The sequence below is a fragment of the Saccopteryx bilineata genome, chromosome X (assembly GCF_036850765.1).
Source record: "Saccopteryx bilineata isolate mSacBil1 chromosome X, mSacBil1_pri_phased_curated, whole genome shotgun sequence".
Lineage (NCBI taxonomy): Eukaryota > Metazoa > Chordata > Mammalia > Chiroptera > Emballonuridae > Saccopteryx > Saccopteryx bilineata.
In genome coordinates, this window is record NC_089502.1 from 112,450,865 (window position 1) to 112,595,043 (window position 144,179).

General features: G+C 38.1%; 1 protein-coding gene and 1 long non-coding RNA gene across 2 annotated transcripts; one reads left to right on the top strand and one right to left on the bottom strand.

The window, feature by feature from the left end:
- Window positions 1-49,705: 49,705 nt before the first annotated feature.
- OTC (ornithine transcarbamylase) lies at window positions 49,706-115,777 on the bottom strand. The gene is made up of 10 exons (XM_066249222.1): window positions 115,597-115,777; window positions 104,007-104,145; window positions 102,113-102,194; window positions 96,404-96,491; window positions 70,886-71,039; window positions 68,525-68,647; window positions 61,448-61,501; window positions 61,218-61,367; window positions 57,767-57,904; window positions 49,706-51,002 (listed from the first exon to the last, which is right to left on the bottom strand). Exons 1-10 carry the CDS (start codon window positions 115,671-115,673, stop codon window positions 50,943-50,945), a joined length of 1,065 nt encoding a protein of 354 aa, XP_066105319.1. The 5' UTR covers window positions 115,674-115,777; the 3' UTR covers window positions 49,706-50,942.
- LOC136316884 (uncharacterized) lies at window positions 66,122-98,643 on the top strand. The gene is made up of 2 exons (XR_010727816.1): window positions 66,122-66,193; window positions 98,173-98,643. It is a non-coding gene; the product is annotated as an uncharacterized lncRNA (long non-coding RNA).
- Window positions 115,778-144,179: the final 28,402 nt, after the last annotated feature.

Sequence of the window (144,179 nt, forward strand, 5' to 3'; positions counted from 1 at the left end):
ACTGAGCTGCCTCTGAAGCCTTGTTTGGATTCCTGGCATTGACACGTACTAGCTATATAGCCTTAAAAAGTTTACTTAAACTTGCTAATCTTCAGTTTCCTTACCTGTTAATTCAAAATAATAATAGTACTTAGCTCTCAGGGTGGTTATGAGGGTTAAATTTAAATGAAATTACTTATGTGCCCATTTAACATGGTGTCTAGCATGTAGTAGGTACTCATAAATGTTACTTGTTAGCCAGGGTTCCCCAGCAGTAGCCTGAGGTTCTAGCAATTTGGAATGACCAAGAGAAGCCATAAAGTGCTTCCTTTAAGTGAAAAGGTAAAAATTCTCCACTTAATAAGAAAAGGAAAAAAAATTGTATGCTGAAGTTGCTAAGATCTATGGTAAAAATGAATGTTTTATCCATGAAATTGACTAATTTATAAAGTAAACTTTACCATAGCTATGTATGTGTTGGGAGGGGAATAGTATTATAGGGTTTGGTATATCTGCAGTTTCCAGCCTCCACTGGAGATCTTGGAACATATGTTTCAGTGATAAGGGAAAATTACCATATTACCCAATTCAAAAATGGAGGTTCTAGTTTTAGTATTGGGACAAAACAAGTTCACAGAATATTGTAATTAATTTCAAAATATAATAATTTGTATAACTGAAGTTTCAGATGGGGTCTTGGCAAAGGCTTCAACCAGCTCTTTACAATAGAATACAGAAGAGAAAGCATTTGAAATGATATTGAATATTGGTCTGGATTTAACAAGCAAAGATGAGGGAAGTAGTATGAACAAAAGTATGGAGGTAGGGTATCTTGGGACAGGGTTAGGGAACAAGTAATTCAGTCTTCCAGTAGATTATAGTAGGAGTAGAGGGGGAAAACCAAGCATAGATGAGTTGGGGATAGATCACAAAGAACCTTGAATGTGGGGATGATAAATTTAGACTTTAATGAGAAGTAACTAGGGAGCTACTGAGGGTTTTTGAGCAAGTAAGGAAGGGTAGGGGAAAGAAATTAGAAACTTATTACAAAAGACAATGTGGGTGATTGTGAGGATTGGCAGTAGAGCAGTGGTAGTAATAATGGGATATAGGAGGCAGATGCAAATGTTGCAAAGGCAGACAGTTTATGAATTTGGCAACTGATCAGGTATAAGGAGGAGCAAAGAAGAAGCTTCTGACTTTTAGGAAAGGAGATAATTAATGGGAAAACATAATTAATTTATCTTTGGACCTTTTGAGTTTGATATGCTATTGGTTTACATAGGGAGCTATGTCCATCGGGGAGTTGTGAATATAGGGATCAAGATTGAGGAAATCATTGAATTAAGAGATGTGGGATTGGCAGATAAAATCATGGATATTGATTAATTCATCAAGGTTCAACAGAGAAATCAATATAATGATCAATAATAGTGTCTTGGAAATCTTTCAGAGCGAGAGGAAGAAAATCAGTGCAGGAGATAGAGAAGGAGCATCCAGAAGTAGAAAAAAGAGACTTCTGGGTCATAAAAGTCAAGAGAGAGGCTCAAGGAGAGCAACATGAAAAAACAGGAGAGAGATGAAAGAGAACAGAGAGAAGAAGACAGCAATAAGAATGACAATCAACAGGTCATCAGTGAAAATGGTGAATGGTTTCTGTGGAGCAGCAAAAATGGAATTTACTTTTCAAGGGGATAAGCTATGAGCAGGTTATGATAATTTCCTTCAAGAGATTTGATTGCAGTGACTTTGGCAGCTTGTAGGAGTTAGGATATAATTATTTTTGATACAGGTAGATCTTAATATGTAAACAAGGAGAAGGGACAGGAAAACAGAAGTAATTAGAAATATAAATTGATGGATCCAGATCTAAAGTGTCACCAAAAGAAATTGAGGTCAAGAGACTATGTGCTGTCTTCTAGGCACCAGTCAGGTAAATAAACTCAATACAACTGCCTGTGGTTGATGTAGTTATCACTGCCTCCCACCCCCACAAGTCCGTTTAAGCTTAGAATCTTTCACATTATTATTCAAATATTGTCTCTAGCAAAGTGACTAATTTCAGATGACACTTGCCATTTGAGAGAGTAATTTGCAAAAGATGACTGTATCAGGGTAAGGAATAGCAGATGCCTGCCTAGCAGTGAAAGCTCACAAATCCATCCACCACACTCATCATTATGAATGCAATCACTTTAAAACAGAAAGCAATTAAAACATCAAATTTTTGTTTTCTGTGTTAACTAAAATTTATACCAGCACACAGATAAAATATTCTTGAATTGAACTTCATGTGCCCAATCACTCTTGATATCTCTAAAGGTAATGATTAGGGGTCACATTTATTAGTCAAAGGCTCTAAATAGAGCCAGAAATGGAAGAATGTTAAAACTAGTCACTACACTATTTTTATCTTCAATATGTATGTTGTTGCTGTTGGTATCTTTATTGCCTTACTCAGACACCAGAAGAAGGGATTTGGGGTTCTAAAGTGGGCCTGGGGCTGAAGAAATAAACCTACCTTTGTGAAATTATTAGTATTTCTCTAACATAGCATCCCGGATTACAAACATGAAATTAAGCTTCTTAGATACTGCAAAAACCTACCTTGTGCAGACAAGTGACAATGGCAGCTATGTTTCCCTTTTAAGGACTTGGTGGTAGTGACCTCTGAAAGCTGCATAGAGCCATGCTGCACTGGTTAGCCACGTCATGCTGTTAGGTTTATATGTACGATTGTTAACAAACTGAAGTTTTAGTCATATGGTATGTGCATAAGGTAGCTTCTTTTCACCAGACTGTAGCCCACAAAGAAGAAACAAAACAAACAACAAAAACAAACACTAAGGACCAAACAATAAAACAGAAAAAAAAAAAAGTCACAGATACAAATCCAGAAAAAAATTGCTAAAATAAAAGGAGCCTTACATATACAGAAGGGAATAACATAATGTATCCCAGGAAAATTTGATACTGAAGGAGCATGCCAGTATCAAACATAGCTCCAAACATACCCTTCTATATTCAACTGGTGATGTTGCCGCTGAAACTCTGAAAATTATAGTACATTTTTTCATTTTTCAGCAGGTTCCATGTGAGATCCCTTCCAAGTTTCTAGCGTCTATTATCTCTTCGCTTTATTTTCTCAGTCTAAAAGAGAAAGAGTCCTAAGAATGTTATAACCATCTAAAATATCGTTCAGGTATAGAACTAATAGATAAATAATTTTAGATATAAAAATATTAGGAACTACAATCTTTAGAAATCTTCTTATTGAAACTAAAATGAGAAAATGTTCTTAAACAAAAGATAAAAGAAGGTTCTACAGCAAACTAGTCATAGGCATTAATTTCACTTAAATACCTGCCTAATACTAAAGTAAGATGGTAGGTTTACAAATGTTGTAAAATATGGCAATAAAGCAATAAAATAAGTACAAAAGCCCTCAGTAAGTAGGAGAGATAAATCTTCTAACAGATTTTATTTTTATTTTAGAAATGCAATTTGCACACATACATACACAAATATTCAGGAAACCTGCTAAACTCTCCTTAACTCTAATAAATTATAAATTCTGTCAGGTTTTTTATACAGATAAACACATCATTGGCCATAATGAAAGCTTTTCTTCATTTTCAATACTCATACATTAATTTTTTTGTTTTATTCTATTGGCACTGTTGAATAAAAGTGGTGATAGAAGGCTCCCTTGTCTTTTTTTTTCTAATCTTAAAAGTGATCTTTTCATTTTGTCATTATTAAGTGCAGTAATTTCTATCAATAGTCATAGATGACATTCATCAGATTAGAAAAGATCTCTTTCATTTCTAGTTTGCAGATTGTTATGATTATGAGTATATACTGACTTTGTTATCAGACACATTTTCTGTATTTATATGGTTTTTCACCTTTAAATTTTCAATGTAGTGAATTACATTGATCGGTTTTCTAATATTAAATTATTATTTTATTTCTGGAGTGAACTAAACATGCTCATCTATTTAGATATTGCTAAATTCGGTTTGTTAATATCAATATTTGGGTTTCTACATCTGTGTTCATCAAGGAGAATAGTCTGTGATTTTCCTTTCCTATCCTTGATTGGTTTTGGAATAAAAGTTGTGCTAGCCTCATCAAATGTACTGAGGTACATCTCTGCTTTCTCTTCTTACCTTATGACATAACAGATAATAAATTTTTATATATGCTTGAAAAAACATGCTTTCTCCAGTTTGTGTATGCAGTGTTTTATGTATATCCATTGGGCCTAGTTTATTTATTTTTTTAATTTTAATTTATTAATTTTAATGCAGTGACATTGATAAATCAGGGTACATATGTTCAGAGAAAACATCTCCAGATTATTTTGACATTTGATTATGTTGCATAACCATCACCCAAAGTCAAATTGTCTTCCGTCACCTTCTATATTGTTTTCTTTGTGCCCCTCCCCTCTCCCACCCTCTCTCTCTCCTTCCTCCCCCCCCCTGTTACCATCACATTCTTGTCCATGTCTCTGAGTCTCATTTTTATGTCCCATCTATGTATTGAATCATATAGTTCTTAGATTTTTCTGATTTACTTATTTCACTCAGTATAATGTTATCAAGGTCCATCCATGTTATTGTAAATGATCCAATGTTATCATTTCTTATGGCTGAGTAGTATCCCATAGTATATATGACCAAAGCTTTTTAATCCACTCGTCCACTGACGGATACTTGGGATGTTTCCTGATCTTCGCTATTGTGAATAATGCTGCCATAAACATGGGGGTGCATTTCTCCTTTTCAAACAGTGCTATGGTGTTCTTGGGGTATATTCCTAAAAGTGGTATAGCTGGGTCGAAAGGCAGTTTGATTTTTAATGTTTTGAGGAATCTCCATACTGTTTTCCACAGTGGCTGCACCAGTCTGCATTCCGACCAGCAGTGCAGGAGGGTTCCCTTTTCTCCACATCCTCGCCAGCACTTATTCTGTGTTGTTTTGTTGATGAACGCTATTCTAACTGATGTGAGGTGATATCTCATTGTGGTTTTAATTTGCATTTCTCTAATGATTAGTGATGTTGAGTATTTTTTCATATGCCTATTGGCCCTCTGTATGTCCTCTCTGGAGAAGTGTCTATTCATTTCTTTTGCCCATTTTTTGATTGAATTGTTTGTCTTCCTGGTGTTTAGTTTCACAAGTTCTTTATAAATTTTGGTTATTAACCTCTTATCAGATGTATTGTCGAATATGTTCTCCCATTGTGTAGTTTGTCTTTTTATTCTGTTCTTATTGTCTTTAGCTATGCAAAAGCTCTTCAGTTTGATATAGTCCAAGTTGTTTATCCTGTCTTTTATTTCACTTGGCCGTGGAGATAAATCAGCAAATGTATTGCTGCGAGAGATGTCGGAGAGCTTACTGCCTAAGTTTTCTTCTAAGATGTTTATGGTTTCACGGCTTACTTTCCAAACAAGATTTATTATTATTATTAAATTTAATGCAGTGACATTGATAAATCAGGGTACATATGTTGAGAGAAAACATCTCCAGATTATTTTGACATTTGATTGTGCTGTATACCCCTCCCCCAAAGTCAAATTGTCTTCTGTCACCTTCTATCTGGTTTTCTTTGTGCCCCTCCCCTCCCCCACCCCCTCTCTCCTTCCTCGCCCCATCCCCCTTCCCCCCACCCCCGTTGCCATCACATTCTTTTTCATGTCTCTGATTCTCATTTTTATGTCCCATCTATGTATGGATTCATATAGTTCTTAGTTTTTTTTCTGATATACTTATTTCACTCCGTATAATGTTATCAAGGTCCATCCATGTTATTGTAAATGATCCGATGTCATCATTTGCTGAGTAGTATTCCATAGTATATATGTACCAAAGCTTTTTAATCCACTCTTTCTCTGATGGACACTTGGGCTGTTTCCAGATCTTCGCTATTGTGAACAATGCTGGCACAAACATGGGAGTGCATTTCTCCTTTTGGAGCCGTTCTATGGTGTTCTTGGGGTATATTCCTAAAAGTGGTATAGCTGGGTCAAAAGGCAGTTCGATTTTCAGTTTTTTGAGGAATCTCTATACTGTTTTCCACAGTGGCTGCACCAGTCTGCATTCCGACCAGCAGTGCAGGAGGGTTCCCTTTTCTCCACATACTTGCCAGCACTTATTCTGTGTTGTTTTGTTGATGAGCGCCATTCTGGCTGCTGTGAGGTGATATCTCATTGTGGTGGGCCTAGTTTATTGATTGTCATATTTAAACCTTTCCTCTCTTTACTGATTTTGGTAGTTAATTTATTTACTAATCAGTAGAGAAATGTATTAAAATTTCCGATGTAGTAGATTTATTTCACCTTTTTTCATTTTCTTGTATATATTAAGTGCATAGAAATTTAGAAGTTTTATATGATCTTAATGATATAAAATATGGAAGAAGAAAAAATAAAAACACTTTTAACCTTCTCCTGATCAACTCAAGCACCCTATCATTAGCTCTGATAACCACTCTCCATATTTACATGGTTGTCCAGTATTTTAGTTCTATCTTATTTTTCATTTTAAAGATTAGTCATTGCTATTTATATATGCACATGGTTTATTGTTTTATATAATCAACTCTCAATGTATTTTACCCATTATCTTTCCTAATTGCATTTCAGAGTTTACCTTTGATTATTTTCCCCTGCTTGAATGACAATCCTTTAGAATTTACTTTAATCAAAATTAATTGACAAAGATCTTTTAAATTTTGTCTAAAATTTTTCAATTTTATTTTTTTTATTCTTGAAGTATAGTTTCTATGGTTACAAAATTTCTAAGCTGACAGTTATAATCTCAGAATATTAAAGCTATTATTCCATTGCCTTCTGGGTTCAATTGTGATTATTGATATAATAGACATTCCTTTATAAGTGATAATTAGCTTTTTATCTCTGGCTGATTTTGATAGATGTATTTCTATAAATCCACAGGTTCATTGGGATATATGAAGGTGTAGATTTATTTTTATTTATTCTGTTTGGGATTCATTACATATCAAAGCATTTATTTTTAAGATGTGTTGATTAGTCATTGGAATACTCAATTACTACTTTCAGTTGTATTCCTATCTGTATTTCTTAATGTGCTATGCTTAACTCAAATAACTAAATGAATATGTTTTAAAATAATTACAAAATCTTTCTGAGCTCTTAGTTCTCACATAGTATATAATTTATCTTGTAATTTCTAAAATTACATCTTCTCTAAGGAGTAGTTTGTTAAACTCTTTAGGATGTATGAAATTTAAGTAACTCAGAATACCTAGCTTCATCTTGTGTATTCTCCAAAACAACAGGAAACAAACAAAAACATTAACTTCTGGTTATCTTTCCAAATTAGAATGAGTACAAGCACAATCTATTGATTGTCTGGGATGAATACACACTGGTATCATCAATTAACAAGTCTAATTAGAGGAGCCATCAATTAAAGTAAAGCAGGCCTTGGGCTGAGAGTAAACATGACAGGAAACCATCATGATCTGCTAATTATCTAATCACTAATGGACATTCGTGAGTTGAAGGACATTACAACTCTCATAGAAACATTGAAAAATTTAAACAAAAGGGCATATACTTATTTTAAAACAAGTTAAACAAAACAGAAAAATATGTTTTAAAAAGGCCATAAAAATCTCTACAAATCCCTCATTCTAGAGATAAATGCTATTAATATTTTAGAAAGCATCCTTATAGCTATATAAGTCCTTTTAAAAGAATCACATTTTTATACCGTTTTGAGTATCTATAACATACATTATCACTTCAGATGCTTCTCAATATTCTCTATAATTTTTTCATATCCCTTCCTTTTGTAGATATAACACTATTGATTAGCAAGTGTTCATTTGTAGACACACTCCTGAGGGGTTGAGGAGTAGGAAAAATCTCTAAAACCCTGAAATGTGATGAAGTTATGAAGAAAATTGAGAAGCATCTGAAAAATTCAAGAGTTGCCCATAATTTTAGGGAAATTCCCCAACTTTGATAAGGAAGACTATATGAAGGCATGACATTAGCAAGTTAATTTTGCCATGTTGATTCCATGCTGGTGTTAAATATCTGGTAACTTCTTTGGTTTTATTTTGTGTGGATCTTTTTTATAATTTTTTAATGACTTTATTCATTTTAGAGAGAAGGGGGGAGGAGCAAGAAGCATCAACTCCCATATGGGCTTTGACCAAGCAAGCCCAGGATTTCAAACCAGCGACCTCAGTGTTTCAGGTCAACACTTCATCCACTACACCAGCACAGGTCAGACATGTTTTTTATAATTGTTGTTACGGTGTTTCCTTTAACTGCGTAAGCAGGACTGCCACCTATCTTCACTTGGTTAGCTTTGAGAATGTCAGAGCTTTCATCAAATGATAAGGATTTGCCAACTTGAAGGTCCCTTCAAATGTCTTTTTCACTTATTCCTTCAAATGCCTTTATCCCTGAGCAAAGGAGCTCTTCATTTGGACTAATATAGTTCAAGCGTATATTATATTATTACTTCAGGTATTGAAGATTGCAGAGTAAAAAGTAGAATGACTTATTTTTTGTGGACAGAGGATAACAAGAATAAGCAGGGCCTTTGGCCACAGAACATGGAGCAAAGGGGAGTATGCTGTTGTTCTTGGTTGGGGCAGTGGACAAGGACATCTTTCTTCCTCAAGGAGATATTAAGTTTCATAATCACTCAAAATACCAAGTATCTTGTAATAGAAATAATTATAGGATAACTGTTAGAATCAGTGGTTCTCAACGTGGCTATACATTACAATTATCTGGGGAGCTTCAAGACAATATCAGTGACTAGACATCACCTCCAGAAACACTGATTTAATTGTTCCAAGATGTTTCTCAGGCATGAGTATTTTTAAGTTTTTTAGTGATTCTAATGTGCACAATGGTTGAAATGAATAGAATGGAGAGGAAGTCTCATTATTATAGTTTAGACCAAGGGTCTCAAACTCGCGGCCCACGGGCCACATGCGGCCCGCCGAACAATTTTGTGCGGCCCGCAGACTAATCCACGAAGTTCAAAATATTTTGGATAAAATTAAGTAAGCCTAGGGGCCTACTTGTATTTTTCATTTCTCTAGCATCCTAGCTAGATATTAGCTTAGTTAACAGCAGTTGTGATGGGAACTACAGTTTCTGGTCGTTTTGTGACACTGAGTAAACTGCATGTACGATTGTGCTTGTTGTACTGATTTTTTTTTGTTTTCAACTGCAGTGAGAAAAGTGTTGCATAACAGTTGCCTTTTGTAGACCTAGTGCGGCCCGCCGAATGGCTGTGATCTTGCTCTGTGGCCCACATGCTGAGTTGAGTTTGAGACCCCTGCTTTAAACTGTCTTTCATAAACACTAATGCACTATGGCAAGTAAATTAATTTCTTTCTCACTATGAATATTCATAAAGGAATAATATTATCACACAAGCACATTTCTTTCTTTACGTTAAAAAGCAGAGATGAACTAAAAAATTAAGTATCAAATGCTGAAAATCTACAACAAAACTATGGCATCAATACAGTTGGACAAAAGTAGACTTACTATTATAATACAAATAAATAATGCAATAATTAATAAAAGTAATTCAAGAATAAACTGTGTTTTCCATACTCACAACTATAAACCTACTTTTGCCAATCCCTGTATTATGCCTGCCCTTGAGCCTTGCCAAAGTATAGTCCATGGGTAGAACAGCAGCATCAGCATCACCTGGGAACTAGACATGCATACTTATAGGCCACACTTGACCTCTTGTATCAGAATCATGTTACCAATATATCAAGGGAATTTGGATGCACTTTAGTTTGAGAAGCCCTGACCTAAGCCATGAACATAACCAGAATTATTCAAGAAATTGTTAAGGTGACAACCATCCTGGTTTACCTTAGACTGTGGGATTACTCCAGACTTTGTACTTTCAGTGCAAAAACCAAGAAAGTTCAAGCAAATCAAATGAGTTGGTCACTCTAAAATTACCCAAAGTTCAAGTTTAGATTTGAGAAGCAGAAAATAATGGATGTGAGGAAATTACCCTCCAAGTCAACCTCCATTACTATTAACTCTTTTGTCATAATCTATGTTTCAACTCACTAATTTTAGGTATTAAGAAAATAAATGATTAAAAAAATAAATGATTCCAAAACACATCATCTGTATATCGCATTGTGTGTTCACCACCCAAAGTTAAATCTCCTTCTGTCTCCATATATTTGATCCCTTTGTCCTTTACCCTTTACTATGTACCCTCTACCCCCTCTTCCCTCTGGTAAATACCATACTATGAGTTTTCTATGTCTTGAGGTTTTGTTTGTTTGTTTGTTTGTCTGGTTCATTTGTTGCTTTCAGTATTATAGACTTGTATACTTGAAACTTATATAATTTTATTAACTAATGTCACCCCAATAAATTTAATTTTAAAAAGAAAATAAATAAAATGAGGAGCAGCTCTCTTTTCTCTGAGATATTGAGATCTTTCAGCTCGTTAGGTCCTCCTATATATCAAAATATAGAGTCCAGGGGAAAGACCTAAGAGATCAAATCTATTTCCTTTATCAGTTAACATGCCACAGAGTTAATACACTTGATAGTCTCAATCAGGGTATTTTGTTCTGTTCCTTTCCTGATTTCTCTTTCAGGATTATAGAACTGCACCTCCTGCCTGTGATTATTTTATAGTTGCAAAACCACTAAGGAAGTCCACCAGGGATAGAGCTGTTTCCTCTCATTAGCTGAGAAAACAAGGCTCTGTTTATCCTTGTGTTAGTGTCAGGCAGAGCCTGGTTTAATTCCAACACAGGTCTGGGTGTTGATTTCACACAAAGGGATTAGATTTGACATTTGTGAAAGTTCTAAGGCAGCCTCATAGGAGCCATCTAACTCAACATTGTGTGACTAGGGAAAACTGGGTGTACAAAATAACACAATAATTTTCTTTTAACACATGTGATTAGCAAACGGTTATGAAATCAAATCAAGTAAATATAATAAAATGTCAGTTATGCACTCTCATTTATCATATGTATTGCTATTTTTTATTGATTTTAATTTATTGTATTTACATAGATTCTAATCATGTTTGATTAATGTCTTTTTTTTTTTGTAAGAGCTAACTCCCCATGAGTGTAAGATGGGTAGTGGGTAGTCACTAATTGAAGCAGTTGCTGCTAGGGCTCTGCCATAATTCCTTCAAACCCTTTACTATTTTCAACAACTAATACTTATATTGCTTTGTTTTCTGACTGCCCTCAGGCAACGAGCCTGGTATGCCTGGAAACATAGAACTTTGGAAGTGCCTGGGAATCTATATTCCCTAAGAGGAGTCCTTAACCAGTGAATGACAATGAAGAGAATTAATATTTAAGCTCCTTTGCCCCCAATGGGGATGATTCTTAGATGTGTTTCATACTGTCTTTATAACTCCCCTATGATATTGATTCAAAGCAGTATATGTTGGAACTTTGCTTGCTATCATACCCTGTCTTGACCTTCTTTCCTTCCTTGTTTCATTTCTCTTTTGCCTAATGCCTTTTCTGGAAATACCTCCCAATAAAATAATTTACTTTCACGTGACTCTTTATTTAAAGGTCTGCATTTTGGGCTGCCTACCTTACAACATGTTACATAATTTGAAGAGCACCTAATCTTTCCTGTCTCGAAAGGCAGTGGTTTGTACAAATGAACATGCAAATGAACTTTATGCATATGCAAAGATGTTCTACCTTGCTCATAAGAGCAATGCAAATTAAAACTACGCTGAGATATTTCTCACTTGTCAGAAGGGCAAAAAAATCAAGAGTTGATTACACAGTCCATTAATGAGGCTTCAGGGGAAAATGTCCTGATTACAGAGCTGTTAGAACTGCAATTTCTTTGGACAATTTATTACATCTATAAAAAGTAACATAAACCCTTTGAACAAGCAATGCCAATCTTAAAAATCTAGCAAAAAAGAAAAGATGACATATATAAAAGAAACTTCATTTCACCACTGTTTGTACTAGTAAACGATTGGAAATAATGTAAGTGTCCCTTAGTAGGAAACTGGTTGAATAAACTGTGCTATATCAAAAGAGTGAAGAACAGTTTGGTGTTAAAAAGAAGGAGAAAAGTCTCTATATAATTCTGTAGAGAATCTCCAGGATATATTGTTAAAAGCAAAAACAAACAAATACCCCAAAATAACAACAAAAAAGCACCCAGAAAACAAAATGACTTAAAATGTATACCCTTTTATATTCTTTGAAGACTATATCCTAAAGACCAAATGACCCAAAAGAAATATTAGACTGTACTGAATAGTCTTATTTTTTTAAATGTTTATTGTACTTATTTTAGAGAGAGAGAGAGAAAGGGAGATAGGAAGAGAGAAAACAGGAACATTGGCATTCTCCTGTCTGTGCCCTGACCAGGGATCAAACTGGCAATCTCTGTGCTTCAGGACAATGATCTAACTAACTGAGCTATCCAGCCAGGGCTCAACAGTCTTATTTTTAATAATAGTGTTATATTAGAGATTATCATATGTGAAGCAGGATAAATCAAATTTTAATTATATTTAATTAGAAATGAATATTTCACTGTAAGAAAAAAGGGATACAAATAAAATAAAATAAATACTGTAAGCTTCCATGTCTTGAAAATATCAGTATAGACTTATAATTTTATAATTTATTTTCATTTTCTAAAAATGTACATATTTCCTAATTCTGTTCACTGAAAAAGTATTATGGCATTGAAAATCTGATAGAATGAAGACCCCTAACATCCCAATTATGGTCTCTAAATAGCATTTGCCACAAAAATAAATCATAACTCCTTAGAGTAATTCTTAGTTCCAAGTCTGGAGCAGGAAATATATAAAATGAATGTGAGACAACATGTTCTAAAAAGAAAGGAAGGTATCAAATTCTATTTGGGTTGTGACAAAAAGATACCTGCTAATCAAAGGTAGGACAATTTAAGCATCAAACAAATAATAAAGCACACAAAATATACTCATGAGTTTACAATATTTGAAAAAAAAAGTGAGTTTTTATGCAAGTTACTGAAAACCAATTCAGTATTATAAAAAATAATAAAGAGAAAGAATCAAATATGTATTCTTCTTGTACAAACAATATTTTAGGTTAACTACATAGTTGATGCACAGCATTTCTAGAAGCAATCATCAAAAGTTTTCAAAATTATTACATGATGTCAATGGGGACCATTATAATGGAAAGATTATCCTGACCAGGTAGTGGCGAAGTGGATAGAGCATTGGACTGGGACATAGAGAACCTTGGTTCAAAATTCTGAGGTCACTGGCTTGAGCACGAGCTCATCCAGCTTGATCAAGGGCTCACCAGCTTGAGCATGGGGTCACTGACTTGTGCATGGGATCATAGACATGACCCCATGGTTGCTGGCTTGAGCCCAAAGGTCACTGGCTTGTAGTCCAAGGTCACTAACTTGAGCCCAAGATCACTGGATTGAGCAAGAGGTCACTCGCTCTACTGTAGCCTCCTGGTCAAAGCACATACGAGAAAGCAATCAATGAACAACGAAGGTACCACAATGAAGAATTGATGCTTCTCATCTCTCTCCCTTCGTGTCTGTCTGTCCCTCTCTCTGACTCTCTCTCTGTCTCTGAAAATAAAAAAATAATGAAAAGGTCAGGCTAACAACACCTGAACCCACTGTCATTATCAAGTCAGAGAAGAAAAGAATATTACCTTATTTTTATATAAACCAAATAAAATAGTTGAGGAAATTTTAATGAAAGGAATGTTTAACAAGATATGGCATGGCTACCCTTAATGGTTTTTTTTTTCATTGCTTTTGTTCACATGCTTCTCCAGAGTGTCACATTCACAGTAACAAGAGTGTTAGTATAGAGTAAAGGTAATGTGTGTGACAGGGACCCAACATCCACCATCATATGTGTAAACGCAATCCTAGGAAACATGTTGCTGGGAACCACAGATGGTTTGGCGCCATTTCTAATGTATGCACTCCCTGGTTTGTTTGGTCACTACCTAAGAGATTTTATTTTAGTACTTATATTCTGTGTCTCTAGAAAAGGCAAACATTCCACTGTTAAATTTTGAATTCTGGGGTTTTTTTATGCCTAAAAAAAACCTCTGTTCTCTCCTGATACAGCCTCTGAGGCTTGCTTGAACTGAGAGTTGTGGCCGGAAAATGAAAATATATGTTTATTATCAGATAGTTTGCATGGAATGTATGCAGTAATTTCAGGTACTCTACCACCTTAAAAATTTTTATCAAAGCCTTGACTTCTTGGGAAGAGAAAAAGTGTCTTTAGTTAACTGATTGTGGAAACTGGGTGATAGGGGCAGTTAAATCACTTCCACAACTTTTAATTGTCTATTGTTTTTCTTGATTCTAATGAAGAAGTCAAGTTAAAAAATTCCAGCATGTTCTGATTCCAGAAGCTCCTGTGCCAACTGATTTTTAAGCAGATACTAATACTTCTTTAGTATTGTTTCCTATTCTTAGGAATTTTTATTTGTAAGGGGTATGTGCATTCCTTCTCTGATTCTTGCCATCCTCACATATGATACTGCTGTAATACTATGCTCCAAGGTTACACTTTAAGAAACAATAAAAATTTTTTTAACAAAAATATCAACATGGAGTGATGAAGTACCCTAGGACTCACGTGAGCAGGCGACCATTAACCCTAGGCCTGAAAGAGTAAAGAAAGGGAGCAGTTAGTGGTAACCTAAAAAAAGATTGGTAGCTATAAGAAAGATCCCCCAGTGGGAGCTGCGACCTGTGGTAGAGAAATGTAACCACTGTCAACTTGTGGCAACCCCGCAGGGAAGCAATCAGGAATCAAACCCTGACTTCATTGTCTTCCCATCCTATTGTTACCAGATTTACTACTCAGGCCAGCTGGTAGTGTGTGGGTTCTTCACTTTGTGCAGGAAAGTTTTCACAGCATGAGTCCAGGTGATTTGGGAGTACATTTATTACAGCTGGGGACAGTGCCACAAAGGAAGGGCTGAGGATAGAAGAAGCAGCAGGAGAGAGCCTAGGTGGACTGCTTTGGCTCTGTAGAAATATTACAGAAAAGAAGTGGGCCCACTGGGCTGCATGAACTCACTGAGAAGTTAAAGTCACAGTGACCGAAGAGAGCAAAGGTGGGCTTGCTTTAAGCTCACTGAAAAGTCAGAGAAAAGGGAGACCTTAGAGACAGGTTCAGGAGGTTAGCCCAGATGAGCTGCCACTGCCTGATGCTCCCATTGTTGCAAGTCTCATGGGGAATCTTAGAGTTTAGGAGAGAGAGTGCAGAGATACACGCTTAAAGGAGAAAGGCGTGGGCATAGAGCACTGGTTTTCAGCTGCTGGTCAGTGGACTGGTGGCAGTTCCTTGCTTGAAAACCTCTGCTCTTGAGAGTGTGCATCCCTGGAGCTTTGTCTTGAGGTTTTTTTATCTTTCTTTGGTAGGCAGGGATCCCAGGGGAAGTCTTAGGGGAGGGTCCTAACAGAATACTCATTAGCTTTCCAGGTGTGTTCTTCAATATGTTGATTCATAAAAATATGCATAAAGAGGTGTCAGAGTTATTTGCTGGTTAGTTTTGTTTCTTTAATGTGAGGTTTATTTATTTATTTATTTTTAATTGAATTTATTGGGGTGACATTGGTTAAATTTTAAAAGAATGCTGTCAAGTGCCTGACCTGTGGTGGCACAGTGGATAAAGTATCAACCTGGAACTCTGAGGTCACTGGGTCAAAACCCCGGGCTTCCTTGGTTAAGGCACATATGGAAGTTGATGCTTCCTGCTCCTCCCTTCTCTCCGTTTCTCTCTCTCTCTCCTCTCTCTAAAAATGAATAAATAAAATTTTTAAAAAAAGATTGCTGTCAAAAAAGGACCAGGACCAAGGCCAGTCTGCTCCGGGATGTTCTGGAATGTGTAAACCATTTGCTTCTAAGTATCCTTGGTTAGGGAAGATAAAAACCTTGTGATTTTTTAGAAGGCTGTAAATTTCTCAAATTGTTTGGCCTTGTTTAATTATTTTCCCTCAGTTTCCATTATTGCACTTGTCAAGGAGTTTCCCTAGCTTCTTACTATCCTGCCTCACTATGATCGATAGGTGTCTACTGTTGAATAACAAGGAGCCAGAGGACAAAGAAAGCTGTTCATGCAGTCTATAAAAACTCGACTCCTGGGGACAGACAGCAAGATGAAGAAGAGTGAAGTGTAGAACTAGAGGGATAAACAGACAATATCTGACACACAAAAATCCTTTTAGCACTAGTCTGATTCCTTAATAGACTTGAACGAAAGACCAGACTTCATAAGGATGCTCCCAGCATTCAGGATTTCTCAATTTCTTCCTCATGTTGAAAAACAATAAAAAGTGGCCTGGTGTTGCAATCAATCTTAACAGAGTCCTCAGGATGAAGGCTGCAGTGACCCTACTCGCTCATTCCATTTGCCAGCTGGCACACTGAAATACCTACACGGAGATTCAAGACTTGGTTAGACTTCCCAGCTCCAGGGACTTTTGAAAAAGGTGAAATCTGTAACAAATCCAATCTGCCTGGCCTCTTGTCATTCCTTTAAATTGATTTAAAACATTAATCCTCTTCAACAAAATCTTGCCAAAACTCCAAATTTTCCTTCCTCTCTAAGTAATAGTTGCTGATGATTTTTGTCATTTAAAAACTATGGTGACTATAATGTACAGTCAGTCCTTATCATTCACAGATATCATATCTGGAAATCTTCCTGGTTGCTAAAATTTATTTATAACACCAAAATCAATACTGGCAGTGCTTTTGCTGTCATTTCACAAACATGAACAGAATTGTTAAAAATCTGACTTGGGAGTGACGTCATGAAGATGGCGCCATGAGCAGCGCGTCCGACAGATCTCCCCAAAATCTCAACAAATTTGTCAACTAGAAACAGAAAAATTTATCTTCGGAGCATCCTAGAGTTCCACACACACACTGAAAGCAAAAGGACTGTTGCTGAGGAGGGAACCCACGCGTGCAGCTGCCCGCGCCGCGTCCCGGGGAGTGCCGGCAACCACCAGTGTGCTCTGAGAAGCCGCACGCCCCCCCCCCACTTGCCGCATCCTGGGGAGTGCCCACAACCGCCGGCGTGCTGTGAGAGGCCACGCGCCCCCCCCAACCACGTTCTGAGAAGCCGCGCGCTCGCCCCGAGCCGCCGAGTCCCGGGGAGTGCCGGCAACCACCGGCGTGCTCTGAGAGGCCGTGCCCCCCCCAGCCGCGTCCCGGGGAGTGCCGGCAACCACCGGCGTGCTCTGAGAAGCCGCGCGCACTCCCCGAGCGGCCACATCCGTGCCGGCAACCACCGGAGTGCTCTGGGAAGCCGCGCCCCCCCCAGCCGCGTCCCGGGGAGTGCCGGCAACCACCGGCGTGCTCTGAGAAGCCACGCGAGCCGAGCCCCCGCGTCCCGGGGAGTGCCACCGGCATGCTCTGAGAAGCCGCGCGCGCCCCGAGCCGCGTCCTGGGGAGTGCCGGCAACCACCGGCATGCTCTGAGAAGCCGCGGGCCCCGTGCCATAGTCTGGGAGGGGCCACAAACCTGTCTTTCCTAGTCAGGAGATTCTCTCCGTGGACGGGGCACCTCACCCAGCCATTCGAGCTAACAATCAAGCGTTGGGCGAGGGGCGCGTAGGCAGCCTGAAATACTCTCTGGAGCACAGCTGCGGATCCAATCACTGAAATTAGCTTAACCCACGAAATCTACGCACCCACGGGGCTCTAATTGATAAGATCTCTCCCAGTTCAGTGATCCAAGACAAGAGGCATAATATTTTTCAGTGCCTTTCGCTAAAGGGGCGGGGGCAATATCTGATTGACAGAGCCTCCATATTCAGGGATATACCTAACAAGAGGGACTTGGCAGATATTAAGATCTATATAGCAAGCAGCGAATAGTGCATCTTCTTTCCAGCCAAAACAGGCTACAAAGTGTGGAAAGCCTGGGTTGAGTGGTCCAACTGAATGGTAGGCGCTGAACAGTCACCTTGACAACAATTGACTCCCAGCCCCACCTGATTACGCTGGAGGCTCTGACTGCCAGAGCCTTACCCAGAGCCTTGGGCTGAGTGAGGATAGAGTGGGGATTTCCCAGCTCTTTGAGCCTCTTACTCCCCAGACAGAAGCAGTGGCAGCCTCATAGCTGGATCACCAGGCTGCTATTTCAGAAAGGGGAGACTAGGGGAGAAACTCCAGGAAAGGAAACTCTCTCTCATTGTTGGACTCTACAAACGCCAACAAGCCTTGACTACCAGCGAGACTAAAGCCAATTATATGACATTGCCATAGAATCCCATCAACTGCAAATTCCTACCTAAGCGTGACACAGGGGCAGAACCTGGGGTACAGAGTCACCGACCAGGAAGAGGGAGAGAAAAGAAAAAGGAAGAAGTTAACCTCTCAATATCAAGAAAAATCCACAGACTTTATAACTTGTTCCACTAATTCTTTGTTGTTGTTGTTTCTCTCTTCTTTCTTATTGCCTTTATTTGTATTTCCTCCATCTCGGTCCTTTTATTCTCTGCCCATCTTATGCTACCCTTTTCTTGAACTACACTACCCATGAGTGTTACATTTTATTTATTTTCTTCATCCTTACTCTCTCTTAGGGTTACACTCCAAAACCCTTAACTCTCACTCTCTCCCCTTTTGATTTCTTTTTGTTCTTTTTTGTTTTTTTCCCCTTTCCTTTTTTTCTTCCTTCGTTTCTCTCTTTTTCTTATTTTTTCCTTTCTATTCGTTCCTTCTTTTCTCCTTTTACTTTTTCTCTCATTTAATCCTCAATCACGAACAAATTATTTAATTTGGGACTCAAGTTTTTTTTTGTTTTTGTTGTTTGTTCTTTTTTTTTTCTTTTATTTTCTGCTTTTGTTTTTGGTTTTCCATTGTTTGTTTGTTTTTGTGGCATTTTGGGTACTTTTTACATTGCTTTTTAACTCACTAGCATTCCTCCCAACCCAAAGTCTCCATTGTATTTAGTCTTCACTCCACTTAATACAACAGATTTTTACTTATTATTTTTATTTTTTTCTTCTTTAAATATTATTTTTTCTCTCCTTTTTTCAGTTTCCCTCTTATCCCTCTCACTATATCTCTTAGTCGACCATCACTTACAAGCAAATCATTTTATGCTTGTCTAAGATATCCTCCTTTTTTTTTTTTTTTTTTTTTTTTGCATTTAGTAGGTCCCTACTCCCTTTTTTGCCCCTTGAACTCTTCACCCCAAATCAGGCCCTCTGTTATAGGCAGTTTTTGTTCCATTTAGCATAATATAATTCACAGGTCATCACAATATTTACCTAAAGAAGTGAGAGGAGGGGAGGAGAAGAAAGGAAAAAGGGGAAAATAATAAATCATTACTTTTTTTGAGTGTGGAGTGTTTTTCTTTTCTTTTTCCCCCCTTTTTATTCTTTATTAATTCTAATTAACAATATCAACAAGACCACCTTCAGATGCCAATAAGAAAAAGGAAATCGAATATTATGGATACAAAAGATAGAGAGGTAACACAAATAGATGTGGAAAGATCTATGGAGAAAAGATTTAACATACTGGAAGCCTTGGAGCCAAATGACAGAGAATTTAAAATAGAAATCTTAAAAATACTCAGAGATATACAAGAAAACACAGAAAGGCAATTTAGGGAAATCAGAAAACAACTCAACGATCACAAAGAATATATTACCAAGGAAATTGAAACTATAAAAACAAATCAAACAGAAATGAAAAACTCAATTCACGAACTGAAAAACGAGATAACAAGCTTAGCTAATAGAACAGCCCAGATAGAAGATAGGATTAGTGAAATAGAAGACAAGCAACTTGAGGCACAACAGAGAGAAGAAAGAGACTCAAAAATAATAAAAAACGAGAAAGCCCTACAGGAATTGTCTGACTCCATCAGAAAGAATAACATAAGAATAATAGGTATATCAGAGGGAGAAGAGAAAGAAAATGGAATGGAGAATATACTCAAACAAATAATAGATGAGAACTTCCCAAGCCTGTGGAAAGAACTAAAGCCTCAAATTCAAGAAGCAAACAGAACACCGAGTTTTCTTAACCCCAACAAACCCACTCCAAGGCACATCATAATGAAGATGACACAAACCAATGACAAAGAAAAAATTCTCAAGGCAGCCAGGGAAAAGAAGAATACAACATATAAAGGAAGACCTATTAGATTATCATCAGACTTCTCAGCAGAAACTCTACAAGCTAGAAGAGAGTGGACCCCAATATTCAAAGCCCTGAAAGAGAGAAACTTTCAGCCAAGAATACTATACCCATCAAAGCTATCCTTCAAGTACGAAGGAGATATAAAAATATTCACAAATACAGAAAAGATGAGAGAATTTATCATCAGAAAGCCCCCACTCCAGGAAATACTAAAGGGGGTTTTCCAACCAGATTCAAAGAACAAAAGAAAACAAAACCACAAGTAACAGCTCCACCAAGAAAACAATAAAACCAAACTTAAACTGTGACAACAAAAGAAAAAAAGGGGGAGAAAGGATGAAGATTAACAGTAGCAAAGGACGATGAAGCGCAGAAATACTCATAAGAAAGGGTACTACAATGAATATGGTAGGTATCCTTTTCATTACTTAATGGTAACCACCCTTGAAAAAACCACCACAAAAACACTTGACTTAAAAAAGGTAGCAACAGAAGAAAGAAGTATGGAATACAAACAAACAAAAACAAATGATAGAAAAACAAAAGAGAAGAATCAAACAAGATACAAAACTAACAGAAAGCAATTTATAAAATGGCACCAGGGAACCCACAAGTGTCAATAATTACACTAAATGTAAATGGATTAAACTTACCAATAAAAAGACACAGAGTAGCAGAATGGATTAAAAAAGAAAATCCAACTGTATGCTGCCTACAAGAAACTCATCTAAGCAACAAGGATAAAAACAAATTCAAAGTGAAAGGCTGGAAAACAATACTCCAAGCAAACAACACCCAAAAAAAAGCAGGTGTAGCAATACTCATATCTGATAATGCTGACTATAAGACAAAAAAAGTACTCAGAGACAAAAATGGTCATTTCATAATGATTAAGGGGACACTGAATCAAGAAGACATAACAATCCTTAATATATATGCACCAAACCAAGGAGCACCAAAATATATAAGACAGCTACTTATTGACCTTAAAACAAAAACTGACAAAAATACAATCATGCCTGACCAGGTGGTGGCGCAGTGGATAGAGCGTCGGACTGGGATGCGGAAGGACCCAGGTTCGAGACCCCGAGGTCGCCAGCTTGAGCGTGGGCTCATCTGGCTTGAGCAAAGAGCTCACCAGCTTGGACCCAGGGTCGCTGGCTCCAGCAGGGGGTTACTCGGTCTGCTGAAGGCCCACGGTCAAGGCACATGTGAGAAAGCAATCAATGAACAACTAAGAAGTCGCAACGCGCACAACGAGAAACTGATGATTGATGCTTCTCATCTCTCTCCGTTCCTGTCTGTCTGTCCCTGTCTATCTCTGCCTCTGTAAAAAAAAAAAAAAAAAAATACAATCATACTTGGAGACCTCAATACACCGCTGACGGCTCTAGATCGGTCATCCAAACAGAGAATCAATAAAGATATAGTGGCCTTAAACGAAATACTACAACACCTGGATATGATAGACATCTACAGGACACTTCATCCCAAAGCAACAGAGTATACATTTTTCTCTAGTGTACATGGAACATTCTCAAGAATTGACCATATGTTGGGCCACAAAGACAATATCAGCAAATTTAGAAAAATTGAAATTGTACCAAGCATATTTTCTGATCATAAAGCCTTGAAACTAGAATTCAACTGTAAAAAGAGGAGGAAAAACCCACAAAATTATGGAAACTAAACAACATACTTCTAAAAAATGAATGGGTCAAAGAAGAAATAAGTGCAGAGATCAAAAGATATATACAGACAAATGAAAATGAAAATACGACATATCAGAATCTCTGGGATGCAGCAAAAGCAGTAATAAGAGGAAAGTTCATATCACTTCAGGCCTATATGAACAAACAAGAGAGAGCCGAAGTAAACCACTTAACTTCACACCTTAAGGAGCTAGAAAAAGAAGAACAAAGACAACCCAAAACCAGCCGAAGAAAGGAGATAATAAAAATCAGAGCAGAAATAAACGAAATAGAGAACAGAAAGACTATAGAAAAAATCAATAAAACAAGGAGCTGGTTCTTTGAAAAGATCAACAAAATTGACAAACCCTTGGCAAGACTCACCAAGGAAAAAAGACACAGGACTCAAATAAATAAAATCCAAAATGAAAGAGGAGAAATCACCACAGACATCATAGATATACAAAGAATTATTGTGGAATACTATGAAAAACTATATGCCACCAAATACAACAATCTAGAAGAAATGGATAAATTCCTAGGACAATACCACCTTCCTAAACTGAGTCATGAAGAAGCAGAAAACCTAAACAGACCAATCAGCAGGGAGGAAATAGAAAAAACTATTAAAAACCTCCCCAAAAATAAAAGTCCAGGCCCAGACGGTTATACTAGTGAATTCTATCAAACATTCAAAGAAGACTTGGTTCCTATTCTACTCAAAGTCTTCCAAAAAATTGAAGAAGAAGCAATACTTCCAAACACATTTTATGAGGCCAACATAACCCTCATACCAAAACCAGGCAAGGATGGCACAAAGAAAGAAAACTACAGACCAATATCTCTAATGAATACAGATGCTAAAATACTAAACAAAATACTGGCAAATCGAATACAACAATATATTAAAAAAATAATACATCATGATCAAGTGGGATTCATCCCAGAATCTCAAGGATGGTTCAACATACGTAAAACGGTTAATGTAATACACCATATCAACAAAACAAAGAACAAAAACCACATGATCTTATCAATAGACGCAGAAAAGGCTTTCGATAAAATACAACACAATTTTATGTTTAAGACTCTCAACAAAATGGGTATAGAAGGAAAATATCTCAACATGATAAAGGTCATATATGATAAACTATCAGCCAACATCATATTAAATGGCGTAAAACTGAGGACTTTCCACCTTAAATCAGGAACAAGACAGGGTTGTCCACTCTCTCCACTCTTATTTAACGTGGTGCTAGAAGTTCTGGCCAGAGCAATCAGACAAGACAAAGAAATAAAAGGCATCCATATCGGAAAAGAAGAAGTAAAGCTATCACTTTTTGCTGATGATATGATCCTATACATCGAAAACCCAAAGGACTCCACAAAAAAATTACTGGAAACAATAAACCAATACAGTAAGGTCGCAGGATACAAAATCAACATACAAAAATCCATAGCCTTTCTATATGCCAACAATGAAATATTAGAAAACGAACTCAAAAAAATAATCCCCTTCACGATTGCAACAAAAAAAATAAAATACCTAGGAATAAACATAACAAAGAATGTAAAGGACCTATATAATGAAAACTACAAGACATTGCTAAGAGAAATAGAAAAAGACACAATGAGATGGAAAAATATTCCTTGTTCTTGGATAGGAAGAATAAATATAATTAAAATGGCCATATTACCCAAAGTAATATATAAATTTAATGCAATTCCCATCAAAATTCCTATGACATTTTTTAAAGAAATGGAACAAAAAATCATAAGATTTATATGGAACTATAAAAAACCCCGAATAGCTAAAGCAATCCTAAGGAAAAAGAATGAAGCTGTGGGCATTACAATACCTGACTTTAAACTATATTATAGGGCCACAATAATCAAAACTGTATGGTACTGGCGGAAAAATAGACACTCAGACCAATGGAACAGAATAGAAAGCCCAGAAATAAAACCACATATATATGGTCAAATAATCTTTGATAAGGGGGCCAACAACACAAAATGGAGAAAAGAAAGCCTCTTCAACAAATGGTGTTGGGAAAACTGGAAAGCCACATGCAAAAGAATGAAACTCGACTACAGCCTGTCCCCGTGTACTAAAATTAATTCAAAATGGATCAAAGACCTAAATATAAGATCTGAAACAAAGTACATAGAAGAAGACATAGATACTAAACTCATGGACCTGGGTTTTAAAGAACATTTTATGAACTTGACTCCAATGGCAAGAGAAGTGAAGGCAAAGATAAATGAATGGGACTACATCAGAATAAAAAGTTTTTGCTCAGCAAGAGAAACCGATACCAAAATAAACAGACAGCCAACTAAATGGGAACTGATATTTTCAAACAATAGCTCAGATAAGGGCCTAATATCCAAAATTTACAAAGAACTCATAAAACTCAACAACAAACAAACAAACAATCCCATAAAAAAATGGGAAGAGGACATGAACAGACACTTCTCCCAGGAAGAAATACAAATGGCCAACAGATATATGAAAAGATGCTCAGCTTCATTAGTTATTAGAGAAATGCAAATCAAAACTACAATGAGATACCACCTCACCCCTGTTAGATTAGCTATTATCAACAAGACGGGTAATAGCAAGTGTTGGAGAGGCTGCGGAGAAAAAGGAACCCTCATACACTGTTGGTGGGAATGTAAAGTAGTACAACCATTATGGAGGAAAGTATGGTGGTTCCTCAAAAAACTGCAAATAGAACTACCTTATGACCCAGCAATCCCTCTACTAATTTATACCCCAAAACCTCAGAATCATTGATACGTAAAGACACATGTAGCCCTATGTTCATTGCAGCACTGTTCACAGTGGCCAAGACATGGAAACAACCAAAAAGCCCTTCAATAGAAGACTGGATAAAGAAGATGTGGCACATATACACTATGGAATACTACTCAGCCATAAGAAATGATGACATCAGATCATTTACAGCAAAATGGTGGGATCTTGATAACATCATACGGAGTGAAATAAGTAAATCAGAAAAAAAACAAGAACTACATGATTCCATACATTGATGGAATATAAAAACGAGACTAAGAGACATGGACAAGAGAGTGGTGGTTACCAGGGGTGGGGGGGAGGGAGGACGCAGGAGGGAGGGAGGGAGAGAGTTAGGGGGAGGGGGAGGGGCACAGAGAAAACTAGACAGAGGGTGACGGAGGACAGTCTGACTCTGGGTGAGGGGTATGCAACATAATTTAATGACAAGATAACCTAGACATGTTTTCTTTGAATATATGTACCCTGAAATATTAATGTCATCCCATTAACATTAATAAAAATTTATTAAAAAAAAAAAAAAGGAAAAAAAAAATCTGACTTGCTCCCTGGATGTGCATGTTTCCAGCTGAGTTTAAACATGATGATGTTCTGGCTTCTTGTTTCAGTTCTCATCCTATAATCAAGTGTCCTTTTTGAGGTTTATTTAGTGCCATGCTTTCCTTATTTTTGTGCTTTTTGTTGGTGATTTTACTGTATAAAGTGGCCCCAAACATGTAGTGCTGGACTGCTGGCTAAGCACAGGAAGGCTGTGATGTACTTTATGGAGAAAATATCTGCTCTGGATAAACTTTATTCTAGTCTGAGTGGTAATACTTTTGGCCATTGGTTCAATGTTCATGAACCAACAATATATATGGAATCATGTATTTTTAAACAGAAACACAGATAAAGTTATATATTGATTATTTGATGAAAATGTTGTGACTAAAAGCTTGCAGGAAGCTAACCCCATAATTTCCCTATAAACACTGGTTCATTTCAGAATATAACTACTATAAATAACAATAATAGTATACATTAAATCAAATATCCAAGAAAGTGAAAGATGGGATGCCTAGACAACAGGTGAAAACTGGGTCTAATAGCATTATAACTCATGTGTTGCAGCCAGCTCCCACTAGCTTACAGAGCTGATCATGTGCACATCTTCCCAACTCCCCATTCATTGATGCCATATTGGCATCTTGAAATTGCCCATGTAGCACTATTCAGTCCATGGAAAATGACAAATGCTACAAATTAGAGCCAGCTATTGCATTTACCAGCATACCACTGACTATAATTCTTCCTTTCTGTAATTTTCCCCTCAAATTCCTTTTGTTAAAATACAAAGATCACAGAAAAGCTGCCACCAATTATATCTGCTACCTGTGCCAGTGAATCGAAAAAATGGGTGACTGGGAATATGTGACACAATTCTGTACTTACTGATCCCCATGTACCTGCCATTGGGGGATAATAGCTCCTTCATTCTACCTTTAATTTCTCTCAAAGAAAAATCTAACTGGAACCTGATGACAAAGGAATCTAGGAAATATAGTTTACAAAATATCAGTCTTTGTGGTACAAAGAAGAACTTAGAAGGTAGAGATGACACTGAATATCAGTAAACCCTATATGACACAAAGGAAAAATAATTGATATTAGTAAATATCAATGAACAATTCAAAAATATTTCCAATGTGGCAGGTACTGTGCTAGAGATTACAAGGTGTTATTTTTAAAATGTGGGTAAAAATACTATAGGTTATAATATTTATTATGTTATGTCCAATGTTATTTTTAGTACAATTAAACAAAGCAGAATAGAATTATAGAGTATCACTTGTAGTATGAGTAAATACTGTTTGTAAAACTTTATCTAAGATAGATAAATATTTATCTACTTGTTTTTCAAAATAAAATGCATTTCTTACTATTGATTACAGTCACATAACGTTTAAAGACATTTTCAGAGCAAGGACCCCATTAAACCTTTCCTTTAAAGTGACAGATATAAATATGTTAAACTTTGAAGGCCATGTGGTCTGTGCTACAGCTACTCAATTCTGCCTTTGTAGGGTGAAAGCAGTATAGATAATAAGTAAATAAATGGACGTGACTTCTCCCAATAAAACTCTATATACAAAAATCACAGGCTGTAGTGTATCAACTCCTAATTTAGAGCAGTGCTTCTCAAACTATCTGTGGTAAAGCATCAGTGTTTTATTTTTGTTTATTCCTGCCAACCTGCCCAACCCGGCCAGGAGGCTGGGCCTTTTCTCCCATGGGAGCCCTACCATGGATAGTTGGGCTCCATATGACGCCTGTGCCACCACCTGCCAGGGGTGGTCCAGGAAAAAATATGCAGCTTGTATCATATGCAACTCATCTAAGGTAATTTAACACCCAATCTGGCCTATGACTGGCTCACAAGATGAGTACAATAATTATACACTTAAACAATATAATAATGTTAATTTTTTATTTTATTTATTCATTTTAGAAAGAGATAAAGAGTGAGAAAGAAGGGGGGACAGGCAGGAAGTATCAACTCCCATATATGCTTTGACCAGGTAAGCCTGGGGTTTCAAACCAGCGACCTCAGTGTTCCAAGTTGAAGCTTTACCCACTGCACTACTACAAGCCAGACTTAAATTTATATAAAATATTATAAATACATACTTTCTGTGTACTTATCTTGTTGAATACTGGTAACAAAGAGCTCACATATGAGGAACCAGCTTCAGTCCACAAACCACATTTTGAGACTTGTTTGGAGGTTCTAGCAGGGGAGCGCAGCTACTCGTATACCCTTGACCGAAGAATGGTCCTCTCTTCTAGTGGGGAAGGTCATCCTCTTCGACCAAGCGCGCAGCTTCGGGAGGGACGCACATGGAGCGGTGAGGGAGGAAGGGGACACCCACCTAGCCAGCCAAATCAGCCAAATCAACCCTGGAGATCAATGGGGTGACAGATGTCGCAGCCAGATCGCCCTCACATCCCACAAACCACATTTTGAGAAGTACTGCTTTAGAGAATACAAGGAAATAAAGACACTGTCAGTGTTTCCAAGAGGTTTATGAGCTAATGGAGACAGACCTGTCAGCAAATAATAATATAAGGTAGAATACAATGTGTACTTCAATACAAAAACTAGTTCATAGTGCATGAACTTATTTTCCCAAACCTGACCTACTTATCTGAAATGTACATAGTGTGTATAAGTGTGTGTATGTGTATTGTGTATTTGTGTGTGTGTATATAGAGAGAACAACATTCCAAAGAAATTATTTAATGCATACCAACCATTATTGAAAATTTTTATTTGTTAATAATATATGTGCATCAGAATTTTTTCCTTTTTGTTTTGAATGGTGCTCTGTGAAGTTTAAAAGGAAAAACTTCTCTAATAGGCATCATTATGAGCAATTATTGGTGAAGGAAGACTAGAAAAACCTCCAATTCAGTTACTGTTGATGCTGTGGCTGACCAACTAGAGACAGAAGCTATTGTTATTTTCATGTCAAATGACTTGCTTCTCTCTCCAATGAGAACTATTACTCTTCATATGCTAGTAGTGAAAATCACTTAGGAAATATTTTAAGATTTATAAATATGTAATATGGTAGATGAGAACCAAACCATAGTGTTATAGAGTCAAAATTCTCGACCCTTGAGAGTTTTTAGCCATTACTTTCCCCATGCCCTTTATTTATTTATTTTTAATTTTTCTTTCTTTTTAAAATTTTATTTATTGACTTTAGTGAGAGAGGAAGGAAGAGAGAGAGCAAGAGAGACAGAAACATTCATCTGTTCCTATATGTGCCCTGACCAGGAATCAAACCAGCAACCTCTGTGCTTCAGGAGGATGCTCTAACCAAGTGAGCTATCCAGCCAGGGCTCCCATGCCCTTTAAAATGAACTGTTTTCTTGCTCTTTCCTTTTCTTGCCCTCAAAGAAGGGACTTCTGATGACAGAAGCTTGAGCATTTCTGTGCTAGAGAATCACAAGAAAATGGTGAAGCAGATTGTGTGGCAAGAGTTTCATGGAATCATTAGTTGCTAGATGTGGCTAAGACATCCATGTAAGCATGGATGTCGAGGTGTTAGCTGGAAGGAGAGAGATGGGGAAGTACCTGTGGTGTGTGATGGGTGTGTATGGGAGAAGAATAAAAAAGGAAATTTTAAGGCTTATTGCTGAGGACTGTATATTTCCCTTCATAGAGTTGCTGTAATAAAAGTAAAAAAACTTAAGCTACTTAAAATTTACTTTTAGTTACATGAAATATGCTCTTCTGAAAACACTACCATTTAAGGAATGGTTTTATAACACTAATTTTGACTTTAAACTAGTAATATTAACTATATTTGAAGCTGGGTCTTCAGAGTCTATAAGAGCTATTAGGTTTTCTTTTAGTGACTGCAAAATAAACATGGATAATGTTGAAAGATTGCTGTGAATCAGAGTTGACACTTTGGGTCATTATAACCTGATTCAATTGAAATTGGGCCATTTTTCTACTTCATAAGTACCTATTAAATATGAAACAGATAAGTAACAGTATTTTAATTTTACAAATGGGTGAATTTCGTTTCAAGAGATTGTTCTAAGATCACTTGGTAAATTGGGTCTCTTTATTAATTCAATTGCAGAAATAGCATGAACTTTCAGTATATTTTTTTGTCCCTAAGAGAATATCCAGATGATTTTGGCAACTAGATCAGCTACAGATATAAGTATATATAAGGGTAGTACCTTATTAATCTACTGATGTTCCAGGAGTCTCTTCATCCAAGCATCCTGCTGTGAACACTAGGATGCTTCTCAGAGACATCACTCTCAAGGAAGAATTATTTGGGAATTTTTTTTTTTGTATTTTTCTGAAGCTGGAAACAGGGAGAGACAGTCAGACCGACTCCCGCATGCGCCCGACTGGGATCCACCCGGCACGTCCACCAAGGGCGACGCTCTGCCCACCAGGGGGTGATGCTCTGCCCCTCCAGGGCGTCGCTCTACCGCGACCAGAGCCACTCTAGCGCCTGGGGCAGAGGCCAAGGAGCCATCCCCAGCGCCCGGGCCATCTTTGCTCCATTGGAGCCTTGGCTGCGGGAGGGGAAGAGAGACACAGAGAGGAAGGGGGGGGTGTGGAGAAGCAAATGGGCGCTTCTCCTATGTGCCCTGGCCGGGAATTGAACGTGGGTCCCCCGCACGCCAGGCCGACGCTCTACCGCTGATCCAACCGGCCAAGGCCTATTTGGGAATTTTTGTGTTTTGGAAAATCCTGCCTTCACTCCTACCTCTTTCCTGAATCTCACCTCCAGCCTCTTCTTTCCCTTCACATTACCCTAGAACCGTGATGGCGAACCTTTTTATAAAAACCACCCACTTTTGCAGTGCTGGTCAACCTGGTCCCTCCCGGCATTCCAGCTTTCATGGTGGGCGGTAGTGGAGCAACCAAACCTCTCAGAGATTGGCCCACTATGACACTATGAAAGCTGGAATGCCCACTAGTGGATAGGAGGGACCAGATTGACCAGCACTGCAAAAGTGGGTGGTTTTTATAAAAAGGTTCTCCATCACAGCCCTAGAAGAATCATGCCCTCAGCTCCTTTAAGTTGTACTGACAACTGGAGAGATTTCAGACATTGAAATTTCAAAAACTAAGAATTCTTGTTCTTGTTTTAAAGAGCAAAGACCCAGGAAATATTACTAAGACATGTGTGCGATAGAAAGAGAATAAAGTATAATTTTTTTTTTTGGAGAAGCAAATAGGCACTTCTCCTATGTGCCCTGGCCAGGAATCGAACCTGGGTCCCCCGCATGCCAGGCCGACGCTCTACCGCTGAGCCAACCGGCCAGGGCCTAAAGTATAAATTTTGATTGAATTTATTTGTTCTTTGTTATGCTGTGAAATAGAAAGTTTAAGATTATTCATAATAACATGCCCATGAATAAATGGATCAGGGAGGAGTACTCTAAATCGGTACTGTCACTAATAAGAGAGAAGGATATCATCAGCCCCTTAAATACTCTCCCTTCAGTAACTGATCTATTAGGTAGATTTTGTCCCTCTCCCTGACAGCAGAAAACAATGTCATGGAGAAAGCTCAATAGTAGTAGGGGAGCACACATTTTATTAAAAAGCCTAACTGTCTAAAACCTGAAATGTATGAATTTAATTTAATCCAGAAATGGTTTGCAAATGTTTTGGGTTTTTTTTTGTCATTGCATTTTTTAGGATGAAGAATGCCATTGTGTTTGTGGTACACTTCAAGTCCTTTGAATGACTGATAGCATTGCAATTTGGATGATTTAGGAAGGATTTTTATTCTCTTAAATGTGTTATTTTAATAAATAAATTTAAGGCAGTATACTCCTCTAGCTTAATTGGTTTTGTGACATTCCACTGAGTCCTGGTAGTTTATATAAGGCTAACTCTTTTATAAGGATGACCTACCTGGATAGAAGGAAGAAAAATCACTGTTGGGCCTAAACTTATTCTTCGTGTTGACTCATCTTCCCAAATACATCAACATAATCTTATTCACCTTGATCAAGGATATGGCAAGAATGAGAACATTGATCTGAGTTAAGAACTGTTCCAAATTATTTTCCTGGTTCTTCCAAGGAAGAAATGCAAATTCAGTATCTGGCAAATGGGTTACAATCTTTGTTAGATCACAGACATTTTGAGTATCCGATGAAGCTATGTTGATTCATGTCCTCTAAAATGGGATTAGATATGCAAGAGATTTGTTGAGAGGAGAGCTTGTGAGGAAGAATATGTGGGGAGGCTAAGATAGCCATAAGACTAAGAAGGATATTTGATCTGACCTACTGAAGAGGAGAGAGGGGAAAAAATGGAAGGTTAGGTGGAAGTACCTTAGACTTCAGAACAATTTTTAGGGAGTTCTACAAGGCTATCAGGGTGTCCTAGAACCAAAGCTGCCTGTTGGGAGTCCTACCACTCCCAGGAACATGCCTGCCTTAATATCCCTGCTATGCTCACTCACTGCCTTAGGAGGTGCTAGAGCTCTCAGTCAAGTACATTGTTAATAGTCAGAAGTCTACGAGGAGCACTCTCAGGGTCACCAGTCTACTACTTGCACTGAATCAATCCAATTGACACAAATTCAACTACAGATCCTGCATGGTTCCCAGGGACTTCTCTTTCTGATGGGAAAACTCAAAAAGGGTGGTTAGTGAGATGGTTAGCAACCCTTGTTGCTGCAATTGGTCTTAGACCTACAATTGGTAATCATCCTCTTTCTCCTCTACTATCCATTCTAACTTTCACTTTCGTTCAACTATCACCTTTGTAGGTCTGGCTTTACCTGGTGATGTAACCAAAACTTTCATTTCTGAGAAGTCTGAGCCCTTAGAAATCATACTCTTCTGAGGCTGCATTTGCTACAGTTGCCCATTCACAATCATAATTGGGTAAGAGAGTAGCAAGAATGTGTATGAGCTGAGTAGCATACACATTCCTCCATGCTGCCATTAGGTAAAAGCAACATTACTCCATCCTGATGATCAGCATCAACAATTATTCTTGCCATAATTGACTCCTATAATACTTCCTGATTCCTGAGCACAAGGCATCCAAAGTATCCTGGTGATGGCCATTGCTTGTAATTCAATGGGACCCTTTCTGCATCCTCTGGCAAAAATGTGCTCTCTTTGAAAACCATGACCACCAACCTTGTCATGCCCAGAGTTGCCCGGACTAGAAACATAGGGTCCTCCTGTGGTAAATGGAACCACTCTTGTTTTCACCCCTTGGTCTCTGAATCCATGTATTCTTCCTACTGGGGACTTAGAAAAAAGATAGGGACTCTGACTTAATATATACACTGTGTCCTGAAGGACACCCTCTTTTTTCATAGTGTTGCCTAAAAACTGGAAATTTAGTTGCTTCTTTCAATATCATGTCAGTGTTCTAAGAGGCTGGCTGGATGGTTCTGGATAGTGTAGTATGTGATACCACCGTGGATGCTCTAGCAATGGGTCCACTTCTACTCCTCCTTTGCTGTAAAATGGGTTCTCTGGTCATGTGATGTTATATGAGATATTGTGCTTCTGGGTCAGAAATTTCATAATCCCCTTGATAGTGGTACTGGATGAGGCTTTCTCTACAGACAGGAAAAGTAAACTTATGCTGACCCTTCCAAGATAGATAGGGCTCAGTGTTATTGACTTGACATTATGTGACCAAAGGATAGTGCCATATTTGGAAGCTCATTATAGATTTCTGTTGCCAACAAGTTGGACATTCAGAGACAGGAGTGGCTAGATCAGCTTTGGTAAGTGGTAGTCAATGTTATTAGCCACCAGTGCTATAGGCCAGATGTATATTATTCACCTAGCCACTTCATGAATATGCCCACCATGCCAATTCTAGGGTAGCTGATGACAAAGACCTATTGAGTAATTTTGTCTACTTGGTTATTTGTTGCCTCTTCTGTAGTAAATGCTTTCTGCTGGACATTTGTGTGGGATACAAAGATCTTTACATTTTCTACCCATTTCCATTCTCATGCCTTTACCCCTGTGATCTTGTAGCCTTCTCTTCTAGGCCATTGACCACTGCCCATAAATCTAAATAGTTTCACCTTCAACCACTGTTCTTTCCAGGAAAAGTGTGTGACAAGATCCACCACTTCTCTTCAGCCATTGGGAATATTTTCCCTCTCATTGTCATTCAGGGCCAGTCCTGAATGTAGTGTAGTGTAGCTATCATCCATTTTCAGCTTTATCCACATACTGAGATAAGCCATCTCTAAACCAAACAAGAGCTTTATTCTTCTTTAGCTATCTGTATGAGGACACTCCTCCATGTAACTATGGGGTTCAAGGTTCAAGCCTTGGTGGGGCACTGGTAAAACTCTTATGGGTGACATGGGGATCTAGGCTACTGCTTATGTAGTTTACTTGTGTCTGCTGATCTTGCTCGGTCCCATCTTGGATATACCATTGCCATGTTTTAATGGACTGATGTTAGGCCTCTCTGAGTTTACAATTTGACAATTCAGAAAGAATCTAACTCATAACGGATAGCTCCAGCTGCATGGCTACTTGGTACCTGTGGTCAAACATTCTTTCTCTACCAGGGCCCAGTAATATACCAGGAACATATTTTTGTAAGGAATACCATTTTCTCTTGTAGATAAGATTTCTTTACTCCAGACTCCCAGGGCCTACATTATATATCTTCCACTAGAGCTTGCCATAATCTTCATACTGTAGCTTTACCTACCATTAACACTTTCAGTACCCTAAAGTCTGATGAATTATATGGTACAAATGGTAAAGTTGCTTGTACCATAACCTGGACCTGCTGCAAAACCTTATCCTTTTCTGGCTTCTAATTAAACCTGTCAGTCTTCCATGCCAGAAGGATACTTTTAGGAATGCAATGTGCTTTGGGTCTCTCTAGAACCCAAAGAAGTCTACCAAATACTGTGCTTCATTCTCTGTAGTTAGGGCTATAAGATTCAGCATTGGTTTTTGTTGTTTGTTTTGTTTTACTTTGGAGTAGAATAATGCAGCATGTCCCTGACCCCTGCACTCCTCCACTAGTATCACCATCAATGAAATCTTTATCAATTAAGCCATCATTTTTTGCCAGGAAATAGAATATCTGTGCCCCATGGATCAACCATGATAGTGTCATCTCCACCTACAGGACAGTGATTGACCAAGTTCCAACTTCATATCTTACTGTTTATATTGTCAGACCACTGCTGGTACCACTTATATAGTATGGGTACTATGAGAATTAGGTGCCACAATGAAACTAGCCATGCAAGAGATTTATTAGGAACAGTGCCTATGAGGTAATATGGGAAGAGAACCAGAAAAGGCAGAAGACCATGAAACAGATCTGACTCTGGGTGGAGGAGCGAGAGAAGGGAAAAAGATGGTAAGAAGGTCAGGAAGAAACACCTCAGGTTACAACACAGTTCTGAAGGAGATCTACAAGGTTGTCAGGGAGTCCTTGAGCCAGAGGTGCCATCAGAGAAGTCCTGTGTCATTGGCTTGGAACAGACTGTAGGAAGTGTGGCCTTGGTATCAACATAATGAAAGATTTCAGAGTGCTGCAACTGGATCATCAGTCACTTATTGTCCATGCTGTAGAAGATCTGAGAGATCTGTTCTTATGGCTGCTACAAAAACTTTGTTTCCCTTTACAGAAAACAAAAACAAAAACACTAATACACACATGTAAAAATGTGTATAATTTCGTGTTCATTGACTCTCTCAAGTCCTTTCCTTGGACCACAGGGGTCTTTAAGAACACTCGTTTTCAGAATTGATTGATCAAATAATTTAACAAGAACTGAATGCCATGGGCTTTTATTTGAAAAATAACTAACACATCTTATGAATACTATAAATTTCTTAAGAAGGTATTATAGTCTCTTCATTAAAAAAGAAGGGGCTATATACTCTTAATATAATCTAAAGTGCAATATACATTCTAGATAATCTGAATATGTTGGATGGGTATCCACTAAGGATTCCAGCCAAAATAGTCTTATTTGGGGGATAGTTTTAACAGTAGGACTGGGACGCTGCAATGGCTTTTCAATCTTGAAGCCGTCTTGCTCAGCAGTTTAGTAGAGAAGAAATTTGATGAATCTACCAATTATAGAAGGTGCAGGCCTTCTTTCTAATAAAGAAGATGCCTGATTTACTTAATCAATTAAAATATTTTCAAAATGTAATTCCTGTTAGTAAGCAGTACCACTGAAGTAGTGCAGTAGAATACATTTCCAAATTCAGACAAAGGATGACCTTGGCAACTCATTTAATTACTGTGCTTTGAATTTCCCTACCTTTTTATAATGTGTAAAAATCTAAATGCAATAGTTAATTTATTTATCTTCTATTTTAATTGAGATAAAATTTAAATACTTCAAAGTACACAAATATGAAGAGGACAGCTCAATTAATTTTTTCATACACTTATGTAACCATAAATCAGGTGAAGATATAGATCATTTTCAGGACCTCCAGAAAGCTTCCTCATGCTCCATCCCAGTCAGTACACATTCACACAAAAGTAACCACTATTCTGACTTCTATAACTATAGGTAATTTTTACCCATCCTTGAACTTTAAGAGCTCCTTGTGTCTGCCTTCTACTACTCTATATTATGTCTGTGAAATACAGCATTGTTTTTGTGGATAACTGTACGTGCTTCATGTATTTTTTGTGGCAGAGACAGAGAGAGTCAGAGAGAGGGACAGATAGGGACAGACAGACAGGAAGGGAGAGAGATGAGAAGCATTAATTCTTTGTTGAAGTTCCTTGGTTGTTCATTGATTGATTTCTCATATGTGCCTTGACCAGAGAGCTACAACAGACCGAGGGACCCCTTACTCGAGCCAGAGACTTTGGGCTCAAGCTGGTGAGCCTTGCTCAAACTAGATGAGCCCGCACTCAAGCTAGCGACCTTGGGGTCTCAAACCTGGGTCCTCTGCCTCCCAGTCTGATACTCTATCCACTGCACCACCACCTGGTCAGGTGCTTCATGTATTTTTATTGCTATGTAGTATTCTATTGAATGAATATACTGTCATTTACTGACCCATTCTCTTGTTTATAGACATTAGCATTTAGACCAGTTTGGTGCAATTATGAAAAAAGCTGCTATGCATTCTTTAAGTTATCTTTTGGTGGATATAAGCACTAATTTCTCTTAAGTACATATCCAGGAGTAAAATTGCTGTGTTTTGGGACACTTGTATGTTCAATTCAGCTTTGCTAGATATTGCCAAATAGTTCTGTAATGTGGTTGTAACAGTTTACATTCCTATCAACAAGGTGTTAGAGTTTTATTTGTTCCCTATCTTACTTTATCCTCACAGACTAGGTATTGTAATTCCATTAAATTTAAGCCATTCTGGTGGGAATTTTTCACTTTTAAGTAAGATTAACTGAGTTATTAACAGTCAGGACGGAAAAGGCATGTTAGTACTCTCAGAACCTCTTAGAGAGTTTGGGATAGTTTTACCCTGCTAGATGCACAGGGTTGTGAAGTGGATGTATTTTATTAACTATTTATTATAGCATTCTTGGTTTTTTGTAAGTGCCTATAGAATAAAAAAAAAAAATAAAGAGTTTTATAATTACAAAGGCCCTTACAAAAGCCACTGGAAATGATTCCTGGAAACTGCAAGTTGGATCTGTGGTCCAAATTGAAGTGGTAAAAGAAGGGAAATGGCCTGGCCTGTGGTGGCGCAGTGGATAAAGCGTCGACCTGGAAATGCTGAGGTTGCTGGTTTGAAACCCTGGGCTTGCCTGGTCAGGGCACATATGGGAGTTGATGCTTCCAGCTCCTCCCCCCTGTCTCTCTCTTCTCTCTCTCTCTGTCTCTCTCTCTCCTCTCTAAAATGAATAAATAAAATAAAAATTAAAAAAAAAAAAGATTTGTTTAAAGAAGGGAAATGACCATTCAGGGTCCAGAGAAGAAGTCAACTTTAGAGGAAGAAATGGATTATGTATTTTATACTGATGTTAACTGTCCACTCTTCAATATGTGTAACTTCTTCTCTATGGAATTTAAGGATTAATAATGTAATTATCAAAGAACTTAGACTCATCTATGATCTAACACATCTCTGATTTATCACATCTATAAGATTCTGCTGTTATTGACTTTTACTGATGAAAAAGAAAGGACAGGGAAACAATTAATAATTATAACTAAGGCCCTGGCCGGTTGGCTCAGTGGTAGAGCATCGGCCTGGTATGCAGGAGTCCTGGGTTCGATTCCTGGCCAGGGCACACAGGAGAAGTGCCCATCTGCTTCTCCACCCCTCCCCCTCTCCTTCCTCTCTGTCTCTCTCTTCACCTCCCGCAGCCAAGGCTCCATTGGAGCAAAGTTGGTCCGGGTGCTGAGGATGGCTCCATGGCCTCTGCCTCAGGTGCTAGAATGGCCCTGGTTGCAACAGAGCAACACCCCAGATGGGCAGAGCATCGCCCCCTGGTGGGCATGCTGTGTGGATCCCGGTCGGGCACATGTGAGAATCTGTCTGACTACCTCCTCGTTTCCAACTTCAGAAAAATACAAAATAATAATAATAATAATAATAAGTATAACTAAGTAGTTTGCTTTCTCTGCTCCATTTTCAGACTCATGGGCAGGAATATGTTTGTTTGATCTACTCATCTGTAAATTAAGTTTTGAAGGCAAGGAATACAGGTCAAGCATCATCTTTGATCCTTTTCCTTAACTATTCTCACCCTACAAAACTACTTTGATTTGTCTGTGGGGCTCTATTTTGTAAGGTATCAAGAAAATTAAAAATGAAAATAAAAGATTATTAATTGCTTTCCTTGTTTTAGGTAAGGAGCTGGGGTCCTTGCATCTATTATCATATATATGCTTCACATCAAGTATCTTGTTTAAGTTCTACTCATCCCTGTGTAGCTAAGAGATTATGTTTTATTAACACTACTTTAAATATAGAATTATTAAGGTCAAAAGGTGATGTGATCTGCTTTTATATGTTTCATGATAATTTCAAGTTCAAAGTGTTTATTCTTTCTCTTTGACTTTTAGAGTCAACCTCCAAGTCTTGTCAGCTTTCTCTCAGATCAAGTCTTCTGTTTCTACAACTGCTACTCTACTTTAGGGAACAAAATATCTATAAGACTGGTTTCCCAAATAAATCTTTACAGTATCACCAGATCAATATTGATGAAAAACTGTTTTCATTACATCCTGTTCTCATGCTTAACTGTTCAATGGTTCCTCAGAGCCTGCAGGATAAATTCAGCACTTAGTAGCTTATTGATGAAGGTGCTCCTCATTTATGAACCAACATATTTTTCTGAATACTTGAACACACAAATCCTCCATTTTAAACAATATGGACTACTTACTGATCATCACACAGGAATTCCCATCTCACTCATTTCCATTTCACCCACTTGCTCACAATACTGCCAACCTGAATGCCCTTCTCCTCTTTCATTGCCTATCCAGATGTTGCCTGTCCTTCAGTGATGGAGTCATTCATCCACTAACCGGAAGCATTTCTATATCAGTCCTGCAGGAGGTATTTTCTCCCTTCTGTGAAGTACTGTGACATTCCATAGTTATATTAATCAGACTGAAAATTATTTACAGAGTAACAAAAGACTGAAAAGTGACATGGTAAATTTGAAAATAAACTTTATATTTTTGAACTGAAAGAGCTCAAAATGTGAAATGACAATAAAAATGGAAATTTTAATTAGGAAATTAAAGTTATATTAGTAACATTTTAAAGCATGTACTATGTAGCAGGTCATGTACAATTTTTTCTGGACTTGCACATTTATTTCTATAAGTGTGCAGTATTATTATCCTCTATTTACAGATGAGGAATCTGAGGCTTAGAGATGTATGGATCTTAGCCAAGGTCATCCAGCTAACAAGGGGAAAAGTGAAATTTATTTATTTTATTTTTTAGCAAGGTACGGAAAGAGAGAGAGGGGGACAGACAAGGACAGACAGACAGGAAGGGAGAGAGATAAGAAGCATCAGGTCTTCATTGCAGCACTTTTAGTTGTTCATTAATTGCTTTCTCATATATGCCTTGACTGGGGGGCTCCAGCCGAGCCAGGGATCCCTTGTTCAAGCCAGCAACCATGGGCTCATGTCTATGATCCCACGCTGAACCTGGTGACCCCACGCTCAAACTGGCGACCCCACACTCAAGCTGGCAACCTTGGGGTTTTGAACCTGGGTGCTCAGCATTCCCGGCCAATGGTTTATCCACTGTGCCACTGCCTGGTCAGGCAAGAAGTGAGATTTAAATAGCCCATATCTTTATCCTTTAAGCTCTAGTTTACTCTAGATATGATCTCAGGTTCTACTTGTCTAGGAGAAAGACAGAGAGACTAGGGGATGTAACATATTGACAGTCTAATAGGAAAATGAATATAAAGAATCAGAGGAGAACAAAAATTAACAATAGAGATATAAAAAGATGGAGTGAAGCATGAATTAGTAAAATGGGGCTTAGGATTCTGGAGCTAGATCTGTTAACATCTGTCTTCCAGAGTTCTTTATAAACAGATCTGTTTGTTGTAGATGCTTAAATGGCTCAAATTCAGTCACATATTTGTTTCTCAGCTTTAAGGCTGTGGAAGTGCCATTGTATTGGTTTGTGAACAGTTGAGTAGACTTTAAATTGCACCAGCGAAATATCTAAAAGATTGATAGATAAACCAGATAACAGTGTATTCATATACACTGATGCTTATTTTACAGTACACGTCCCTCATAGCTGTCTTCTCAGAATACTTCAAATGGATATGTCCTATCAGTAGCTGCCCATTGCATTCACAATGAAAACCAAACTTCTTGCCTTGAACTCAAAGGCCTATATTAGCTAAACCCTGTTAAACTTTCCAGATTTGTTTTGTGCTCCTTTTTCTTGCTCACTAATTACACTGTAGCTATACTTATCTTTCTCTAGTTCCTTGAAGAAGCCATGCCCATTTTTACCTCAGGGTCAAGCTGTACACTATTTTCTCTAACTAAATATTCTTTTTTCTCCATTCTTCACTTAATTATATGGTGATCAGAAATTAAATACCTTAATTTATTTTACTGACCTTAGTTAATGAAATGCAATTTTTACAATTATATTTAATGAACAGCCTTGAGGGGAGCTAATCTTATTAGAATAAGTATTTTGAGAATTAATTCAAAGTGTCATGATGGTTGTACAAGTCTCAGGAAGATAGCAAAGAGAAGTTAGAGAACATTTATATTCCAGTGACATAAAAAGACACTGTTGGAAAAATAGCCAGTAAAGGTATAAGTTTTTAAAGATAAATACATGTGCTCCGTCCCTTGTTAATATGACAAGAGCTTCAGTGAGGTGTTTTATGACAAGGTTTGTAAATACAAAATGTGTAGTATAATTTTTGCTCATAAAACTTGTTGTTATTATTAATTGTAATGGGGTGACAGTGATAAATCAGGGTACATATGTTCAGAGAAAACATTTCTATGTTGTTGCTGTTATTTACAGAGACAGAGAGAGACAGAGAGAGGGACAGATAGGGAAGACAGACAGGAAGGGAGAGAGATGAGAAGCAGCAGTTCTTCGTTGCTGCACTTTAGTTGTTCATTGATTGCTTTCTCATATGTACCTTGGCCGGAAGGCGGGGAGGGGGGGGGGCTACAGCAGACCGAGTGAACCTTTGCTCAAGCCTGAGACCTTGAGCCCAAGCTGGTGAGCCTTGCTCAAACCAGATGAACCCATGCTCAAGCTGTCGACCTCAGGTTTTCAAACCTGGGTCCTCCGCGTCCCAGTCCGATGCTCTATCCACTGCACCACCACCTGGTCAGGTTAAAGCATGTTTATTATAGAACTTATAGTTGCTCACTTAAGTGGTGAAACATTTTTGTAATAAGAAACAGAATGGGCTCACTTAAGCAGAAAATGTACTCACCAGCCCTACAGCCCAACCTCTAGCTGTTAAAGAACTGGCATCACCTCAGATAAATCTGAGATCCAAGTCCAGTGAAAAGCTTGGGTCCCCCAATTATTCTCAACAGTCAGGACTCAGTTTTAAGGTCACCTCTGAAAGGCTTTCTTGGAGTACTGTATTTAAAACAGCTCTGCTCAAATTTTGGAAAACTACTTGGTAAAACTACAGAGGCTCAGGCCCTGCCTACTTCAATATGCCAGGGCCTCTGTACTATTTCTTAGCTCTCCAAGTGATTCTGATACTACTCATTGAAGTTGGTAAACAATTGATGTAAATGTGTAACTTTTCTTTTGTTCCTTTATTTATTTATTTATTTATTATTATTATTTTTTTCTTTCTGAAGCTGGAAGCAGGGAGAGACAGTCAGACAGACTCCCGCATGCGCCCGACCGGGATCCACCCGGCACGCCCAACAGGGGCGACGCTCTGCCCACCAGGGGGCGATGCTCTGCCCATCCTGGGCATCGCCATGTTGCGACCAGAGCCACTCTAGCGCCTGAGGCAGAGGCCACAGAGCCATCCCCAGCGCCCGGGCCATCTTTGCTCCAGTGGAGCCTTGGCTGCGGGAGGGGAAGAGAGAGACAGAGAGGAAAGTGCGGTGGAGGGGTGGAGAAGCAAATGGGTGCTTCTCCTGTGTGCCCTGGCCGGGAATCGAACCCGGGTCCTCCGCACGCTAGGCCGACGCTCTACCGCTGAGCCAACCGGCCAGGGCCTGTTCCTTTATTTTTATTAGAATGTTCTGTTTCCCTTACAGCTCTCATGTGGTTGTCTGTCTACCTATAGGCACCATGAGGGCAGAGATCATGTCTTCACTGTCAATTACTCTATCTCCCAGTGTCCAACACAGTGTCTGGTATAAAACTGGGATTCAAAACAATAGATGGTATGCATAGGATAAATAAAAAGTGATTTCGGTATGGATTTTTCCATAGTGCAGCCAAGACTTGCTTCATAGAAGTGAATCATAAACTTTTTTTTTTAATTTTCCACCAGAATCTTTTGGGGGAATGTTACTAAATATTACAGACAGAATTAAGAGTCAGCGATTCTGGTTTAATCAGGAATGATTATTCCAGGGTTCTCCCCCATTGGCCTCCCTTGGATCCCTGGAGGTAGTGTGGGACCTTGCTTCACAAGAGTGATCCCTGGTTCAGTTGGTTCAGAAGGGTTGGCACAAAAGGATTGGTGAGTGAAACTGTTGACAATTTAGCACAAAGTAAGTCAGTATAACCAAGTCATATTATTCTTTACTATCACATACAGGCAGTTTATAACAGCCAGATTCACTTATGGATAGCCTTTATAACGTGGTAAAAATGACTAATATTAAATTTCAACCCTTCAGTATACATCTCTTTAATATTCTGCATGATAACATGTGAAGTAAGCATTAAACCTTTCTGTTGCATAATTATAAAATACTGTGCAATTATTTAAGTTGTTGAACTACCCACTTTCTGTATAGTATACCAGTTAAAAAAAAACTCACTTATTATAGTGATTAGTAGTTGGGTATTTGGTAAATATCTTGAAAGTGAATGAGGCAAGCCTGTCACTTCAAGGAAAGTAACTGACAACTTTCAAAATAAAATTAGAATTGTGTAGAATTTGTATCTGCTTAACAACACTTGGAGATATTTCTAATGAGATATGTGGTTGAATTAGTCCATTTGAGCTGCTGTAACAAAGTACTGGGTAGTTTGTAAACAACAGACATTTACTTCTCACAGTCTTGGAGTTTGGGAAGTCCAAGCTTAAAGTACTAATATGGTCGTGTTCTGGTGAGAACCCTCTTCCTGAACATAGCTGGGACCTTCTCACTGTATCCTCAAATGATAGAAGTGGCTAGGGAGCTTTGTGAGATCTCTTCTATAAGGTATTAATGCCATTTAAAGGCTCCATCCTCATAACCAAAGGTCCACCATCGGATAGCATAATCTTTGGGGATTAGTATTTTAATATATGAATTTTGGGAGTACACAAACATTCAGATCATAGCTGTGGTGATATTAACAAATGTGATTTTTAAAAATTTTATGTAATATAAATAATTTGGCATATCCACATAATTCAGTAGACTTGTATTTTTCAAATAACCAATATAGAATCACACATGAGTAAAAGATCTATTCAAAGTAAAATGTAGACATTATGTTTAATTTTGTAGAAAATTTCAGAGATGAGGTTTCAGATTTCACATTGCAACTAATCTTTAAGGAGCTATCGCTTGTGGAGTTACAGTATAACATCAAAGTATATCCATGGTTATTTGAAAAGGCTATTAAAATAGGTGTAAAGCTAGATATTTTTCCTATACTTCAAACCAACATAGTGCTCCAGCTGAAATGCAGAAGTAGATATGACAAGTCAGCTGTCTTCTATTAAGGCAGACATCAAAGACATGCAAAAATATAAAACAATATCAACCATTCTATTCATTAACTTTATTTGTTTTGGAGAATATAGTTACTTTTCATAAAATTTGTGTTAACCTTTAATAGGATTACTGTTGTTATTTTAGAATTAATCAATAGGCAAATATTTCTAAACTCTCTCAATTTTAATTTCTAATATAATAAATACTGGTAGAGACATCCCACAGAAACAAAAGCTCTTTGAGATATTCATAATTTATGAATGTGTAAAGAGGTTCTGACACCAAAATATTTGAGAACTGCTGCCTTAAGAACAGTTTGAAAACTTCCTTTGAGCAGTTCTAGCCTCAAACAAAGATGGAAAAACCCAGATGGGTTTATTTTCTAATCCCGTTTCCCTTTTATCTGCTAGACCTGAAGTTTGTCAATTGCCAAATGCCTTTGATTTATTTCATATAAATATACATTCCTGCCATGCTTTGCTAAGCAAAGAGTTTAGTTACCTTGATTAAATTTTCAGACTTGTCAACTTCCATGATGTGGTTGGGCAAAGGGCCAGGTTGCTCACCTGGGTAGCATATTCACCAACTAGTTCACAGAAAAAGATGGCCCCACTGACGTATCAGCTGCTGGGGTCCTGCCAACTACAGAAGATAAGCTGTGAGATGGGTATTATGATTTCTATTTTGCAAATAAGCAGACAGGTTTAGATAGCTGTTATATAGCAGAGGAGGAATGAAACCCAGGCCTCAGTGACTCCAAAGACAGATTAATAGTTGGAGGATCTGGGTTGTGTAAAGTGCTTTATGATGGTACCTTATGGATATGGGGATGAAAACACTTCAAGCAAGTCTTTTTAGAATTGTCTCAGGCCAATAATTCTCAATGTGTAGTCTCTGGACCAACAACATGAGTATTTACGGGAGCTTATTAAAAGCACAGATCTTCAGGCCCCAATCCAGAACTAATGAGTAAGAAGCTTTGTGGGAAGCCAGAAAGTCGACACACAGGGAAAAACAACTACACAGCTGCCAGGGTTGCCCATTTGAAAAGTACTAATGTATCACAGCAATCAGAAATATTATGTCAGTTAACTCAGATCTCCTCTACTCTGAGGAAAGCAAATTGGTCTCTTATTCCATGCAGCTAATAAATTCTTTGTTATGAATTTGTGACAGGAAAATAATATTTGTTATGTGTAATGTTCTACTTCCTTCTAAGAAAAGCTGATGCTGGTAACCAGAAAAGTTGTTGCTTGCTAAGCACAAGTTTTTCGCCATTTGGCCTTTTACTTCTCTACTTTGCCCTTGATGCCTAAAGGATAAGCAGTATAGTATAGACGTCTTAAAAATATTTTTATGGATCATCTCAGATCATATGCTCTAGAAACAGAGCCTGAAATGAGCATTCTTGTGCAAATAATTTATTGAGGAAGCACTCTCAGGAGAAGGAGAGCAAGGGAAGCAGGTTAGTAGCAGAGGAAGCTAAGGATGTGGTCTCAAACAGATACTAGCTTTAGCCAGGTTCCATGGGGAGCTCTGATACATTAATTTCACCAAAAAATTGGTCCTGCCTGGAAAGAAGGAAGCCAAGTTTTGGTATACCTCTCTATCAGTCATTCACTGACTGTGGACTTTCACTGGTGAGATGAAGTTAAGGGTCTAACCTCTTGGGCAAAGTGGTTCCTAGTGATTGAGGGGAGTGTGGTGGTTACAAGGGGAGGGGGAGAGTGAGAGGGAAAGGGGGAGGGGGAAGGGCACAAAGAAAACTAGATAGAAGGTGACAGAGGACAATCTGACTTTGGGTGATGGGTATGCAACATAATTGAATGACAGGATAATCTGGACTTGTTATCTTTGAATATATGTATCCTGATTTATTGATGTCGACCCATTAAAAATAAAATTATTTTTTAAAAAAAGAGAAAGAGGTGGCTATGAGCCATTAGCAGCTAACTCCGACAACCGCTGGAGAATGGGTGAACCCTGGTAAAATGGATCTGGATAGGGTACCAACAGCATCTACTACATGGATTATTTTTTATCTCTGTTCATATATTTGGATGTTTGTACCTATCCCTGCCTCAGGTGTGAACTCTTATTTATCCCTTGCTCTCACAGAACCTTAATCCTAGACCAGCCAGCTTCCTATTTCTCACTCAGCCTATGAGATCAATCAAACCACGTGGTTACATTTGTAAGATCTTAGATATTTTACAGAGGAGTGTTAAACAGATGCATTATCTCTCCCTATAGAACCGTGATGGTGAACCTTTTTATAAAAACCGTCCACTTTTGCAGTGCTGGTCAACCTGGTCCCTCCCACCCACTAGTGGGCGTTCCAGCTTTCATGGTGGGCCAATCGTGGCACCCTTTGGTTACACCTATGGAAGCTGGAACACCACAAGTGGGCAGGAGGGACCAGGTTGACCAGCACTGCAAAAGTGGGCAGTTTTTATAAAAAGGTTCGCCATCACAGGCCATAGAATATATTTCTAACCTAGGAATATTTTGTTGTTATTTCCTATTTTCTTCTTTTGTAAAATGAAAGGGTAGTCTGGACTGTTTCTAAATCTCATTATGGTTTAAAAATTCATTTGCCTAATTATTTTGCTCCAGAAGGCAGTTATGCTTGTATTTCTTCTGGGAGTGAGTTCTATAAAAACATTGATTAGAAACTGAGTCTAGTGTCATTAATAAAAGTCAGACACGATTAAAACTGAAAAGATTTAGTCCATCTCAGGGAATTCACTTCCATATGTTCTGACCAAGATTCTTTTATCATTAATTGATACTAAATTTTCTGGACAGTTATTAAAGATGAATTTCTTTTAAATACTAAAGAATTGCAGAGTTGATCTCAAATTCCTGATTCAGTGAACTGTGTCATGTATTTTCCACATAAAGATGGACAGACACTGGCCCTGGCCGGTTGGCTCAGTGGTAGAGCGTCGGCCTGGTGTGCAGAGGTCCTGGGTTCGATTCCTGGCCAGGGCACACAAGAGAAGCGCCCATCTGCTTCTCCACCCCTCCCCTTCTCCTTCCTCTCTGTCTCTCTCTTCCCCTTCTGCAGCCGAGGCTCCATTGGAGCAAAGATGGCCCGGGCTCTGGGGATGGCTCTGTGGCCTCTGCCCCAGGCCCTAGAGCGGCTCTGGTCGCAAAAGAGCGACGCCCCAGAGGGGCAGAGCATTGCCCCCTGGTGGGCAGAGTGTCGCCCCCTGGTGGGCGTGCCGGGTGGATCCCAGTCGGGCGCATGTGGGAGTCTGTCTGACTGTCTCTCCCCGTTTCTAGCTTCAGAAAAATACAAAAAAAAAAAAAAAAAGATGGACAGACACTCTCATTTCCATTATGGAGTCTTAATCAAACTGTAGCAGAAACTAAGGCAAGACACCAAAATCATCACTGAAGTATCCCTGTGTATATCATTTTAATCAAGTACAAGGTGATATTTTTTTAAATCCTGATATAAATAGTTAATGGTAGGGCCTGCTCTACCAGGTACTGGCCCTTTTTGTGACTTAAAACAGCACCCTTTCAGAGTTATGAAATTCTGAAAATTGTTCTCTCTGGGAGCACAACATACACAAAAATATCATTCCTTCCTCCTAGCTGTAAGACCTGTAGAGGGAAGATGTGGCACATATACACTATGGAATACTACTCAGCCATAAGAAATGATGACATCGGATCATTTACAGCAAAATGGTGGGATCTTGATAACATTATACGAAGTAAAATAAGTAAATCAGAAAAAACCAGGAACTGCATTATTCCATACATAGGTGGGACATAAAAGTGAGACTAAGAGACATTGATAAGAGTGTGGTGGTTACGAGGGGAGGGGCACAAAGAAAACTAGATAGAAGGTGACAGAGGACAATCTGACTTTGGGTGATGGGTATGTAACATAATTGAATGACAAGATAACATGGACATGTTATCTTTGAATATATGTATCCTGATTTATTGATGTCGCCTCATTAAAAAAATAAAGTTATTAAAAAAAAAACTTGGTAACTCAAGTACAGACTAGGTTTCAACCCTTACTCACACTACTCACACTTTTCATCTGAGAACTTTGCACACTGTACAACTTGCATGTCAGTATATAGTGTTCTGGTTCTAGGACTCTGATCATTGTTATTGGACTGTTCTTTTTTTTTCAATATTTTTTTTATTTTTTTAGTTTTTAAATTTTTATTTTATTTATTCATTTTTGAAAGGAGAGAGAGAGGGAGAGAGAGAGACAGAGAGAGAGAGGAGAGAGAGACAGGGGGGAGGAGCTGGAAGCATCAACTCCCATATGTGCCTTGACCAGGCAAGCCCAGGGTTTCGAACCGGCGACCTCAGCATTTCCAGGTCGCCGCTTTACCCACTGCGCTACCACAGGTCAGGTCTTTTTTTAATTCTTTAATGTGGCCTTTCATATTTGTCAAAAGACATAAACCCTACAAAATCGCTGAGCGGTGCCCCGTCTCAAGACATGCCTCAACCATCTCCATAATCTAGACATTGATAAGAGTTCTCAAAACAAAAAGACCCCCAAAAAGAATGTGTTATGGGTGCCCTCTCTGTATGTATTAGTCATTCATTTTTATCACATAAAAAGACTTGCCTTGAAACTTTCACATTGGATCAATGGGCCCCTGACATTTTAACTGAGGTTCTAATGTTGTTTGCATATGAGGTCTAAGGCTAATCTGTGCAGATTGATCTGCCTAGGGATCTTAAAATAGTCAAGTAATTATAGCACAATATCCATTAGAAATGTCTGATCTTGATTCATTTTACTGACGTTCTTGGAAACATATCACAAAAAAAGCAAAACAAACAAACAAAAAACCCTGATGATTCTTCTCTGACATTGAAATCATTGCAGTGTAATTACCTGATGTTTTTACTTCAGTGTTACAGTGGAGAAAACCTACAAGAAAGGAACTCTTTGGCTAGTTATATTAATAAAATGGATAGGATCTATTATGTACATCAGAGACCCAAGAGTCATTGCTGGAGTTTTTGTTTATCTTTGTCGTGGCAGTAGTAACACAGGAAAGGGAATATAGGATGAAAGGGTAAAAAACAAAAACAAAAAACAGGAGATAAAAATAGTTTGGAAAATATTAAGGCTAATTTTAAATTCCCTGTTTTATTTTATAAGATTTATTGTATTGATTTTAGAGAGAGAAAGAGGGAGAGAGGGACAGGAACCTCAATATGCTCCTGTACGTGCCCTGACTGCAGATAAAACAAACAACCTCTGCACTTCAGGATAATGATCTAACCAACTGAGCTATCCAGCCAGGGCTCCATCCTGTTTTCTTTATTTTTTATTATTATTTTTCTTTATTATTATTATTATTTATTTATTTTTTAGGTGAGAGGAAGGGCAATAGTGAGGCAGATTCCTGCATGAACCCCAACAGGCAACCCATTTAGGGCCAATGCTTGAGTACCAAGCTATTTTTAGTGCTGGAGGCTGATGCACTCCCACTGAGCTATCCTCAGCACCCTGGGCCACATTTGAACCAATTGAGCCACTGGCTGTAAAGGGGAAGAGGGAGAGAAAGGAGAAAGGGATGGGGGGAGAAGCAGATGGTTGCTTCTCCTGTGTGCTCTGACCAGGAATCGAACCCAGAACATCCATACCCCGAGCTAACACTCTATCCACTGAGCCACTGGCCAGGGCCTCTTTATTTGTGATTATATAAGTAATGTCTTCTTAAGCTGAAAAATTAAGAAAGCAAATAATTTCTACATGTTTGAGTTGAGAAAGATATTAAATTGTGTATACATAAAAGAAAGGGACTTTTTGAGGTAAAGTAACTACATGTTGGCAAGAAAATGATTATAACTTCTTTCATGTTGAGGGACAGAAATTATACCTTCTCTTTGGTTGAAAGAATAGCTACTAAAGAGATGAGAGCTCATTACTGTGAGGCACCATTTAGAAAGTGGAAAGATACTCTGGATTATGTTTTCTACATATAGGCATTTTGAGGGAGACCCTCAACAATCCACGTGACACCTTCTTGTTATAATTCCTATACCCTCTGCTGAAAGAACATAGTCCACTAAATTCTCGTCTTTCTTAACTGCTTATTATAAATTACCACAGACACAAAAGTCATCTTTGATATTTACTGGAAAAAATTATTTTTCCCCTTCAACATTATGAGCCTTTCCCCCCCACAATATATGCTTTACTGACTCTTCACTGCATATCTAGTTTGTAATTCATCTCTTACTCATTTAAGTCATAGATATCTGCTGATAAATATCAGTCAATGAGCCTAAAAACATTCTTCTAATAGAGGACGTAGAAAGTAAAATACATTATTTTTTAGGATCCACTTATGTTATTTAAATATTTAACTACAATATTTCAAATTATATTGTAATAATTCAACATTACAAATTTTTGTCACCACAAGAGACACCAGCTTTCATTATATTGTAATAATCCAATAGTGCAGATTTTATTATTGTGAAGAAAAACTGGAAGAAAACTGGGCTAAAATATGGCAAATAGTGGCTTTATTGAAATAATCTGGTGTGTGGTGTGAGTAGATGCATGATAAGCACAAATATGAAAAAATAAATTGCTCCTGCTGAAGAATTTGAACCTCTGAAAATGTGACTCTCTAATGGATCTTTGTTTCTAGCTAGGTAGCCATGATTTCACTACTGTTCACAAATGTTTCCTTAGTCTTATAACATTAAGTATTTATTGCAGAAATGAGACGTGTGCTTTGAATGACCCTCCCTTCCACAAATGCCTGGAAAAAACTTCAGAATCTGGGCATAGTTATAACTGTTTCTAAGAATTTCATCATTAGCCTCCATAAATAAATATCTGTCTACTTCATTTGCCTGAAAATTGCAACATACCAGTAAGTTGGATCATTCAGCTTCTTTTTTGGTCCTGGGAGATATGAACACAGCCCAGAGATCTACTAGCAGCTGACTGCTTAGTAAATGTTTACTTATAAATTAGTGTGGGTGATAATTTATTAAGGTAATAAGCATATATTACATTTAATGGCTTAGACATTATGCATTGTGAACATAGTATTTTATATTTAGTTGAGACAAATGTACATGATTATTAATATGATACTCAAATGTAACTCAGAAATTGTGAATTAGAGAGCTTATACCAAGTCAAGCTATGCATCACAGTGCATCAATACTTAAATGAAGGGCTTAGGAAAGTTTCACAATGGCAAAGCAATATCATGTTGTTCACCTATACCATGTATCAAGATTTGTTTATTTCTCTTAGATTCTCTTCTCCTTTCCCCATGAATTGACTCATTCTGTTACTGAAGAACATCATTTCTCTCTTGACAAGCAACATAGCATTAAAACTTTGGCTTCTGGAGCTGAGGTGAGTAGTCTGTCAGCAGGGACACCATGACAGCCTAGGATGGCACAACAAAGAAAGAGAAAGAAAGAAATGAGTATTAGCAACAGTCTGCTTTGGCACCTAAGGAAGGGGAACTTGATTGAAGCTTTGAAGGCCTGTGGTTAAAACATGTTTTCCCAAGGAAATGATAAGGGGACAGTTCTGATCTAATATTTATTTTTACTTAAATAAAGGATGGTCAAGAGGGATCAGACTGACCCATATTCCATGCTTACTTTGGCCTCATTCCAGGACTAGTTGAAATGAGGTATCATGGTGGTGATAGCTATGATTAGATTTTTCAATAATAAGTGAAACCTAGGTATTGGCTGGTTTTAGAGGAATATAATCCCTTCCATCCATATGTTTATACTGTGGTTTGGTCACTTGTAACCTAAATTCGATGTATCAGATGTAGAATAATACATTATCTGGCCTAGCAAATATCTATCTAAATCTGAGTCCTCATGAAAAAATATTTATAACCAAGAGTAGAGCTTCCCATTAGGTTGTCAGTCACAAATGGTAATTTTCACTTTCACTCTTCCCAACTTCCACTATAATGACAATAGTAATAATAGCAAATAATGATGACAAATGTTTATTGAGTGTTTACTATGTGCCAGACTAAGTGTCTTATCATGTGTTAGTAAGTTAAGAAATATCTGCCTGTGTTAGGTGCTGTCATGAGCTAGAAAGAAATGTTTATGCATTATCTCATTTAATGCAACAACCTTCTAAGGTTGCTTCTGTTATTGTCATTTCTAGATGAGGAAATCTGTCTTGGTAATGACAGATAATACAGAACTGGGTACAGAACCCAAATTTCTCTGACTCTACTCTTAGGATGTAGTTTTACTACCTTTCATGTACTTGCTTTTTCCTTTCTACAGTACTCCATATGTGTCCCTAGCCTATATCAGAAGTTCAGGTCTTGTGCTTAAAAGGTGTTCATTGAGTATATTTATCGGGCAGTCACCATGTACTGGGCCCTGTGCTAAGTGATTTGTATGCATCCTACCATTTAATATCCTTTCCTACCGTGTAAGGCAGTAAGAGATATGAAATACAGATGCACCTGAGTCATAGGTATTTTCCTGAGTGGTGGTAGTAAGGGAAGGATCTGCACCTGCCTGTCCCTAGACCTTGACCACTATGCGCATATAACTCTTACCTCATTTAATCCTCACAATCTTATGAAGTTTTTGTTTTTATCCCCATTTTATATGAATAATCTGGGTTTAGAGAAGTTGAAGTACTTGATCAAGATTACACAGAGCACAAGGATTTTAACCTGATTTCTAAAACCTATGTTCTAGAACAGGGGTCCCCAAACTATGGCCCGCGGGCCGCATGCGGCCCCCTAAGGCCATTTATCTGGCCCCCGCCGCACTTCCGGAAGGGACACCTCTTTTATTGGTGGTTAGTGAGAGGAGCATAGTTCCCATTGAAATACTGGTCAGTTTGTTGATTTAAATTTACTTGTTCTTTATTTTAAATATTGTATTTGTTCCCATTTTGGGTTTTTTTACTTTAAAATAAGATATATGCAGTGTGCATAGGGATTTGTTCATAGTTTTTTTTATAGTCCGGCCCTCCAACCGTCTGAGGGACAGTGAACTGGCCCCCTGTTTAAAAAGTTTGAGGACCCCTGTTCTAGAACAAGTATCCTATATTGACACTGGGCTACAAAAATGTATTGAGCATATATTTAGGTATTTGTCAGGCACCATTCTAGGTATAACAAAGAACATTACAGTCAAGATCAATGTTTTAATGGAGCTTTAATTTTAGTGGTGGTAGTGGGGAAACAGGCAACAAACAAATAAGAAAATATCAGGTAGTGATAAATGTCATTAGAAAATTTTAAAAATGGTATAAAGAGGCCTGGGGAACCACTCAAGAGTGGGTGGCCAGGAAAGACCTTGTTAAAGGAATGACATTTAGGTTGAAATCTGAATGCAAGAGGAAAGTAGAAGGACCAAACTCTGGGATAAAATCGTCTTCCAGATAAAAGATTTTAAGCTTTTTTATAGGTTCCTGGGATCATGTCTCAGGTTTGTTTTGTTCTTGTCATTGCATATGTCAAATTTATTTTCAAAAGTAAAATTGTAGAAAGTAAATTTGGAGTAAAGTTTCCAGTTTAGCTTAACAAATACATACAGACAGACAGTTAAATTGGCACTTAGGATAAACAAGTTTTTTAAACTATAAATAAGTATATTCTGAATGTTGCATGGGACATTATCTATACTAAATAATTATTTGTTTATCTTAAATTTGAATTTAACTTGGTGTCCTGCATTTCATCTGGCACCCCTAACATGGAGATAAGAGACTATAAAATCTAGTGGATTATATTTGCAATCGTGTTGTGTATCTGAGTGTGATCCTGATACTGATACTGATACAGTGTCAGCTTTTTTTTTAAAGGGTCCTTTAGGTTACTTTAGCTCCACAGTAAAATTTGTAGGCAGAGGAAGAAATCTTCCTTCCCTGTAGTGAGCCTTACTAATTATTGAAAAATACAAAAACAAGTTTTTGGTGGAGGGAGGGTGCATTTTTTTTAAGTAATTAGAATTCCAAAGGCCTGTGTACTGTGGAGAGATTGTTGTGATTACTGGAGTACTCTGAACAACAGTGCTGGAAATCACAAACACAGAAGCCTTAAAAAAGCCACTCAGAGTGCTGAAAGAGTACGCTTTTACTTTTTAAAAGTTATATGCTTTTAGAGCAAGCCCTTCACTCTATTTAGTTATATATCTTATTTTATACACACACACACACACACACACACACACACACACACACACACACACCCGTCATTATGGGCATCTCCAAACTTAAAGGCAGGTTTTATCTTTCTTTCCTCCTTCCATCCTGAGGTTAAATGAAAGTGTTTGTGTGGAAATCCTTCTCTAGACTGTAGTACTGGTCTATAGAACTTTCTACAATGATGGCAGTGCTCTATGTCTGTGCTGGCAAATACAAATAGCATAGCCACCAGCCATATGTGGTTATTGAGTACTTAAAATGAGGTTAGTATATCGGAGGAATTGAATCTTAAATTTTATTATATTTTAATCAGCAGAAGTTTAAATTTAAATAGTCACATCTACTTAATAGCTATTCTATTCAATAAGAAAGTTAGTTATAGGCCTTTAGAACTTACCAGAAAAATCTCTTAAAGTACTAAACCTAAATGCTATTCTCAATAAGCTAAGAATAATTTATTTGCTAATATAATAAGAATTTAGACTAGACAGTCTCTAAAGTCTCATTTTACTTGAAAATACTATGTTTTTATTAACTGAATGATACTCATTTTTGTAAACTCTGATACCTGGCAGAGGGCCTGACGCACAATTCACATTTAGTTTATAATTGCTGAAATGAGCTTAACTCAATGGAATGTCCACATCATCTAGTTTAGAGACATAAAGAGTGCAGAATGTGTAGTCATCAGCTCCCTTCCAGAATCCATGTCAGGTATTACTAGTCAGCAATACAACACTTCCTTCCCAAAACCACAGGCAAGCTTAGAACCTTCTGAACATAGTACTCCAAGTAGCTTATTGATGATATCGAGGACCTAAGATTAAAAATTATTTGCCATCTATATAATTTTATATGATTATTTTATATATGAAGAACCTAGGACACAGAAAGGTAATGCTAATCTGAGATGACACAGCTGACTAGTATTAAAGACAGTTATAGAATTCAAGTCTCTTCATTCCCACTTAAGTATTCTTTGTATTTTTAAGACTCTCTACCTTCACTTTAATATAGTTATACTTCTTATAGTTATAATAGAGGGTAGCTTGAAAGTTTGGGGAGGAAGAGATGCTGTTAGAAGGATGGGTGGACATAAGATTTTATTGTGTTTATGTATGTATATATACACATATATATTATATACTTATATGTATCTTTATAAACATTTCAAACTTGTGGATATATTTATTATGTATTTAATTTTAAAGTGAATTCAAAGATATTATTTAATAAGTTCTTTAAAAATTGAGAACTATAGGGCTTCTCCATTAATAATATTTTAGAAAGCTTTCTTTTAGTTTCTCACCCTTCTCCCTGAATTTCTAAAAAGAACTGTTTTAAAAGATTTAGGTGGATTTATCTTTGTAACTTCAATTATTTTCTGATAAAGAATAGAACAAGAGAAAAAAATTTTGCTATATCTCTTACCGAGATATATGATTGGGTAGCTCACATTTTTTAAAACATTTGCTGAGTAGGCACATTGACTGAATGATTATCAAATCATTTTTCTTTCTTCTTTTTTTATTTTTTTAATAATTCCCTGTGGATGATTGCTGTTGTGTGGTTTATGTGTGATTCTACCTTTTATGTTCTTTGGTTGGCCCATACATTTTCTTTTTCATCATCCAGATTTTGCTTCTCAAAATGCACTCCACAAGACAGCAGTATCTACATTACCTGGGTGCTTATTAGAAATGCTAAATCTGGCCCTGGCGGGTTGGCTCAGCGGTAGAGCGTCGGCCTAGCGTGCGGAGGACCCGGGTTCGATTCCCGGCCAGGGCACACAGGAGAAGCGCCCATCTGCTTCTCCACCCCTCCCCCTCTCCCTCCTCTCTGTCTCTCTCTTCCCCTCCCGCAGCCAAGGCTCCATTGGAGCAAAGATGGCCCGGGCGCTGGGGATGGCTCTGTGGCCTCTGCCTCAGGCGCTAGAGTGGCTCTGGTCGCAACATGGCGACGCCCAGGATGGGCAGAGCATCGTCCCCTGGTGGGCAGAGCGTCGCCCCTGGTGGGCAGAGCGTCGCCCCTGGTGGGCGTGCCAGGTGGATCCCGGTCGGGCGCATGCGGGAGTCTGTCTGACTATCTCTCCCTGTTTCCAGCTTCAGAAAAATGAAAAATGAAAAAAAAAAAAAAAGAAATGCTAAATCTTGGGCTCCATCTCAGACTTACGAATCCAAAACTGTACTTTAACAAGATCTCTAGGTGATTCAAATGAATGTTAAAGTTTCATAAGAACTGGCCTATGTGACAGTGCAATTGTTATCTGGCCAATTAGCATTCTGAAGTGGCAAGCTAGAAGATACAGTTTTAAAAAATTATTCCTCTTATTAGATATGGCAAATTTAGGCCTGATCTACAATTTTCTATTGCAAAAAGGGTCATGATTGACTTCAAAGCAGCCATAGTGGAGCATGAATTTCTGCTGATTTCTGTATTAGATCAACAGTGAAATGCTGATAGTAATTATAATAACAATACAGTGTATTAGATACTCTACTAAGTGCTTTACATGTATAATTTTATTGATCACAATAACTTTATCAGTACTCATTTATAGAATAGATAATTAGCAGATTGTCCTTTTCAGCTTATTTTTCACTACTCCAGAGGTTGAAATCTATAAACTACAATTCCTAGTCTACCTTTCAGTTAGAGTACAGACATTTAGCTACATCTATTCAAGACTTGGAGCCTGACCTGTGGTGGCGCAGTGGATAAAGCATTGACCTGGAATGCTGAGGACACCGGTTCAAAACCCTGGGCTTGCCCAGTCAAGGCACATATGGGAGTTGAAGCTTCCTGCTCCTCCCCCCTTCTTTCTTTCTCTCTCTCTCTCTCTCTCTCTCTCTCTCTCCTCTAAAATGAATAAATAAATAAATGTTTAAAAAATAAAAAAAAAACAAATGCTTAAAAAAAAAAAAAGACTTGGATCCCTTAGTGAACTAAATGCAGTGAAAGCCATTCTCAAGATTGGATCTTCTGGTTCTTATGCAGGTACAGATAATCTGGTAGAGCAGAGCAGATATAATGCAGTATCTAACATTTAGTTTCAAAGGCCTTATTAGTTACCAGGTTATGGGTGGCTGTGTCAGTGGTGTTTTGGCAACAAAAGTAACACAGTATTGTTGGGTAATTTTCCTGCATGTATTGTTTTTGAATGTATGGCATCCAAAACTGATTCACTACTCCCTCTTTCCCCAGATATTCTGGGAGCAGTTTGATGTCTTTAAATAAATTCTTTTCCACTAACCTACATAGACTTGGCTCTATTGTTTGCCAGTAAAACCTTGGATGGAACACTAATTGAGATCAGTTAAATCACTTAAAGCTAAAAAAAAAAAGTACTAAATTATAACACTTGAGTATTCAGTTTTCCAGAAAAGAAGGTAACGTTTGGGATATCATAAAGCAGAGACTTGGGGTTAATATTTCCTAGAATAGCAGTGATGAAGATAAAAGTAGTAGCATTATGTTAAAGGGACCAATAATGATTAAGTTAGTTTTGCTGCAATTCTGGAAATGTTTCATACCTAAAAACAAATGTATCTGTATAGCCAAAGTCAAGTAAATAACCAAAACAATTATCTAGGCAAGCTATAAAAGGAAGGAAGAAAGGAGGAAGGAAATAAAATTACATTTAATGGCCTTTTTGTAGCAGACACTGAATAAGGGCCTCTATAAACATTAACAAGGATAATGTAAAATAAGAATTATACAACTTATAATGGTTGGCAGGCAATGGAGGCTGGTGATCAGACTGATAAAGAGGAGTAAGAATTTTGATTAAAAAAGATATATTTGGAATAGGGTCAGTTTTACTCAGTTAAATGCACTATAAATAAGAATAAGCAATAATAACATATTTTGAACTTTCTGGAAAAGATACATTCCATATAAGTAGGTGGATGATCTTGGTTGCTTATTACTTGCCAAAAAGCATGAATAATCAAGTTAAGGCCATAGAGAAAACTCCTTATTTTTTGTTCCCCATTTCTTGCTTACCATGATTGTCCACTTTCTGTTTTCAGCCTCTGGGAATACTAATGATTGTGGAGAATAAAACACTTCATCATCCACTTCTTCTGGCTTTCTGGGCAAGCAGTGTAAAAATGTCCAGTCAGAGGCAGCAACTTTAGCAGTCTAAAGAAGAGATAGCGATAAGACTGTGTTTTGACTATTATATATGGCTATCACATTGTCTTCTTCAATATATAAGAACACATAAGTCCTGGTTGGCCCTGGTTGGTTGGCTCAGTGGTAGAGCATCAGCCTAGAAATGTGGAAGTCCTGGGTTCAATTCCCGGTCAGGGCACACAGCAGAAGTCATCATCTGCTTCTCTACCCTTCCCCTTCCCCTTCTCTCTCTCTTTCCCTCCCACAACCATGGCTCAAGTCATTCCAGCAAGTTGGCCTGGGGTGCTGAGGATGGCTCTGTGGCCTCTCCTCAGGAGCTAAAACAATTCTGTTGCTGAGCAACAGATCAGCACCCCCAGGTAGGCAGAGCATCTCCTGGCAGGGGGCTTGCCAAGTTGATCCCCATCAGGGAGCATGTGTTAGTCTGTCTCTCTGCCTCCCTGCCTCTCATGTAATAAAAACAAAAACGTAAGTCCTAGAGTGAGAGATCATTGCAAAGAGAGAGATGAAAAAGCATGCAAAGAGACAAAGAAGGGTATAAGCTCAAGGCACCCAGGGGAAATGTGTATAGCACTTTCAACTTTTTGAAAAAGAGTACTAAAATAGAAGTCCATTAAACAGGATTATGGGCACTCTATGAACTAGATATTTTACTTTTAATGCAAATGTGCTAAAATTAATGTTATTCAACAGCTAATTCCTGAAAGTTACATTTTTCCATCCATTTCCATTGTTCGCTTACAGATTCAAAACTACATTCCATCATAATTTCTTACTTCAAAATCACTGCCTTTGTAATAAAATTTTGTATTACCTCCCACTCTAGGTCTAGGTTCAGAATTTTTTGATTTTAAATACTGGAAATGTGACAAGGTAAGAGGAATAATATTTGAACCTGTCATACATTAGTGAGATTACTGTTCTTTGTGTTTGCAGTTCCAGTGCCAGAAAAATACCTATGATTGATCAAGGTAAGTATGAAGTAAACCACAGGGAATTTTAAAATTCTCCATGGATACAGAGAACAGACTGACAGCTGTCAGAGGAGAGGATATAGTGAGTCTGGGTGAAAAAGTTCAAGAAATTAAGGGAAAAAAATCTCATACAGACAATAGTATGGTGATTACCAGAGTTTATCTGGTAGGGAGTTTAGGGGAGGTAGGAAAGGGAAAAGAGGGGGTAAATGGTGATGGAAGGAGAGTTGACTTGGGATGGTAAACACACCATACAATATGCAGATGATGTATTATAGAATTATACCCCTGAAACCTATATAATTTTATTAACAAATGTCACCCCAATAACTTCAATAACAAAAGAAAAGAAAAATAAATGTTTTCTTCATGAAAACATTTGCCACATCCATGACAAGGAACAAACCATAATATATAAATAACTACTATAACCAAAAATAAAAGACAAAAAAAAAAAAACAATAGAAAATGAGCAAAGGATATGATGGTGGTTTATAGAAAAAAAGACATGGAAATGGTCAATAAAGACAAAAGGATGTTTAACTTCATTAATAATCAGGGAGGTGCAAAATTTAAAAAGCATGAGATACTGATTTCTCTTTTTGAAATTAACAATGTAGATAAGTAAGGATGGAGAAAATGTGGAGAGAGTATAAGTTGTCAATTTTTTTCAGATGGGAAATTTAGCAGTATTTCCCATGTTTTAAAAAGTGCATGCCATTTCAACCAGAAATTCTTCATCTAGGGTTCTATTCTCCAGTAATTTTTTTTTGTATTTTTCTGAAGTTGGAAACGGGGAGGCAGTCAGACAGACTCCCGCATGCGCCCGACCGGGATTCACCCAGCACGCCCACCAGGGGTCGATGCTCTGCCCATCTGGGGCATTGCTCTGCTGTGACCAGAGCCATTCTAGAGCCTGAGGCAGAGGCCATGAAGCCATCTTCGATTTAGTTGTCTCCTGGGCCAACTTTGCTCCAGTGGAGCCCCGGCTGCGGGAGGGGAAGAGAGAGAGACAGAGAGGAAGGAGAGGGGGAGGGGTAGAGAAGCAGATGGGTGCTTCTCCTGCGTGTCCTGGCCGGGAATCAAACCTGGGACTCCTGCACACCAGGCCGATGCTCTACCACTGAACCAACCAGCCAGGGCAGTAATATTTTTATAAAGGAATGCATATAAGGATGTTCATTGCAGTATTGTTCGTAATTAGGATAATTGAAAATAGCCTAGTTTATTAACATTTTAAGTGAATTACAGTCTACTCATACTTTGGAATTCTATGCAGCTATTAAAAAGAATGAAAAATATCTAAATGAATGGATAAGAAAATCTAAGATTTGTTAAGTGAAAAAAGTACATCAGAATAATACATATAAAATACCATTTATGATAAATCAATAATTGTGTGTTTAGGCATATGTAAATACACAGAAAAGTTCTGCAAAGAGATATATCACATTAATAAATAAGGCCATCTCTGGGAATAGTCACTGTTAAGGGGAGGGCAGAAAGAGAGTTTACTTTTTATTTTTCAAACTTTGTTCTATTGACATATATAAATAAAGAGCTTATATTTATATATTACTTTATCAATTAAATATCCATTATAATTGCTTAGTCCCTTTCTCCACTAAAACAGATTAGTTGCTCTGCTGACAAAATCCCAGTGTCCACCATAGTTTCAGGGTTTTCCTCCAGAATAATGATTCTCAAAGTGTGACTCTAGAGCAGCAGTACTGTATTCCCTGGGAACTTAGTAGATATGCAATTTTTGGGGTCCCAACTCTGACCTCCTGATTCAGCATCTCTATGGGAGTGGGTTCCTGCCAGCTGTGTATTAACTCCTCCTCCAGGCAGTTCTAAGGCATGCTCAAGACAGAGAAACATTGCTTCAGATATTTACATTCGATGGGATTTCCCTAGGAATGCCCAGGAGACAGAAAAACTCAACTGGTATTGAGACCTTAGTAAACAGCCAAGGACTAGCCTGCAGAATATAATTATGGAACTTTTCTTAGAGAAGAAATTAGAAGAAACTGCATGCAACAGAAGTAACCTTATGTCTCTAAACACATAAAGTATAAAGCATTCTGATGTTTCCATTGCTGTGTGAGAGAAAAGTTAGCTTCTTTCTTCTGTCTGGGTTTCAAATTTGTTCAAGCAGGACAAAAGTGTCTTTCGAAAGGACATAGCCAATATTCTGGAATAGAGAAATCCTTAGGGTATATGGTCAGTGAGTCCTTTATAGGGAATGAAAGGACAGTCTGCTTTCCTCAAAGTCAAGGAGTGATTAGATGGTTCTGGCTTTATGGATGGAATTAATGAACCTTCAGAGAGGCACCAATTTGTACCTTCATTGTAACTTGGTAACCTTGGAAAGCCTGGAGCCGCTTTTTCTTTTCCTCTTCTTGTCCCATGCTTATCCAAGTGTCTGTGATTAATACATTGCCTCCAGAAGCTGCTTCCAATGGATCAGTCGTCAGTAACAGCTTGGTACTATTCTAGAATATACAAGCATGCCAGTGAAACAACTTCATGGGACAGAGAAAGGCAATAATAACTTTATATTTAAGTAACATACCTCCTTGGCATACTGTTCTGCCAACTTGACTATACTGGGATCTGGCTCATAACCCTGCAAGGGGAAGAATTTAATTGTTATTTGGGTAATTTTATTATATATCCTTTCTTGTGTATGCATTAAATTCCTTTAAACAGTATTCAAACCTTTCTTATTTGTTTTGCTTTAAGTTGTAGTTCAACCATGTTCAGTAGTATATGATATTTACATCTTGATCAAACTTTAATAGTGCTTTTTGAAATTTAAAAAGATAATCAGTTGTCCCATTTTTTTCTTAATTGTCCTGACCTATTTAGTCATAAAGACAGAGTAGGGTGCTCTATAATTCTTAGTAGCACAGCTTCTTGTTCCTCTAAAAGCTTGCAAGATCATAGAATTCTACAACCTTATGCATATTTGTCTCTGAAGCCTTCCACAAGCTGTTTTTTCTTTTTAATGCTCTTTTGTCTAAAGTGCTTTACTACGCCCACTCCATGTGGATAATACTTTCAGGTCTCAAATCAAAATTTTCTACTCAACTGCCCCTGACCACTCCAGCTAAATACTAACAAGCCTACGCGAACACCTTATTCTTCTGCACTCATTAGGTGTTCTCAGTGCCTGGCACTTGCTCTAAAATGGCACTTACACAACAAACACACTGTTTTTTCTAAAATATATTTATTTGAGATGGTTTGGTGAGAGAAGCATCAGGACTTAAGTGACACAAACAAGGTGCCTATGGCATAAAACCTAAGGAGGCGCTCACTTTCAGTCATGCAAGCACAAATTTTATACCATAAGGTGCCTCACTCGGATATCCTAGTCTCAACCCTAGATGAGGGGACATTATGTGAACAGGTAAAGTCCCCCACGCTATTCTAGACCCCACAGGTAGACCTTATGCCTTCATTCTCTCCTTCCAAGCTGTTCTGTACATTATAGCAAGAATTGTTTTCTCTGAAACCTACTATTTGTTTCTTTAAGTCAAAGCTGATGAAGGGTATCAAGGCTTTGCACTGACATCCCCTGTTTCTGTCTGTTTTAATTCTTCTCAACATCTTGCTGCAGGATAGCTGATGTTATTGACATCCTGCACTTATATTGCCCTTTTCTGCCATCACAGCCTTTTACCCTTGTACACCTTCTCCTTTGTCCCCTCCTGGGTGTCTTCAAAGGAACATTTCAGCTCCTCCTTTGTCAAAACTAGCCCAGTTTCACCTCTACACACTCCATATCGAGATCTTATCAGTTCAAAAACTGTAATTATTCTCACCTTTCTTTATGCTTCTCATTTTCCTGAATTTTAGTGTTAATTATGAGTTGTTTCTTTTATAAATTCTTAGTGGGGCATTGAGAGATGCTATGATGTGCAACCCTGATTCCCCTTTATGAATAAAGGACTTATTGCCCCAACTGCTGGGCATGCTGCTGAAAGATGACATTCAGCTGCTAGCCCTCTTTGGGCACTGCCTGAGCTACAGAGCTAAGGCACCAAAGGTTGCGTACCTCTCCCGGGCAACCTACATTTCATGACTAGTTGACCACAGGGTATGAAAACCTCACTCCCTCCTGCCAACTCTGGACAGCTTTTAGTGGCCATCTCAGATCGAGAACTCTTCATAAGGTCAGCAGAGGCCATTGTTAGACCTGCATCACAGCTTGGTTTCTCCCTCCACTCATTCCTGATTCTTTTTCCTCCCTTCCACACGTGTTGATCTCAAGGGCAACCCCTAATAAACATCCTGCATGATAAACTCTGTCTCAGAGTCTGCTTGCCAGGAATCTCAACCCACGAGATGTATGTTCAAGTTTATTCATTTGAAATTGTGTTTATTTGCACATGCTTGTCTACCATAGTTCCTTCTCTCATTACAAAATTATTGAGAAAATAAACTATTCACATGTTTATAAGAATGGCTACAGACATATTAGCAGCTTTACTGCCCTTGGTTGACTCTTTGTCTACTGCACCAGCACTGGTCAGGCCTTTACTGCCCTTAAATAGCCATAAATTTTGGATATTTGTTTATTGGGGGTTGGGAAGGTAATTAATAAAAGCTTGCTAATTTAGTAACTAATGTTGTGACCATTCATACTGGTAAACATAAATGAAGAGATTTGGCTATTACTACATGTGCCTTCTGCCCTGAAAATTTAGCCTTCTCTTTGAAGAGCAGGGTTTTATACTCCCTAAGTATTATCATTCTTAGAGAAGGAATCAATAAGTACTTAGAGGACCAACAGAGAGGTTTGGAAGATAGAAAATCACCCAAACTTGCATGTACTGGGCCACGACTGAGAATACAAAGTGGAATTCATTATCCATAGCTCAGCTTTCAATACGAAATCACTCACTGGCTTTTACATAAATCTTAATCCCAGAGGAGGAAGTTGATTAACAAACTCAGTTTAGTCTAAATATTCACGTAAAATTATATTAAAATCATTACCATCAATAGTTTATGGAGCAATTTTACAATCAAGGACAAAATTATGTTTTCTTGAACATATAAGTTATTCTTGGTTGAAGAATGGGTAAATAGATTAATTATAGCCTTGGAAACATTTTAGGCTTCTTAAATTTAAAAGAAATCTCCTAGCTCTATCTTTTAAAAGAATAGATCTACTTATAAATTGGTGGAGCAACTTCTATGCTATCAGACATTTCAGAAGACATTTTAAAACTTTCACTCCCACCAAGATTTAACCAGGTTTTAGTACTCTTTATCATTTAAATGAGTTTTTGCATAAGAACAATACTAAAATTAGTCTATAATGTTGGAATTTTTTTACTTTGATGCTAATAAAGTATCTTTGACATGCAATAAAATGTTTAAATCATATTTCTCCAACAGAATAATTTTTTTCCAAAAGTACCTTATAGCAGGGAACAATTATTGTTAACGTATGTCTTATCTGTAAAAACTAAATTCAGTAATAGTTTTCATTAATATGCTTTTCCTCAAACTAGATTTGTTCTGAGAGTGTTAACTCTTCCCATAAACTGAAGTATCACTTTAAGCATATGCTAGATCTGACCATTTATTTCAGTTTATACTGAATGGAAGATAATTATCAGTTGTAAGAGTTATCTCTCTCAGTCCCCCAGATTTACTATAATAGGGTGGTTTTCAATACATGCTATTGCCTATGCCTGCTTTTTCTTCTATGGCAAGTGCATTAGGCAGAATAGTTTCTTCCAAAAATTTTATTCCCACCAAAAATCTCAGAATGTGACCTTCGTTAGAAGTAGAGACTTTGCAGATGTCATTAGTCAAGATAAGGTCATACTGGATCAGAATCGGCCTAAATTTTTTTTTTTCTTTTTGCTTTTTCTGAAGCTGGAAACGGGGAGAGACAGTCAGACAGACTCCCGCATGCGCCCGACCGGGATCCACCCAGCACGCCCACCAGGGGCGATGCTCTGCCCACCAGGGTGCGATGCTCTGCCCCTCCGGGGCATCGCTCTGCCGCGACCAGAGCCACTTTAGCACCTGGGGCAGAGGCCAAGGAGCCATCCCCAGCGCCCGGGCCATCTTTGCTCTAATGGAGCCTCTGCTGCGGGAGGGGAAGAGAGAGACAGAGAGGAAGGAGGGGGGGGGGCGGTGGAGAAGCAGATGGGCGCTTCTCCTGTGTGCCCTGGCCGGGAATCGAACCCGGGTCCCCCGCACGCCAGGCCAACGCTCTACCGCTGAACCAACCGGCCAGGGCCTAGAATCGGCCTAAATTTAATATGACTGCTGTCTTCATAAAAGAGAGACATTTATAAAGAAAAACACAGACATAAAGGGAGCAAAGATGAAGGCAAAGATTGAAGTGAGACTCTGGCTGGTTGGCTCAGTGGTAGAGCATTGACCTGATATGTAGATGTCTCAGGTTTGATTCCTGGTCAGGGCACATGGGAAAAGTGACCTTCTGTGTCTCCGCTTCTCCACCCTTCCCCCTCTCCCTTCTTTCTCTCTCTCTCTCTCTCTCTCTTTTCTACTCCCACAGCCATGGCTCAGTTGGAGCAAGCTGGCTCCAGGCACTGAGGATGGCTCCATGGCGTCACCTCAGGCACTAAAATATTGATAACTTGGTTGCTGAGCAATGGAGCAACGGACCCAGATGGGCAGAGCATCCCCCGACAGGGGACTTGCCAGGTGGATCCAAGTTGGGACTCAGCAGGAGTATTTCTTTCTGCCTTCTCGCTTCTCACTTAAGAGAAAAAAAGATTGAAGTGATACAAGCACAAACCAAGGAATACAGAATAGGGAAGAGCCAAGAAAAAGTTCCTCCCTAGAGGCTTCAAAGGGAGTATGGCCCTGTCAACACCTTGATTTTGGATTTCTAGTCTCTAGAACAAATAGTGAAACACTAAGTTTCTGTTTTCTTAATCCACCTAGTGTGTGGTTATTTGTTGGTCCCTGAAAATTAAGGCAGCAGGGTGGATTTACTCAGACTGGTCCAGTAAGAACACTAGAGAAAAATGTTTTATTTTGTTTTGTTTTGGCAGGATGAAGCAGACAATCTTGATAGTCTATCCACATACCATCAGAGTGTCCTTTTATACAGCTTTTCCTTCCTTTCCCCATTTCAGTGTGCTCTTCCCACAGTGCACTCACTCTGCTTCAGAAGATGACCCACTGCCTACCATCTGCTTTTCCGGACAATTCTTTGACATGCAATAAAATGTTGTGCCAGGAGATTTGCGACCTCACTTTCCCTTGCTTCCTTTGACCAAGGACTGGTTCAAAGAATGAAATCCTGTCTTCCTTTCTCCAGGTTGGGATAGCTCTGGGACATAACTTACACTCCACTCCAGAGTACCTGTGGGATCAAGCTGAAGCTTCTTCCGTGAGATTGTGCCTGACATGGCATTAGTGTGACCAAATTATCCTGGTTTGCCTAAGACTCTCCCAGTTTTAGCACTAATAGTTTCATGTCCCCAGAAATTCCTACTCCTGGATGGTTGGTCACTGTAAATGGCATTCTTGCTTAGATTCTTCCCTTTCTCTATTCTGTTCCCCTTATTCCCCTACAGGTTTCCCTTAAGAGTAATTCCTTTATAAATCACTGTATACAAATCTTCATGGGGTCTTCTTCTGGAGAACCTGGTCCAAGACACTGGTAGAGGGTGGGGATAAAGATTGAGTGCATGAACACCTCAAGGACTGGAATGTTTTCTGTTGAATAAATTCAGCTATTAATCCACATTGTGAAACTCATGCTCCCAATGATTAGTAAATAAGTATCTCAACTCAAGAATCAGAAGCTAGAAGGAACTTTTAGGCCTCACATATTTACCTCTGAATATCTTAGCATATCATAGTAAAACCACAGCAGTGACTATTGAGATAACAGAAAATGTTGGTACATAATAATTGTGAATAGTCCTCATGAATGAGAGGTTTAATTCTATCTTTTACGTTGTTTCTGAAATGGTTTCTATTTAGGGGAGGTTTCCTTTCAAAAGACACCTGATAAAATATTAGTATTCAGTGAGAAACATAATGGGGAAAAACAATTAAATAGAGATGGGACTTTAAAAAGATTTTTTGGGATTCCTTCAGGACTGCTTGTATAAGTCTATTATAGGGTTAATTTTTATCATCTAAAATACCTATTTATTTTGTATGAGGCTTTGCATGTCTTAATCTAGGGCTTGTCCTAGAGGGATCTGCACTTTTTATTTTGGTATATTTGTTTATGCTTTTATGTTATTATGTAAGTAAAATATATACATGTTAAGAAGTTCAAACCATATAAAAGGACATACCATGATAAGAAAGTCTTCCTCCTACCTCTATTCTTGAACCTCCCAGTTCCCCTTTTCAGAGCATCAACTGTTATGTATCAGAAGGGTCACTTTGGACCTGTGAAAAAAGTCCTGCCTCCTGTATATTCTATAAGAGGTTAGCAGCAATGTAAAAAGTATGTGGGGGCCAGGTTCACAGACATGTGGGAATGAGATTTAAAAAACATACAAGTTCTTCAGGTTGAGTTGAAACACTAAGCTGGTATAGATGCCATCGCTGTGACCTTCACATTATATTGGGACACTTTTCTATTAAACTGCAGTATAGTAGCCCCCCATTATACGCAGTTTCACTTCTCATAGTTTGTTAGCCATAGTCAACAATTGTCCAAAAATACTATGGGAAATTCCAGAAATAAGCAACTGATAAATTTTAAATAGTGTGCCATTCTGAGTAGTATGATGAAATCTCACACTATCCTTTTCCATCCCACCTGGGACATGAATCCTCCCTCTGCCTAGCATTCCATGCTGTATACAGTGCCTGTCCTTAGTCACTTAGTAGATGCCTTGGTAACCGGATCAACTGTCAAGGTATTGCAATGCTTATGTACAGTTACTCCTTATTTTACTTAAGAATGTCTCATTCACCTTACTTTATCTTATCATGTGGGCATTTTACCATCTCATATCATCACAAGAAGAAGCAGGAATGCAGTACAATAAGATATTTAGAGAGAGAGTGACATTACATTCACTTAACTTTTATTGTAATATATTATTATAATTGTTCTATTATTAGTTATTATTGTTAATCTCTTACCGAGCCTAATTTATAAATTAAACTTTATCATAGGTACTTATGTATAGGGAAAAAAAAAACAGTGTGCATAGAGTTTGGTACTCTCCAGGTTATTAAGCATCCACAGAAGGCCTTGGAATGTATCCCCCATGGATAAGGGGAGACTACTGTATTAGAAAAATGACAGCATTCTTCCCATGCCTTGTGAATTCTATGCTATCTGGATTTTATTGCTTTCTTTAACCTTTGTAGTAGCAATGCACAAGGATGCCAGTCATTACAATGTCTGGTTTCAGGACATTCAAAGGGATAATTCAGACATGCTTTTACAGAGACTCATAGGATAATAGGCACCACCTAAGACTATTTCTTATTGTAGAGATGAGAAGTTAGGCACTCAAGAGGCCAAAAAGCTATAACAGTTGGGCTTGTACCGTAACCTAAATTATGTGGCTTTTCTTGTGCTTCTAAATGGAAGAGAGGTTTGTTTTCATTGGTAATTGCATCAGGGAATACTTTAAGGGAAGGGTAGTTTCAAGGCAGAAAACTTCCCTACCTTAGGAGTAGCTGCCTGAATGTGCATTCCGAATTTTGCTGCACTCATCATGATGGAGTGCAGGATGTTGTTCCCATCTCCAATCCAGCTGAGGGTAAGGCCTTTCAGAGAGCCATAGTGTTCCTAAAAGGCAAGGGATGGAGCAATTTATAGCCAGAAGAAAATTCACTTATGTGAAACAGTTATTAAAATAAGAGAACCAGTCTTCATCCCAATTTTAATACATTGTTGCAATTATTAATATTTTGCATTCTACAGAGCAATGAAATAACAAGAATGTACAACCACATAAATTGCAATATGTCCTAATATCTTAAATCAAGGGATCATATGGACTCATATGAACACTCATATTTTCAAACTTTTCGAATATGAATATTATATTCATTCATTTATTCAACAAAGTAAGCACTATCCATGTCCACTTTCCTTGGCCTTGGATTTATAGGATATACAAAGTAGGAAAATAATCACTGCATTTATGGAACTAACATTTGTTGGTATAAGGGGAAATACAATGCACCTAGAACAGTGTAGCATGACAGTTGAGTATGTTCCCATATATATATATATAAAGTTGAAAAATATGCCCATTAATAGTCTTAATTATTTATAGAGATAGACATGTATAAAGTATAAACACATGCCTAGGAATTGTAAATACAGACATCAGGGTAATAATTTCCTTGTAGGGTGGAAGGAAATGAAATTAGGGAGACTTAAACAGTCAGTTTCAGCTCTATCCATAATATTTTATTCAAAAACAAACAAAAAATCCAAAGTAAGATTTGACAAAACTGTACGATTGGCACATGGTGTTTGTTTTATTTTTCTTTTTTTTTTTTTTTTTTTTTTTTTTTCATTTTTCTGAAGCTGGAAACGGGGAGAGACAGTCAGACAGACTCCCGCATGCACCCGACCGGGATCCACCCAGCACGCCCACCAGGGGCGATGCTCTGCCCACCAGGGGGCGATGCTCTGCCCATCCTGGGCGTCGCCATGTTGCGACCAGAGCCACTCTAGCGCCTGAGGTAGAGGCCACAGAGCCATCCCCAGCACCCGGGCCATCTTTGCTCCAATGGAGCCTTGGCTGCGGGAGGGGAAGAGAGAGACAGAGAGGAAAGCGCGGCGGAGGGGTGGAGAAGCAAATGGGCGCTTCTCCTGTGTGCCCTGGCCGGGAATCAAACCCGGGTCCTCCGCACGCTAGGCCGTTTTATTTTTCTTGAAGTAGCTGTAGGTTTTATATATTTTTATGTTTATAAAGATAAGATAAAAAAACGATAAAGGCTTTGCAAACTGGAGATCAGAGAACTACTAGGTAGCTAACCTAGGATTTAAATCGTGGTGCATCTAATTTAGATTCCATGCTATGTATTCATTCAGCTCTCACTTTGAGGGTCTCCTATATGAAGGTATTGCACCAGGTCATACAGGGGACAATTTGATAAATAGGATATTTCACTGTCCCTCAGTGAATTTATAATCTAGTAATGATAAAGCTCGCGGGTGAAGCGTTAAATTATATGGTGTATATGTAAAGCCAGATCCGCAAATAGCCACTTGGTATATAGTATCATTGTATCATCCTCTCTGCATGAATCTTATCCTCATCACCAAGTTTTAATTTGAGTTTAATCTCACATTTATATGAATTTCGTTTATTCAAATGAAGAGGAATATGGACCTATCCAGTTTTCCCTGTTTCCCCAGAATAGTCCATAGACACAGAGACCATGGACTTCAGGATTCTCAGTGGCAAAACTATGTAGATTGGCCGTGGCAAAACAAATGAGATAAATATTTCAGTTATTTGAGTTTCTACTTTGGGGGTACATGGCTAAATTTGAGCCTCAATTTTATGTATTCTTCATGTTCGTAACTCCAGCCTTAAACAACCAGTTTATTGAAATGATAGAAAATAGCCCTCTTCTCAGGAAGTGATTTCATAATTGAACATTTTGAATATCCAAAACATACTCTACCAGTCTTTAGTTCCAAGCCACAGAGCCTGATGTATGGAAAATTACATAAAGCTTTTTCATTATGTATGTTCCAGCATTTTCTATTCATCCATTGTGTTAAAAATGGCACAAAAAAGCAAAAGGAGTGAAAGAACAGAGGATTAGAGAGGGGCTAAAAGAGGTTGAGAATTGGATTGAGAACAAAAAGCTCTTATAATGATATGTTTTTAACAATGCCCTGTTCCTTGAATATCTAGTATACAAACATATGCTATAATTCTTTGCTAAAATGATATTTAAAAATAAAGCACCAATGCCATGATTGAAATAGTTCCATTTAGAGCTACTAAAGAACTGTTTATTGATTTTGCTCTTGTATTCAGCAAGGAAATAGGCCAACCTGGAGCGTGAGGTAATCAGCCAGGATCTGGATAGGATGGTACAAATCTGACAGCCCATTGACAATAGGGATGGATGCTTCCTTAGCCAGGATGTCCAGATCTGATTGTTTATACACTCGAGCCAACACTGCATCTGTCATGCTAGATAATACACTGTGGCAAACCAAGAAAAGATAATCTAAGTTAATTATGCTTAATAATTCTTTCTTTAATATAGAATCTTAAACGGTAATATGAAATGCTAATAAATTACAATTTTACTAAGTTACAATTATCTATCAACACAACAGATTTAAAAGCTAATATTAAACATGTAGTCATTATAGAAACCAGATATTGTTCCAGTGATGTCTTAAACAGTGACCACTGATTTTACTATTTTTTGCAGAGATAAGAAATCAATTGCGGGCCTAGCAGTTATAATTATGACTTATAATTAATAAGTATCAGTTGGTAAAGTCAAAAGGGACAAGACCAAAAGCAATATATACAGAGAAACATTAATGACCTGGCATGTCGCTAGTTTTCTATCATGCCACAGACAAATATACATTTTCACTATAAAATTGAAAGTACTAGTGTGGCAGCCATGGAAGTGCACATAGATTTTCTTATTAAGAGAGAACCTTCTGGGAGGAATGCTGTTGGCTCACTGCCCCCAAATGCTATACCTTCAGAACAGAGGAGGATATAATGGCAGGCACACGGGGCACGCACCCTGGGCCCTGACTTGTGAAGGGCCCCGCAAAACCCCAACTTTACACTTTTTTCTAATGTATGGAGCCCGATATTTCCTTCTGTGTCCAGGGCCTCAACCGACCTTAATCCACCTCTGCTTCAGAATCTACTGCAGCACTCCTGCTGAGGTCCCACCTTCTCCAGGCTGTTCCCACCAATGACTGAGCATGCTGGGGGAACCAGAGCTGAGCTGTTCTGCCTGACAGAGGACTTTTCTGATGCGGACTCTAGTGGGGTTCCTCATGAGTCTGGCTGAGAATTTCTCAGAGCTGCACTATATCTGAGGTTCTTTCTATCTTATTCCTTCCTTCCTTCTCTCCTTTCTCTGGTGTCAGACCTGCATCACCCACTGAAGGCTCTCCCTGTCTACTCTTACTTCCTCTCTTCTTGATCCTTTACAGTGGTTTCACCAAATACATCTCTTGCATGTCTAATTCCATCTAGTGAACTTGAACAGACACAGCCAGCATTCAGGCCTTGTCCCTGCATAGCTATCAGCATCTCTACAAAAGAAAGTGTTCAACATCATACAACACACACACACGCATGCACGCACACACACATCATCTACCAGAAAAGCAACAGAGATTAAATCAAAGCTACAAATTCAAACAATTCCTAGAAAGATAGATATTATTATTCTCACTTTATAGCTGAAGGACGTGAGACACAGAGTCCTTAAGACACTTGCCCTGAATCACACAGCTAATTAAGTTGGAGGAGTGAATATTCAAATTAAAGTCAGTTTAACTCAAAAGTCCATGTTCTTACAATTACAGCACATGGCCTCAAACTTGCAAATGATAAAAATCTGAAAAGGGAACCCGGGGTCCAGATTTTAAATTCTTTCCATGTGTCAGAGTAATAGTGTCCCTCAATTAAAGCTTTAGCCTTACAAAAAGAGCAAAAATGCTTGTTTGTTTAAAATATTTTATTATTATTATTATTTAAGAAAAACCCTCAAAACAGAGCTTTCTAATCATTCCAGTTTTAAGGAACTACTCTTTTGTTATTGAATATAATAGGGTAACACTACTTAACATAATTATAGAGGTTTCCGGTGCCCAATTCTACAACACATCTCAGTACACCATACTGTGTATTCACCCCCTCCCCCAAGTGAACCATTCTTAATAGCAGAAACTTTTAGAAATCTTCTCATGATAGTAGTTATATTAAATATAAAGTCATGATTATAAGGTATCCAGTTAGTCTTGGGTTCTAAATCTGGCTCTGTAACTTACTAGCTGTCTGACTTTGGACATGTACTTTAATTGATCTATGATTTAGTTTCTTCTGTAAAACCATAATAACAATATTTATCCCTTTGGGTTACTGTTAAAATTACCAGAAATAACCTATATGAAATGCATAGCCTAGTTCATAGTGAGAAATAAAAAAGTAGATATTACAGTGTCAAAAAATATCAAAAAGCCACCAAAAAAAACCCCCAAAGCTACTATGTGTTTAGTAAGGTTTTCACAAATTTGCACTTTAATAATTATGTATGCATATTTGGAAAATAAGTCCCTCTTCTTTGTCTGAGACGTATTATTTACTTGGTCTGTAGAAAACTCTTGGTACTTATTAAATTCAAGGACCACTAATAAAACTACTTGTTCCCAGGGATTAGAGAATCAAAGATTAAAAACTATATTTTTATAATAATATTTTCGAGACTCAGATATTTTTCAAATTGTATCAATTCCTTACACCTATAGTTCCCAGATTTTCTGATTTTGTGGATCAGCAAAATTTCCAAAAACATATGGAGATCATCATAAAATTCCCAACTTTTTGTTTAGTAAATCAAGAGCATGAGAAACAAGCAAATAAATACATATCATATATTAGTATCTGTACTTTATAAAAGCATATTTTGACACCAAAAAAGGTGTGAATGAACTAATTTCAAAGAATGATCCTTGGAATTAAATTAATTTAGCTTTATGAAATTCACTATATTGTCTTTATTTTTTTTATTTAACCATTTCTTTTTTTTTTTTTTTTTTTGTATTTTTCTGAAGTTGGAAACGGAGAGGCAGTCAGACAGACTCCCGCATGCGCCTGACTGGGATCCACACGGCATACCCACCAGGGGGCGATGCTCTGCCCATCTAGGGCATTGCTCTGTTGCAACCAGAGCCATTCTAGCATCTGAGGCAGAGGGCATGGAGCCATCCTTAGCACCCGGGCCAACTTTGCTCCAATGGAGCCGTGGCTGCAGGAGGGGAACAGAGAGACTGAGAGGAAGGAGGGGTGGGGGGTGGAGAAGCAGATGGGCGCTTCTCCTGTATGCCCTGGCCGGGAATTGAATCCGGGACTCCTGCATGCCAGGCCGACGCTCTACCACTGAGCCAACCGGCCAGGGCCTTATTTAACCATTTCTGATGAAACCTTGCCATGGCAGGGCATCAGTGGAGGGATCATGATTTGGGAACCAATGCTCTGAACTATCTAAGCATGTTGTATATAATAACATGAAAGAGGTGAATAAAAGAGCCACTTTGCAGTTTCTCTTGCTAAACAGGTGATGTTTAATGATTGACTAAAACAGGAGTTTTCAAACTATGCAGTACATAAAAATTATTTGGAGAGTTTTTAAAACTATCAATTACCTCAGAAAAAAATGACTCAGCAGCGGAACCTAGGGATTACTATTTTTTATTTTTTATTATTTTTAAAAATTTGTATGTATTGATTTGAAAGCAAGACAGAGAGGGAGACAGAGAAATTTGTTGTTCCACTTATTTATACATTCACTGGTTGATTCTTTTATGTGCCCTGACTGGGGATCAAATCCCCAACGTTGGCAAATCAGGATGATGCTCTAACCAATTTCACTATACAGCCAGGGCTGGGATCAGTATATTGTTTTAAATTTTCCAGGAGATTCCAATATGCAAGATTGATAACCAAAACAAGCACCTCATTCCTCAGGTCAGCAGTATCAGCACCACCTGGAAGGTTGTTGGAACTCTAGAATCACCAGCCTCACCCAGATTTACTAAATCAGAAGCAGGATTTTAACAGGATTTTCAGGTGATTCTTTTGTTTATTAAAGTTTGAGACTTCCAAGAAAGATGGAATGTAGGTCACCATATATTTTTTATTAGGGTGACACTAGTTAACATAATTATATAGTTTTGGAGTGGGGGAGGTGAAGAAGGGTATTTGGTGATGGACAAGGTCACTATATTTTTTAAAATCACCATCAGTTTTTACCTTAAAACTCGAACCAGCGCCTTCCCCCCCCCCAAAAAAAAATTAGGACATGGAAGTCCAGAAAGACAGAAATCTTTGTCCATAATCTTATTAGGGATTGCTTTCAAGTTTAATTAAAGGAAAAGGGAATATCAAATTCAAAAAATGAATAATCTACTTCCTTTCATTAAGGCCCCCTCCTTAGAGTAATCAACTACCCTAACTATTGGATGCCCTAAGGCAATGGTTCCAAAATGTAGGTGTGTATAAAGACTAAGTGAAGAGCTACTAGGATACAAGGGCCCAAGTTCCTGAAATAGGGTAGAGTCTGGACCTTTTTACTTTTACCAAATTTCCCAAGTAACTCAGATAACCTTCCAAATCTTGAGAACCACTGTCCTAAGGCACAGGTTATTATTTTAAATGAATTTTAAATCTTCACTTCTTTCTTCAAGATCTTAATAAAATTCCCTTCCCAGTACAGATATGTTGATGCTTCATACTATAGAATGCAGGCTTTTTACTGTATTATCAGAAAGTAATGTGGTTGGAGGTCTATATCCCAACAACATCTACAATTATAATTAATTACCAATTCCCTATTTCAGAAGAATTGGTTAATTTTATGATACCAAAATCCTATGGGAGAGAAGGTTGTTTGACCCCAAAGGACTTCTTAAAAATGTATCACAACTTAAAGTGTATACATGTAGGATAAAAAAAAATATCTGGCCCTGGCCGGTTGGCTCAGTGGTAGAGCATCGGCCTGGCGTGCGGGAGTCCCGGGTTCGATTCCCGGCCAGGGCACACAGGAGAAGCGCCCATCTGCTTCTCCACCCCTCCCCCTCTCCTTCCTCTCAGTCTCTCTCTTCCCCTCCTGCAGCCAAGGCTCCATTGGAGCAAAGTTAGCCCCACGCTGAGGATAGCTCCATGGCCTCTGCCTCAGGGGCTAGAATGGCTCTGGTTGCAACAGAGCAATGCCCCAGATGGGCAGAGCATTGCCCCCTGGTGGACATGCCAGATGGATCCCGGTCAGACACATGCGGGAGTCTGTCTGACTGCTTCCCCGTTTCCAGCTTTGGAAAAGTGCAAAGAAAAAAAAAATGTCTGGATTAACTATTGCAGTTGACTTTCTGAAATCTCAGTCAGAAAAACAAAGTTGACTTCCATTGTAGCCTCTTAAATAACTTCAGGCATTTTGGCCATGGGCTGTCAACCCTTATGATTTTCATGAACTTTACAATGTGTAGTTGGGTTTTGCTAGGTTTAGTGTGTATTACATATAACCACTATCTTAACCTCATACTTGAGGAAACCAGGGTCTTTGAAAACCTTGCAGTAATTAAAGCAAGTTAGGAAAGACTGAGGAAAGATGAGGCCAAAGGAGGGAGATGCTAGGGGAAAAATTGAAGAAATCATTGATCTATACATGAGTTTTTAAAGAAGATTGAAAAAGGCATTGTGATTCCCTCCCTTAAACAATCCCAAGAGCTCTTGAAGCAAAACAGGCATTAACTTGCCCTGATTATAATGTAGACTTCGTATCCCGGGATCCTCTATAACAGTGGTCCCCAACCTTTTTTGGGCCACAGAGCGGTTTAATGTCAGAAAATATTTTCACGGACCGGCCTTTAGGGTGGGATGGATAAATGTATCACGTGACTGAGACAAGCGTCAAGAGTGAGTCTTAGACGGATGTAACAGAGGGAATCTGGTCATTTTTTAAAAATAAAACATCGTTCAGACTTAAATATAAATAAAATTGAACTAATGTAAGTTATTTATTCTTCCTCTGCGGACCGGTACCAAATGACCCACGGACTGGTACCGGTTCACGGCCCCGGGGGTTGGGGACCACTGCTCTATAATATAATCCTGTAATGCCAATGATCAAGGCCAGGCAGGTTCACATTGGATTCAGGCAGATGGTAGAGAAACTGTGGATCCAAAAAGCTTTGGACCATTCCCGTTTAATAGATTTTTGCAATGGTGGATGAGCAAACAGGCATGGGAAACCCTCTTCTCAGGTAAACAAGTGAACAAACAGAAAAATGACCCCTCACAATGGTGGGCAGGCAACTGCCATTCACCAACTGCAATCCTCACTGAGTACAAGCATCCATCGGCTTACATAAGCTATGCACACATGCCTCTGCCACATGCTCACGCACCATTCAAGCAAAGTGCTTGCAGCCAGTACACCAGTGAGCAAGCTGAACACAGCTGTTTTCCCAGCAAATACCATGAGAAAGTGCCTTGTCTACTTTATTGAGGTTGCCCATCAGCTCCTAGAACAGAAGTCTTCAACATGACTGCCCATTAGTATCACCTATGGAGCTATAAAAAATCCTGATGCCATATTCTGCCCTATGGAAGTTTAAATCAGAAGCTATGGTGAGGGATTTACATCAATGTTTTTATTTTATTTTAATGAATTTTTGGGGTGAAATTGTTAATAAAACCATACAGGTTTCATGTTAGGACACAAAACAAGTCTCGCTAAATTTTTTTTTTCATTTTTCTGAAGCTGGAAACTGGGAGGGAGTCAGACAGACTCCCACATGCGCCCGACAGGGATCCACCCGGCATGCTCACCGGGGGGCAATGCTCTGCCCCTTCGGGGCGTCACTCTGTTGCATCCAGAGTCATTCTAGCGCCTGAGGCAGAGGCCATGGAGCTATCCTCAGCGTGGGGCTAACTTTGCTCCAATGGAGCCTCGGCTGTGGGAGGGGAAGAGAGAGACAGAGAGGAAGGAGAGGGTGAGGGGTGGAGAAGCAGATGGGCGCTTCTCCTGTGTGCCCTGGCCGGGAATCGAACCTGGGACTCCCGCACGCCAGGCCAGCGCTCTACCACTGAGCCAACCGACCAGGGCCAAGTCTCGCTAAATTTAAGAATATTGAAAGCATATCAAACATCTTTGATCATAATGGTGTGAAACTAGAAATCAATCACAAGAAAAAAAGAAAAGAAAAACATATGAAGACATGGAAGCTAAACAACATGTTACTAAACAAATAATCGGTTAACAATGAGGTCAAAAGATACTTTGGAACAAATGAAAATGAGAACATAACAACCCAAAATCTATGGGACACAGCAAAGTAGTCCATAAGAGGGAAATTTATAGCATTACAGGCTTACCTCAGGAAACAAGAAAAATCTCAAATATACAACCTAATCACATACTTAAAGGAACTTGATAAAGAACAACAAACACAGCCCAGAGTGAGTGGAAGTAAGGAAATAATAATGATAAAAAGAGAAATAAATGAAATAGAGATAAAAAATAATCAATGAAACCAAAAAGCTAGTTCTTTAAAAAGATAAATAAGATTAACAAACCTTTTAAAGAAACTCATCAAAAAAAAGAGAGAGTCTGAACAGGTGGTGGTGCAGTAGATAGAGTGTTTGCCTGAGATGCTAAAGATCCAGGTTCAAAACCCTGAGATTGCCAGATTGAGCGCTGGCTCATCAGGGTTGAGCACAGGCTCACCAGCTTGAGTGCGAGATCTCCAGCTTGAGCAAGGGGTCACTAGCTTGAGCGTGGGATCATAGCTATGACCCCATGGTCTCTGGCTTGAGCCTAAAAGTCTCTGACTTGAAGCCCAAGGTCACTGGCTTGAGCAAAGGGTCACTGGCTCAACTGGAGCCATCAGGTCAGGGCAGATACGAGAAAGCATTCAATGAACAACTAAGGTGCCACAACTATAAGTTGACATTTCTCAATTTCTCATCTCTCTCCCTTCCTGTCTCTCCTTCTCTCTCTCTCACTCTCTCTCTCTCTCTCTCTCTTTACTGAAAAAAGAAGAGAAAGGATCCAAATAAATAAAATCAGAGATAAAAGAGAAGTGACAATAAACACTAAAAGAATAGAAAGATTTGTAAGAGAATATTATGAACTATATGGCAACATATTGGATAATCTAGATAAAATGGGTAAATTTCTAGAACCATATAATCATCCAAAACTGAATCAGGAAGGCTCAGAGAATCTGAATACACAGATTATAGCTAGTCAAATTGAAGCACTAATCAAAAAACTCCCAACAAACAATAGTCCTGGACAGGATGGTTTCCCAGGTGAATTTGCCAAACATTCAAAGAAGTAACACCTATCTTTCTCAAACTATTCCAAAAATACTCAAGAGGAGGGAAGACTTTCAAGCTCATTTTACATGGCCAGCATTATTCTAATTCCAAAACCAGATAAAAACACTACAAAGAAAGAAAATTATAAGCCAACATCACTGATGAACATAGATGCTAAAATCCTCAACAAAATATTAGCAAACCAGATCCAGCAACACATTAAGATGGTTATACACCATAATGACATGGGATTTATTCTGAGGCTACAAGGATGGTACAACATCTGCAAATCAATAAATGTGATAGCCTGACCTGTGGTGGCGCAGTGGATAAAGCGTCGACCTGGAAATGCTGAGGTTGCCAGTTCGAAACCTTGGGCTTGCCTGGTCAAGGCATATATGCGAGTTGATGCTTCCTGCTCCTCCCCCCTTCTCTCTCTGTCTCTCCTCTCTCTCCCTCTCTCTCTCTCTCCCCCCCTCTCCTCTCTAAAAATGAATAAATAAAAAAATGTTTTAAATAAAATAAAATAAATGTGATACACCACATAAACAAAATGAAATATAAAAATCATATGATCATATCAATAGATGCAGAAAAAGCATTTGATAAAACCGAGCACCTAATTATGTTAAAAACGCTCAGGAAAGTGGGAATAGAGGGAACATACCTCAAAATAATAAAGGCCATATATAACAAACACATAGCCAAAATCATACTTAAGGGTTTCCCTTAAGATCAGGAACAAGACAGGGATGTCTGCTATCACTGCTCTTATTCAATATAGTGCAGGAAGTCCTAACCACAGCAATGAGACAAGAAGAAGAAATAAAAGTCATCCAAATTGGAAAGGAAGTAGTAAAATTGTCATTATTTGCAGATAACATTATACTGTATATAAAGAACCCAAATGATTCCACATATACACAAAAAAATGCTATAACTAAGATATAAATTCAGTAAAGTATCAGGATACATAATAAATATTCATTAATCAGTTGCATTTTTATACAATAATGATCTAACAGAAAGGGGAACCAAGAAAACAGTACCTTTCACAATTGCTTTAAAAATTATAAAATACCTAGGAACACATATAACCAAGAATGTAAAACACCAGTATTAAAAAAATTATAAGACACTGAAGAAAAAAATTGAAGATAAAAGCAAGTGGAAGATTATACTATGTTCATAGATTGGAAGGATTAACATAATTAAAATGTCCATATTACTCAAAGCAATCTATAGATTCAGTGCAATTCCTATAAAGATGCCAATGGTGTATTTTACAGAACTAGAAAAATTATTCCAAAAATTTAAATAGAGTCACAAAAGACCCCAAATAGCCACAATAGTTTTGAAAAAGAAGAACAAAGTCGGAGTCATGCTACCTGATATCAATCTATACTACAAAGCCATAGTAACCAAATCAGCATGGTAGTAGAATAAAATCAGACATATAGATCAATGGAACATAATAGAGAACTCAGAAATCAACCCATGCCTATATGATCAATTAAAATACGACAAAGGAAGCAAGAACATACAATGAGGTAATGACAGTCTATTCAATAAATAGTGTTTGGAAAACCGGGCAGATACTTGCAAAAAAATAAAACTAGACCACCTTCTTACGACATGCATAAGAATAAACTCAAAATGGATTAAAGACTTAAATATTAGACACAAAGCTACAAAAATCCTAGAAGAAAACATAGGCAATAATCTCAGACATATCTTGTAGCAATATTTTTTCAGATATATCTCCTCGGGCAAGGGAAATGAAAGAAAATACAAGCAAATGTGACTACATCAACTAAAAAGCTTTTGCACAGCTAAGGAAACCATTAACAAAATGAAAAGACAACCCACTGAATAGGAGGACATATTTGCTGATACATCTGATAAGGGATTAAAATCCAAAATTTATGAAGGACTTTTAAAATGTAACACCGAAAATAAATAAATAAATCTAATTTAAAAACTGGGTGAGAAGCCAAGGCCAAGGCCACTATCACAGCAGCCTCCCGGCCCATGCAGGTTCACATTGGATTCGGACAGTCAGTAAAGAAACAATGGAGCCAAAAACTGGTGGGCCATAGTCTTTAATTCTAGCTTGCACCCGGCGGGCAAGTAAAAATACACACTGGGCTCCAAAACCCACTCACATTCAGTGCTCACAAAGCCACTGACTTATACGAGTTTCCTAGAATCAAAGGTTTCTAGCTCACCAGCCTTATTCTCCTCAGTTCCCCATCTCCTTCCTTATCCCAAATACAAACTCTATACAAGCTGGCATCTCACTCAGCACTCCACCATCTTGGCTGCTTCTCCTGGCCTCCTCCACGTGCCCTCCTTCTGCTCTCTGCTCTGCTCTCTCCTCTAATCATCCCAGGAACCAAGAGGGCAAACTCTCGTTCTGCCCCCATTTTATATTGTAGCTTCACAATCTCTAATCCAATATACAAAATAGGGAAGTCTCTAATACAAAGTCACTTCTCTGAGGCATGATTGGATTGTACCACCCCACATCAAAAAGGGTGGGAAAGCCTTAATCCCAAAACCAAGCCCCAGGCTACAAGGATTCTCAACACACATTAATATCACCTGGGCGACGGCCTCACGTGGGCAGCACCATTTTTAACAAAGTGAGCATAATACATTTTATCTGCCCAACACTGGGTAAAGGTTCTGAAATGACAGTCTTCTAAAGAGGACTTACAATGGGCCAATAGACATGTGAAAAGATGCTTATCATCACTAATCACCAGAGAAATGCCTTTAAATCCACAATGAGACATCACCTCATATCTGTCCAAATGGATATTATCAGCAAATAACAGGTGTTGGTGAGGATGTGGAAAAAAGGAAACCCTCATGCACTGTTGGTGGGAATGCAGACTGGTGAAGCCACTGTGGAAAGCAGTATGGAGTTATCTCAAAAAATTAAAAATGGAACTGCCTTTTGACCCAGTGATTTCACTTCTGGGAATATATCTGAAGAAACCTGAAACACCAATTCAAAAGAGTATATACATCCCTATGTTCATTGCAGCATTATTTACCATAACCAAGATCTCTATTCAGCCCAAGTGCCCATCATTAGATAAAAGGGATAAAAAATATATCTGTGGTACATTTACACAATGGAATACTACACAGTCAGAAGAAATGAAATCTTACCTTTGCGGCAGAATAGATCGATGTAGATCAATATGCTAAGTGAAATAAGTCAATCAGAGAAAAACAAATGCCATATAGTCTCACTTATATGTGGAATCTAATGAACAGAATAATTTAGCAAACAAAATAAATACAGAAGCATAGATACAGAGAACAGACTAATAGCTGTCAGGGGGCAGGGGGCTGGATGGCTGAGTGAAAAGAGGTGAAGAGAATAAGCCAAAATGTGTATGTGTGAATGTCTATGTCTATGTCTATGTATATATATGACACACAGACATGGACAAAAGTATGTTGATAGCCAGAGGGGAAGGAGGATGGGGGAAGTGAAACTGGGCAAGGGAGGGACTAGATGAGACTTTACTTTGGGTGGTGAATGCACGATACTGTATGCAGATGTCTTATTGAGTTGTACACCTGAAACCTATAGTTTTATTTTTCATTTTAATTTTATTTTATTGAGTTGACACTGGTTAACATAATTATACAGGTTTCAGATGCACAATTCTAAAACATTTCTGTACAACATATTGTGTGTTCACCACTTAAGTCAAGTCTTTGTCCATCACCATTTATCCTCATGCAAAATAAAATTGAAGGGGTGAGAAATAAATATTCCATGCAAATGAATACAAAAAAATGGAGTAGCAATACTTATATCAGACAAAAGAGACTTCCAAACAAAGACTATAGCAAGAGAGAGAGAAGGACACTACATATAACCCTTGTAAATATTTACACAGCCAGCATAGGAGCACCTACATATGTAAAGCACATTCTGATGGGCATAAAAGGAGAGATCAACAGCAATACATTCAAAGTAGGGGATTTTAACCACTCACTGACATCAATGGATAGATCTTCTAGACAGAAAATTAGCAAGAAAAGAGCATCTTTAAATGACAGTTAATCAAATGGATTTTATTGATATCTTCATAGCATTTCACATCAATATTTTTAAAGCTCTCCAAGTTATTCTAATGTAAAGACAAGCCTGAGAATTATTGTCCTAAAAAAATAGAGAGAGGGGGGTGGGAGGAGAGGGTCTACTCTGCTGCTGGATAAAACAATGGGGTCATTGTGGAGGAGGAAATTCTTAGTAGTTGCTGAAATCCCATACTATATATAAGAAAAGAAAGGAATAACAACATGATGTATTTTACTGGGAGGAATGAGATCTTATACACTTGTAAAAGAAGTATTTTTCTTTCCTCTTAGTCACTACCAACAGAAATTTCATAGAAGCAGCAGTGGCTATAATCTTTTCTCCCCTCAACACTTATAAGTATCTCTAGTACCCAGATTTTGGTCTTAACACTGTTTTATTTTAAAAGGAAGAAAGAAAGGAAGAGAGAGAGAAAAAGAGAGTGAGAAGGAATGGGAGGGAGGGAGGGAGAAGGGGAAAAGAAGAAAGAACAATGAGAGAGAGAGAGAGAGAGAGAGAGAGGAGGGAAGGGAGGGAGGGAAGGAAGGAGGGAGGGAAGGAAGGAGGGAAGGAAGGAGGGAGGGAGGGAGAGAGCCCAAACCATTAGAGGGTAATCAATTCCATGTCCTTGGGCAGGACAAAATTAGTATAGATCTGTAACTCCTGTTGTTGCCAGGAAGCAAAAGTGATTTTTACAATGGCAAGGGCAGTGCTATAAGGAAAAAAGTATCAACTTAAAGGAAATCCCATTGTCAAGATGTGATCATTTATAGTAACAAAAATTATTAAATGAAACTAGGTATGTTTGTAAAAGGTCATGATGCTCATAAGAAAAGAGTAACAATAAGAAAATGTAAAAATATAATTCTAATATCAAAGAAGTATGATTATTACCATGAACATTTAAATTTATTTACTTAAAATAGGAAAGTGTTTATATATATACAACTGTATAAATATAGATATTTTATGGGGTTTGCTAAATATATTTCTGTTCGTCAAATATAAATGTGTACCATTTCAATCTGTGTAAACCACAAAGAATAACATAACTCATAAACCAAATAGTCCTGGAAATAATAGAAGCTCCCATAGGTGGAGAGGCCCCATCCACATTTGCGGTCTTATATAAAGTGAAATAGAAGAGGAGTCCAGGAATTAACTAGCACCAGTTGTCATAAATAATTTCCAAGTAGAAAGGCAATACAGCCATTTATTCCAAAATAATAACTTAGTAATTGTCCTGAAGAAGAGATCTAAATTTTCCAACTCACTTTCCTATCTCTCTGAGAATGAACCCTCTTGATAACTGAACTAAGTATAACACAATACCAATGAAAACAGCATGTATTTTTAAATATTTAAATTAGGCCAAGTTAATATATCATGGAAATATTACAATGTGTCATGTACTGCCAATAAATTAAAACTGATAAAAGTTGAAGAATAATTTATTTTGAAAACTCAGAATTTATATGCACAATGGGAATATGTATCGAATTATAGACAGAATAATGTCCCTTTTCAAAGATGTCTATGTCCTAATCCCCAGAACCCATGAATATGTTACTTTACTTGGCAAAAGGAATTTTGCAGATGTGATTAAATTAATTATCTTGAGATAGAAAGATTATCCTTGGGTGGGCCCATTATAATTACAAGTGTCCTTATAAGAGAGAGGCAGCAGGTCAGAATAGAGAAGATACTAGTTATGCTGCAGGCTTTGAAGATAGAGCCAAAGGATGTAGGTAGCCTCTGGAGCTTGGAAAAGGCAAGGAATTAGATTCTTCACTGAAGCCTCCAGAAGCAACTCAGCCCTGTGGGCTCATTTTAGACCTCTGAAGTGTAAAATAATAAATTTATGTTGTTTCAAGTCCCTAACTTTGTGGTTATTTATTAAAGCAACAATAGAAAATCAATATAGAGTCCATGATAAAAAGTGAAAACTATGTGATAAAAATATATCCAGCCTCATGGCCAGCAGCTTGAGTTTAAATCATCTTGAATTTATCCCAAAACCCAATCAAATTAAGTGGTCAGCAATCCACTTAACTTGCATTCCCAGCCTCTGAAAGTGATTTTCTTTTAAAAAAATTTCAGTGTGGTAAAATTACATACATAAGTCATGAAAATGTATAAAAATAGTCTCATGTAGAATTTCAGACAACCCAGCAGTGTATAGAAATTTAAATTCCAGAACCATGTAAGGGAAAGAATAAAAGTAGGGATACGAATGACAATATTAAATCTATGATGTTAACAGCGTTATACCCAGTTTTTGTTGTTAAATATTAATCAGCTCTGCAATCAAACTGATATTTTATGTGGATCTTTTTTCTTTTTAAAATGTTTAGAACATTCAAGGAAATCTGAAATGCTAGGCTTGTGATTTAGTTAAATGTTAAGCATTTGATTATATTTGCAATCAGTGTTTAAATGGCTGAGGATACTTGTTCCTTTAATATGTATTTGATTTATAGGTTGATAAGAAGTATGTGAATCTTCAAAGCAATCATTCTGAAACTTGAACACGCATCAAAATCACCAGGAGGTCTTGTTAGAACACAGCCAGTGGTGTTTCGGATTCAGCAGGTCTTGTTTGGGGCCCAAAAGAATTTGCATTTCTAACAGGTGCTGCTTATGCTGTGGGTTTGGGGAGCACACTTTAAAATCCACTGAGAAATGTTTGCTATTTTATGTTTAAAGGAATGCTAAATGTTTGATAAATTAATAAAATTAACAGATTGGACAGTAAAAAAAATGTGCAGAGTAGGGAATATTCCTGTAGATGCAAAAGCCCTTGGATATCAAAGAATCTATGGGCAACAGGACCAAGAGCAAAGCTTGTTATAAAATGCCACTGCAATCCTCCTTCACCCACTGAAGGTGAAGGTAAAGTGGAATCATTGTTCTATAGCTCTATGTGAATTTAAAACCCTTGTTTTAAACATTCTAACATCTGTGTTTATGTGCGACAAATGAAAGGTCGTCAAGTTAAAAATACTCTCTGGCTCTGTAATGACTTTTCATTTGGTCTTTTTTCATTTTCATTAAATATATAGAGTCCTGTTTGCCTTCCATTGGATTCCTGAAACTTTGCAGACAATCTTAGGTATCTGTTCACAATGGCACCAAAACAGCTTTTGCAATATCCATATTACACAAATTTAAAGTTCTCACATATATCAATTTCTTATGGATAATTAAAAGCCAGTATGGGGATTAAAAATAAGTGAAAATATCTTAAGTTTGCCTAAATGTTTAAAATGTGTTTGATTTTCCCCATATTGTCTCTTGCTGCTGTTTTAAAAAAGAGATTGGCATAGGACTTTAAACATTGATTGTTTCTAGATGATGGCAGTATTGGTCGTTCTATCTATATTTCTAAAATATTTTAGTAGTTTCTACCAAAAGGAATATTATTGGAATAACCAGGAAAAAATACTTTTGATAGTAATTGAAAATAAACTAGGGCTTCGTAGAGCAATGGCTAGTTCTTTAACTTGGTAAAAATATATATAAGAGGAGCTTGGAATATTTTGCCAAATCAACAAAGCAAAGACTAATAGTGTTATGTCAAAATGACCCAGTAGCCAACTTGAAGACAGAACACATTGACTAAATATGAACTGAAACTTTAAAATAGTTAAAATGCATGAATTTATAAAGACACTAAAAAAAGAACATTGAGAAGAGCCATAGCAAGACCACTTTCAACTCAATTTAAAAGTGAATTAATTCTCAGTCAATTTACATAAACTTTTCGGAATAGTCAGGTATATTAAATATCTTCACTCAGGTTCAAGGACAATTTTGAAGGATGTTATGGAGTTATGAAAAGGATGGTTGATCTCAGTAACCCATGAAGATCTTCCCAACCCTGAGTTTTTATTACCTTGTTTCCTTGAAAATAAGACATTGTCTTATATTAATTTTTGCTCCTAAAGATGTGCTGGGTCTTATTTTCAGGGGATGTCTTATTTTTCCATGAACAAGAATTCACATTTATTATTGAACAAAAAATCAACATTTATTAATATACTGTAGTCATACCATCATAAACATCAGCATAACCAGCCATACTCTGAATTCCATCAAGAATTTCTTGTGACTATTTTCATGTACAATAATCTACCCTGTTTCCCCGAAAATAAGACAGTGTCTTATATTAATTTTTGTTCCTAAAGATGCACTAGGTCTTATTTTCAGGGGAGGCCTTATATTTCTAAGCTTGAAAAAAGTTGCACTAGGTCTTATCTTTGGGGGATGTATTATTTTTAGGGAAACAGGGTATTCCCTGATATTTTGTCCTTTGATTTAAGATCAACACTCATTTAGGAATAATTAAAACACCCAGAAGGCCAAAACAAACAAAACAAAATAAAACAAAAATCACCATAAGCCAAGTCTTCCCCATGGACCCTAGAAGGACTATTGCAGAGTCTCTGTTGTTGAGTGAACACATACTAAAAAGCAAACAAACAAACAAACAAAACAATAGTATACTGGACCAGATTGTAAGAGCAAATGTGTATAGATGAAATGGATAATCACACAGAATCCTGATGCTTTTAGGGGAGTTGAGTTGTTCTTAAACTATCAGAACATAGTGCATATGTTTCAAAAGTCAAAAACAAACAGAAGCTATATTTTCATAGAGTCCTGCCATTCATTCTTCCTTTTGTTCCCATTCTGCCTTAAATAAGACTGTGTGCCCATTAAAATCCAGTTTGTGGCCCTGCCAGTGTCTCAATGAACAGAGCATTAGCCCAGTGTATGGACGTCCAGGGTTTAATTCCTGGTCAGGGCACACAGGAGAAGCAATCATCCTCTTCTCCTCCCCACCCTATCTCCCTTTTCTCTCCCTCTTTCCCTCCTACAGCCAGTGGCTTAATTGGTTTGAGTGTGGCCCCAGGCACTTGGAATAGCTCCCTTGGAGCACATCAGCCTCAGGTGCTAAAAATAGCTTGGTACTGGAGCTTCAGCCCCTGGTGGGGTGGTGGGGGGATCCCGGTTGGGGCACATGCAGTAGTCTGCCTCACTATCTCCCTTCCTCTCACTTAAAAAAATCATGTTTGTTACCAATATCTTCTATCAGTAGAATACTTGACTGGCAAACAGTAGGATTAATTTTTGGCTTATATAATGATACCCTTGAGAACCCTGTAATCATTAAAAAATCTTTAAAAAGTATGTTTTAGAGTTTTATTTTTTATCAAAGCAGGCTAAGGCTCTAGAGGAAACATCGACTTTATTCCCAATATAAATTGGTAAAGTAAAAATCTTGCTGACTGAGTCTCCCTCTAGGAGGAGAATATTCCAGCACTCTGGTATCTCTACTCAGGTCATAATTTTAGCTATATCAATACAGGAATGATGAGAAAACAAGATGATGTCTTCAGCAAATCTAGTTGGGCACCTCTCCAGTGGGCTGGTGTTGGAAGAATCTCAGGAATGTTGAATGAAATTGCCATATGCAATTTATTCATGGAGGCTTCTATAATAGCCAGATTACTTTGATTTAGTTGTTAGCTCCTAGCTTTGAGGACCTCAGAGATAAATAGGTAGAGCATAGTGACATTCAGGATGATCTCCTCAAAATGTGCTTTAGAAATTTTAGTTTTGTGTCAGTGTAAACTGACTAGGAGACCACAGAGGTGGCCATAATTAAGTCAGAGTTTATCCTGAGATTGAGTTAGGCCATCATTTAATTCAAACAACATTGCTTGAATTTCTTCTGTGTGCCTGTCCTTTACAAGCACGTTCTCTTTGAGTCTTATATAACTCACTGATATAAGTATTTATATCTCCATTTTGTAGCTGAGAAATCCAAGACTCAGAAGTAAGTGGTCCAAATAACAGGGTCAATGTGATATGAGCTATGAATTAACCTGAAACTGAAGACTGACCCTGTTTGAAAGCCCCTGCCTTTTACACTATTGCAAACTGTCTCTAAACTATAAATCTATCATATTTAATGCTGAGAGATACTGTTTTTTTTCTACCATTTACCCAAGGACATATAACTGCCATGCCTGCTAGCTTCTGTAAAGATTCATGAATATATCATATTTCCTATTAGATACCAATTATTAGTACCTAATTAGGTACATATTTCCCATTAGATGGCAATATTTTAAAATATTTTACTAAGAAACCTAAGAAAGATTTCTTTCTTTGGCCTTAATATCACTGCTATAAATATCTTAATAACAGTATTACAGCTTTTTAAAATATTTCCTTCAATATGATACTGGTTTACTATTTATCTTGAGGACTGTGGCTCATCCACAGATCCTTCTATAGAGTTTCCATTATTTGAGTTACCAGAATGACAATGATTTGAAACTCTTTCATGTTGTTGCAAGGACATTTTCATATGTGGTTTATAGTGATGTAATGGTGTACCCCAAATTTATGTCCACTGGGAAACTCAGAATGTGACCTTGTTTGGAAGTAGGATCTTTGCAGTTATCATTAGTGAAGATGAGGTTATACTGGAGTGTGTGGGCCCTAAATCCAACTACTGATGTCTTGATTAGAGAAAAAGATACATAGAGACTTCAAAAGAACCCCAAATGAGATGGAAGCAGACTTTGGAGTGATGCAACTACAAGCCAAGGAATGTCAAGGAGTGCTGGGAGCAACCAGAGCTCAGAACAAGCAAGGAAGGATTCTTCTCTGAAGTCTTCAGAGTAAGCATGTCCTTGCTGACACATTGACTTTAGACTTCCATCCTCCAGACTGTGAGAGAATACATTTCTGTTGTTTTAAGTCACCAAATTTGTGGTAATTTGTAGCCCTAGGAAACTAATACAATGGTTTATGCTGATTTTCCTCTCTACTAGGTTTTCATTGACAGAACACACTTTAGGTGTAATTTCCCATAAGTAAATTACATATTTAAGTAAATTACATATTTAAGAAAAGTAATCAGAGTAGAACAATGGTGTTATATGGAGCTTTTTATACACATGGTTCTTGAAGTTGCATTATGAAGTATGGTATTAAGGTGAAAATGACTGAAGCTATAATGTACCTTTCAATAGTGGACTCAGCATTAGGCATGAACAACTGTCATAATAGAAGAAACAGAAATCCTTGAAACTGGAATGAAAAAGTCTCTCAACTGTTCCTAAGTTTCATTTTATTTTAAAGTTACAAAAAATCATAGATATGAGTCATGCTAAGGTGTCACTTCTGGTGTAACATCTAAAAGAACAAGCCCAGAGCAAGTAATAATAAAAAATATATATATAACTCTTAGTCACAGAAGAGCACAAGAGAATTGAAAACATCATCTAAAAATACCCTCGAATCTGAAGCAAATTTAACTGAATATATGCATATGTTTTGTGTCTTCTCATACGGTAGAGGGTGGAAAAGACTTGCTAAGAAACACTTCATAAGAGGGAAGTGAGTAATGGTTGATTCTATCTGATAGGAGGCTGGCCCCACACTTAACTGAGGACACGAATTAAATCTTAAGGCTCTCCTCTCATGGGTATAGGATACACTTCCTTACCAGTTGAGTAGATCTGGGTAAAGGAAGTTAGAAAAATACAAGAAAGATGAGAGCCCTGTTGTGCAAAAAAAAAAAAAAATTATAATAAAGCAATCTTGTCATGCCTATTTCAAATGGTCTGCTTACAAGGTTGGCCCTTGGCTAATCTCTGGGGAATTTGGACTTTGGGTGGCTTTCCAGCATTCCTAGAAATAACGAGGAGTCACTACCTAAACTGTATAAACACTATGGATTATGTTGAACACCTGCTTTCCTTTTGGGAGTCTACATTTGGGTTCATGGTAGGCAGAAATTGCCTATGTGACCAATCCCTAGTAAAAAAACTTAGGCACTGAGTAAAGACTCCCTGGAAAACAGCATTTCACAGGTGTTGCCATACCACACAGCTGGGGGAATTAAGAATGTCTTGTGTGTCTCCACTTAGAAAAGAGCCTTGGAAGTTTGTACCTGTTCTCCCCTGGACTTGGGCCCATGTGCTTTTTCTCTTTACTGACTTTACTTTTTATTTTCTTTTTATGTAATGAATCTTAGCCATGAGTATAACCACGTGCTGAGTCCTGTGAGTCTTGATATATCATGAACCTGGGGGTGATCTTGGGGAGCCCGACACACCAGCTTCTCCACAATATCAGTCTACAGCTTCATCTCAATGCTCCCCCCTCTCCCAACTAGCACTTCAGATTACACGCTACTTAACTTAGACTTAGCTAAGGAGAATGTTCCCACAATACTTTGAAGACTAAACAGCTTTTATTACTTTAATCAAGAATGAAAAGAGCAACATTCTATTTTAAATGAGTATTTAAGTTTTTTACTCCTTGATCTGATTTTATTTTTCTTCCTTGGGCAGCTGAGACTGGACCAACTTGTAAGGGTATTTATCTGTGGATTAAAAATATATTTATTTGCAGACTTTAAAACATTGCTATCTGTTCTTCTGTTCCTGGATACATCAAGCTTGCCTTAAACTTTTGCATCAGCAGTTCTTTTCTGTCTGTGATGCTCTCCCCACAGCTTTGCAAATCTGGCTCTGTCTTTTCATTGAGTTCTCAACTGTCACCTCCTTAGAGAGGCCTTTCCTGATCGCCAGTCAAAAGTAATCCTCGCCCCAACCATAGATCACCCTGCTTTATCTTCATCATAGCACTTATTTCAGCCTGTAGTCTATTCATGCTTTATTTATTTGTTTGGTGAAAGCCTCCCTTCTCTAGAATGTAATTTCCAAGGCTTTTGTTTGATTTGATCAGCATTTTAATTTCAGTGCTGAAACAATGACTGGAAAGAAAAAAAGACATTTAATAAATATTTTGAATAAATAATTAAATTATTTGACTAAATAAGAGAAACACTTTGGAAATTTCATTTAACGGCTTTCAGTAGACTACTATCCTGATTTTGCCTTTTTCTTTCTTTTTTTTCTTTTTCTGTTGTCACATTCATTGTATTCTTCCTCGGGTTCCTCTTTTACCAGTGGGTAGTCACTTTTCTTTATTCCACCAGGAGGCCTTTCAAACAGCCAGACAGGCAGATGGAGAAGCAACACCATCAGTCATTGTCAGGTGTGCACTTCTCTTTTGAGATAAAAGGGCCAGCACTGTTATTTAAACACCATCCAATCCCTTTTTCATCTTACAAAATTTATCTTCAACAAAAAACAAGGAGGCAATTTCTATAATTTGCACAGTACATACTGAAAGAGCAGATGTCATTAAGATTCACTTCTTTCCTTCTGTTCAATTGCTTTTATGAAAGACAGTGGGTTTTCCATGTCTTCTTCAATTTAGAATTATTGAATCTCTGAATCTCAGCCATATCTTGTTTGTCAGATATTTTGGCAAATTAAGTAGTAATGCGGTACACGAAAGAAAGTCGGGTTTCCACAGTGACTACTCTACCACCCTTTTTGACATTCCCATCTCCCATTGCAGCCTCATCTGCTATTGCACTAGCCTTATTCTCCTTGTACCCTGATGATTTCCTCCTGAACCTTAATAACTGCACCTGTCCTCAAGATTCAGCCTTCTGCAATTCTCCCACAGTGAGACTGGAGCTCATTTTCTACTACTGAGCTTACACTTGAATTTCTCCAGCCTTCAACCTCACCCAAAGTCTTTATCTTCAATGGCTTGTGGCCATTTATTTGTATTTGGAGGTTCAACCTTTAATGAAATACGTCCAGCACTTAATTTTTCACCTTCTCCCCAAAGCAAAACTCCTTTTTCTTTCTTTTAATATATACATACATATTTTAATAATAACATCTGAAATAATTTCTTCTCCATTATCAAAGTACCCTTCATAACCAGTTATCATGAAACCATATAAATAGCTTATTATCTGTCTCTTCTTTACCTTTCCCTTAACTAATTCACTAGCATAGGCTGACAACACAAAGCCCAAAATTACAATACAGCCTCCCAATTCAGAGTGTCTCAAAGTGTGGTCCAGCCATCCTTGCAGCAGAATCATTTGAGGAGCTTGTTAAACTATAGATACCCAGACATCATCTGAACCCTAACCTTCAGAATTAGAAATTATCTCTCTAGCACCTATCTCTACCTCAGCCCAAATTACTCCACAACTGTCTACACATGGTTTACATTGGGGCACACCTCTGTTGAAAGACTACCCCTTTGTATCTAAGATATCTGCATGCATGTATAAAGTATAAAGTTAGCCTTAAGGATCAGAACTCCCTCACATTTTAGAAAAGGAAATTCAGATCCAGAGAAATTTTCACCTATGGAGCTTACAGAGTAGGTAAGTGGCAAAGCTTGGACTATATCTCATGTCTTGTGATTTTCAAGCCATGCAGAAAAGAGTTAACAAAGCAGGCCTGACCCTGCTTGTAAAATGCCCTGGGATGGCATCTGGAGACTTTGAATTGGACAGGGTTTCCACCATTCCCAAGACTGTCAAGAATGGCTCAATGTGTTTAAAATGTTTTTACAAACAATATGGTTTAAAGCCAGAGGTGGATTTAACAGCAGGCACATTGGGTGAGCACCCTGGGCCCTGACTTCTGAAGAGCCCTGCAAAACTCCAACTTTACACTTTATTCTAATGTAAAGGGCTCAATATTTTCTTCTGCCCAGGGCCTCAACAGATCTTAATCCATCTCTGTTTAAAATAAGTACCTGCTTTCCTTCTGGGAGTCTAACTGGGATTTGGGTACATGGCCCTTTCATGGGATGTTTAGAAGAGGTAGTAGGAGTAGTCAAAACAGCAGTCTTAGCGTGATATAAATGCTGACTTAATTACTAAGGCTGAGTCCTGGTTTCATTGTCTATAAAATTGGGCCAACAGTATTCACTTTGTAAAGTTTTTACAAAGATTTAAGAATAATAGTACAAGGGTTCTATAGTATACATCCTTTAAGGAGGAGCTATTACTTTCTTTCAGAGTGTTTTTGAATAAGAAGGACTGATCAGAAGGAATTCTATTAATCAAATTTTTGTATAAATATTCATATAGCAATGGACCTAATTATTTATGTGGACTAAAAGTTCCCAATTATGTTGAAATTTGTAAGCAGATTGTTTATGTCATATCTATGTAGAGCTCCTCTAAGGGCTTGCAGGAGGATTTGTGTGGAGAGCAAGCACTAAAAGAACATGTTTATACTCATCCACAGCTTTCAACTCATGCTTAGCTACTTGTCTTGCTTTGGGGTCCTGCCCATTCCGCTGATTTCTGGGCCCTGACGTCTTTCTGGCTGCCAATCTGTACCCCTTAACTATTTATTGGATGCTCAACTCTTCATCGAACTGTATGCTTTTCCAACCATTAGTTCACACATGACACATTCACCATCATTCATTTGGTTCTATATACAAGATCCCCACTGAGACTCTATTCTGGCTATTTCCCTGACTTCATCTCTTGACCAGCTTTGTAATATTTGCTCTTGAATAAAGTATACTTTATTTTTGTAAAAGGAGAATTATTAGGCAAATATAATCCCAGTCAGTGGCATCATTTTTGGAAGAAAAACTCATTTTTGTTATTTATTCTTTTTGGTGAACACTTCTTAGTATTAACGTTGGCTCATCTGAAATAATGTAACAAAAAGATTTAAAGTTGACTTATTTCAAATTTCTTCAGCAATTCAAATGAAGTTTCTTTAGTGTATACTAGTGTAACTGCCATAAAAAAGCAGGCACTGACTGCAAGGAGTGGCTTTATGGTACACCCTTTTCAGAAAAAAAAATCCTTAGTCTTCTATATCAAGGGCAAAATATCTAAACAAAGACATTTGCTCTATTTCTCAACCAGACATGATATACTGGTAAGAGTATTGCATGGGAATCAAGGGACCTATGTTTCAAACTATAGTATAATTGCTATGAGCCTTTTTCCACCTTTACTTTCATCTGGGTAATGGTGAGCTACTCGAACTCTAAGAACACCAAATCACTGATTCCAAAGAAGATATGCACCCCCTTGTTTATTGCAGCATTGTTCACAAAGCCAAGATCTGGAAACAGCCCAAGTGTCCATCAGTGGATGAGTGGATAAATAAGCTGTGGTACATATACACAATGAAATACTACATGGCCTATGAAAAAGAAAAAAATATTACCTTTTGAGATGGCATGGATGGACCTGGAGATTATTATGCTAAGTGAAATAAGCCAGGCATAGAAAACAAATATTATATGATCTCACCTATATGTGGAATCTAATGAACATAGTGAACTGAGGAATGGAATAGAGGCAGAGGCAGGGTCACATGGAGCAGAAGGATAGCTGTCAGAGGAAGGGGGATGAGAGGATGGGATCAGAGAAGGTGAAGAGATTAGTGAAATTATATATACACAACACATAGATACAGATAACAGGACAGCATATCCCAGAGGGAAGAGGGGAGGGAGTTGGGGAAGGGGGGCAAAGGGGTGTAATGGGGGACATGGGGGGATGGGTTATGGTGTTATATTGAGTGGGATACTTGAATCCATGTTAACACAATAAATTAAAATTAATAAAAATTAAAAAAAGAAGAAAACTTTTGCATGATCCTATTCTCTCTCTTTTCCATGTGCCACTAGGACTTTGACCTCCAGGATAATCTTGGAAGTCATGAAATAAAAATGACAGAGTCTGAAAAAAAAAAGAATGTGAGTGGAAGTGATTGTGCCACTTCCTTCTAAGGTGGCTTTGAAGCAAATATCCCACCTCCATGTTCTTTTCCTCTAGCTCCTCCCTAGATGTTGACACCCAGGGTAACCTTAGAGGCCACATGTTGAAGATTGTAGAGCCCCTTTCATTCAATGTGTGTCAGTGGCCACATATATAATCAGCCCTTCCCTCTTACCAGTTAGAAACACCTGCACTATTATGTTAAGCCATTAACATTTTGAGATTTTGTGTTATAGTAGTGAGTATGTCCCTAATGAAGTTGTTTCACCTCTTTATTCCAACCTCTTTGGGTTGTTATAAGGATTAAATGAATTAGAACAATGCTGACACATAATAAATGCTCAATAAATGTTAGCTAGTCATATTGTTACCTGCTTCAATGCTAACTAGTTAGCATTGAATATATAAGTTTCCATGGACCTCCATTTCTTCAATTATAAATTGTATGAGCCATGCTTGATTATTCCTAATTTTCCATAAATTTGCAATTTTATAATCAATCTACTAAGAAAAAAAATTATCTTAACCCACAGAAAGTGGCCAGATGATGAGGTAGAAGCATTCAGAACATCAAGTAAAGAGAGAAAAAAAGAAAAGAGACAATAGTACAGAGTACACTGAAGGAGAAAAGTATTATTAAAAGAAAAAGTATATTTTATTTCTCAAATGTATTCATCAATTATGAAATAAGCCTTGAAAAGAAGAATATTTACAAACCGGGCTGTGTCCGTGAGACTTTCATTCACACCCAAGTGGATATCTTGTGTGGTAAGAAAACAAGGGTGTCCTCCCAGAAGTGCAAAGCCTGCCATAAAAGAAAGAGACAAAAAAAATGCCAAAGAAACACAATTATTAAGGACTATCATCAACTCAATTTAAAGTCAAAATCTTTTTTTTATAAATTACTTCTTTTTATAAGATTTTATTTATTCATTTTAGAAAGGAGAGAGAGAGAGAAAAAGAGAGAAGGGGGGAAGAGAAGGAACTCCCATATGTGCCTTGACCAGGCAAACCCAGGACTTCAAACCAGCGATCTCAGCATTCCAGGTAGACATTTTATCCACTCTGCCACCATAAGTCAGGCCTTAAAGTCAAAATCTTTAAAACTCTCCAACCTCTCTAATAGGAAATTCCCAGGCAAAGCGAAATGAAGAACTGAGGGAATTTTCTGTATAATATGCACTGAACTATCCTTCGTGTGTGTGCCCATTTCTTCACCCTCTTGTGCAAAACCTGGCAATAATGGGACATTGTCCCCTTTGGGATGCTATGCCTGATTTTGATTCTTTAAAATATAAAATGATGTCTATCCAGTAAAACAGAAAATTACTCTAGTATGGGATATTATGGATTACAATGGAATAGTATTCAATAATACAAAGGAATGAACTACAAATACAGACAACATAGATGAATCTCACAAATGTTATACTAAGTGGAAGAAACTAGACACAAATAATGGATACTGTACAATTTCATGTATATGAAGTTCTGGAACAGGCAAAACTAATATACAGTGTGTCCTTAAAGTCATGGTGCACTTTTGACCGGTCACAGGAAAGCAACAAAAGATGATAGAAATGTGAAATCTGCACCAAATAAAAGGAAAATCCTCCCAGTTTCTGTAGGATGATGTGGCAGCATGTGCGCATGCACAGATGATGACATAACACTGTGTATACAGCGGAGCAGCCCATGGCCATGCCAGTCGAGATGTGGATGGTACAGAGGAAAGTTCAGTGTGTTCTGTGGCTCGCTAAATTCGAATCCGTGACCAAAATGCAACGTGAATATCGGCACATTTATAACGAAGCGCCACCACATAGGAATAACATTACTCAGTGGGGTGGGATAAGCAGTTGAAGGAAACCGGCAGTTTGGTGGAGAAACCCTGTTCTGGTAGCCATCAGTCAGTGACGAGTCTGTAGAGGCTATACGGGATAGCTACCTAAGGAGCCCTAAAAAATCTGTGCATGAGCCCACATCAAACTGCACTGAATAGGTATGAAACTGGCAGAGTTTTCCTTTTATTTGGTGCAGATTTCACATTTCTATCATCTTTTGTTGCTTTCCTGAGACCGGTCAAAAGTGCACCATGACTTTATGGACACACTGTAGAATGGCAGTAGTTAAAATGTTAGTTGCTGCTGAAGAGTGTGATTGCTTGGGAAGGAGCACTGGTGAGCTTTCTGGGGAAATGGGAATGTTTTATACCTTGATAGAGTTTGTAGGCTACATGGGTCTATGTATTCTTCAACACTGATTGAACTGTGTATGGGGAACCAGTCCCTGATCAAACTTTCAGTGAGATATACAGGACACATAGTGGAACTGGATTTAGTCTTCTTCATCCAAAGAAGTCTGCTTTTATTTGTTTATGCTTTCCCATCGGATATTTTTGAACAAATGGTTTCTTCGGTTAATATCTTACTTTCTGTCTGCAAAAATAAGAGTATATCTTATTTTTCTCTTTCTTTTCCTTACAGACCACTGGAAGCTTTGGAAGAAGGGGTTTAAAGGAATTCATGCACTAGAAATCCAAGGGCTCTGAAGGCTTTTGTTGGTAGAACTAAGGCAGTCATTAACCTCGCTGTTCTTCACTTTCCTACTTGCAAAATAGTATCACAACTTTTATACTGTCACCTGTGTAAAGGTGATTAATTTGAAACAGATTGAAAAACACCAGCTTCTATTTCACCTTGAAAGTCAAATATCAATGTTAAATAACGAAAAGAGTCATCTCTTAGGATGTGTATTTTTCTATCAGCTGCTGCATTTACTGAAATGAATAAATGTATCTGTTTATCTGCCCAACTAACTTGTAATAAAAGAATATAATTATCAGCAAACACACAGGAGAATCACACAGTTTTCCAGGCAGGCATACACAAAGAGTGAGTGAAAAATAAATAATCTACAACTACACACAGTGACATTGATACATCTCACAAACCTAATGCTGAGCAAAATAAGCCAGGCACCAAAGAGCATATGCTGAATGATTCCATTAATATAATGTTTGAAAACAGGCAAAACTAATCTGGGATGTTCAAAGCCAGGATCAGAGTAACCCTAGGGTGGGAGGAGTAACAACTGGAAGGAGATACAAGGGAGGGCTGCTGATTGCTATTAATATCCTCTTTCTCTGTCTGGGTATTAGTTACAAGGATGTGTTCACTATAAGAATTCACTGAACTATATGCTTAAAGATTTATGTACTTTCTATAGATGTGTTACACTTTAATAAAATATTACATGAACAATTAATATGGCTTAAGTTGGATGGAAATTTTTATTCTCTCCTCAGGGATAAATAGAAACATGACTATATCTCTGCAATTCAGGCTTGGGATGCAATCCTCAAGGACTGTCCTGTGAGGATCACCTCATCCCAGAGACTGGCACAAATTCAGGAATTAATAGGCAGTTTTAATTACATCCCATTTTCATTCTAAGTACCAAGGTAAAAGGTTTTGATGAAAAATTGTGCCAAGGGACAACTATTAAGATGCACATATACACAACAGAAAAGCTTTATTTTCCATGTTCTTTGTCCATGTTCTTGGTTGAGGTTTACTGTTTCTGTAAGCACTTAAAGCAGCTACTTATTCTGACTCTCCTACTGTTGAGCTTGCCAGAATGTCATATGCAATTAGAGCCAAGGGTATTTATTGAGGATAATGATGAATACTCTGTGAACCATAATTTTTTATGGTCTTATGTTCCTTTTCTTATGTATTTGTTGTTATAGTTTGCAATTTTGTGCAAGTTTCAGAGCTCTTCTTTATAGAAAGCCATCACTGAAAAAATGTTTAGCGCCACCTATAGAAACAATTTTACTGAAATAAAACTACTGTTACTTGTCTATATTAAATTAGATACTTACAAAATACCTTTAATAATAGCTTTTAGTTCTAGATCTGCCATTAGCTCTGTGTCTGTAGACTATTTGCTGAACCTGCTTTCTTTAATGGTCTCTCCTTACAGAGTCATCTTCAGGACTGAGTGAGATAATCCATGTAATTAATGTAGAGTACTTGGTACAGGGTCTACACCCAAAGGTTTATTAAATATCCATTCTTGGTTTAACTAATAGTTTAACAAACACATTATATGTGGATAGTAAAGCTGGTCATTTATACAGGGATATTTGATACCAAAAATAACATTGGAACAGAGAAAAGTAGTAGAAAACACCACCAACTAAGAAGAATTAGCTTTAAAAAAAACTCAAAGTTGCAAATGTCTATGTATTAATTATTTTAATAATTTAAAAAGAGAACAGTTCTCATACTAATGATAAAAAATGATAAAATAAAATTCTGTCCAAGTCATGGACAACCAGTGTTGAAGGGAAGCAGAATTTGAGAATTACTAACTGGTTTATGGAGTAGTCATTTTTCTCTTTACTATATAAGAGATGTTCACACGGTCTCTTAAAGGAGCCAGCTTTAAAGAACAAAATGTTCTCATCTGTTTTTTTTCTATGACTTTAAAGATTAGGTGACACCTTATATGTCTCCCCTCTTCTTCCTTCGTTCTTTCAAGGGACAATGGGAGTATATTAATAAGAAAATAACAGTGAACTTGGCACCTAAATCCTGATGCTATTTATATTAACTGAGCGAACTTAGGAAGTCAGTTAATCTATCTGAACTTCATTCTGTTATGTGTTTGATAACTTATGAATTACTGATGATTACAAAGCAAGAGTGGTACAAAGTTGATGTTCATTTCTAAGCTTTAGAGAGCTCTGATGCTTGCAAGTGGGATAAGATATTTGAAAAATAAACCAATGTGTTTTTTGTTTGTGGTACTTCCTCCTCAATCCTATCCATTTGTACATTTGGGCATTCATTATTGTTGATTCAAGGGAGGTATGATAGAACAGAAAAGCAGAGATAAAGAAAAGAGGAAATGTGTGGCTTGTAAGTTTAAAAATAGACTTTGTGAAACTTAGTACAAAGATAATTGTTTTGAGAAAAAAATAAATTTTTGTTTCAACAGCCTAGGATTCCAGCAACAAACAATAGATTTGAAAGAATACATGGATAATCTGAATGAGTTTTTCCTCTTACTTTATCACTAGGCCCCCAATACTGGGAACTGGAAAGAAAAGAAGAGCAAGAGAGAAGCAATAGCAAAAAATTGATGGACCTTTGACATTATAAGCTCTTGTTTGTCCCTCAGGTCAAGTACTTCAGGTTGGAGAGCATGATGGAAATTTCAAAAGATTTTGGAGAACCCCAGAGCTGAGAACACCTGTGTCATGCTTTTAAGACAGAGCTCTAACCTGACCAGGTGGTGGTGCAGTGGATAGAGCATCGGACTGGGATGCAGAGGACCCAGGTTCGAGACCCTGAGGTCGCCAGTTTGAGCGTGGGCTCATCTGGTTTGAGCAAAAAAGCCCACCATCTTGAACCCAAGGTTGCTGACTCCAGCAAGGGGCTACTCGGTCTGCTGAAAACCCGCAGTCAAGGCACATATGAGGAAGCAATCAATGAACAACTAAGGTGTTGCAACGCACAATGAAAAACTAATGATTGATGCTTCTCATCTCTCTCTGTTCCTGTCTATCCCTCTTACTACTCACTCTCTGACTCTGTAAAAAATAAAAAAAAAGACAGAGCTCTAGGAGACCACAAATGTTATAGAACTCCCTGGCACCCAGCATGAGGAAGAAATAATAGCATAGAGAGAGCTTTGTGTGGCATGTGCCCAGTGTGGCGTGGAGAGCTGCCAAGAGGTTGAGAAAGCCAAACTAAGATATATTTTAGGTATTTTGATCATAGTGAAGCAAAATCTACAGTGAATGGGAGACAGCCAAGTTTCAATGGGGATACAAAAGTCCCAGCAGACTTCAGTGTGGACCTTTGATGATGGTGTCTTGATGACTAGTCACCAGATGCCCATAGCCCTAGATGTCTTTACATTCATCTACTCTCTGGGACTTAACGATGACAGTAATGTAAGGGATATGAGACCCCAAATTGATAAAGCAAACCTGAAATTACTGAAGATTGATTAATATTACAGAGATTAAGTTTTTACCATTTAGCAACATTGGTACAAATATAAAAATGTTCTTTACATGTTAAAAAAATACACATTTCTCGACCACATGAGTTTGAGGCATGAGAATTTGTGCCCATTTACATTTTGTACTTAACATGAAGTGCTATTTGGGACTTCTACCCAAGTCCTCATTGAATTCCTACAGATGAAGCTAATTTTTCTGCTTGCAGCTTCTATGAGAATTGGAAAGGGCATTTAGAGGATTGCACTGCTGCTCCCAGAGACAGTATTTCCCCTTTATAGTTGCAAAAGAGAAAGACAGATTCTGCCCCCTAAACTGGGCTACTCCTCCTAGGTCCTCACCCTCCAGCCCCCTTTTCAACACAAGAGTGAATTTATCATTGGACTCACCTGTTTCTGTAGACAGTCTTGTTCGAGTACTTCTTTTTTCAAAAATCATGCCTAAAGACTTTCCTTGCAATAAAGGCAAATACTGAAAATCATGGACAAGAATACAATTAAGATAAAAACTATATATTTATATCTAATACCAAAAATTATGTTTTAAGTCATATTCTTTACATTATCAAAAATATAGAATAATCACTGCTTCCAACTAAATATTTTTAAATGTTACTTAAAAAGTGAATTTAAAGTGTTTTTCTTTTAATTTTCTATAAAAATGGGGGAAGGGAACAGGAACTCCCACAAATTATTGACACATAATTAGAAAGTATTATTAGTTGCTTTGGGTTTAATCTGCACACTTATTTCGAAGTATATTAATATTTACTCTGGAACCATCTTCTTACTTAAATACATGGAAATCTGCATCAGTATTCAATGACCTTGACTCTGCATGGTTCAGAAATATTTTCTCAGCTAGAAACATGCTACCCTGTCCCAACATGAGGCACTAAGACCCCTAAAGATGAAGCCTCAGAATGTCAGCTACACTTCATCATGCATCCTTGTGGGAGTGCAAAGGCTTTGTTTCTGAAAGTCCTGTGGAGACAATCTAGAGAGTTCAGGGTGAGGTGGGGCTCTTCCTCCTTCTATAGATATACTTTCTCAATAGGATGAACCCTGGAACAAATAAATTCCTGCCAGCTAAACAATCTCTCACACAATGTAAAGGACAAAGAACTGGGATATTGGGGAGACCTTTCCTCCTTATGTCAGATCTTCTATGGGAATATTATTCCATAACACTTGGAGATACTCTGTTTTCAGTTTGTTCTCAGTAACTTGCTGAGCTAGCGAACTAGGTAAGAAAATTAAGGTTGTTTAAAATTTTCTCAACTTGAAACCAACTCTTTTAAAAAAAGCTTTTAAACAAGCTTGGAATACAAAAATTATTTCACAATTAAACAGTCTAAATGAAGCTACTGTATTAATTAAACATGTTGCAAATATAAATTGCTAAAAATGAGGAATAATGATTACAGCTAAGAACCATATCTCATCTTTTCTCCTACTTGGTTACCATTTAGTTGTTTCTTTGCTAATCTAAATTTTTAAAACACCGTCACATCATTGTAAAGTTTTTGACAGTATCTTAATAATCATATATCTGAAATGCATTTGCAGTTGAAATTTGAAGAAATATATATATATATATCCTATTTTTAATTCGATAGAAAACACAGAGAGAGAAAAAAGGAGGTATAAAAATAAATTATTTCTGGAGAATGATCCTTCAGGTTCTGATCTAGTTAATAATGAATTTCAACATTCTACATGAAAGACGTGCAATGACTTATTGAATAACTGATTTTTATGCTTTTTATATGCTTGTACTCTCGGTGATAATAAATTACCTTGACTGTGTGGTTTCATTACTTGCTACTGATTAGGAATTTTAATGTGTTTTCATTTCCTTCTTTTTTTGTAAGGCTGTCTTTTTTTTTCTTTTTTACAGAGAGAGAGTCAGAGGGAGGGATAGATAGGGACGGACAGACAGATAAGAACAGAGAGAGATGAGAAGCATCAATCATTAGTTTTTCGTTGCGATACCTTAGTTGTTCATTGACTGCTTTCTCACATATGCCTTGAATGGGGGAGGGGGGGCTACAGCAGACCGAGTGACCCTTTGCTCAAGCCAGCGACCTTGGGTCCAAGCTGGTGAACTCTGCTCAAACCAGATGAGCCCGCACTCAAGCTGGCAGCCTCAGGGTCTCAAACCTGGGTCCTCCACATCCCAGTTCGATGCTCTATCCACTGAGCCACTGCCTGGTCAGGCGTAAGGCTGTCTTTTTAAAAGTTGGTTGGTAGTAATGGAAGGTAAGATGAAAATGCTACATACTTCTCCTTTCTGTTTTATCCTAAATTTCAGATCTGCTGATAGCCATAGCATGTACTTAATTTCTTCTCCTGTAAAGTTCTTTAGAGTGAGGAGATCACGACCCTTCAGCTGTACTTTATTTTGCAGTGGTTGTCCACATCTACAAAAAATAAAAAAAAAGAAATATATATATTAACAAAAAAGAACATGTCCTATGATAACTCATTGTTTTATTCTTGAAACCAAACAATAAATCCCATGAAGCCTTATATGTCTCTGCAAAGTGCTAATGCATTGAAAATGTAATGGCTGTGGTCAACATTTTAGATACCTTGTATTTTGATTGTTGAGAGAAAATAATTTGAAGAAAATAGTTGGATTCTGTTTTGGTGCAACTAGTCATGTGGCTTTGATACTTACTAGTTGTGCAACCTTGGGCAAGCTATTTAATCTCTCCTTTATAGGGTTGTTGTTAAGATAAAATGATTTAATACATGGAAATCAGACAGTGTCTGGTATATAATAAGCAGTTGATAACTTTAGCTATTATTAAAATCATTAGATTGTGCAATCAGAATTTGTAATATACATAGAATAGAAAACAATGTCATTCTTTTTTTTCCTACTGTCCTTCAAATCTATTTTCAGAAACTTGTTCTTTTAACTTGTCCCTGGGCAAACACAATGGACCCTGTGGTTTTTGTAGTAGTGTTCAGGAAAAATAAAAAACTCATCTACTTGTTTTATTCCCTCAAAAAATCTCAGTAAAATAATGTGTAATAATAAAAATTTTTTTTTTAACTTTAAGAAGTGTACTGCAAGTTAATTACCTTTTCCCTTCTAGCTCATGCCTAATTCAAGCTGGCCTCCTCTATAAGGAGAAGAGAGTCCATAAGCTATTTCTTCTGATTCCCCTTTTTTTAGTTCATTCATATAAAGCTAAAGGAAGGTGAGGAGTTAAATACCAGGCAAATTCTGGTTCTATTCTAGTAATCTATCGGTGGGATAGGCACTTGAGGCTGACTCTCTCATGGGGTGCTTTTCAGGGTCCCTTGGAGAATTTTCTGATCACTGGGAATTTCTCACAGCAGTCCTTGATGGCTGACAATTACATCTCCTCTGCCATCCAAGAGACCACCCTCAGACTCTTTTTGCTGACATCTCTTCACCCCTTCAGCAGGTCTTGTGGTCATGATGCTAGGTCTCTTTCTCATTCCATATTGGTTCATGGGAAGCCCTTTATGTTCTCTGCTTTTATAAGAGTTAGGTCCATCCCAGTAAAGACTTGTTTCTTGCTCTGCCATAAAAACAGCTAGTCATCCAGTCCCTTCTACATTAGATTTCCCAGATATAGGTCTGAGATTAGTATACTCTATCCCCAAGCTCTCCTCTTGATTGGTGCCATTGGAGCCACTGTCCCTAGGCTTGAGATAAGGAAAGAGTACTCCTCTATGTGGTGAACATTGTACACTACAAAAATGCTCTTCAAATCTACTACCTGTTTCTTGGTTTCTGCAATACATATTAAAAGCCACAGGAAGTCACCAATGGGTTGCAAAACTAATTCTTATGTATATCTTTTGCAAGTCCTGTTTTAGTGGTATGGTAACTAACTTTGGAATGAGGGAAGAGTCAGCATCTATTGTACATGGGCAGAAACTAAGACAGAAAAAAGTCCCATTTTGACATTCTGTTACATTATGATGACAATAATTATTATTTGAAATGATCGTTATATAAAGTAGACATTTATTTTTTTAGTGTTTTCAGTGTTATCTCTACTTAACAATAATTAGTATTGTATACATTAGAAATTATGAATAAGCAAGGGCAAATTGTGGTTTACCACATGTATTAAACATTAATTTTACTATTAAAACAATTGTCACAAAATGATTATACTTTAATTCCAACCTAAGAAAAGAACTTGGGCTACTTGAGATAAAGAAGAAATTCTCTGGTGGATTTATGTATGTCTTTTTGCAATGATGATAAGATGATAGGTAGGAAAATCATAAATTCACTTAATTTGTTTCCACTGCATGATGTCAAATAACTTAGACAAATGAGTATTTTACTAAATATCCAACTTTCTTGCAGAGTTGATTTGTTCATTTAGTGTTAAGTAGGTGAGTAGACTTTTTAGTAGACGATTTATGAGATTAAGCCTTTCAAAGTTTCTAGTTATTAAGGAAAGGAATCTTCATAACTATGGTTGGTGGGTTAGTTGGCTAATGGCTGATTGATTGATTTAACAGAAGATACTAATGACATAGTCAACTCCAATAGAGAGTAGCGTTTTCAACTTACATGTGAGTCAAAATTTTGGTTAACATTTCTATTTGAAAGACATAACATTTTTTTTCAATTATTAAAATAAGTGAATATATTTCATATATTTTCCAAATGGAAATTTCTTTAGAACAGCAGACCTCATATTTTTATTAGAGATCCCTAATATTGAAAAAATTTGAAATGGAATCTACAATATATATTAGTTTATTTATTATATATGTGTTAGTATCATAATAGATTATATACATAACAAAACATAAAGAAAAATAAATAAAAATTAAAAGTTAAGACTAAGAAGAACCAAATTTCTAAAAAATAAATTATAAATATAAAATATATTTTGCTGACTACAGAATAGACCTTTATTTGCTTCCTTCTACTGGAACCCTGGTATAATGCTTACAAAACTGTCCAAGATCTGGACAGTAATAGTCAGCAACTTAATAAGTTTAGAGACATGGCATTAGACAGGAAATGTTTTTACATATGTATGTTGGTTATATGTCTAATTCTGATAATGCTAATTAGTGATAATATTAAGCAATACTTAGAGGATGCAAGTACTGATATTTTTGAGAAGTAAACCATTTGACTGATATTCATGCATCTTTCAGGGTCAACTGGATTTGTTTTCTGAGGATCTGTAAACAGGTTAACATGTCTGGCCTGGAATGGAGACACGCAGCTTCTTTTTTCCCAATTCATATTTAGTTTAGTTTTGAAAATATTTTTTTTCTTCTGGAATAAAGTCCAAGAAATATAAAGTCACAAAAAATAAAACTTTTTTGATTGTGTCTTACAATAATACATTAATATTTCTTGGCTTAACGCTTCCCCCAATATTATTTTTAAAGGGGGAAAAAAACTTTTTTGGAAAATTCCACTCCCCAGGAGTCAAGAAATTAGGGAAATATCACTGTACCTATTGGACTCACATATATCAACAACAGGAAAAACAATTTATGAACTAATTTTGAGGCCTTATATTTTTGCTGTAGCTCAGGCAATAGACTCTTGCTTATCCCAGAGCCCATGAAAGCTGAGTCTCCAAACCGTTACACTTAAGGGATTCATAACCCTTCCCCAATATCAGCCCCTGTAAGATTTTGTTGTATTACTGCCTTCTAATAATCACAGGACTATTTGTTTCATTTAAGAAAATATTATAGAACTTAGAAGTGCAGTGTTGTTGTTGAATAACAGAGAAAAAGAATTAGAACTAAAAAATTTTCAGGGAACTAAACTACTTTCTTCCCTGTCCATACAAAAAATTTGGAAAATAACGGTGAGAGAGGAGGATCAACAACACATTTAGATACTTCATAAACACTCCAACTTACAGTTTTTATTACCCATATAGAAGACAAATTGCGTTTTTTTCAAATTTTTCCTTGCACACTTCAAGAAGTTTCTAAGTTGGAAGTGTGGTTAGAGTTCAGTTTATGGTTAAGATTAACGTTCTGCTCTTGAGAGCACATTATGAGATGCTGCTCTTTTTATTTCTATATTGGCAGATTTGAGTTTAAAAGTATAAAGAAAACACAAACATCCTGCTTAAATCTTCGTTCTTGTCCAGACCTTTCATTTTCAAATATATAACAATGGAAACTTTATTTCAAATTATTTTTCTTAGACCACAAGTGATCAGAAGAATACCTCTTTTGACTTCAGTCTCCACATGGCAGCTGCTGATAATGTTGCCCTGGAATTGCACCTCCAATAAATGGTAGCAGATAAGTTAAAAAAAATACAGACATTTCTGGCTTTGAACAGTGGTATAGGACTGTAAGTAACCATTAAATCTGAATAACCAATGGGAAAAATCACAATTATTCTGACTTTAAAAAAAATGTTAAAACATTAAAAAAGTATTTTGTCAATATACATACATGGGGAAATTAAAAACATAATAAAACTGATATATATTTAGTACACTGTAATTTAAAACATTAGGAACATTGAGAGTTATAGTGTTTTATTTCTTTAGAAGAAACTCTCAAGAGTATTTTGAATGGTGCATGCCATCTTCTTATCATATAACTTAAGATACTGAACAAGTATCCTTTCTATGCTTTGGTGAATTGTTATATTCCTTTTTAAGTTTGAATCAGCTTCCAACATTTTATATTTTGCATTTTTAATATTATGAAATATCTCTGAGAATTCCTGTAATGTGAGGTGTTTTGCTGGCAACACTTCCTTTGGAACATCTTCATACTTTTTGTCCCAACCACTTTCCTCATTTATGTCGATAAGTTTGTCTTCACTAAGTTCCTCTGGCTGCATATCTAGAGCCTCTCAAATAGAAGCAGGGTCAATAATCCCACAGTCAGTTATTTCTTTCATAAACACATTTACATTTTATTCTAATTTAACCACCAGTTCTTTTTTTTTTTTCTTTTTTGGTCTGCTGCATTTTCATTTCTGTTGGAAAATTCCCTCTTTCAATTATTCATCTTTATAAAATGTCATTCGGGTTTATCACTGGGAGGAAAGAAGACAGCACAACTAGGTTTTTTGCTGTCTGTATGTGAACGGAATAACAGATGCAGTGAGCAATAACCAACAGACTTTGAAAGAAGTGATGTAATTGATCACTAATCATGATGTGCATCTGTTATTTACATAGTGAATTGTTAACTGAAGAGCTAGCAATGAAGTTTTCACTTTATGCAACTACTCATAATTAATATACCATGACAACTGAAATTTGAACCATATACTTGGAAGACTGGACTTATTTAACTAAACTGTGGTAATTGAAATTCCTGCATATAGGGATCAAGCAAAGGAAAGACTGCCTGTACTCCAAATGCTATCCCATTTATAGATTCTTATATACCATTCCTTCTGTCCAGAACACTCTCCTCTGAGTTCTAAAGGCTGGCTTTTTCTTTTCCTTATGCCAGAGGCTTAAATACCATCTCCTGTAAGATTTCTTCCCTGACTGTACTCCAAGTTGCCTTCATTTTGTTCATAACACTGATCACAATTTTAAGATATATTCATGTTTCTGTTTATTGCTTACTTTTTATCTTTTCATTGGATTATATGATTCGTGATGTCAGGGATCCTGTCTATTTTATTAATATTTATGCAATGCTTATTGAAATGACTGGGATATGGCCCTGTTCGGTTGGCTCAGTGGTAGAGTGTAGGCTTGGTACATGATGTCCAGGGTTTGATTCCCGGCCAGGGCACACAGGAGAAGCACTCATCTGCTTCTCCACCCCTCACCTTTTTGCTTCTCTCTCCCTCTCTCACTCTCTCTCTTCCCCTCCTGCAGCCATGGCTCAATGGAGTGAGTTGGCCTTGGACACTGAGGATGGCTCCATGGCCTCTGCCTCAGGTGTTAAGAAGAGCTCAGATGCTGAGCAATGGATCTATGCCCCAGGTGGGCAGAGCATCGCCCCCTAGTGGACTTGCTGGGTGGATCCTGGTTGGGGCACATGCAGGAGTCTGTCTCTGCCTCTCCTCCTCTCACTGAATAAAAAAGAAAAAAAGAAATGACTGGGACATAGTAGGCATTCAATAAATAATTCTCAAGGAAGTGGATGAATGAATGTCTCTGGGGCAGAAGTAAGTCAATTTGTATAGGAATGAATTTAGAGATGTATCATAATGGATTTTAAAACTGTCCTAGATATAATGACAAAACTATAACATCAAGAGCCCCAAAACAGAATTTGTTTTAATGCAATAGCAAGTATGAGCTGTGGCCCAGACCTGAGGGTCATGGAAGAGAATTGATTGAAGCCTATTGTATTGCTAAAGCTGAAATCTCCAAGGGCTCAATCACTCTAGTACAGTATTTTCAGTACTGGGAATAATGGTTAAGCATATGCAAGTTTAACAAGAAGGTTATAATCCTGAATCCTAACTGAATCAAATACAAAAACCCGGAAAACTGATGAGAGGATGTGATAGAACAAGTTTTTGCCCATGGCAGCATGAGAGCCAAATCCAAAGTACCATGATAGTGAACTGTACCAATATTTGGATCTCTCTCTTCACTAACCCCTTTTGGAAAGAATATGTCTCCAAGGTTCTTAGGGACCAAAAGGGTGGAGAGATAGATACATCATGTTGGCATGTGAGGGCCTCAGTGATTAACTAGAAAAAAAATTAATTGCACCTCAACTGGTAAAGGAGGTCATACTGTTTACACAATTTAAAAATCATTAGGGTAGTCACCACCTTTCTCAAGTCTATCTAAGAGGTGGGGCAGGAAATGTTCGCTTGGGAAAAAGAGCTATTTTTTTATAGATATTAAGAGCTAACCAGGAAAACTTATCACTGGAAGGAAAGCAAACACAATGGTCCCAGTTTAAAGTCCTATCCTGTTTACTATCTCCTCATAGCACCCTTGCGTTGGCCCCACAACGAGACTGCCACACCTCTTTCCTAAGCTAATTAAAAATCAGAGAAAAGTGGAAGAGCTCCACAGTTACATCGTGCTGCCATGCCTCTGCCACAGGACCTTTTTTTCTATTCTATATCAAGCAGTCTTGCTTTCTGGTGATAAATCGAAATAGTTAAAACCACTGCATTCATGGCTATTAAGTTCTCCTAGAGACCCCATACTGTAGTTGGAGCACCCAAACCAGGGCAAGAATAACTATTTTAGTGTTCCCATAAAGTGCATGGTCTACTTGTACTTATATGTGTCTTTTTGGTAAGCCAGACTTAAGCCACATTATCATGCCTCAGCCAACACATAATAGGGAGAATACAATATTGGAGAAAGCAATGGGAACCACACATAGATTTTCCCTCAAAGCTGTCATTGTCATGGCACACTGGTTAAAGTCAGAATTTCTTTAAAAAAAGCAGACTAGTCCCTTATATTAATTTTATCCTTTGAAAAAATCATTATAAAGTTTCTCAATCTCAAATCACTAAATGCTAAGAATTTAAACCAAGGTAATAGTAGATACATATTTTAGCTTTACCCAAATACCTTCCCAGCTAGAAAATGGAAGGGCATTTTCTATTGAAAGAATGAACCTTTTATTGCTAGAGTTTACATTTTCCAACTCTGACAAATTGTTTGGAGCATGAGGGAAGACCTGGATGTGTTCCCTTGTATAATTGCATTTTTTTTGGAAGAAAAAGTGCTTAATTTGAGTAAAATGTGGTCAGTCAGAAACAACTTTTGCCAGAGTAGGAGACAATTCAGTGTTAAATGATACTTTGATCACCATGGAGAATTTGAGATAAAGACTTTAGCTTCTGGAGACATAAGAGAAGGCCAGTGGCCCCTATGGCTGAGATTTTTGGTGGTACTTTAACATTTCAGATTGATGCAACAGTTAAGGCATTTTTTTTTTTTTGCTTTTATTTTTATTTGTTGATGTTGCTACTGAGATATATTGGCTACACCTAAAAGAAAGGATACTGTGCATGAGTACATTGGCCAGCCTGACCTGTGGTGGCGCAGTGGATAAAGTATCAACCTGGAACGCTGAGGTCGCTGGTTTGAAACCCTGGGCTTGCCTGATCAAAGCACATATGGGAGTTGATGCTTCCTGCTCTTCCCCCCCTTCTCTCTCTTTCTCTCTTTCTTCTCACTCTGAAAATAAGTAAATAAAATCTTTAAAAAATAGTACATTGGCCAATTTGATCAATGTGGAAGGATCAAAGTAATCAAAATAGTGGAATGAATAGAGCGGTGGTTTTAAATATTCAAATTCTAATCCTAGTTCAACCAAGACCTTGGGAAGATAATTTCCCACCCTTGGCCTCAATTTCTCATATGAAAAATTAAGAAAATGTACTAAAAGTCAGTGATCCTTTATATCTTTGTTTTCCACAACATTGATAAAGTTCATAAACACAAAATTTCCCACAGGCTATACTGGAGTGATCGAATTCTCAGTGGCCTAATCTTAGTTTTATCATATTCTGTCTATCTCAAGAAGGCATATTACAATGCATGCAAAGGAGAGTGACTTTATTTTCACAAAACTCTTGAATTTTATCCTACTGATTTAAAAAAGCACAAAGTATTTTTAAACTTTTTTATTAGCAATGATAACAATAATTTATTAATAAAACTTTACTTAAAACCTTTCTCACTGTGGCCACATATTCACATGTGGTATAAATTACTCTTTATACATGAGTGACTAGATGGTTTCTAAAATACTTTAGATTGTCAATATTGTAAAATTGTGAAATTTCCCCTCCTCTGAAAATTGAAGAGTGAGATGATGGTTAGCTTTGTGCAGACCTACTATTAAAGGGCTGGAAACACAAGACTGATGAAAATCGGTGGCTGGCTCTACTCTTTTTATCTTAGTTAAATTACTAAATTACTATAAAAAACAAACTAGAAATAAAATCCAAATTCTACTGTTGACCAAGGGAAAAATTATGATCTCATTTCATCCTGGTCTTATGTATAGTTTTCTGAAATCAAGAAATATGTTTTTTAAAAGGCATTCATTTTTACTTGTAACAGAAAACACTAATAATCAAAGAGTACTGTTTTCTCTCCTCTATACAAAAACAAGGGTGGACTGTCATCACTTTGTCTGTGTCCACATGTGTATAGATGGGCATGACTGTAGGATGAAAGGAACATAATGAGTTATGTAAGCCCTTAAGGGAGGTCTGGAATGAGATATCTGAAAATCAGTCACCTCTAGCTCCAATCCATAACCTCCATAGTATTGGGTGGCTCAGCTCAATATTCGCTGAAGACATTTCTATTTGTGAGATAACATTGAACTGCACTTACAAATTGGTCTTCTCTGATAAAAAAAAAAGATATTTTGTAGTGGCTTCTTTAAAAGATGTAAGTGGCTTCGCTAATAGGCAACAAATCATAGGACACTATTATCCAAAGGCAGCCAGGCTCAAGAGCCACGTTTGTGAGATGAAAAGCCTATGGATTTGTTATTTTTGGCAGTCTTTATGTCTGCTCCTATTGATTCTATAGAAAATAATAATAATAATAATTGGATAAAAATGATTGATCCAGGAGCCAGCATGGATAGCTTCAGCCTCACTAAAGCTATTACTTTATCATTTCTATGGTGACATGACTGCTCATTTCAAAACTGTGTAGTTCCTGTTTTGTAACATTGCCAAACCCTAACTACGTATTTTCTACTACTCCCTTGTGGTAAACTGACATGCTAGGTTTAGTAAGAAGGGCCTTGCAGTTTTCCCAAGAATGATGGGGGGGGGGATCAAATATTTGTGAAAGCCTGAAAATCAAAGTGAAAGTACGATAGAGACAGAGTTGATAAGGAGCTTTCCTCTGTCATTGAGGGGTCATCAAAGGCTATAGGTCTTATTGGAGATCAGCAATTATGATTTTATCTAGAGGGTAGGTAGTGTGGCTAACCTAGAAGAGTAGAAAATAAAAAATACCCATGCTGCATGAGAATGATACCGTTTCAATATTATCCCATTTTTCAATAAACCCTCATGCTCTTAAATTCCAAATAACATGAGTGATTTTATGTTTTCACAGTTCCAAATAGCAGGTATGGATTTGGGCTCATTTAGCCATACTTTTGCCTCAGCCTTCACTTCTTGTGAGAAATGGCTATCCAGGAATTTCAGAATGGTAGTCTGGGGTAGCTGCATGTGGACAATAGAATACTAGTAAATATCAAAAAGCCCAAATATTTTGAAAAGGTTTTGCAAAAATTTAACCTGTAATAATTATTTTTTAAATATCAGTCATCACTCTAGTTTTCAAATAAGAATATAAGTTTAAGTTCCAAGCTCTGGCTATTCATTCAGTTGACTGACTTCAGCTCAGTGATGATTCTTTGTTAAAAAACTATGGAATGAAATTTTATTACATTTTGATCTGATGTAACTCAGTGAGATCAAATAATAAAATTGTCACTTTACAGTTTTTGCAAACATTATCTCACTGATTATCAGTAGACTGTGATTTCCTGTGCCTAGAATAAAATATCTTATTTACCTTATTCCCCACGGTATCTCCAACACCTTGCCTAAGGTGTAGCACAAAGTGGGTGCTCAAAGCATACTTAGTAAATGAATGACTGAACTCTGTGGTAAAAGCAGAACAGGTTATACTTTTTTTCCTTGGTGAATCAACATCACAGAAAAGTTTTGTGACTTGCTCAAGATCATACACCCAGCAACTGGTGGTGCCAGGACTTGAACTGAGTTTTTGAGACTCCAAAACTTGAGCTTTCCTACGGATTCTTGAATGTATGGCCTAATTCTGACACTAATTGGTAAGCTCCATTATCTCTCTGGATTTCATTTACTTTATCTGCATATTAGGAGAAGGAATTATTCTGTGGCTCTGAGGTCCTACATAGGACTAATACTAAGGACTTAATTTATATAATTTACAATGACATTCTGTCTCCTGAGAATTTTATATTCACCAAAGAAGTGATAGAGTCCAGAGAGCTCAGAGCTTTGAGGAGGCCCAGAGAAGGGAGGCCAAGGGCCACTGTCACAGACTCACCTCCTAACAATGGGAAGAACCTTCACATTAGAAGCTTCCTTCCTTAGGATGACAGTGAAATTGTTACAAGGTTAGTTTAGGTTGTAAAGAGGCCCGGGTAAAATGCTATATGATTGTTCACATGTTCTAGCTACTCTAGAAGCTTTCTGGCAACAAAGTCCACAAAGCTGTGGTGACCTGGCTCACACAGCTCACCCGACCCTTGTCCCCTTCCCCACAGACACAGTACACACCATTTTCCACCATATGCTTCATGGCTATAAGCTGGATGTAGCTTTTATAATGAATCCAGTGGAGACAGACTCCTTTGCACATGCTAGCAAGAATTTCAGGAATAAATATCAAATTTGGATTTTATTTTTTAATCATCTTTTTTTCATCATGTATAAGGTTCCTTTGCAGCAGCTTTGTAGATATCAATCTAATTGCTATTTGGGGTCTGTGCTTTTAGAGAAGTGACTAATCCCCATGCCTAGACTGAGTTCTTGTTTTCAAGCAAACCCATTGAATCAAGCTGAAGACTCTGTGTGAATTAGTTTCTCTATTTTTTTTTCAACTAGTTGCTTATTTAGAGTCTACAGAAGTGGATGATATCAAGAACATTTAGTCTGTTATACCTGCCACAGTTAGTCCCCCCCCAACCCCCAGAACACAATGAAATCTGATTATAGAGGACTGAGCAATGAAAGCTCAGCTGAAATCTGAGGCTGCTGTCTCTAACAGTTGAACCTAGCACTATATCCTGCAGAAAGGGCCTTTTTAAGGCTGCACTCTTCAGCAAAATAGGTAAATTTCATTTATCATCATGGTTTCTAAATCAGACTCAAATCTTTGGCCATTGTCACTTACCGAAAATTTCGTACAACGAAACTGTGACCATTTCTAAAAGCTGCGTTGTTCAACAGGGTCCTCAAATTAAATAACATCTTCTTTTGTAGCAAAAAGGACGATTCTATACTCTTGAGACTGCCTCACCAAAGTAGTCGGTGAGGTCCACCTAAAAGCTAAGAATGCTTTTGTTTGCAGTGAGAGAGCAAAGGTAATGTTATCCTTCAACTACCTTATCAAATTCCCCTGTTTAGAGATATTACAGGGCAGGGTTCAGGGGTATTTGAACTTCAAGCCAAGTTCCACCGCTTTGTAATTCTGACTCTTTTGGTGCCCGGATTCCTCATTTTTCATAATATAGTTATGCTGTCACATACTTGTACAAAATCAATTGACAAGTGCTCATGGGTCATACAATATATGCAAGGCGATGCAATGCTGGCTGCTGCGAAGCCATATAGAAATAACTTATTAAGAAAATGTGGCCTGACCTGTGGTGGCACAGTGGATAAAGCGTCGACCTGGAAATGCTGAGGTCGCTGGTTCAAGACCCTGGGCTTGCCTGGTCAAGGCAGATATGGGAGTTGATGCTTCCAGCTCCTCCCCACCTTCTCTCTGTCTCTCTCTCCTCTCTCTCCCTCTCTGTCTCTCTCCCTTTCTCTCTCCTCTCTAAAATGAATAAATAAAATTTAAAAAAAAGAAAATGTGAATTGAAAGGCTTTAATCACTGTAAAAAAAAATAGAAGACTGGATAAAGAAGATGTGGCACATAAACACCATGGTATACTATTCAACCATAAGAAATGATGACATCGGATCACTTACAACAAAATGGTGGGATCTTGATAACATAATACGGAGTGAAATAAGTAAATCAGAAAAAAACAAGAACTGCAGGATTCCATACATTGGTCGGACATAAAAACGAGACTAAGAGACATGGACAAGAGTGTGGTGGTTATGGGGGGGGGAAGGAGGGAGAGGGGGAGGGGTGGGGGAGGGGCACAAAGAAAACTAGATAGAAGGTGACTGAGGACAATTTGACTTTGGGTGATGGGTATGCAACAGAATTGAATGACAAGGTAACTTGGACATGTTTTCTTTGAATATATGTACCCTGATTTATTGATGTCACCCCATTAAAATAAAAATTTATTTATAAAAAAAAAAGAAAATGTGAATTGGTAGTGCCAAACCCTAGATGTAGACATGACAGCCCCGACTATTTCCAGTGATATCACCTTCCTACCTCTAATTTCCAGCCTTTATCCAAAAACAAATAGAAATATGTATAGAAAGAAGTGCTTTGGAAACTTTTAGCTTTAGGTTGTGTGTGTGTGTGTGTGTGTGTGTGTGTGCGCGCGCACGCGTGCACACACACGAAGAAGCTGGAGTGTGGATAGAGGTATAATAAAAAGCTCTTGTCCTGGGGCTTCCATTGTGTCTTGCGTATAGTAGGTCTTCAATAAATCAGTAGCTGCCTATTAATTCTAGCAGGTACTCAAAATCAATAGAAGTGGAGACAGTGATAGTCCATATGTTTATCCACTGGCAGCCTCTCCAGATCACTAGGGGGCCATCCAAAGCCCCTTCACATTCATTCATTCACTCACACATAAATAGGATGTTTTCAAAATCTATTCTGTGTCAGATACTGGGTTAGCCTAGAATTTTAGAGGAGGAAGATGATCTCACCTTTGCAGAGTTTACAGTTTAATAAGAGTGATAAGACTTATAATTAAATATCCATAACACAAATCCATAAGAGAGGTCCTGCTGAAGTGCTACCACATAACAGGAAAGGGAGAATGCTCTAAGCTGGGAAGGGCAGGAGGCAGGGGAAGAGGGAAACAGATGGGGGGAGCCTCTTCTGGTCAATTTATTTGATTAGCAAACCCAGATAAGGCCTTGCAAGAAGTTTATGTAATGAAATAAGTATTATTTAAAAACCAGCTATGGCTACTTTAGGGTCAAGGATGGTTGTGATGTCATAATTAATATCAGCAGGGAAATTAATCCTGACAGTGTTCCCTCCTACTTATGGAGAATCATGCGGGATAAAAAGCAAGAAAGGCCAAAATTTCTGAGCCTCTGCCAGGTCTTCTGTTTCAGGCAGAAACAAGTGTTTACAAAGGCATGGAGGTAAGAAGGTATAGAATGAATGCTCCAAGTGAAAGAACAAATTAATGCTGTTTGAAAAGACCATAGAGCACCTTTGAAGAGGCAAACTGGGCCAGTCAGATAGGATTCAGAAAACAAAATTGGTCTGCGTAATACAGGGAAGGAAACTGAGTGTTTTCAGGGAGACTGGGGGAAAAGAGTTCAAATTGCATGCTAATGGAAGCTCCATATCTCCAGTCAGTTATGCTACTTACACAGACAACTTGCATGAGCAATATTTGGGAAGAAATATCTGCAGTGCTGTGGTAGAAAATGTGAGCAGCACTTCTAAGATGTCAAACCAACTCAGAAATTCTTGTAATTCTATGAAGGTGTGCACTCAATCCACCAGAGGGGAAAAAACAAAACAAAACCTAAACTACCCACAGCCCCCAGAGATATTGGAAGAGAGGAGCTGCCCCACAAGTGGGATGAAGTTAAAAGCAATTTCACTTAATCACAAAAGACAATATATCTTAGCTGACATCTGGGTCATATATGGAATAACAACTTACAGGGTTTGTCATTTGTTCTCTCATTCCATGACTCCTGTAATTCCTCTTCAACTGTTTGGTTTGGCTCCCTACCTAGTTTCTTTTGCCATTCTAGCCTCCATTCATTCATTTTTTTCTGCTACCAGCAACAATGATAACAGCCATGATAGTCCAGATCTCTGTGCTGGGTGGGCTTTAAGGGATGTAATGATTAAACAGGAGTGACAAGACCCTTCCCACATAAAGTTCATTATTTAGAATGACTCAACGGCACAACTTCTGTATCTGTCCCTTAACCCCATACATTCTAACTAAGAAGGAGGGGATTATTCCTTGCTCCCTTGCTTCAGGCTCCATGGGACCTCTAGCTTGGCTTGCTTCTCATCCAGCTTCCAGCATTGGTGGCAGGAGTAGGGTCTACATGGGGTTCTTGGAGAAGGTCACACTAATCCTTGAGGAACTGGGAAGAATTAAGAAATTGTCAAACTAGAGGGAACTACAAAGGATATTACAGCAAAGGAAGGAACTTGTAGGTAGACCCAGAAGAAGGAACAAATAAGGCGTGTTGGTTAGCAACAACTGATTCATAATTGGAGGTGTGGATAAACTCCATAATTGACCGTTTAAATGAAGCCATGCCACCACCAAGCAAATTATTAAAATTTTTTTTAAAAAAAACATGAGTGTCTCTGTCTTGTTAATGTCCCCTTTGCATTATTTTTCCCCCATATACCTGCCACTTTTTAATGCAAGCATCCAAAGCTGTCTACCTGAGGATAAACTCCCTATACTCCTTACCTTTGTGTGGGCAACCACGAACTGTGTTTTACTCATTCTCCCAAACATATCCAGTGGGACTGAGCCTCAGTTGCTCACAGTAGAAACCTGATCATCAGTGTGCCCTGTATCACTTGTCTTCCCGCATTCCCCTACCAGTACTTCCCGGTATCATCTTCCAAATAAACCACTTGAACTCAAATGTTTTTCTCAAAATCTACTTCTGTGGAAACTTAATCTTCACACAGGTCTCAACAATTTTTCAATGTTCTGTTTCTTGTTATCTTCCCTTAGCCCCTCTTATCTCTGATTTAGTAATTGGGCTTTCAGTGTGAACATCTTTGTCCTCTAGATCATAAGGAACCCTCACTCTCAGATTTAGTCCTGGTTACCCAGTAACTGGTAGTGTGCTGGTAAATGATTAATTACCAGGTCTAAAAAAAAACAACACCCTCCCCCAAAAAAACCCCTCTGATCTAGAGCATTGACTGATTTGTCTAGTGTAGTGTAATTATTCCTACCACACTATGGCCAGATTTAAACTACCATAGGAACATCACTAAACAGAGTCATGAAGAGAGGTGTAAGATTGGCTCTTATAAACCAACTAGTACACCATCCAGAAATGAGGATTTTCTCAAGATTTGAAGTCAAATTGTTGAGGGCCTTTGAAAGCCATATTATGGGGTTAAGAATTCAATCTATAGTCAAGGGAAGATAAATAAAATTTTAGAGCTGGGGCAGGCAAGGGGATATATATGTCATTATCTGCGTTGTGTTTTGAAAACTCTAATCCAGCACCATAGTTTAAGGGGTACAGTGGGGAGAAAATAGAGACAAAGAGAAGTTACTGTTTTATAAGGGCCTGAGCACATACTGAAATTGTTGAAATAGAAAACGGGATGGATACAAGAGAGATTTAGGGATTAGAATCCACTTATCAGATAGTTGATTGGATGTTGAAGTAAAGGAGATGGAGTAGTTAATGAGACTCCAGAATTTTAAGTTATACTATCATATTTGAGTCTAAAATTCCAAATAGCTATATTGGGAATATAAACAATGTGAGTTTCCTGACATTACAGCTTGTGAGCATCATGTATTAACATGCAATATTTCTTTGAAATTGCTGTTGTGCCTCCCTAGTAAAATCTAAGCACTGAGGAGAGAATCATTGTGATATAAAAGAAAATTATGGGAAGAATGTTTGAAGATCAGATGTGATCTCTGGCTGAGTCACTAACTGATGGTGAATTTGTCCAATTTACTTGACTCATCTAAGATCCTCAGAGTCCTCATCTCTTCAACTAAAGGTTTTTATAAAATGAGTTATTACACTGCTTGAGAAACTTTAACATGCTAACCATGAATGAGGTATAGTGTTTAAGAGTCTCAGTATAGCTGTTGCCAAAGGTCTATTGCAAGTTTGAGCTCTGTACCAATAAGACATATGGCTGTTACTCTGCTACTGCAGTGAAAAGCTCTGTTTATCTAGGAATGTTACTAATTACATAAATACTTTTGATAGCTGGTTGTTTGGAATCTTTAAGCCCAGGGGTCCCTAAAATTTTTACACAGGGGGCCAGTTCACTGTCCCTCAGACTGTTGGAGGGCCAGACTATAAAAAAAAAACTATGAACAAATCCCTATGCACACTGCACATATCTTATTTTAAAGTAAAAAACAAAACGGGGACAAATATAATATTTAAAATAAAGAACAAGTAAATTTAAATCAACAAACTGACCAGCATTTCAATGGGAACTATGCTCCTCTCACTGACCACCAATGAAAGAGGTGCCCCTTCCGGAAGTGTGGTGGGGGCCAGATAAATGGCCTCAGGGGGCCGCATGCAGCCCACAGGCCGTAGTTTGGGGACCCCTGTTTAAGACCCTAAGAAACCACAGCATTTATACCCTTTAGTTACAAGCTCTGTAACTGGAAATGAACGAAGAAGCACATATTACTGTCTGAGATCAGTAGTCATACTGTGACCATGAAGAGAAGCAGCCTTAGAATGAAGCTGTGCCGGCCCTGGTTGGCTCAGCGGTAGAGCGTAGGCCTGGTGTGCGGGGGGACCCGGTTCGATTCCCGGCCAGGGCACATAGGAGAAGCACCCATTTGCTTCTCCACCCCCCGCCTCCTTCCTCTCTGTCTCTCTCTTCCCCTCCCGCAGCCAAGGCTCCATTGGAGCAAAGATGGCCCGGGCGCTGGGGATGGCTCCTTGACCTCTGCCCCAGGCGCTAGAGTGGCTCTGGTCGCGGCAGAGCGACCCCCCCCCCCCGGAGGGGCAGAACATCGCCCCCTGGTGGGCAGAGCGTGGCGCCTGGTGGGCGTGCCGGGTGGATCCCGGTCGGGCGCATGCGGGAGTCTGACTGTCTCTCCCCGTTTCCAGCTTCAGAAAAATACAAAAAAAAAAAAAAAAAAAAAAAAAAGAATGAAGCTGTGCCTTGGCAGAGTGGAAGAAGAAAGAAACCTTGGTCATTTATACATAATTTAGTCGACAACTCAACCAACTTCATGATTCTCCTTACCACTGGACACCTTGTTATGTAAAACAATAAATATAATTTTTCTCTAAATCACTCGATTGGAGCCTTTGTTACTTGCAGACACATGCATGCTGATACATAATTTGGCTTAGATTTTTGAAGGTTTATTTCTCATGAACAACAGGTAGATAATGATGCTCTTCTTCAAAAATATGGTTCTAGTTCAGAACCAATCATTTATTTGTTGAATGACCTTGGTAAATCAGTTTTCTCATCTGTCAGTGAAAACAATTTTCTTATTCTGTCCTTTCTTCATATTTTGGTTAAATGAATGTACTTGATATGTTTTGTTATTTTTAATGTTTAGGCTGGATTATATGGTAGGTATATGTTTCACTTTAGAAGAAACTGCCAAAATATTTTCAAGAGTGGCTATATCATTTTACAGTTCTCCCAGGAATGCACGAGGGCTCCAGTTGCTCTCAATCTTTGTCAGCACTTGGAATTATTCATATTTTTCATTGTTGCCATCCATATAGTTATGTAGTAGTTTCTATTTGTCCTTTTAGTTTGCATTTCCTTAAAAACTAAAAATTTTAAGCATCCCTTTTTATGTTTATTTGCCATTCATATATCTTCTTTGGTGAGGTGTCTGTTAAATCTTTTGCCAAATTTATTTTTTAATTGAGCTGTTTATTTTCTTATTGTTTAATTTTGAGACTTCTTTATATATTCCAGATACAAGACCATTATTGTATGTACTCTTCAAATATTTTCTCCCAGTCTGTTGCTTGTCTTTTTGTAAGGGCATATGGATGTCCAATTTTCCTTTGCTTAAGAGCCCTTTATATCCCAGGTCATACACACTTTACTGAAGAATCCACAAAATCCTTTTGTGTTAATGTCCCACTGCTTCAGAAACTATTCATCTGTGTCCTATTGTAAGAATGTATTTTTATGTGGTTTGGATTTGCATGGGAATTGGCAAAAGGAAATAAATTAGAATTATGATGGTAAAGTAAATCACCCACAATCTGTCTACTACTTTTCTCTCCACTTGTATATATGTCACCCACAGAGCTCCGTCTTTCCAGATAATCTGAAAATTACTTTATAATTAACAGATGGTAATGAGACTTTGTCAGAATATTGATTCAGGGTGTTTTCTTGCTATTCCACTGCTAAGTATTTGTTAAAACATGCAGGCCCTAGGGAAATTGTGAAATCAGTGAAGCTTATCTTTGATTCCTTCTCCACTCCTTTTCCCACCATACCCTTTCAATTTAGGTATGTGAAGAAGGTGATCAGGGTCTTACATGAAGACTACATTTCTGAATGAGAGCATGAGATGCTGATCATCAAATTCAAGTGCAATCTCTCTTGTTATATAAAATACATTTTGTTGAAGCCACTCTTCTGTTAATTGTTTACTCTGGCAGTTGTTGATTTTAAGCAGAGCCTAGAATTTTTCAGAGCTTAGTTAGGGATAAAATCTCAAGTTTTCATATGTAGTGCTTTTAATTTTTTGATCTGGTAAACTTTGGCATTAGAAGACAGGACTAGGAATTGCACACACAATTTATGAAGCGAAAAAAGGTTAAGTAAATATGGCTAATGATCTAACCTTTCTGTCAGAGGCAGATGAGGTGCAAAAGTAAGGTTATCTTTCATGAGTGCCCTGTTATTTGCTCAAGCTGCCATCCAGAATCCTAGAGACATCTCTTCCCCCATAGGCTGATTCCAATTCCTCCCCTGGGAAGCACAGAGGTCAAGCTGTGCATAAAGAAGATTTATTAGCTGACCAAAGGTTATTGGATATTAAGCAAACAGGGAACTAACAGAGGTTCAAAATTCACCAGTGTCTCAATGATCATCCATGATGCTCCTTAGGATTGCCAGATAATTCTAGGATCTGAATGATGTGGAGACCCTGTAAGGCTTTGCTTCTTACTACCCAGGACTGGTCAAGAAGAACTGCCCAATAATAATTTTCATAATGATATTCTTCTTTTGAGCCCAGTACACATATTCTGGTTGTTCTTAATATCACTACTTGGTGAATGCCTCCCCTGCCCATTTCTAGTTCTTGAAGAAACCTATGGTCATCTTTGTGGTTATTGCCTCTGTCTAGACACTAGTTGGGGAAGTCTTGATCTGTTCATGATTGGTTTATTAGGCAACATCTGCTAAGCAATGTGAGGGCTCTGTCCTCATCTGAAGTTGCTAGCTAAACACAGCCTTCTTCTCTTAAGGCTATCCACTGGTAACAAACAATTCTGTGACCTGCAAAGATGGGACGTACCCAGGTCCCAGAAGATACACTACAAGAATTATGTCCCCCAATCAATAGAGAGAAACAATCTCATTTTCCAGGAGTTTTATTGACTATTTGGACCCTGAATCATGGAGATTGGGCAATCCTAATTACTGATTTTATCCTCCAGAATTCTCCAGCTTGAGTTCAGCATCTTCCTGAGAAACAAGGAGTTAATAGACTTCCAGATCATCCTCATTTGTTACTCAGTGTATTACCATTAAGAAATAAGTGAATCAGCTGGAAGCCATATAAGAAGAATTAATCCAAGGATTTGGAGAGTCAGTTAATTAATATCGAAGGCCTATTTATTGTGAGAAAATTTCTTAGCCTCTCTAAGCCTTAGTTTCCTCTTATGGCTCTTCTTATAGCAGCTCCTATCTTATGGCTTTGTTTTGAAGATGAAATGTGATAATGAAAATAGAGTACTGTAGCATAGTACCTGGCTCAGTGTTCAATAATTATTAGCTTTTCTTAGTTATTAACATCAGCACCTATAGTGAGAGCCCCACCCCATCCCACTTAGTTGTTGACTTATTATAGTCACTTTCCCAGAAATAAAAGTGTTCAGGTGTCCTGCCTTCTTTTTTCATCATTGTCCTATAAACCAGTGATTTTCAACCTTTTTTGTCTCATGGCACACATAAACTATTTACTAAAATTCTGCAGCATACCAAAAATTATATTTTTGGCCAATCTGACAAAAAATTTGATTCATTCACACCCCACTTCTATTGTTGTGCCAGCTGTTGCCAATTTTTATTTGAAAGTCTAAAGGAAAAGACGTCAGTGCCCCTGATTAAATAGTCAAGTATTGCATTTTCTAAAAATTCTTGTGGCACACCAGTGTGGCACACTGGTTGAAAATCACTGCTATAAACTAATAAAACAAACAAACAAACAAACAAACTAGCAGTATTTCTCAATGAGGACCTATAATGTTTTCTTCTCTCTTTTCCATCCCCCCTCAAATGATGGGAAAACCATGGACTTTGTTCTCCCTCAGTACTTGAACTGCTTAAGTTTTTAAGTTTCTAATCTTTTATTGTCTGCTACTATTTTCTTTCTGTAACCCTGCCATGGTAGCCAACCTATTATTCCATTTAAGATGAAAATGAGATAAAGTAATTAATGATTACTAAGTGCTTTGAAAATACAAAGGACTCTAAATGCCATGGGTTGTTATTGCCTTCCAGTATAATGAAACAGTATAATAAAAATGGATCATAAAATCTCTTTGCTACCATGGTCACTACTGTTTTTGCAAGTTAAAAATTATAGTCGCAGTCTGTTTGTTTAAAGCAATAAGGGATATGAAAACAATTCAGTCATTTTCTAAAGTAGGTGTTCCTGGTCAATTGAATACAAAATTATTCTAGAGACATTAGTAATACACTTGGCAAAGTCCATGTGAGAGTAACACATCATGATCACCTTCAGTTTCTAATGACATCACTGACTCTTCGCCCACCCATAAGCTCTTTTTCTGCAATGAATGTGCTACTCATATATCTTCTGCATGTATTAGTTTATATCACTACCAGGTGTTTGTTTTCATGCATCATGCATCAAAGCAGCAGGACACTGGCCAGAGAAGATAAATAATCCAGATAACCTTGGATTAAGTACACTGCAAAGTGCACATGCATTACTGAGTTTAGAAGAAACTGGTCAATTTAAAGTAAAACCTATTTGCTAGTTTCTCTATTATAATCATAAACGGGGCAGTATTTTAAACTTGCCATGTGTAACTGCCATATCTGGAAACCCAGCTATTTCTTTGTGTTTGGGAAACCTAAGTATGTAGGGAAGATTTTACAAATGATGAAGACATATGGAGGGACACAAAGAATTGGATTTCTGTTAGAGGATCTAAACATATTAACAACCTAGGATTTAGGGTTCTTTTGAAACCAAACTCATATAAAAGTATTTAACAATTTTTTTTTTCAGAGACAGAGAATAAGAGAGAGGGATAGATAGGGACGGACAGACAGGAACGGAGAGAGATGAGAAGCATCAATCGTCAGTTTTTTGTTGCGACTCCTTAGTTGTTCATTGATTGCTTTCTCATATGTGCCTTGACCGTGGGCCTTCAGCAGACCGAGTAACCCCTTGCTCGAGCCAGCGACCTTGGGTCCAAGCTGGTGAGCTTTGCTCAAACCAGATGAGCCCGCGCTCAAGCTGGCGACCTCGGGGTCTCGAACCTGGGTCCTCTGCATCCTAGTCCGACACTCTATCCACTGCGCTACTGCCTGGTTAGGCAGTATTTAACAATTTTTGAAATTTACCACAATTTTCAGAACATTCTGTGCTATTTTTTTCTTCCTGAAAATGCCCTCTGATTTGACAAAGTAATGTTGACACCTGACATTTCCCCTTAACTTTATTAAGTAAGTATAATTAAGAGTTATTTGCATTCAATTATTTGGTTATCTGGTTCTTTGTGCTTTCTCTTTTCATCAATACCAATTTTAGCTTCATTCAATCAAAGTAATGAAATAATTAGATAGATAAGAGATTTAAAGTCAAACTGATGCACCAACCCTGATAAGATCTTAAGGCATTCTGGAATATTAACTTCTTTTATCATTGTTTTTCCTAGGTTCACCTTGATGTTTATATACATTTTCACATTGGGGGGATGTTTACTGAGAAAGCTATTAAAGCCAACGTGAACTCGTCAGCCTAGCGTGCGGAGGACCCGGGTTCGATTCCCGGCCAGGGCACATAGGAGAAGCGCCCATTTGCTTCTCCACCCCTCCGCCGCGCCTTCCTCTCTGTCTCTCTCTTCCCCTCCCGCAGCCAAGGCTCCATTGGAGCAAAGATGGCCCGGGCGCCGGGAATGGCTCTGTGGCCTCTGCCTCAGGCGCTAGAGTGGCTCTGGTCGCAACATGGCGACGCCCAGGATGGGCAGAGCATCGCCCCCTGGTGGGCAGAGCGTCGCCCCATGGTGGGCGTGCCGGGTGGATCCCGGTCGGGCGCATGCGGGAGTCTGTCTGACTGTCTCTCCCTGTTTCCAGCTTCAGAAAAATGCAAAAAAAAAAAAAAAGCCAACGTGAACTATCAAAAGCCAATTAATGTTAAAATGGTTCAATATATAATATCAAAGGAATAACTCCACAAATATGACTTGTTGACCTATGTAGAAGTTTCATATATAATGAGAAACTAGGTGAAAATAATCATTTTAAAGTTTTCTCAAAAAGAAAGTACTTAGACTATGCATTTATTAAACTTTTAAAGTAAGCACAGTAGCTTTTTTTTTAAGCATAGTATCTTCTTTACTAGATTATTGAGAACTCGGACATCAAAAAGCCAAGTTCACGTTGGCTTTTTTTTTTTTTTTTGCATTTTTCTGAAGCTGGAAACAGGGAGAGACAGTCAGACAGACTCCCGCATGTGCCCGACATAGATCAACCCTGAATATCTTAGTCCAGTTCTCTCCTTGAGAGGACCAGAGAAGTACAATGACTCACAAAATCAGGTAGGGAGGAAGAAAGAAAGAGAGAAAGCAAGTGAGAGAGTGAGAAATAGGAAAAGGCTTCTGGACTCCTAGTGAAAGCTCTTTCCATTACTTATTAACAGAAAAGTAGGGGTTTTCACTCTCAGCATCCAAACCTCCTCCAGTTCTAACTGTGTGAGTCTTAGTGTACCATCTTAGTATAAAAATCTTCTTTAGCCCTGGCCGGTTGGCTCAGCGGTAGAGCGTCAGCCTGGCGTGCAGGGGACCCGGGTTCGATTCCCGGCCAGGGCACATAGGAGAAGCGCCCATTTGCTTCTCCACCCCCCTCCTTCCTCTCTGTTTCTCTCTTCCCCTCCCGCAGCCAAGGCTCCATTGGAGCAAAGATGGCCCGGGCGCTGGGGATGGCTCCTTGGCCTCTGCCCCAGGCGCTAGAGTGGCTCTGGTCACGGCAGAGCGATGCCCCGGAGGGGCAGAGCATCGCCCCCTGGTGGGCAGAGCATCGCTCCTGGTTGGCGTGCCGGGTGGATCCCGGTCGGGCGCATGCGGGAGTCTGTCTGACTGTCTCTCCCCATTTCCAGCTTCAGAAAAATACAAAAAAAAAAAAAGAAAAAGAAAAAAGAAAAAAAAAATCTTTACCTCTCTTAACTCACTGCAAAGCCAGGCTGTGGCACAGGATCCAGCACATGTTCTCACCTGGGACTTTGAATCTCGAAGGACTAAAGAAAAAGAAGCAGTGAGATGAGATCTACAGTGTTATGATCTACTAGCATTTCTTGCTGTGTCCTGTGGCTAAAACACTCTTGTCATGGTGATTAGGCCTAGTAATGGCTGTGGACTAAATCAGTAGCAACATCCTAACCCAACGTCCAGCTGCCTTGTCTCCCTACTTTCTCTATCTTTGCCCAAGCGTTCCTCTCCAGATTTTCTGTTAATTCTTTAAGTTTCTCAATGATTTCCCACTGTTGGGCAAATGAATTTATAATATTTGTATTTTTTTAGTTTGCTCACTTTTGTTGTTACAAAATGATGCTGGGCATCTCCAGGTATATGTGGTCTGGGAAATTGCAAATTACCTTCCTACTTGGGAAGGGTCATTGTTTTTCTAATGTTTGCTGGAAGAGGGTCTTTGTTGGGCCCAGGTAGTTTTGAAGAGAGAGAAGCTATGTTTTCAGAGTGAGAGAAGAAGGTATGCAGATGGGAATCCAGAGCTGAGGGGCTTTGCGAGCTCTGGTGAGACTGGTGGAGCATTTGATTCTAGGAGGAACCAGAGAAGATTCTCCTGATTGTGGAACCAGATAATGTGTCAGTGGCTTTGGGAGCCCTGAGAGAGAGGGAAATGTTTTCCTGTGTGTTTGCTCATCGGCTAGTGTGAGACTTTAATAAAGGAATGGCCCACCATTTTTTTGGCTTTACTGTTTCTTTACCGTCTGCCCGAATCCAATGAGAATCTGCATGTGCATGGCCACAACGGCTGTGACTACTGGCCATACACCAATTAAATCTTTTTTTCCCCCTAAGAGCTCTGCCTGATTCAGAAATTGGAACCACAAAGTGAGCTGCATGTAGTTAGAGCGCAGAGCGCATTCCTAGCAGCTGTGGCTGATACAAATGCTGTGAGAACACTCCAGCACCAGAAACCCTCCTACACACACCCAGGAGGGAGCTCACCTGCTGTAAGGAAGTGACTCAGGGCCAACCAGGCAGCTCCCTGATCTTTTTAGCCATTGGCTTTGAAGGACACGCTGTGTCACCCTATAGGCTGAACCTGTGTATATAAGCTAGCTTACTTCCTGAATAAAGTGGATCTGCATCACTGAACCTGGTCTCCGGAGTTGGGTCTCTGCATCTCCGTAGTCCTCACCCTGGTGGGCCTTGTCCACAGCTGCAGGCAACTGGCCTTCAAGGAAAAGTGGTAAAACTAGGATTGGTTGGCTGACATTAACCACTGTCCCCCTTAGAAATACAGTGGCAAAATAACTGATTACACAATTGTTTATTGTCATCTGAAATGCTGATTGAGAGTACAATTTAAGGAGAATAGTGAGAAGGGCATGAGGACTTCAATGACAGCCAATGAGGTGGCTGCTTCTTATAATGAACAGCTTAATGATGAAAAAAGGAATCTACCTCAGAAGATCTGAGATGGTCAATGATAAACTCAGACTTTAGTTTGATCCTGTGTGCTGATGAATTACAATATCACTGGTATTCACATCCCTGACATGTTTCTTAGGTGCCTATTATGGCATTAGATGGGTTAGACTGAAAGATGGAAAATTGTGGCATTATATGAGAGGATTCAGAGGACCTTAAGAATGCTGAACCCTTAATTCTCATTGAATTTCATTTGCAAGTTCAAGAAATCTCTCCTAGCTTATCTGATGAAACTGTTTTTCTGTTGATTAAAGATGCTCTTTTACCTGAGGGACTTACCTTGCAAGATGAAGCCCGTTTTCTTCATCTTCCTCCCTCCCCCACCAATTCCCACGATTGTCAGATTTCCACATGACTTTAGGGAGGAGTAGCAATGACAAAGGCCAAAGAAGTCCTGTATTTCTAGTTTATAGTAGAAAGACTCTGGAATGTGTATATGGTAATAGAATACAAAGATGCTTGATCAAGGATGAGATAAGTAATTTTGGATTGGTCTTGATCCAACAATTCAATATTCACTGCAGATTCAGCAGCTATATTGAATCTGGGTATCTGTGGGGTGCAGGGAGGAAATACTACAAACAGACAAACCTTTAAACAGTGCACCTCACTGACATTTTACCAGGAGAGCAAGTAAAATGTCATATATTTGACCTGTCTTGTTTTTGAGCTCTTCCTTAATATTTACAAATCTTCAATGTATGAGTCTTTTTTTTTTTTTACAGAGACAGAGAGAGAGTCAGAGAGAGGGATAGATAGGGACAGACAGATAGGAATGGAGAGAGGTGAGAAGCATCAATCATCAGTTTTTCGTTGGAACACCTTAGTTGTTCATTGATTGCTTTCTCATAATGTGCCTTGACTGTGGGCCTTTAGTGGATCAAGTAACCTCTTGTTCGAGCCAGCAACCTTGGGTCCAAGCTGGCGAGCTTTGCTCAAACCAGATGAGCCCACACTCAAGCTGGCGACCTCGGGATCTTGAACCTGGGTCCTCCTCATCCCAGTTTCATGCTCTATCCACTGCACCACCACCTGGTCAGGCAATGTGTGAGTCTTGAAAGATGGCAGCAACCCAGTTCCCACCAAAGAAACCAAAAGAGGCAAACCCTGTCTCCCCCCCTAGGCAAAGAAGGCAAACTTGTAGATGAACTAGCCTCATCCAAGTAGATGTTCTCTCCACCCCAAGGTGTTGCTCTCAAGAATATGACTGAAAGATCATGGAACAATGAGATTAGAAGCTTGGTGAGATCAGTGACTGAACCCAGGAGTGGTGTCCTAGCCAAAATTCTACTGAGTACCTTTCCTTGAGCTCTGCACTTTTATAAGCCTTACTCCCCAATATTTCTACTAATTCTGTGCACTAGCTGATAGTCTCAAGTGCTAGATATCTACCTGGGGAAGTTGATTTGTGTAGGCTACCTCAATAAGCTCTCATGTCTTTTAGTTCCTGATGGGGTTTGGCCATTGGAATCCCAGCTGTAGAATGGAGGGAAGGAATAGAGTGACATCCTTCTCAAGGTGGCCTACCCTGCAAATCTCTCTCCCCTTCCACATTCTAATAAACTCTCCATCTCTTCATCTCTTTGGGCCAAGGGATAATAACTGCTCCACCGTTGTTAATACTGGGTCCTTGCACTTTGCCTTGTGGCTGTTACAATCTCCTTCCAAACCTTTGAAGTTAGTTCTTTTGTAAGTAAACCCTTATTAAATTATTCTAATAGAAGGGTGTCATCTGTCAGAAAACTTACTGAATATGCCTTCAAGGGCATATGATTTCTGGTTAACTTTGTACCAAAGAAACCCAACAAGCTTAGCATTCTAAAGGGAGGAGAAATAAAAAACAAAAGCCAACACTTGGGATCAAAGGTGAAATATTTATTGAATGGTAATAAATGACATTGAATGTAGCCAAAAGTCATTCTTAGAAAAATGTCATCCATGGAAAGGCACACATTAAAAATCAAAAAGAGCTCAAAACCCATCTCCCTGCAGGTGTCCCCAAACTACGGCCCGCGGGCCCCCTGAGGCCATTTATCTGGCCCCCGCGGCACTTCCGGAAGGGGCACCTCTTTCATTGGTGGTCAGTGAGAGGAGCACTGTATGTGGCAGCCCTCCAACGGTCTGAGGGACAGTGAACTGACCCCCTGTGTAAAAAGTTTGGGGACCCCTGATTAGAGAGTCTTCAAGCCTGATTGCCAATCACAAAAGGACAATGGCTTCCAGCTGATGTGAAAGGGAGCTTGTGTTCATAGACATACAATTGCTGAATAGTCAGGCCATTTATGTTTAAGTGTCTGAACATTCATTAAATCTTCCCTCACTTTCCCGACCCCCAATTTGTGTGGTATTTTGCACAAAGTAAAATACACATAGGTTTTTCTACATGTCTCCTCCACAGTTTACTTCACTGTCAGAGTTACACAGCTGTATGGAATGCTAGAATTCTGGAATATGAGAAAGCTATTAATCTGGCTCCATCTAGATGTACCAAGTCTAACTGCAGGAGAGCCTCCAGTGTCATTCTAGGAGTATATGTACAAAGTAATACACTTTTGAAAACACAGGTCATAAAACAAATAGTGGGAACTAAAATTACAAGGGAAAGTGATATTTATAGAGTTTACTGAAAGCCAGGCACTACAGATTGTGTACACATCATCTCACTACAGATTGTGTACACAAAGCACACAATCCTGCAATTAGGAGGTTTTCTTTATTTAACAGATGAGAAATCAGAGGCAAAGAGTAACCAACATGCCCAGATTACTCAGATAATAAGTGGTAAAACTAGAATTCAAAAGCATGCAATCCCACAATACTTATATCAGACAAAATAGACTTCAAAACAAATGCCATAACAAGAGAAAAAGAAGTTCACTACAAATACTAAAGAGGATATAACCTTTGTAAAAATATATGTACCCAACATAGGATCACCTACCTATATAAAGAAAATCTTGGTGGACATTAAGGGAGATATTGACAGCAATACATTCATAGTAGAGCATTTTAACATTTCACTGATATCAATGGATAGATCTTTCAGATACCCCCTCCAAAATCAACAAGGCAATAATGACCTTAAATGGCACACTGAATCAGACAGATTTAATTGATATTTATATAACATTTTATCCCAAAGAAGCAGAATATATATCCTTCTCAAGTGTGCATGAAACATTCTCAAAGATAGACCATATGTTAAGACACAAAATAAATCCTAGTAAATCCAAGAAGATTGAGATCATGTCAAGTACCTTCTCTGACCAAAATGGTAAAAACAAGAACAAAAATAAACAAACAAATAAAAAACTACAAATAAGTTACAATAAAATAACTGGAAAATATTCAAACATATGAAGGCTAAATAAGATGTTTTAAACAATGAATGGGTCAACAATGAAATCAAGGAAGAAATCAAGTTACCTATGAAAATGAACACACAACAACCCAAAATCTATGGGACACAGTGAAAACAGTCCTGAGAGGGAAGTTCATAGGATTATAGGCCTACCTCAAGGGGCAGCAAAAAAAAATAAAAAAATAAAAATAAAATAAAATAAAATAAAATTAAGTAACCAATCTAACACTACACATAAAAGAACTAAAGAAAAAATCTTAGAGTAAGTAGAAAGAAGAAAATAATAGATTAAAGTAGATATAACATAAAGACTAAAAAAATACAAAACATCAATTAAACCAAGAGCTTGTTCTTTGAAAAGATAAACAAGATAGACAAACCTTTAACCAGACTCATCAAGAAAAAGAGAGAAGGCCTGACCTCTGGTGGTGCAGTAGATAAAGCATTAACCTGGAGCACTGAGGTCGCTGGTTCGAAACCCTGCACTTGTTCAGTCAAGGCACATGTGGGAGTTGATGCTTCCTGCTCCTCCCCACTTTCTCTCTCTCTCTCTCTCCCTCTCTCACTCTCTATCCTCTCTAAAATGAATAATAAAATTTAAAAAAAGAAAAAAGAGAAACCCAAATAAATAAAATTAGAAATGAAAGGAGAAATAACAACTGCACTACAGAAATACAAAGGATTGTAAGAAAATACTATGAATAAACTATATGGCAACAAATTGAATAATCTAGAAAAAACGGATATATTTCTAGAAACATACAATCTTCCAAAACTGAATCAGGAAGAATCAGAAAATCTAAATAGACCAATTAAAATTAATGAAATCAAAAGCAGAAAAAAAGAACCTTCTAGCAAACAAAAGTCCTGGGCTGTATGGTTTCACAGGTGAATTTTACCAGATACTCAAAGAAAAACTAAAACCTATTCTTCTCAAACTATTCCAAAAAAACTCAAGAGAGCCCTGGCCAGTTGGCTCAGTGGTAGAACGTCGGCCTGGCGTGCAGAAGTCCCGGGTTCGATTCCCGGCCAGGGCACACAGGAGAAGCGCCCATTTGCTTCTCCACCCCTCCCCCTCTCCTTCCTCTCTGTCTCTCTCTTCCCTTCCCGCAGCCAAGGCTCCATTGGAGCAAAGATGGCCCCGGCGCTGGGGATGGCTCCTTGGCCTCTGCCCAGGTGCTAGAGTGGCTCTGGTCGCGGCAGAGCGATGCACCGGAGGGGCAGAGCGACGCCCCCTGGTGGGCAGAGTGTTGCCCCCTGGTGGGTGTGCCGGGTGGATGCCGGTCGGCGCATGCAGGAGTCTGACTGTCTCTCCCCGTTTCCGGCTTCAGAAAAAAAAAAAAAAAACTCAAGAGAAAGGAAGACTTTCAAGCTCATTTTATGAGACCAGCATTATCCTAATTCCAAAACCAGATAAAGACACTACACAGAAAAGATTAATTATAGGCCCATCTCCCTGCTGAACATAGATGTTAAAATCCTCAACAAAATATTAGCAAACCAGATCCAGCAATACACAAAAAATATTATACATTGGCCCTGGCTGGTTGGCTCAGCAGTAGAGCATTGACTGGCGTGTGGAAGTCCTGGGTTTGATTCCTGGTCAGGGTGCACAGGAGAAGTGACCATCTGTATCTCCTCCCCTCCACCTCCCCTTTTGTCCCCCTCCTGCAGCCATGGCTGGAGTGATTCCAGCGTGTTGACCCTGGACACTGAGGATGGCTTCTTGGAGCCTTGGCCTCAGGTAGTAGACGTAGCTTGGTTACGAGCACTGGCCACAGACGAGGTTACCAGATGAATCTCAGTCAGGGTGCATATGGGAGTCTGTTTCTCTATCTCCCCTCCTCTCACTTAAAAAAAATCGATCTATCTATATCATGCATCATGATCAAGTGGGATTTATTCGGGGATACAAGGTTGGTACAATATTTGCAAATCAATAAATGTGATAGATCACATAAACAACATGAAGGATAGAAACCACATGATCATATAAATAGGTGCAGGAAAAAAAATTTGATAAAATCCAGCACCCTCTTGTGATAAAATCAGCAAAGTGGGAAATAGAAGGATCATACTTCAACATAATAACAGTCATATAGGCCCTGGCTGGTCAGTCAGTGGCTAGAGTGTCACCTGGCATATGGACATCCTGGCTTTGCTTCCAGTCAGAGCATACAGGAGAAGTGACCATCTGCTTCTCTCCCCCATCCTCTCCCTCTCCTCTCCTTCTTCCTCTCCTACAGCCAGTGGCTTGATTGGTTCAATTGGTTCGAGCCTGGCCTCTGCATTGAGGATAGTCTGGTTGATCCCAGCTTCAGCCTCAGCACTAAAAAATAGTTCGTTTGAGCATTGGCCACTGACAGGGGTTGCCAAGTGGATCCGGGTCAGGATGCATGTGGGAGTCTGCCTCACTATCTCTTCTCCTCTCACCTAAAAAAGAAAAAGAAAAAGAAAGAAAGGTCATATATGACAAACCCATGGCCAACATCACACTCAATGGGAAAAAAACTACAAGTGTTTCCCTTAAGATCAGGAACAAGACAGAGATGTCTGCTTTCATCACTCTTATGTGACTAGAAATTCTAGCCACAGCTATCAGACAAGAAGTATAAAAGGCATCCAAACCAGAAAGAAGGAAGTAAACTGTCATTATTTGCAGATGTCATGATATTGTATATAGAAAACCCTGAAAGATCACATCAAAAAAACTACTAGACCTAATAAATGAATTTGGCAAAGTAGTAAGATATAAAATGAACATTTAGAAATCGGTGGCATTCTTACACACCAATAATAAACTATCAGAAAGAGAAATTAAGAAATCTATGTCACCTAATGTTGCAACAAAAAAATAATGTACCTAAGAATAAATTTCAGCAAAGAGCTAAAAGATATGTACTGAAAAAAAATTATAAGATACTGAGGAAGAAAACTGAGGAGTATACAAATAAGTAGACGCATATATCGTGTTCATGGATAGGAAATATTAATATCATTAAAATGTCCATAGTACCCAAAATAATCTACAGATTCAATGCAATTCCTACTAAAATACCAATGGCATATCTCACAGATCTAGAACAAATATTCCAAAAATTTATATGGAACCACAAAAGACCCCAAATAGCCTCAGCAATCTTGAGAAAGAAGAATAAAATTAGAAGCATCACACTACCTGATATCAAGTTTTCTACAAGACCATTGTAATAAAAACAGCATGTTATTGGCACAAGAACAGGTATATTGATCAACAGAACAGAAGAGAGCGCTAGGCCCTGGCCGGTTGGCTCAGTGGTAGAGCGTCGGCCTGGCATGCAGAAGTCCCGGGTTCGATTCCCGGCCAGGGCACACAGGAGAAGTGCCCATTTGCTTCTCCACCCCTCCCCCTCTCCCTCCTCTCTGTTTCTCTCTTCCCCTCCCGCAGCTGAGGCTCCATTGGAGCAAAGATGGCCCGGGCGCTGGGGATGGCTCCTTGGCCTCTGCCCCAGGCGCTAGAGTGGCTAAGGTCGCAACAGAGCTACGCCCCGGAGGGGCAGAGCATCGCCCCCTGGTGGGCAGAGCGTCGCCCCTGGTGGGCGTGCCGGGTGGATCCCGGTCGGGCGCATGCAGGAGTCTGTCTGACTGTCTCTCCCCGTTTCCAGCTTCAGAAAAATACAAAAAAAAATGTTAACAGAAGAGAGCGCTAAAATAAACCTACACTTTTATGGTTAATTAATAGTTGACAAAGGAGGCAAGAACATACAACGAGGAAACCTTTTTGGCTGAGAGAACCATCAATGCCACATATTTTAAAATGTAATTCCATGAGAGCTATACAACAACCCGTGTACGTTATGCATTATCCAATAAAAAATTTGGTGTTGTCCCAGAGGACAGCTGTGATTGGCTCCAGCCTCCTGCAACCATGAACATGAGCAGTAGGAAATGAATGGATTGTAATACATGAGAATGTTTTATATTTTAATGTTATTTTTTAAATTAAAGATTTGTCTGTGAGCCAGATGCAGCCATCAAAAGAGCCACATCTGGCTCGTGAGCCATAGGTTCCTGACCCCTGGGATAAAGTTAGTCTCTTCAATAAATGATGATGATGATGATGATGATGATGATGATGATGTGTGTGTGTTGTATAATCCCTTCACTTTCTTTCATCTAGTCCCTCTAGTGTTAGCCAGAGGGAAAGGGGGTTAGGAGATAGGTGGAGTTGGGCAAAAGTAGGGGGAATGGGGATGGAAAGAGACTTTGCTTAGGGCAGTTGGCACATGATGCAGTATCAGATGATATTTTGTTGAATTGTACACTTGAAACCTGTATGTTTTTGTGAACGAATGTCACCTCAATAAATTTAATTTAAAAAATCTACCCGAAGCCCATTTTTTTTAAATTGAGGTTGTGTTTCCCAGGGTATGCTTGAGACATCTATCTTGGTGGAGTCAAATATTAGAATTTTTAGTTATGTTTATTTTTATCTCATCATTTTAAATCTTTTTATGTTGTATAATATGAACATAACATATTAGTACAGTCATATATGCATACAAATACATAAATGCACATGCACTTCTTCTTTGAGTAGCTTTCCTTGATCTCTGTATTATTTCTAAGCCTCGTTCCTCGGTATTCTGTCTGATCCTGTGCACCAGCTGCTAGGTTCAAGTGCTAGATAGCTATCCAGGAAGGCTGATTTTATGAGCTACATCATTGAGCTCTCAGTTCTTCTGGCTTTTGGTTGGTTATGAAGGAAGGAGTGTAATCTAAAAAGCTTGAAGTCCACTGCTCTGTGATCTTTCAAGAGGTAGCACAAGCCCTTGCTAGTTGGCTTACTGGTAGAGTGTTGGCCCGGTGTGTGGATGTCCTGGGTTTGATTCCTGGTCAGGGCACACATGAGAAGTACCCATATGCTTCTCCACCCCTCCCCTATTGCCTCTCTCTCTCTCTCTCTCTCTCTCTTTCCCTTCTGCAGCTATGGCTTAATTGGAGCAACTTGGCCCCCAGGTGCTGAGGATGGTTCCATGGCCTCTGTCTCAGGTGCTAAGAAGAGCTCAGTTGCTGAGCAATGGAGCAACACCCCGGATGGAAAGAGCATCGCTTCCTAGTGGGCTTGCCAGGTGGATCCCGGTCGAAGAGCACGTGGGAGACTGTCTTTGCCTTCTCTCCTCTCACTGAATAATAATAATAATAATGAAAGAGTACAATACAGTTGAGATTCTAGAACCAGATTACATGTGTTCAAACTTCAACTCTACCACAATTTAGGTGAGAGACTTTGGGTAAATTAACCTCTCTGTACCTCAGTTTTCTCTTCTGTGATCTGCACATTTAAATAATTAAATAAAGCATTTAGAGCAATATCTGGCACCTATGTGTATAATCATCCAAGCCATAATCATTACATTACATGATCCTTCAAAATAGTCATTCAGGAATTACCTAGTCATACAACTACTATCATAGATCCTTCACAACTCTTCTTTTTTATTTATAATTTATTAAAGTAGAGTTGACATACAATATTATACTAGTTTCATATATACAATATAGTGATTTGGCTTTTACATTCCTTACAATGTGATCATCACAGTAAGTCTAGAAACCATCTGTTACCATAAGTTAATAAATACTATGGACTATTTTCCCTATGCTGTATATTACATCACCATGACTTATTTATTTTGTACCTGGAAAGTTTGTACCTCTCATTTCCCTTCACATTTGTCACTCATCCCCCTATCTCCGATGACTCTTGTTTTGAAATTGTCTCCTAAGTTAGTGCATGAGCTACCTGAGATCATCAGATCCATTTCTTTATAGTCACCTTTTACTTCTCATCCCAAAGAATATTTTTCTTCTTGAAAATCTTTTGTATATTCCATCTATTTATATTTCAAATTATTCTTAAAAATAAATCTATTTTCTAAAATCTATTACAATGCAAAGACTAAGAATTTTCGCTTCTGTGACTTTTTTATAAGAACAAACCCCAAGCTCCAGAGTCCCTTTCAAAAGAAGAGGCAGAGCACATTATAAGCAATTTCAGCAATACTAGGCTAAGTTACCTCTCCCAAAAAGAAGAAATGTCTAAGTTATGTCTAGGAAAAATATGCTCAGATTACTGAAAAACAAACAACCATTTAATTAGAGCACCATGTGATGTAAATAATCCAATCACCAGTGTCATAAAACTAGGTTTGATTACTGGCTATCGCCTCTGTCTCTCTCTCTCTCTCTCTCTCTCTCTCTCTCCCTCTCTCTCTCTCTCTTTCCCTCCTGCAGTCATGGCTTAACTGGAGCAACTTGGCCCCCAGGTGCTGAGGATGGTTCCATGGCCTCTGTCTCAGGTGCTAAGAAGAGCTCAGTTGCTGAGCAATGGAGTCTAGATTTCTATGGAGTCCATTTCTAGACTCTAGCAATGGCGGTCTAGCTTTCATGGTGGACCAATCGCGGCGCCATTTGGTTGCTCTGCTACCTCCCACCATGAAAGCTGAAACACCCACTACTGGGCGGGAGGGACCAGGTTGACCAGCACTGCAGAAGTGGGTGGTTTTTATAAAAAGTTTGACGACCCCTGAAAGAAGTGGTGGCAGTAGTGGAGGTAAAAGGTGACGGTGCTTTGGAACAAGTGGAGTTGTTGGAACATGAGTCCTCAGATATTTTTTGAAGCTAGAAGTTTCTGAATATATATTTAAAAGGATAATGTAGGTAAAAGGCCTCAGATATCCAGTATACAATAAAACCTATGAAGGGACACAGTCATTACAACTCTGTATTCAAAATCTGTATAGTAACCAATGGTTAGACAATCTGTTCTTGATTCATATGAACTAGGATCTTTTGACATATTTTTCTCTCCTAAAATATTTTCATTTTTCCTTAATAGATGGATGGCATACTTCTAAGAGCTAGGGTTCTATAGTCAGAAAGACATGGGTTCAAACCTTGGCTCTACCTCTTTTTTTTTTTTTTTTTTGTATTTTTCTGACGTTGGAAACGGGGAGGCAGTCAGACAGACTCACGCATGTGCCTGACCGGGACCCACTTGGCATGTCCACCAGGGGGCGATGCTCTGCCCATCTGGGGCGTTGCTCTGTTGCAACCAGAGCCATTCGAGTGCCTGAGGCAGAGGCCATAGAGCCATCCTCAGTGCCCGGGCCAACTTTGCTCCAATGGAGCCTTGGCTGCAGGAGGGGAAGAGAGAGACAGAGAGGAAGGAGAGGGGGAGGGGTGGAGAAGCAGATGGGGGCTTCTCCTGTGTGCCCTGGCCGGGAATCGAACCCGGGACTCCTGCACGCCAGGCCAACACTATACCACTGAGCCAACTGGCCAGGGCTAGCTCTACCTCTTGAGAAAGTTACTTAACTTCTCTGTACCTCAGTGTCTTCATCTGTAAAAAGGAAATACTCAATAAAATATACCCCAGAGAGATTTGTGATGATCCAATAAGTTAATGTATGTAAAGTACTTAAATTGTGCTTGCTACATAGTAAATGCTCATTAAATATTAGCTATTATGATTGTCACCTCTATTAGTTATTTGGTCTCTTATTTTGTATTTTGAACTTCTTTGTTTTGATTGAAAAAAACAAATTGTGTTTATTGTAAAATAATTAAAACCATAGAGATATAAATGATTAAGAAACTAGAAAGCCCATCTAATTCCACAACCCAGTGAAAACTATTAACATTATATGTATAGTAAATATCAATTCAGATTTTTAATTCTGTGTGTTGTATACCTATCTATAAATGTTAATTTAATTTTTATAAAATGAGAAAGTGGTATGCATATTATTTTGAAACTTGTTTTTATCAATTGAAATTTGATCTTCTTTTTTTTTTTTTAATAAATTTTTATTAATGGTAATGGGATGACATTAATAAATCAGGGTACATATATTCAAAGAAAACATGTCTAGGTTATTTTGTCATCAAATTATGTTGCAAACCCCTCGCCCAAAGTCAGATTGTCCTCCGTCACCCTCTAGCTAGTTCTCTGTGCCCCTCCCCCTCCCCCTAACTCTCTCCCTCCCTCCCTCCCATGTCCTCCCTCCCCCCCCACCCTTGGTAACCACCACACTCTTGTCCATGTCTCTTAGTCTCATTTTTATGTTACACCAATGTATGGAATCATGTAGTTCTTGTTTTTTTCTGATTTACTTATTTCACTCCTTATAATGTTATCAAGATCCCACCATTTTGCTGTAAATGATCTGATGTCATCATTTCTTATGGCTGAGTAGTATTCCATAGTGTATATGTGCCACATCTTCTTTATCCAGTCTTCTATTGAAGGGCTTTTTGGTTGTTTCCATGTCTTGGCCACTGTGAACAGTGCTGCAATGAACATGGGGCTACATGTGTCTTCACGTATCAATGTTTCTGAGGTTTTGGGGTATATACCCAGTAGAGGGATTGCTGGGTCATAAGGTAGTTCTATTTGCAGTTTTTTGAGGAACCACCATACTTTCCTCCATAATGGTTGTACTACTTTACAGTCCCACCAACAGTGAATGAGGGTTCCTTTTTCTCCACAGCCTCTCCAACATTTGCTATTACCCGTCTTGTTGATAATAGCTAATCTAACAGGAGTGAGGTGGTATCTCATTGTAGTTTTGATTTGCATTTCTCTAATAACTAATGAAGCTGAGCATCTTTTCATATATCTGTTGGCCATTTGTATCTCTTCCTGGGAGAAGTGTCTGTTCATGTCCTCTTCCCATTTTTTTATTGGATTGTTTGTTTGTTGTTGAGTTTTATGAGTTCTTTGTAAATTTTGGATATTAGGCCCTTATCTGAGCTGTCGTTTGAAAATATCAGTTGCCATATAGTTGGCTGTCTGTTTATTTTGATATCAGTTTCTCTTGCTGAGCAAAAACTTTTAATTCTGATGTAGTCCCATTCATTTATCTTTGCCTTCACTTCTCTTGCCATTGGAGTCAAGTTCATAAAATGTTCTTTAAAACCCAGGTCCATGATTTTAGTACCTATGTCTTCTTCTATGTACTTTATTGTTTCAGGTCTTATATTTAGGTCTTTGATCCATTTTGAATTAATTTTAGTACACGGGGACAGGCTGTAGTCGAGTTTCATTCTTTTGCATGTGGCTTTCCAGTTTTCCCAACACCATTTGTTGAAGAGGCTTTCTTTTCTCCATTGTGTGTTGTTGGCCCCTTTATCAAAGATTATTTGACCATATATATGTGGTTTTATTTCTGGGCTTTCTATTCTGTTCCATTGGTCTGAGTGTCTATTTTTTTGCCAATACCATGCTGTTTTGATTATCGTGGCCCTATAATATAGTTTAAAGTCAGGTATTGTAATGCCCCCAGCTTCATTCTTTTTCCTTAGGATTGTTTTGGCTATTCGGGGTTTTTTATAGTTCCATATAAATCTGATGATTTTTTGTTCCATTTCTTTAAAAAATCTCATAGGGATTTTGATGGGAATTGCATTAAATTTGTATATTGCTTTGGGTAATATGGCCATTTTGATTATATTTATTCTTCCTATCCAAGAACAAGGAATATTTTTCCATCTCATTGTATCTTTTTCGATTTCCCTTAACAATGCTTTGTAATTTTCATTACATAGGTCCTTTACGTTCTTTGTTATGTTTATTCCTAGGTATTTTATTTTTTTTGTTGCAATCGTGAAGGGGATTATTTTTTTGAGTTCGTTTTCTAATATTTCATTGTTGGCATATAGAAAGGCTATGGACTTTTGTATGTTAATTTTGTATCCTGTGACCTTATGTATTGGTTTATTGTTTCTAATAATCTTTTTGTGGAGTCCTTTGGGTTTTCGATGTATAGGATCATATCATCAGCAAAAAGTGATACCTTTACTTCTTCTTTTCCGATATGGATGCCTTTTATTTCTTTGTCTTGTCTGATTGCTCTGGCCAGAACTTCTAGCACCACGTTGAATAAGAGTGGAGAGAGTGGACAACCCTGTCTTGTTCCTGATTTAAGGTAGAAAGTCCTCAGTTTTATGCCATTTAATAGGATGTTGGCTGATGGTTTATCATATATGGCCTTTATCATGTTGAGATATTTTCCTTCTATACCCATTTTGTTGAGAGTCTTAAACATAAAATTGTGTTGTATTTTATCAAAAGCCTTTTCTGCATCTATTGATAAGATCATGTGGTTTTTGTTCTTTGTTTTGTTGATATGGTGTATTACGTTAACCGTTTTGCGTATGTTGAACCATCCTTGAGATTCTGGGATGAATCCCACTTGATCATGATGTATTATTTTTTTAATATGTTGTTGTATTCGGTTTGCCAGTATTTTGTTTAGTATTTTGGCATCTGTATTCATTAGAGATATTGGTCTGTAGTTTTCTTTCTTTGTGCCATCCATGCCAGGTTTTGGTATGACGGTTATGTTGGCCTCATAAAAATGTGTTTGGAAGTATTGCTTCTTCTTCAATTTTTTGGAAGACTTTGAGTAGAATAGGAACCAAGTCTTCTTTGAATGTTTGATAGAATTCACTAGTATAACCGTCTGGGCCTGGACTTTTATTTTTGGGGAGATTTTTAATAGTTTTTTCTATTTCCTCCCTGCTGATTGGTCTGTTTAGGCTTTCTGCTTCTTCATGACTCAGTCTAGGAAGGTTGTATTGTTCTAGGAATTTATCCATTTCTTCTAGATTGTTGTATTTGGTGGCATATAGTTTTTCATAGTATTCTACAATAATTCTTTGTATTTCTATGATGTCTGTGGTGATCTCTCCTCTTTCATTTTGGATTTTATTTATTTGAGTCCTGTGTCTTTTTTCCTTGGTGAGTCTTGCCAAGGGTTTGTCAATTTTGTTGATCTTTTCAAAGAACCAGCTCCTTGTTTTATTGATTTTTTCTATAGTTTTTCTGTTCTCTATTTTATTTATTTCTGCTCTGATTTTTATTATCTCCTTTCTTCGGCTGGTTTTGGGTTGTCTTTGTTCTTCTTTTTCTAGTTCCTTAAGGTGTGAAGTTAAGTGGTTTACTTCGGCTCTCTCTTGTTTGTTCATATAGGCCTGAAGTGATATGAACTTTCCTCTTATTACTGCTTTTGCTGCATCCCAGAGATTCTGATATGTCGTATTTTCCTTTTCATTTGTCTGTATATATCTTTTGATCTCTGCACTTATTTCTTCTTTGACCCATTCATTTTTTAGAAGTATGTTGTTTAGTTTCCACATTTTTGTGGGTTTTCCCCCCTCTTTTTTGCAGTTGAATTCTAGTTTCAAGGCTTTATGATCAGAAAATATGCTTGGTACAATTTCAATTTTTCTAAATTTGCTGATATTGTCTTTGTGGCCCAACATATGGTCAATTCTTGAAAATGTTCCATGTACACTAGAGAAAAATGTATACTCTGTCGCTTTGGGATGAAGTGTCCTG

Excerpts from the sequence above, each read along its gene's own strand:
- OTC (XM_066249222.1), bottom strand. The coding sequence starts at position 115,673 with ATGTTATTTAATTTGAGGACCCTGTTGAACAACGCAGCTTTTAGAAAT. Across the intron at positions 104,146-115,596 it reads TTCGTTGTACGAAATTTTCG|ATGTGGACAACCACTGCAAA; the intron begins GTAAGTGACAAT and ends TATTTTTTGTAG. Across the intron at positions 102,195-104,006 it reads GGATAAAACAGAAAGGAGAA|TATTTGCCTTTATTGCAAGG; the intron begins GTATGTAGCATT and ends CATGATTTTCAG.